General features: G+C 27.7%; 5 protein-coding genes and 2 long non-coding RNA genes across 9 annotated transcripts; 2 read left to right on the forward strand and 5 right to left on the reverse strand.

Moving 5' to 3' along the window:
* Window positions 1-14,068: 14,068 nt before the first annotated feature.
* Window positions 14,069-14,374, reverse strand: LOC135922658 (uncharacterized). Its single transcript, XR_010570987.1, has 3 exons — window positions 14,287-14,374; window positions 14,165-14,236; window positions 14,069-14,120 (listed from the first exon to the last, which is right to left on the reverse strand). It is a non-coding gene; the product is annotated as an uncharacterized LOC135922658 (long non-coding RNA).
* Window positions 14,375-20,064: 5,690 nt separating this feature from the next.
* LOC135926123 (chromatin assembly factor 1 subunit A-like) lies at window positions 20,065-20,778 on the reverse strand. The gene has a single exon (XM_065461820.1). The coding sequence runs from the start codon at window positions 20,776-20,778 to the stop codon at window positions 20,065-20,067; it is 714 nt and encodes a 237-aa protein (XP_065317892.1).
* A 25,150-nt stretch (window positions 20,779-45,928) lies between these two features.
* Window positions 45,929-58,280, reverse strand: LOC135931393 (uncharacterized). 3 transcript variants are annotated; one of them, XM_065468478.1, is made up of 5 exons: window positions 58,169-58,280; window positions 55,374-55,479; window positions 54,808-54,867; window positions 50,843-50,899; window positions 45,929-46,163 (listed from the first exon to the last, which is right to left on the reverse strand). In XM_065468478.1, exons 2-5 carry the CDS (start codon window positions 55,455-55,457, stop codon window positions 45,999-46,001), a joined length of 366 nt encoding a protein of 121 aa, XP_065324550.1. In that variant the 5' UTR covers window positions 55,458-55,479; window positions 58,169-58,280; the 3' UTR covers window positions 45,929-45,998. The 3 variants fall into 3 exon arrangements, with proteins under 3 accessions (XP_065324550.1, XP_065324541.1, XP_065324560.1); XM_065468469.1 differs by lacking the exon at window positions 58,169-58,280 and having other exon boundaries at window positions 55,374-55,532; XM_065468488.1 differs by lacking the exons at window positions 50,843-50,899; window positions 58,169-58,280 and having other exon boundaries at window positions 55,374-55,532.
* A 136-nt stretch (window positions 58,281-58,416) lies between these two features.
* On the reverse strand, window positions 58,417-93,093 carry LOC135931388 (uncharacterized). Its single transcript, XM_065468457.1, has 10 exons — window positions 92,951-93,093; window positions 92,697-92,825; window positions 90,148-90,217; window positions 89,818-89,882; window positions 73,376-73,442; window positions 72,377-72,889; window positions 68,053-68,202; window positions 65,623-65,724; window positions 58,765-58,904; window positions 58,417-58,689 (listed from the first exon to the last, which is right to left on the reverse strand). Exons 2-10 carry the CDS (start codon window positions 92,814-92,816, stop codon window positions 58,504-58,506), a joined length of 1,413 nt encoding a protein of 470 aa, XP_065324529.1. The 5' UTR covers window positions 92,817-92,825; window positions 92,951-93,093; the 3' UTR covers window positions 58,417-58,503.
* Window positions 93,094-99,552: 6,459 nt separating this feature from the next.
* Window positions 99,553-102,681, forward strand: LOC135926131 (KRAB-A domain-containing protein 2-like). Its single transcript, XM_065461833.1, has 7 exons — window positions 99,553-99,618; window positions 101,610-101,816; window positions 102,063-102,170; window positions 102,215-102,380; window positions 102,427-102,456; window positions 102,505-102,570; window positions 102,611-102,681. Exons 1-7 carry the CDS (start codon window positions 99,553-99,555, stop codon window positions 102,679-102,681), a joined length of 714 nt encoding a protein of 237 aa, XP_065317905.1.
* Window positions 102,682-103,125: 444 nt separating this feature from the next.
* LOC135931340 (uncharacterized) lies at window positions 103,126-103,388 on the forward strand. The gene is made up of 3 exons (XR_010573015.1): window positions 103,126-103,180; window positions 103,227-103,292; window positions 103,339-103,388. It is a non-coding gene; the product is annotated as an uncharacterized LOC135931340 (long non-coding RNA).
* Window positions 103,389-116,091: 12,703 nt separating this feature from the next.
* LOC135926142 (CCHC-type zinc finger nucleic acid binding protein-like) lies at window positions 116,092-116,733 on the reverse strand. Its single transcript, XM_065461868.1, has one exon. It carries the CDS (start codon window positions 116,731-116,733, stop codon window positions 116,092-116,094), a length of 642 nt encoding a protein of 213 aa, XP_065317940.1.
* Between the last annotated feature and the right edge of the window lie 27,446 nt (window positions 116,734-144,179).

Genomic DNA, 144,179 nt, shown 5'->3' on the forward strand with positions numbered 1-144,179 from the left:
CAGTATATATATTAATATATTAAAATTTATATATTAAAAAGAATGATACATATAGCTGTAATCAAAATTAACCGATTATTTAATAAAAGGTTTAAGACTATTTTAAGGATTGGTCACAACAAGTATTTTAATTCTTTATATATAAAATGTATTTTGTAATAACAATTGTGCAGAATAAATACAATGATAAGATTTAATTATATATATTAATATTAAATTATTAGACATTAGAAATAAGTATTTTTGCAATCTTATTTTATTAAGTATGATTTAAATAATTTTAAATTTTTTTTTGCATATTAAATTTCAATATGATATACATTGATTTACACTAAATTATCATATAAGAATAATTTTGTAGGAGATTGCATTTAACGTTAATTGAAACCTAAATTCAGAATGGGATTTTTATTGGATTTTTTATTAGATTAACGTAATATTTAAATAATTTAATACATTATGTATATATTTAGAATTTTAGCATTTCAAATAGCTAAGAAGTATAATTTAAATTTACATACATCTTGAGAAATAACTGAAGCAGCTGATGATGGTTAGGTGTATTTATTAAAAGAAATCCAACATTGTCACTGAAAACACCAGAGGCTCCAAGTTTAGCTAGGGCCGCCAATTTCATAAGAAAATGGTTGACATATTTTTAAAAAATTATTTGATAGTTTTAAGTATATACTCTAAAATATACAAACAAATATATGTATAATAAAATTAACTTTATTCCCCATTAATTATATTAATCTTACAATCATAATCATAATCATAATATAAACATATATAGCCCTTCTGCCCTCTAGTGTTGAAGGTTCAACAGAGCTACGCTAGGTTTTCTTCATTTCCATTTAATTGGAATAATTTAATTTGGATATAAAAGTAAAAATATAAGGAGCCCTCTACACGTTTGTGGGCAAGCCGCCCGTACTTGTAGGCACAAAATTCCGAAAAATATTGCTTAAACCTCGATAGGCTTATTAAAAAGTAGTGGAACAAAAAAAGAGCCTTTACCCGAGAACTACAGTATAATTTAATTACTTTAAAGGTGGGTGATGGCTTGATATTAATAAGTATAAATTCATCAATGATCTTCTGTTTTACATTCATTCTCCTCTAACAAAAACCAAACTCATTCAAAAGATCACTTTTGATTGACATTTCATATATATCATTATATTTATATATAAATATATAACAATAATACAAAACTACAACATGCCCACCCTTCAGAAGCGTGTTACATTCTCAAAAAAAAATATATTATTTAATTTCTAAGATATTCTTCATTTTTCATATAATCTTCCCAAAATTCTCTTCATTTCTTATCAGTTATTTGATATCATCTTCTCATAATCTTTTCAGGCTTTTTCATTGAGTCATAGCTCTTGGTCATCAATATTCCCATATTTAAACCATTTTTTATCTTCCAACACATCATGAGTTAAATAAAACATATATGACATATATTTTTTTTTCAAATATTAACAATCAAAATATGAATTACAATTGACTACAATTTCTTTAAACATAATCAATGTGATATTTTGTCTCAAATAAAATTTAGATTTAAAATAAATAAAACATCAGATGTAATATTTTTAACATAATCATTGAACATTGGTAAACATAAAAAAAATATGATTTTGTTGACATAATCATGATAAAAACTACATATATTACGTATAACTACAATTTTGTTATGTATTCATAATTAATGACATAATCACTATTAAAACTATATAGATTACATGTAACTAACTAAAATATTTTGATTTTCAAAAAAAACAAATCTTAATTGTTAAAAAAAATTAAAGACAGAAATATTATTACAATTGTTGAACAGGAACTATTGTACAATCTAAAAATGGAAAATTTTTTAATTTACATTATTTATAAATTATCATTTTACATTCAAATATATATCACATATCACTTATCACTTCCATAATATATCACCAGGCTTGTTAATCTACCCTTTTAAACAGATCGAATCCCGATCACGATCTTTTGAAAAAAAGAGGATCGAAATCCAGGATCGACCTTTTTTAAAAAAAATGATCGCGTCACGATCACGATCCTTTTCTTATTTAAATTTCTGATCGATGCAAAATTAACTAATATAAAAATAAATAAATAAAATACTCACTGAATCATTATTAGAATAAAAAAAATTATTAATGGAAAAAGCATTTTGTGACGAGTTTTTCCCGAAAAAGGTATCGATCCATGCATTCATTTGAAGGATCTGCATATGGTTGACCCTGTATATTTTCTAAATGAGCATTAACCTTTCTTTTAGCAACAAATTTTGTGGCAGATTAATATAAGGCCAGCCAATTGAGCTTATATTTTGGGTGAATTATTGATGCCAATATATTACTGTCATCATATAGTGAAGGAAATCTATAATTTTTATTATATGCATATTTTTATGATCTTCACAAATAATAAAAATTGTATTTTTAAAAGAATTAATTACTTCTAAATGCCTCATTAGGTTTTAACTGCTAATCTTTGAAGAAGATATTTTGTTTTTGCATAAAGAGCATTTTGCATAGATCATTGTATGGTTACTTCCATCCGTTTCACATAAAGTAAATTCTTATGTAAATTATGAAATGGTAAAAGATTCTCATTCTCACTTATATCTGCTGTCACATCAATAGAATTAGATGTATCATCTTCTAAATCTATAATGGAGGACATTATTAAAACCTATAATTTATATTATAATATTTTTTTTTTCTCTTTAGCTTTCACCTTTTCTGGTGGTAAGCTCCTTCAACATCTCTCTCCACTTTATGTTATTAATACAATCTCTTTTATCTAATTTATAGTTCTTTATATTCGCTCTAACTTTATGGCCCCATTGAAGTTTTGGCCTTCCTTTTTTACGTTTGCCCATCACTTCCAAACTCTTAACTTTATTTCCTATGTAGTTCATAGGCCTTCTCATTGTGTGCCATACCGCCTAAGTCTATTTACTAAACTTAGTCTTAATTGGCACTACCTTTAAACTGCTTAGTATTCTTGTACTGCGCACTTTATCCTTTCTTGTTACCCCAGCAATCATCCTCAGCATTCTCATCTCCATGGTTTGTAGACTTCTCTCGTCTGATTCTTTGGTTGGCCATGTTTCCGAACTATATAGAATAGTTAGTTGTATTGTGTGGGATTCTTTTATCAAATAGCACGCCAGATATAGATCTCCACTTTAGCCACCCTTGATTAATCTTACTCTTTATCTCTTTTTCTATTGTGCCGTTTGTTTAAATATTTGCAGCTTTCAATTGCCGATATCTGCCATTCATTTATATCAATACTCTCTGTTTCATCTCCTCCTATCACCATATACTCCGTCTTTTCTCTATTTACTTTTAATCCGTGCGTTTCTAGGGTATTTATCCAACTCACTAGTCTTTCTCTCATTTCATCCTTAGATTCGGCAAGTATCACAATATCATCTGCAAATATCATATTCCACGGGACTGTTTGAGGTATAGACTGTGCTAATACATCTATTACTGTAATGAAGAGAAGTGGGCTGAGAGCCGACCCTTGATGAACTCCTTCGGCTAATTGAAGCCTGCTGAAGTACCTGTTGTGCTACGGACCATTGTTGTATGGCCCATATACATATCCTGTATTATTCTTATATATTTTTCGGGAACATTTTTGTGGCGTAGCGCCCACCAGATAAGTTTTCATCGAGAAAGACCATGCATGTGTAGCTTTTTGTTCTTTTCCCTGTATTTTTCACTCATTTGCCTAATTGCGTGGATAGCATCGGTTGTTGATCTTCCAGGCATAAAGCCAAACTGAGTCTCTCCTATTTCGATTATATTTCTTAATCTTTTTTCTATTATTTTTTCGTATAGTTTTAGACAGTGTGACATTAGTTTAATGCCCCTGTAATTTTGACAATTATGTGGATCCCCTTTATTTTTGAAGATAGGAACTAGATTATTGTACAGATTTGTGAGGAGATGTATTCCATCATCTCCTAGTGCTTTAAGGCTTTCTATTGGAATATCGTCTGGACCCCTAGCTTTGTTGTTTTTCATATGCTTGAGGCATGTAATTATTTCTTGTTCTGTTATAGGTTGTACAAGGTTTTGACAAGGGTGTTCGTCTAGATGCAGTATGTGCGGATTAAAGTTGAGAAGCTCCTGAAAATATTCTCTCCATCTACTCATTATTTCTTTTTCCTTTATTATCAATTTCCCATCTTTATTTTTGATTACTTTCGGAGCTCCGTTTATATCGCGTATGCCATAGATTTCGCTCTAGCCACCGCTTTTGTAGCTAATCTCTTGGATTTTTTGTATCTTGTCTTGTCATCTGCGTTTTTGGATTTGTACCATATTTTCTGTATAGTGGTTTGTACCTCTTCATTCCACCACCATTGTTCTTTGTATGATTTGTTGCCTCCCCTTGTCTTGTACCATTTTCGTATGTTATTAAATGACTATCCTTTTTCCTACAGTAGGTGTTGGTTAAGGCAAGGTCGAAGGCTTGCGCAAATTTCAGTATATGCTCTCCTTCATCATTTTTTTCTCCATATCCAAAACCACCATGATGCCTTTTGTAGCTATCTCTAGTTTCCATTACAGCTTCATCGAGGATAGCTCTAAAATCATCTTTCTCTTCTTCTTTGCAACCCGTTTGAGGAGCATATAATGAAAGGATGTGTAGTATTGATTGACTAATGCAGAGTTCCTGTTGACTTCTACAACTGAGGAGGTTAGATCTTGACTGCGGATGATGCCGACACCGTTTCTATTGCTAACAAGTCCATTATAGTACAATTTATACCCATCTCCAATCATCAAAGTCTTCTGTCCTTTCCATTTCGTCTCTTGTATGCACGCTATATCAACTTTTCTCTTGTTCAACATTGATGCCAATTCTCTCGTCTTACCTTTAAGCGTCCCAATATTCAAACTTGCTATTCTTGTTTTCTTTGCTTTGACCTTTACTTTACTTTTCACAGGATGGAGGTCTACACCCTGCGTGTCGCATGGAGGGAACGCCTTAGCTTTCATATTTTCATTTGTGTCCTTCATTTTGTTTATTGGGCAGGTATCCTTAGCACCCAGCTGTCCAGGCCTACTAAGGTGTCATCTCTAAGCTCCGAAATTCATCATACCATATGTCTTTACACATCAGTCATCGAAGAAAAACTTGAAAGTTTTTATGGTTATTACCAGGATTGAACCTGCGTCCTTGTTCATACTCGTGTTTCCAAGCGTACATCTTACCCATTAGGACACCCCGGCGATAATTTATATTATAATATAATTGTCGTAAATGATAATATTTTTTTTTATATATTTGAAATGTCAATCATTTAAAATTAGATTTTTTTTATCGTTTTTGATGAAAAAAGATTTTTATAATTATTAATTTTTTCATGAATATTAAAGAAAATAAAAAAGCGGTTTGACTAAACTGCGAATTCTTAGGTAAAATTTTTTATATATTATATTTTTTTGTAGTGAGATCCATTTTCCTATGATATAAATAACTTATAAAAAATTAAATTTTTAGATATATTCAATAATAAAGAAATATACATTAATAGTTAAATTATCTTTTATCTCATAATAAATCGTTTAAATCTTTTAATATAATTATATTAAAGATATTAATAATTCAATTTTAAATTCCAATAATATTAAATCCGCAAGTTGGCGTGTATTATTATAAAATACTATTATAAAAAAATATAATCATTTAAAAATGTTTTATATCAGAATTTACTCCTAAAACATTAAAGACTCATTTTAATAAGCTGAATTATCATAATACGCATGGTGGAGGGCTATGTATAATATTTAAAACAAAATCATGCTAATAAAGTATATTGTTAATATCACTATATAAAATATTATTTTGTGTCAAATGATATTCAATAATATCAAGTTACTATTAAAATAAAATAATTTAAATATTATTTATCTTGATTTATCTAAATATTATAGTAAATGATTAATTTATATTTATATAATTAGAATCATATTTATATAAATATTTCACATGATGCCATTCATTCATTTACCTTTTTTTACCTCAATAACAATAGATTTTTTTCTAGTCGTCATATATCTTAATATATTCAATCAGAAATGGATAATCACGTAAGAAAATATTTATATTACATGGGTAGGTCCTTAAGAATCTAGATACAGATGTGAAAAAATTAATCTTAGATACAGATACTAGTATTTTTTTCAAAATATCAAAATAAAATTAGAATAGTTTATAAAATATAGTTTTTACTAATTAATAAAATATTTAATGATGAGTTAATATATCAGGCATTTTAATATCAGTAATAGCCCATTCTTATAGATAGGGAAGGGAGACGAGTTGAAATATTAATTAGTAAAAGAGTATTTAAAATAGATTTATTATTTTATAAGATAATTTAGTATTAGACCTTTGCCATTTTGGCATACATAGCATTGTACCAAAACCAAATAACCTTTCAATTGAAGTTGATGAAGATATTACAGTATTATATTTATAAAAAAATGTTATTTGTATTATTGAACTCAGCAACACTTGTTTCACCAAAAAAAATATTTTCTTTATTAGATATTAAATCTATTGATGTTATAGTTTTGATTATATACTATGATACTACATTTAGGGCTTCTTTTATTAATATATTTTGAAAGTATTCTTTAATTCATATCTTAAAAAAAGCCTCATTATATTCAAATTATTGGAAAATATTTTCTTAAATTTTGTCTATACCATCTTAAGCATGAATTTTTAAGAAAACCTATGCTCCTTATAGCCACATATTAATATATTTTAAATATGTTTAACAAAATTTTTGTTTAACCCTTTATCATTTTTATGTTACAGATTTTATATCCAGCCTTTTTAACTTTTATTTAAAAAAAATTTCCATTTAAAATTTTAAGATTAGGATTTGATTCATGGGAACTTATTTCCATAACTTAAATTTCACAACCTTCTTCTTCACTACCATCCTGCAAATTAAAATATATTACATAAAATTGGTAATGATATTCTGTCGAGTTACATTTATACAGGGATCCAAACCGAAAAGAATATCGGTTCGGTTAAGGTTCGGATAAATATAAAGGTTCAGGTTCAATTAAAAATAACGCTTCAGGTTCAGTTTTGATCCCTGCATTTATATATAAAATGTAATCTTTACTAATTTCGTTTGGGTTATTTTATATACATTTACCTTAATATAAGTTGTAAATTTTTCAGTTAATTTTGGTCGTCGATATATTTAAAATATGGCGGAAAAGAATAAGGAAATTAATACAATATTCTTGAAGAAAATAAGATATATGCTGTGATATGTAAAATTTTAAATATGAATATTAAAAAGTATCTGTATCTTTTGCCAAGAAAATAAAAATGAAAAAGATGCAAGATTTTTTTCAGAATAAAGAATCTTAGATATCAGATACTAGTATCTTATTAAAAATGTCAAAAGGTACTACAAGATACAAAAGGATTTTGTATTTTGTATTTTAGATACAAATATTTGTGGTACTGCACAACTCTGATTACAATTGATATGATGATCAATGATTGAGCAGTATAAAACAAATAATTATAAAGTGTTAACAGTCTAATTTTGTTGACCTTTATCTTTAAATGAACAGAAAGAATAAATTTATTTAATTTTAATTATTAATCTAAAATAAAATAAAACAATATTACAGAATGCTGACTGTACTAGTGGTTATGAATGGATGGAAGCATTACCAAGTCGTAACCTAGGTAACCTCTTATAAGATGAACAATTAAGAGTTGCCATAGGCCATCGACTTGGATGTAACATTGTTCAACCACATACATGCATCAAATGTAAAATATTAGTTGACTCCAAAGGGAGACATGGTCTAAATTGTATATATAATCAAGGCATGCAAGACATGCAGCAATTAATTTAGCTATTAGCCGTTCTCTTGCCAGGGCCCGAATACCAAACATCCTGGAGCCTACAAATTTATCGTTAGATGATGGCTTAAGAACAGATGGCTTAACTTCCGTGCCTTGGTCTTTAGGGAAATCCTTAATTTGGGACTTTACATGCATATCTTCTTTCCCAAAAAATTTAAATTCTAATCCGGTTGATATTTCCGAGAAAAAAAAACAATGAAATATTCCAAATTCACAAGTTATATTTTTACACCTATTGTTATCTCTTCCGTTGGACATATGCCAAGCGGAACTTTAAATTTTTTAAAAAATATAGGGGATAAGACAAGAGCCCTTACATCAGAACCTAAAGAATTTTATTTTTTAAAACAAAACCTTCAAATCACAATTTTAAAATATAATTACGCATGTTTTTCGGGAACTTGTAGTCCCACCTCCGTTTTTATATAATATTGTTTTATTTTATATTTTATGTGAGAAAATTTTGAGATAAATTTGATAAATTGAAAAAAAAAAAAAATTTATTAATCTTATTTCAAAAACGCAATGATGGAGAAAATAGATGTGAAGCCATGCTCTTCATTGCTTAGATTACAGAATAATTTTTCAGTTAATTCAGCAGTAAATGGATTGAGCCTTATCAGTTTACATTACAATTTATCAACTAAATGTAATGATAATTTTTTAGTTGGGGAGGAAGACCTTATTTCTCAAAGGTTGTTAAAATCATTTCAGGGGCATCTTTTAGAAGATTATTCGCCTAGAAAAGTTATTGGGGATGACAATTGTTTTTATCGTTGCTTGTCTCTAGCAATTTTTGGTCATGAGGAGGAACATCTCTACATGAGACTCTTGACAGCAATTGAAATAATAATTAATAGAAAGTATTATGATATAGATGATAAATTTTACAGTAGTAATAAAACAATAAGTGATGAAAGAATTTCCACTACTGATTACAATCATGTTTTAAATGATGCATTGATGGTAGGAGGCTGGGCACAAATGATGCATCTTTATGCATCAAGTGCAGCTTTGGGAAAAGCATTTCAATCTTATTGTCCACCTTCTAATCGTGGGATGTATAGCGCCTATACCACACCAGTATATGGGCGTTCAATTAACTTAGTTTTTATGTGGTCGAGTTTATTACCCCGATAAATTGGCGAATTTTAAACCAAATCATTTCTGTTACCTACAATCATTACTATCGAGTCCTCCACCAATTATTAGTCATTTGTCACCTAGAATTGATGTAGCACCATTTATATTTCCATTAGTTGAAAATAATTCCCAACATATTTTTCCACCTCCAATCGAATATCCGCCTATTATTAGCTATTTACCAACTATTTTATCTGATGATGATTTACTATTCTATTCTCCAATTTCTGTTGACAATGATTCTCCACCTATCTCACCTTCAATCAAATCCCTGTCTAGTATGAGTCATTTATCACATATTTCATCATCAGCAGACAATAATCCTCCACATATTTTCAACCTCTAATCAATTCCCCATCTAGTATCGCTTGTTTATCACCCGTTTTGATGCCAGCTATCCTTAATGATTCACCATTCATATTTCCATCTTCAGTTAACAATAATTCTCCAACTATTACTAATTTATCATCAATTGTTAGTAGCAGCTTACCTTTTCTAGACCCCGATAATATTATGAATATGTTATTGAATCCCATAAATATTCTAGAATCAATACCAACCGGTATCAAAAACAATGTTATATTTACAATAAGTAATAAAGAAAATATGATTTTGAAAGAAAGGGGTAAAAAATTAGTGCATAGCGATGATTGTGGCGCGTGGACTGGTACATCCACAGGTACAGCAAAATATTATTATAGTATAAATATCAATGATAATACAATTAGCAGTGGTTCTATGGTTATTAAGGATGGCTTATTTGGCAAGTCCACCACAAAACGATATAATCATATATTTATTGCAAAACCACAACCAAATCCTCAGGACTTGGTAATTTTAAATCTTTATTATACAAAACTGAAAAATTGTGAAACGTATAAAAGAAGAATATGCCATTTAGATAAATATTTAAACAGCTCAGTTCATCTTATTCAATCTATATTTATAGTTGAATACATAGGAACATATCCAGGGTTGTTTCCACATGGAAACAACAGATACTAGCAGGAGTTTATAGTCATACCCCAGTATGTATAATGCGACAAATTAAGGAAAAGGTAGTGCATTAGCCTCAAAAGACGTGTACCAAGATTTAATAGCTAATGAAGAATATTTTACTTCCAGAGATATCAAACAAATTCGTAATATACAATTTAACGAATTGCATAAAAATGATTTGAAAAATTTTTCTGACCAGATAAATGAATTCCAATATTAAAAAAAATAGATATAAGCCCAGACAGAGTATGTTCGCTAATATTATAAACTAGTTTAATGTTAGATAATATTATATATATTTGTTCTCAAGATTTTCCTTATTAGGTCCCTTGTTTGTGACGACAACAGTTTTCAAGAATCAAGTGCTCATGTCTAAATAACAGGATCATCCTATATTCTTTGGTCCTATATTTTTGCATGGCAGCTCTGATTATGAAACTTTTAACATTTTCTTTTCGCACTTGGAAGGCTTCTTCAAAAAAAATAAAATAAATGTTGAAAATCTTATATTCGGCAGCGATGAGGAGCTAGGTTTGATAACTTCGTTAAGAAAGAATTTTAGTAATTCTACACATATATTATGCACCTATCATATGAAAAAGAATCTAAACTTATTTTTACAGGATAAAGAGGGAATGGATTCAAGGACAAGGGAAGATATTGTAACTAAAATTTTTGGCAAAGAAGGACTTGTATTTTCATTAAGCGATAAAATCTTTGGAGAAAAGGTTGAAAAACTGCGAGATTATTGTAGAGATAAACAGTTTATTAAATTATTGAAACATATAGATGCCAGTTTAAAAAATAATTTATTTTTATATGTATATTTACCTTTAAAAAATAAGGTGATATCGTATCTTTATACTAACAATAACTGCGAATCTTTAAATAATGTGTTAAAAATAAAGTTTAACCGAGATTCTACAACACCTGTGCATATGATGGTCAATAAAATTTATGAATTAAGTTTAGCACAAGAAAAAGATTTTGAAAGAGCCCTTCTTGGTATGGGAAATTATTATTTAACAAAATGATGTGACAAAAATTCGTCATGAATGGGACCAGATAAGTGACGATCAACGTAAAAAAATAATATTAAATGTGTACAAATAAACAAAAAAAAATACCTCGACATGTGGTGGATTGACATTAATTCAACCTACAGGATCTAAAAAACCGTGTAAATCTAAAAGATCTAGATCAGATAGAACTAGAGCCTAGTTATTATAGTTCCTACATAAAAATTAACCAGTAGGCACTAATTTATTTCAGAATTAATTTATCCAAAGCCCTTTTTAGGGCCATAACACCCAAAGGCCCTTTTTAGAGCCATAAAACCCAAAGGCCCTTTTTAGGGCCACTCAACGAAAAGTTCGCTACAAAATCCAAAGACCCTTTTCATGGACATTTAAACAATCAAATTATATTACTTTAACGATTAACTTAACAAAACAAAATTTGTAGAAAAAGAAATACATGGACGCTTAACCCACCAACAATTCTCATTAGATATTAGCCGACGTTAAAACCCCAAGTTATTTTTGAGATTATACTTAAAAATCTTTTATTTTTAAAACTAAAACCTAACAATCTATCAATAAAAAAAAATATATTAATACATTAAAAAAAATCAATAATATTTTCTTTTAAATTAATAACAATAATAATAATATACATATACCTAGAACACCTCCCTTATTTTTAAGAGGCGTTCTCAGGTTACTAAATATATATATAAAAAAAATATTACATTTTATAATATATATTGCTCCTCTTTATTCATTACTTCATTTATACCCATCTCTGCTAATTCTTGTTGCACTTCTTCAGCTACGTTCATTTTGACGGGTCTTTTCCTTTGCAATGCTGGTTTTTTCATAAGTGTCTTACGCACTCCAAAATTCTTCTGATTCATGAGTACTTGCTTAGGCAGGATTACATTAGAACGATCCAGAATTGTGCTAGCACGAGCAAAATTCGAATCATTGACTTTATTTTGGTTATTATCATTATTATTGATAACATAAGTATTGCTGGGACAGTTAGCTGCTTTGTGTCCTTCTGTTCCACAGGCAAAACAAGTTAAACGGAATATAGGTCTGTTGAACAATTGCTGAACACTCATCCTTGATCTATGAAAGGATGGTTGCACATTTATCGTTGGTTGGTTTGGTGGCTGACCATTTCTCACAAGTTCCTCCTTCCTATTTGCCAGTTCAGTCCATGCACAGGCTAAAGCAGTTCCTGCTTGCGCTTTTTGATCTGCAGGATACTAGATTTTAAGTTAACGTAATACGTGTTCATGGTCACTCCTATTATCAATAAATTTTTCAACAAATTTTCCGAATTTAATTAATAAAATTAATTACTAAACATCATTAACTTTTCTTATTTATTCCAACTTATATTTAATTATTATTTTCACAATAAACAATTAATTTGATAAACAAATAACATTTTTTAATCCACTCACCACCCTCATTATTTATTTCAAAATATATACTTTCCAAACCTCTTTAAATCAACTTTTTATCTCTTGCTGCATAAATTTCACTTTTTCAATAATAATTCATAAGTTGTTTAAATTTATCCTTTTTCTTGTCAACTCTTTTATTTCTCGGTGCATATGTTTCACTACAATAATAAAATTAATAACTTTTACGTTAAATATAAATTAGTTTCTTTCTACCAAATAAATTGATTTCTTATCTCAACATTCTATCAATTTAAAAAGTTAACACAATTTACATTACTATAAAATAATTCCCCTCTTCAACTTTTCCTTTTATCTCTCAACTGTTTTTTTTAACACAAAAAAAAAACTATTAACCACGATATGCTTCACTTCACTTAAGAACAAATATTTAATAAAACAAAAGATGACCTGCAATATACATTTTTGTTAAACCAAACGAATTATCAACATATTCAGTTATATGTATCTCATAAAGATAATTCTTACTTTTACCTTTACATACTTCTAACTATTCAATTATATATATGATTTGCCTAACTTTGATCGTAAAGTCATTTGATCGTAAAGTCATTTGATCGTAAATTTTGTCCATTTTTCTGATTGGTCTATTTAATCGCGGTAAATTAAAATCATTTAAAAACATTATGCTTAATACTGTAGCTGATAATTTAAGACTATTTTTTAAAAGAAGAAATGAATCATTACAAAGTATGATATATTTAATTTGATTTTTAAAAAAATATTTTTTTAGAGTGACACAAAATCATCTAACAGCTGAAGGTATATTTAATACTAAACTTATCTAGATTACATACATTAATTTAGATAAAGATTCTCAGTGTAATATAGATCAGAATATTAGCCAACCCAGTAGCTCATCTAGTAATCAATAAGTAACATATAAAATAATTATTTTTGAATAAACAAGCTGATATATAATTAGACCTGGAAGACATTAACAATGCAGGAATTTTATTAGACTTACATAATTCCAACAATGAAAATTTAAGTAAATAATTTATATTATTACATTTACATAATCTGATTATTACATTTACATAATCTGATTATAAGTAATTTATATTTTGACACTGTAATTTTTAGATATACAATATATTCCAACTTCAAAAGGGAATTTGTGCTTGTATCATGATGGATAATATATAATAAAAGAAAAGAATATTCAAAATCTAATTACTCAATATAATTTAAAAATTATAAATAAATATTTATTTGGATAAAGCATCTTGTTATATAAAACTTATGTATAATTATAATATAGATGTATAATAAAATATAATATTCTGACCAAATTATCAATTAATTTTATTTATAAGTTATAATTATCTAATAAATAATAAATTGTAATCATATTTATCAGTTGCTTTTATTTCCATTATTTAAAGGAGTTCAAAATCAGTAGCTCTTCTTTCTTCATTATCTAATAAATAATAAATTTTAATAATATTTATCAGTTGCTTCTATTTCCATTATTTAAGGAGTTCAAAATCAGTAGCTCTTCTTTCTTCATTATCTAATAAATTTTAATCATTTTTATCAGTTTATTAATAGGTATACATTGTAATCATATTTATAGTTGCTTCTATTTCCATCAATTAAAGGCATTCAAAATCAGTAGCTCTTCATTATCTAATAAATAATACATTGATATATGTTTATTAATAGGTATACATTATTACACTAATCTGATATAAAGAATTAGAAAAATATTTCCATTATTTAAAGGAGTTCAAAATCAGTAGCTCTTCTTTCTTCATTATCTAATAAATAATAAATTTTAATCATTTTTATCAGTTTATTAATAGGTATACGTTGTTTGTAATCATATTTATAGTTGCTTCTATTTCCATCAATTAAAGGCATTCAAAATCAGTAGCTCTTCATTATCTAATAAATAATACATTGATATATGTTTATTAATAGGTATACATAACTACATTAATCTGATATAAAGAATTAGAAAAATTACGTGCATATAAATTCATATGAATTAAAAAATCGTCCATTTTGACCTGAAATGGACAAAGGTACCATTTTACGATCAAAATAATACGATCAAAGGAGGCCCTCCCATATATATACATATATACCAAACTATATCTCAGTTTTTTTTTATGATCCTTAAACAAATATTTTAATAATCATAACTCGAAATGAACCGAACAATATTTTAATAATCATAACTCGAAATGACCCGTATAAATATTTTAATAATCGAAATCGACTAAGATATTCCTGTTCCAATTAATTTAATAATTAAAATGGTTTAAAATATTTAAATTATATATAACCTTTTATTCTATTCTATATTTCTAAATTCTATATATATTTTTTATTCTATTCTAATTTATTTCCCCCTCTTTCTTAATTGATCACAATGTCTCATTTCTACACTTTTATTTTCCATTACTACTAAACATAATTTATTCCCCAAATTCTCTATCACCGCGCCTTTTTCCCATTTTTCCATTTTCCATACATTCTAACCCAAACCAATTGATTCACTATATATTTCACCTGATTTTCCTTCTCCTGTATCTCCACAATTTCCCCAGGTTTCAACATATCCAAAACATATTTATTTTTCGACCTAACAATATTTCCGCAGGCGATTTACCATCTTTGCCTTTAGCATTATTATAATACAACTGCAATACCCATATTTCACTTCGGTTATCTTTAGTTTTCATTAACCAACTTTTAACAATCTCCACCATCCTTTCCGCCTGTCCATTCGAACTAGGATGGTACGGTGGTGTAACTATATGATTCACATTTAATTTGATACAAAATTTTTTATCCTATACTAATAAATGCTGGACCTCCATCCGATACCATAACTTTCGGTATCCCAAATCTCGAAAATATTTTTTTACAAAATTTTTTTACAATTCCCGTGGATAACCCATGTACCTCCAAGAATTCTATCCACTTCGAAAAAGAATCCACCATTAAAACAAATTTTTTCCCTTCCCACTCGAAAAAGTCCAAATGAATTCTTTCCCAAGGTTCTTTAGTTTTCAGCCAACTACTATTTTTATCTTTAGGGGGCATATTGGCACAGGCATTACAAACCTCACAATTTTTCCCTAATTTATCAATTTCTTCATTTATACCCGGCCACCATATGTATTCCCGTCCCCATTGTTTTATTTTCGTAATTCCTTGATGACCCGCATGTAAAATATCTAAAATTTTTCCTCTTAAATTACGAGGAATGATCGCTCTATTTCCTCTCATAATACATTTATCTACTATAGTTAATTCCGCTTCCACATTTTTAAATTTCCTTCCCTGATCACTTCATGGTTTTTTCCCAGTAATCCACAATTTTACCAAATTCAATTCTTTATCCTTCATAGTATATCTCTGAATATCCTCCCATTTGGTAGGACTACCCTTTAACACTTTAGTTAACATCCTGATAAGAGCTTCCTCTCCATTTTCTTCATCAATTTTCACCTCTTGTTTCTCATCAATGATTTCTAATCTAGACATAATGTCCGGCAAATGATTCTCTTTTCCCTGCCTATACTTCAACTCCAAATCAAAACTTACCACCAGCAGTAACCACCTTTGCAACCGAGGCAACATTATTAACTCCTTATTATCTTTTTTGAAAAGATGTATTAAGGGTTTATGATCTGTATACACTACAAATTTCTTCCCTATCAAATATTCTCTGCATTTTGTCAATCCAAAAATAACTGCCAAAGCTTCTTGTTCTATCACCGAATATCTGGTTTCCACCTCTCTGAATACCCTCGAAAAAAATATTACCGGTCTTTCTACACCTTCTATCACATGCAATAAAGCTCCTCCAACACCTTTATTCGAGGCATCTACCGCCAAAATAACCTCCAATTCGCTGTTAAAACATACTAAAATAGGCTCCTTGCTAATTTGTAATTTTAACCACTCAAACGCCAATTCTTGTTCATCTTTCCACTCAAAAGATACATTTTTCCGTAATAACTCATATAAGGGAGCTGCCACCTTTGCAAAATCTTCAATAAATCTATGGTAATAATTTACCATTCCCATAAACGATTGAATTTCAGCCTTATTCACCGGCTTTCTCATATTCGCAATACTTATCAAATTTTTATCCAACGGTTTTACCTCTATTCCATTTATCTTATGTCCCAAATATACAACTTCGGTAACTCCCATAACACTTTTTTCACTACTCGCACGCAATCCTTTAACTTTTATTCGTTCAAAAACCTCTTCCAACCTTCTATTATGTTGTTCTACCGTTATTCCTGTAATCAATACATCATCCATATAATAAAAAAAACCTTCTAACCCTTGAAAAACCGCAGCCATTGTCCTCTGAAAAATTGGTGCTGAAACACTTAATCCAAATGGCAATCTACAAAACGTAAACAATCCTTTAAACGTCGTTATGGTTAACAATTTTCTCGTAGATTCTTTCATAGGTAACTGCCAGTGGCGTATCCAGGATTTTCTTATAGGGGGGGAAATATATTTCTATTTTTAACTATTATTTACTAATTCGTGCTTATGGATAGATCATTACAAGCCTCTTTTTTATTATTTCAAGTTAGGTATATTATATTTAATAAAGTTTTTTTAAATGTAAAGGTTTATTTATATGTAAAGTTGAAATAAAGTGTAATGTCATTTTTTTTATAAAATTTGCTTTAAAAACTAGCCTCAGCTTAAATTCTCATACAATATAAGTAGAATATAATTTTTTTTATTGAAAATACTAATAGTAGTTTAAAATATTGACTAGAAAATAATTAAATTAACAAGTTTTTTTTAACTTCTTATCAAATACAAGATTTTTAATTATTTCGTTTGTCTTTGGAACCAAATCTCTGTGTATAATTAACAGAGCTAACCCATTTAGCCGAGATTCAGTACTTCGTAAATATGTTTTCAACCTTCTCAAGTTGGAAAAAGTCCTTTCATTCGTACATGTTGTAATAGGCAAACATGCAAGAATATAAAACAACTTCGAAATATTAGGAAATTGAGCCAAGGTTTCTTTACACCGATTGAGCGCATCAATAGCATGCTCAGGTAAAATAGCTAAACGTATAAATATTTATACCACAATTCGAATTCACTGATTAAATTTATTTCAGTATCAATCTCATAGGAATAAAATTTTTCTAAATATTTAATTTTACCAATAGTGGCATTAGAAAATGAAGAAGGATCTTTGGGTAATAAAACTTGAAGATTGCTAAAGACTTGTTTTTTATCTAAAACCCGTACTTTTATTTGCTATAAAAAAGTATCTAAGAATGGGATGAAAATGGATATTTTAGAATATTCGTTGAGCCAATATTTATTTTCATCTCAAAAATGGCCTAGGTGCTAGACGAGGTTTAATTAGTATTATATCATAAAATTTAGCCTTCGATTCAACGTCTAGATAAATATTATGAAAATATTTATCTACATTCATTCTTATTGTATCTACCTGTTCATGTATATTTTCCGCCAAATCAATAACTTGAACCAAATCTAAATTTGGTTTTTGTAAATTTCTACAAAGTAGTGAGCTAAAAATAATTTATTGATGCAACTAGCAGCAATGATAAACTCTGATTGATCAATTGAATTCAATAATGATATCGCTGCTAACGACACATTACTTTTTTTCATGCTCAGCCTTATTTATAAATTATCGTTTGATTTCAATCTCTTTGACTAAATATTTTTACATTTTATTAATATTTTTGAATAATATGTTGAAAAATTAATATTCAAATATTTGTAAAATTTTGATTTGTGTGGGTAGGGGGGGTCTGGGGGGTGGGGGTAAAATTTTTATTAGCTTAAAATGATATTTATGAAAATAGTCAAATTTGCGATGGGGGGGGAAATTTCCCCCTTTCCCCCCATTGGTTACGCGCCTGGTAACTGCAAATACGCACATGAAAAATCTATTTTTGAAAAATACTTCGCCCCCTTTAAATTCGCTAAAATTTCTTCAATTCTCGGCAACGGATACTTTACTTCCACAACCCATGGATTTAAAGTTACTCTAAAATCCGCACAAATCCTTAACTTACCATTAGCTTTCCTTACCGGAACTAATGGAGTTGCCCATTCACTATATCCAATGGGACAAATTATTCTATCTCTTAACCAATTATCCAATCCTTTTTCCATTTCTGCTCTCCATTCAAACGGTACCCTCCTAACAGCACAATATTGTGGAATAAACCCTTCTTTCAAACGTATATCTACTTCATAATCTACTAAACGTCCCAATCTTTCATCAAAAATTTCTTTATATTTTTCCTTCAAATTAACCATTGCCTTCCTTAACACCACTAAATCTTCTTTACTTTCATTTTCTATTTTTTTTCTAACCAACTTCACCGGAAAATTTTGTGCTACAGACAATTTTTCTCTCTCTAAATTCGAATCTTTGCAAATTCCATCACCACTCATATAACTATCCTCCAATCCCGATTCCCTTGAAATCAACTTTTTGTCTACCTCACTAAAATTTTCATCACTTGCTTCCAAAATATTATCCATCTCTACATCCACAAAAATATCATCAATATCCAAATTAACATTTTCCCCAGAATCATATATTATAGCTTGTTCATTATTCACACGATCAGGCTCCTCCTGATCCATTTTTCCATTTATAATTATTTCATTTCTGAGAATTTCCTCAAAATCCTTTCTCGAATTTTTAGTTTCCTCGATTTTAATATTCCAATTTCCGAAATTCCATTTATTTCATTATCACAAACTTTCTGATTATCATTTTCCATATTTTCCACTTTAATATTCTCCAAAATTTCAATTTCCACCAATTCATTTTCCACCAATTCGTTTTCCTGATTTTTAATATCTACCTCCTTTACGGATGTTTCTAACGTTTCAATATTTTTATCATCCTTTTCCCTTGAAATATATTCAAAAATTTATTTTCTAATTTAAATTTAGATATCCAATTCCATCCCAAAATCGCATAACCTCTTCTTTTATTATCCACAAATCCAAAAATTGTACTACCCCTTTAACTAACACTGGTAAATTCACTTTCCCCAAAACCGAAATTACAGTTAGATTTAACTGTTTAATTATCATTTATTAATTGCTCATTCGGCCATAAATTTGAAAATTCCTTATACCCCATTACCGATATAGTTGCCCCGTATCTACATTAGAATTTCCTTGTTTCCAACATTAATTTTCACCCTCGGACATTCATCATAATTAATATCTTTTTTCACCAAATCTGGTATAATACAAATTTGTATATTTGCCCTGGGCCACTCATTCTCCTTATTTTTAACCACTAATTTATTACTATTTTTCCTTTCTTCAATTTCCAAATTATTTTCAATATTTAATATATTTCCTAATAATAAAGTTTTTCCCTTGTCTAATGGGTTTTCCGATGTAATAACCCCACATATTGATTCATGTCCACCATATAGTCATGTGACGGGTCAATCTCTCGCATAATGCCCAATGTTACGACATTTGAAATATGTTACATCTTCGACATTCCTTTTTTCATAGATATTTTTTCCCCCTTTTTTTATATATTCTACCGCCGGAAATGCTTTAGAATTTTCTTGTTGATTCTTAAAACACTTATCATGACCATGACCAAAATTTCCACAATTTCCACAAGCCTTTTGATTTTCATTCACCAATTTGTATGCCGGAACATAACACTCATCCGTTTTATGCCCTTTATTCCCACACCTTTTACAAATTATGGTTAACACACTTGGATTTCTCATCTCATTACACCCCCTACTGATATGTCCAAACTTCCCACAATTATAACACTTTTTATTTTCCCTTTCATCATTCCCATACACTCCTTTTCCTTCATTTTTCTTTTCCAATTCTTCTATTTTAATTTTCATTTCTGTCATTTCTGTTCTCAACATCTCTTTTTCCTTTTTAATCAACTCCAATTTTTCCATTTTCTTCCTTTCTTCCATTTCTTTTATCTCTATTTCCTTCCTTTCACTTTCCCATTCCTCCCTCATTTCCCTTCCCATTTCTTCAATATTAATCTCCTTTTTTTTATGTTCCATTTTTTTAATTTCCTTTTCCTCTTTTTTTTCATTTTCTTCAATTTTTCCATTTTCTCTTTTTTTCAGACTCTCTAACGAAATCTGTTTTATTAATATCAATTTCACATACATTTTTTTCAGAATCTCTGACGATATCTGTTTCTAATAATTTTCATTTTTCACCATATATATTTCATTAAATAAATTCAATATTCCTCTTAAATTTTTCAATTTTTTTATTTTTCTCCCTTTCCACTTGCTCTAACACTCCTCTTACTCGATTTATATCTTTATTCCCATTTCTTTTCTTATACCAAAAATATATTATAACCCATAATATAAAAACCACTAATATTCCAAAATACATTCTTAACGGCTCAACATTTTTGACCTCAAAATAATTGTTGGTCTTAATATTTTTGCGATTTAGCATTTCCTTAAAATTATTTTTACTTTAAATTCTTAATTTTCAAATCTAAATTCTTTAACTCTATAAAAAACTTATCAATAATTTTATCAAAAAAATTTTCACTGTCTTAAATGATAAAATATACAATACCGAAATTATTCTGAAAATTATTAATACACAATAATACATAAAATTTCAAAAAAAATATCAAATTTTACCTTTTTTTTAACGAATTTCCTTTTTCCTTTTATAATTTTCTGGCCTGTTTCGTAACGGTAGTCATTGGTCTTCCGAATTAATTTTTTTTTTAAATACAGGTATCTTTTAAATTGGAGGCACCACTTTTGAGATTATACTTAAAAATCTAGAACACTTTTGAGATTATACTTAAAAATCTTTTATTTTTCAAAAACTAAAACCTAACAATCTATCAATAAAAAAAAATATATTAATACATTAAAAAAAATCAATATTATTTTCTTTTTAATTAATAACAATAATAATAATATACATATACCTAGAACAGTTATCATCTCAGAATAGCAAATCAAAGTCTTTCGAAATCAACTGAAAATTCGAACAATACACTAATCCCCCCCCCCCTCTCCATTCTTTATTTAAAACCAATATATCATTTTACAAATAAAATATAACGACATTTATAAAATTACCGGAATCCCTTATCGAAAATATATATTTCCCCTAAAAATGATAAATCTTTATACATTACATACATTTTTATGCTAGGTGTAAAATAATCTTTTATAAACATTATATTTTCGATAAAATTTTTCTGTGATATCTTATTTATTAGAATGATATTATTGTATGGTAATATTGTAATAATGGCAATAAAAACAAAGTGGCTATTTATAAAAAAGATCAATATCAAGTATGCAAAAATTATTTTAAAAAATTAATTTATCTTACTTTAACCATTAAAATGTGATCATATGTAATTTATAAAAACCTATATTTGTTCTTCCAATTTTTCGAATGATAGATAATATATGGAATTTAGCTTACTTTTTAAGTAATAATACAATATTAGAATATAACAAAACAAAAAATAATTTTAAATTTTTTATAAAATAATAACACGCCATCTTGCGGATTTAATAATATTGAAATTTGAAATTAATTATTAGTGTTAGATTTTGAAGTTGATTATTATAAAAAAAAGGAAGATTAAATATTAAAATATATAACATCAAACCTTTTTTGTATTTAGAAGTACGGGTAACAATAATTTAAAATGATTTTTTTTTTTCTTTTAATATTCAAATAACATTTTTTCAAAAAAAAATTTGAATAACGAAAGAAATTAATAATTTTTACATATACTAACAATTCCCAACTAAAATTATTATATAATAAATAATAATAACTAATTATAATATTCAAAATATAAAAAAAAAGGAATTCATTATTTAAAAAAATGAATAAACACTACAATAATAACTAATTATAATATTCAAAAAAGTAATTACATAACCATATAAAAAAATTAATAAAAAAAAGGAATTAATTATTTAAAAAAATGAATAAATACAACAATTAATATTTTTATATAATTATATTAAAAGATTTAAACGATTTATTATGAGATAAAAGATAATTCAACTATTAATGTATATTTCTTTATTATTGAATACATCTAAAAATTTAATTTTTTATAAGTTATTTATATCATAGGAAAATGGATCTCACTACAAATAAAAGATAATATATAAAAATTTTTACCTTAGCATTCGCAATTTAGTCAAACCCAAATAAAAGTGTATAAAAAAAAACCTTACGTTTCTTTGCGATTTTTGTAATTTGAATAAGTTATTTCTATATTTAGATCTTTGCCAGTTTGGATTGTCTGCTCAATTTTGATAGTTCTTTTTATTTAGTTTTCTAGTTTGTCATTTCTATTTCTGTTTTTTTTAAATTTCGTCGTTTTTGACAGTTGTTGACCGTGACTACAGGATAGTCTTGATACCAAGGTTATTCGTTATTTTAAGGTAAAAACAATATTTTTATTTTATATTTTGTATCTCTCCTCAGGACAAAACGCAATCACATTTTTGTTTAAATTTTTTTAGAAATTTAATTAATTTTAAAAAAAGAAAGTTTAAAAAAATAAAGAAAAAAGAACGTATTTTCAAATATTCTAAAATTACTTATTTACCACGGCCGATTTAAAGTAATATAAATTTTCCATATCATGAGATGGGCTTTATGTTTAATTTTGATATTGAACCTAGCTTATTTAATAAAATTTCGGAGTATCCGAGTATTACTTATCAAAATTTGTATCAAATGGTTGATAAATTTGATGTAAATAATGCATTAGTGACAATTTTATTATTGATCATAATATGTAGGTTATCTATTATAATAAAATTTTTGTTTGGAAAATGTACTCTGGTTGCGACCAAAGTATATGGTAATTGGAAAAGAGACACTCCGGTGTCGGCTGATTGTTGGAAAAAAATTTCGGTCTTGGAAAGTAATTTAAATGTGGTTTCAAATGAAATCAAGAACGGCAGACCAGAAATGGTAGAAACTTGAATGTAATAACGATGATCGTTTGGATATTATGGAGAAATCTGTAGTTATCCTCCGAGAATTGAAAGAAATAAAAGAAGTGATTAAGATTATATATAAGATTATATATCAAGATATAAATAAATTGGTTATTGCGAATGGTCCGACATGGTCAAATGGAAAAAATATCTCCGTTAAAAAAAATGGTTTTTCTGGTCAAAAGAAAATCTTAGAAGATTTGAAATGTACCCGCTGTAGGTATAGGGGCCACAATGTAGAGACCTGTGTGGTCAAAGAACATAATTTTCGTGAGGGTTTTCCGTTAAAGAAATTGACATTAGAAAATTCTAATGTTAGAAAAATTTCTGGCACCAACACGAATAAATGTGAGGTTCTACGATCGAATTATGGTAAATCCCGTTTGTTTTTTAAATGTAACAAACCGGGACATGTAGCCATAAATTGTATAGAAAATTGACTATATGATTGCAAGTGTAATCATATAGTAAGTAAGAGATCGGAAGGTAGAAATAGTAATAAAGTAAATAACCACGCTGAAATGAGATATGATTCTCGTAAAAGCCGTGGTTTTAACAGAAATTTTTTTTATCCTGATGATAAAAATAATGAAGATTCTAATAATTTTAAATGGGAGAAATATCCTAAGGGTATTGTTAAATATTCCGATAAAAGGGATGTTTATACTTTCAGATGGGAAAAATTTCCCAGTTATATTGCAAAAAAATATATGACTATTGTTAATGAACGACTAAATTCCGAGTTGAATTTATGTTCAAATGGGAATTCTCATGAAACTGATATTTCAAATGAGATTAATATTGATCAATCAATTAAAATATATGAGATTTTAATGACTGAGAGATTAGTCGAACCTTGTCCTTGTCCGAGAGTTACTGTAAGAGTTGACTCGAGGGACATCGACATGTTGTTCGACACAGGGGCTAGCATTTCCATAATGTCTAGAAGAAATTATTATAAATATTGGCCTGGGGGTGAACTTGAAAAATCTATGTGTGTCAGACAATTTGATGGGTCTGAAATTGTAGTTTTGGGAAAAACTAAGTTGGGATTAATTCTCCATGATACCACATTTTTCCTAGATTTATGGGTAGTAAAGAAAGATGTGGAAACCATCATGGGGTGGGATTGGATTGTTCAGTTAGGTCCTTTCAATGATTATTGGAATATTTTTGCCATACATAATGGTTCGGCCCTAAATGAGACTAAAAACAAAAGTATTGCTAATAGTGCTCGAGAAAAAATTTATGAAATAGAAGGGACAGAATTAACCGTAGAAGAAGAGAATTCAACCCTTAATTCTGATAGATATGTAAATTCCACGGAATTAATGTTTAAGACCATATTAGCGTTGCTATTGGTATTCATGAATTACATAAAATGCGTGAAAATATATCTCTTTTAATGAAGAAATATGAAATAATTTTCGAAGACAAGTTAGGATGTCTTAATGATTATCAAGGGGATGTAAAATTAAGGGAAGGACTTTCACCTATTTTTCTAGCGTGTCGACTAGTTCCTTTTGAATGGAAAAAGGAAATCGACGAATAGTTGGATCAATGGGTTAAAGATGGCATTATTGTTTCAGTGGAATATAGTGTATGGGCAACCCCTTGGTACCGGTTAAGAAAGCAAATGGTAAATTGAGGCTCTGTGCTGATTTCAGAGTAACCTTAAATCGATGGGTAGCAGAGATTAAATATCCGTTGCCTCGAATTGAGGAAATTTTGGCTCAGTTAAAGGGAGCAAATATTTTTCAAAGGTTGATTTTTCGTCAGCCTATCTACAATTACCTTTGAGGGAGGAAATTCGTAAATTATTGACGATAACGACTCCTAAAGGGTTGTTCGCTTTTTGTAGATTACCATTTGGGTTGAGTGTGTCGGCCCCCATTTTTCAGCGTACCATGGCATCCGTTTTCCAAGGACTAGAGGGAGTATTTTATTATATGGATGCCTGAACAGCATAACCAACGTTTGGAGGAAGTTTTTAAGAGAATTCATGGTAAAGGCTTGAGAGCCAGTAAGGAGAAAAGCATTTTGGGAGTAACGGAGGTAGAATATTTAGGCCATCAAATAAATGGGATTGAGGTGAAGCCATTACAAAAAAATTTGAAGAATATATTAAATTTGAAGCAGCTCAATAGTAAGGCTGAGGTGCAGTCCTTTTTGGGTATGGTAAATTACTACCATCGTTTTATCGAGGATTTTGCGAAGGTAGCTGCTCCGTTATATGAGTTATTTAAAAAGGGTGTTCATTTCGATTGGAAAGTGGAACAACAAGAAGCGTTTGAAATTTTAAAGGGAAAGATTGGGGAAGAGCCAATTATAGTATGTTTCAACAATGATTTAGAAATCATATTAGCTGTTGATGCATCTAACAAAGGTGTTGGAGGAGCCTTATTAGATTTAATTGATGGTGTGGAAAGACCCATCCTTTTTTTCTCACGAGTTTTTCGGGATGTAGAAACGAGATATTCTGTGATTGAACAGGAGACCTTGGCCGTGATTTTCGGTTTGACAAAATGCCGTGAATATTTGATTGGTAAAAAATTTGTAATTTTTACCGATCACAAACCGTTAATCCACTTATTCCGAAAGGATAATAGGGAGTTAATGTTATCTCCCCGGTTGCAGCTTTGGTTATTATTAGTGGGCAGTTTTAACGTGGAGGTTAAATATCGTCGAGGCAAAGAGAATCATTTGCCTGATATTTTGTCTAGGTTAGGTTCTGGCTGTGCAGATCCGGAAATAAGTGATAGGATAAGTATTGATAGAGAGAAGGCCTTAGTGCGTACTCTGTCGTATATTTTATAAAGGGGGTCCTACCAATTGGGAGGATTTGAAAACAAATACTGTGAACGACAAAGATCTAAGTCAAGTAAAATTGAGTTTAACAGGAGAAAAACCTTGGAAAAACAAATATGATTCCTATAAAAGAATTGTCTATTGTTGATGGTTGTATTATGAGGGGAATCAGGGCCGTAATTCCTTATAAATTACGGAGTAAAATTATGAATTTATTGCATGCCGGACATCAAGGTCAAGACAAGATGTAATCTTGGGTTCGGGAATATGTATGGTGGCCTGGTATGGGCAATGATATTGAACGGATTACCAGGAAATGCGTTCCTTGTAATACTTGTGCCCTTATGCCCCGTAAAGAAGTAGGGCAAGTTTGGCCTAGATCAAAGAAACCTTGGGAAAGTATTCAGATTTCTTTGACCTTGATAAAAATCATATTTTTTAGTAGTAGATTCCTTTTCCAAGTGGATAGAATGCAGAAGTGCATGGTTATACTACTAAAGTAGTTATCAAAAAATTAAGGGAATTATATGCCCGATTCGGTTTTCCCGACACGGTAGTGTCTGATGGGGGTCCCGCCTTAGTCAGTGAAGAGTTCAAACATTTTTGTGCCGAGTCACAGACCCGGCATATTCTTATGCCGCCAAATCATCCCAGCTCGAATGGACAAGCTGAGAGGATGGTAGCAATTGTTAAAAATTGGATTAGAAAGGCTGGTAATCATAAGGATGTGGCTTACATGTCTCATTTATATTACCTTAATTCTCGCAATCGAGAGGGGGTTACGCCTGTAGAGTTATTTTTAGGTAAACGAACACGGGGTCCTTTAGATTTCTTAAAACCAAAAGAAAAAATTATTACTTCAGTGGGAGTAAAATTAAGGGTAAAGTTTTCAGTGGGCCAGAAGATTTGGACCAGATTGTTTGACAATCGGGGAAGGAAGTGGGAGAGAGGTCGGGTAGTAGTCAACCGAGGTTCTAAATTAAGTGAAATTTTGTTAATAACCAGGGTTACAGTGATCAATCATCACGATCACATGAAATTGGGGTAAAATAAGAAGGGGTAAATATTATGAGAAGATATACTCGATTTTTTTTAGAATGAATCTTAAAAGTTATATTTAAAAGGTATATCGGGTCAAGGTTCAAAATGTTTGGTCATATTTTTATGTTGTTCAATTTATAAAGGTTTAGGTGGTCAATTTCGGTCTAATTTATGGTTCAAATTAGACAAGGGTGAAAAAATTATTATTTGATATGAGATCGTACAAAAAAGAAAAGAAACAAATTTTATATCTGCCAGATAATAGGGGTGATAAATCATTTTTTCAAATAAATAAAAAGTTTTTCATGGTATTAAAGGGTTTTTGTTCTCAGAGTAAGTCGAAAGGTTTTTGTTTGGATCAATAGAATTGTTTCTTTATAACTATTTTTATAAAAAAATGGAAAGTTGTGTTTGCTTAATGATATTAAAAATTTTTTGTCGTGAGTAATCTGTTTTTGTAACCAGATAGCTGTTTTAATGAATAGGAAGATTTTTATGGTATTAGTAAAGGTTGGTGGATAAATTTTTGTTTCGAAAATTTTTTTTGTCTGGCCATTTGCAAGGGTAGATGATAGTTTTTATTTAAAAAAAAAAGAGTAAAGAAAAAATATTTTTCTTAAATTAATACTCTCAAAGTTTTTTTTGTTAAAATGGCCGTTATGTTTATGAATAAATTGTAGAAGAAAAGAATACGGGTTGAGGGATTCACTTGATTGAGTTAGTTTTTTTTTACAAATACTTTTGTTTTGTTTTACTTGACGCTCACACCAAGGGATATTGGTGATAATAACATAGAGATATTTGAGGCACATGTGAGAAATAAGAAAGGTCTATGAATAAACATGTATGTGCCTCAACTAGTTTGCAATATACCATAAGTTTTTTTTTCACAAATACACACTATATATATGCATTTTTTCCATATATATTCATAAAAGTTTTTTAAAGTTTTTTTTACCCCTTCACACTTTAAAAAAATTTTTTTTGTATGTAATCAATTTTCTTAATTGGCATACAACTTTCTTGAGAATAATCATCAACAGCAAAAGATCATCACCACACACCAATAGCCAATTGATCGATTTCGGCTCCTGTTACCTTCAAGTTACTCTTATACCCAAAAATACCCGTATGGCCATCCAGTCCCCTGTATCTCAAGAGAATGCGATGACATCCGTAGGACCTAGGAAGCGAAGATGCTACAACTGTAACAGCGATGGGAATTCCGCAGCCAATGCCACGTTATAAGTAGAGATTCTCGAGCCCCCATAACTCCGATAAATACCAACTCTGTGGGCAGGTCATCAAGAAATAACAAACGAAGGCTGGACGAACCAACGCAGGTCCAACTGTCGCTTCCTACCGTCCATCTGGCTCCGTTGGCTAACAGAGAAATGTTAATAGGGACGTCCAGTAGTCGATCCAGCCTCGCATCAACCCCACCGGCGGAGGACCTTCTCCAGAGAGCGATGACCACTCTTCAAGAGACCTCTCCTTGCACATCAGCGTCCTCGACGTTGTTGCAACATCATGATGCGATGGATTTGTGGGAGAATTAATTATTACTACCGTGATGACTCCCACAAAGTTCCGCGATATTTACATCCGATAATTCTAATTATATATTCACGTAATTGTACATGATTCACTTTAATACATCGAAAATTTAGTAATAGTATGCAATTATATTTTTTAATGTACATGCCATTGGCCCATAAAGGGGTGGCATGTCGTAAATGATAATATTTTTTTTATATATTTGAAATGTCAATCATTTAAAATTAGATTTTTTTTTATCGTTTTTGATGAAAAAAAAGATTTTTATAATTATTAATTTTTTAATGAATATTAAAGAAAATAAAAGTGTATAAAAAAAACCTTACGTTTCTTTGCGATTTTTGTAATTTGAATAAGTTATTTCTATATTTAGATCTTCAGTTTGGATTGTCTGCTCAATTTTGATACTTCTTTTTATTTAGTTTTCTAGTTTGTCATTTCTATTTCTGTTTTTTTTTTAATTTCGTCGTTTTTGACAATAATTAATAAATAAATATAACTTGTTCTTACAAAAAATTTGGGAAATTGTTGAAATATAAAATATGGTGGAATGATGATTGATAAAATATAATGTAGATAGATATTTTTTTTTAAATATAAATTTAATTTTCAAAATTTTTATTTTATTTATTGCTTTTTAAGTAAAAAAATAATTTTTAAAAGGATCGGGATCGAATATTTAAAAAAATGATCTCGATCACGATCCACAATTTAAGGTCAGGATCTTAAATGAGTCGATCCTTTAACAACTCTGTATATCACCCTAATTAAAATTGCATTATATTCCCCATAAATCAATATTAATTAAAAATAGATTAAAAATGAACCAACACACATGTCCATCTTTTTAAAGGCTCCAATTGCATATATAAAAATTAATAATTTCAGCACAAAAATCTATTATATATTTTTAATATCATCTATAAAAATTTTAATCATCACCATAATTATTCACCAATTTTTATTCACACTTTTATTTGTATATATTTTTATAACAAATTTTCACTTTTATCACACTAAATTCTCTACTTCTGTACCCTTATAATTTCAATATACCCCTTTTCTGAATTTTATATTTTATTTTAATAAATTTTAAATTAATAACCCTATAAAAAAAATTAAATTTATTAAAATAACCTTTCCCATAATTAAAATAACTCTCTCTATATACATATGAAATCTGTCTTAAATTTCAATAAATTTTATTTTTATTTCATCAAAATGACAATAAAATTATCCACTAATATGTCAATTTAAAAAATAATCACATTTGTTAGTATATCTTTTAAAGATAAATAATAATATATTTAAATAATATAAATAAATATATAGTAAATTAATATAATAAATTGAGCATATGATTTAAAAGAATTATGAGTTTTCATAGTTTGCCCTTCAGTTTTTCTTCTTCCATCTGAATATTCCTCTCTTGTTCTTAATTGCTTTTCTCATCGTCGATTCTGTGATTAGGGTTTGGTTCTTTTGTTGACTTACATCTGAATATCCCTCTCTTGTTCTTAATTGCTCTTCTCATCGCCGATTCTGTGATTAGGGGGTATCAGTCATTGAGAATATGAAGCTGAGGTAATTGGATTTTATTATATTGAGGGCTAATCTTTGGCGTAGGTAGTAACCCTCGTTGGGATCTTTGGTCCTAGTAGAGATCCGTTTCCCCAGCTCTAAAGAAGGCCAGGGCATGAGAGCCGAACGACGTTAGAGTCGTGGCGATTAGTGGTAGGAATGTGTAATTAGCCGGAAGCGATGGCGAATACTTAGCCAGTTTATTCGTCTCGGCGTCTACTAGAGCATCTCTATTTATATTGGAAGGGGCAAGGGGATCGATGCATGAGAAATCCCAGGTTAGGAATTCCCCCCTCAGGGATCATGGTAGAGCCATCGGGACGCTTACCATCAGAATTGTAGAGTCCAAGTAAAGGGTCAGGATGTTTTGTGAGTGCGTATGATGGGCTCGCAGGAAATTGACATATTAATGAAATTTACTATTATATTGATCGTTATTATATCATACATTTTATATTACGCTTTATATAAATTTTATAATATCTATATTAATTAAATTAATATATAAAATAAATTATACTAACTATGTTAAAAAAAAAAAATTATGTACTGACTTAAATTTAAACAAATTTTATTTTTATTTTATCAAAATGACCATAAATATATTTAGCTCTTCAACCCTTTTTATTCAAGTTAAAAAAAATCAAAAATTCTTATCCCTTTGATCACATTATTTCACATATATTTACAGAATCATTTTAAATCAAAACTACAACAGTGATGAGAAGTTTTTACCAGGTAATATTTATAACATGGCTGAAACTGGTAAATTTAATAGCTATTTGACAGCAAATTTACTTTTCTATAGAATTAACAAGAGTGACATTATTACTATATGTGTTGTATTTTGTATTTGAAAAAAATAAATAAAATGTATAGAAAATGATAGCCTAAAACTTGCCCAAAAAAAGGAAAAAATATCTCCTTTGTATTTTTCATAACTCAAAAAATTTCATTTTTTTTAAATTTAGATTTTAAAAAATATATAAGATTTTTTTCTTAGATATTAATATCTACCATAGATAAATATATAAAGAATAAAACAACGTTAAAATTATTTTGATCAGTTACTACTTCCCTTTTTCATAGTCTATTAATTTTTTATAGACAATATAATCCCGGTCTCCTCTAATGGAGATAACTGCCTGTGGGAAGACCAAATAAACAGCGGGAAATAATGAGGGAAAAAATTTTTAAGGAAAAAAGTCTCTTAGAAGAAAATATTTTAAAATAAACACTTAAGTTTTTGCTGATAAATTTAAATTGGAATTTTTATATTTGATAAAACTGATGTATATAAAAAGCTGGAATCGAAGAAGTGAACGTTCTGTATACAGAACCTTAAATTAATTTATGGAACGAGAACGGAATCGGAACCTTCCTGGAGACGGTAGAAGGTTCCTAAAATATATTTAAATTTTAATATGAAAATGGATTAATTTTAATATTTTACTTATTTTTCTTAATAATTATTTAAAAATCTTATATTAATTGATTTGTCGATTATTGGATATAAAATAAAATTATTATTATTAATAAAGTCATCGATGCCTTAAAGACTATACGGAAGCATCGGGGTCTCACATCAGTGTATCATTTTGGGGTTACGACAACCTCTCAATTTCGTTTCACGAGGTCACCTTACTTTTTAACATATCAACTCATGCTATTAGCCACATAAACGAGAAGGAGGTCCTGGCTATTGGTATGGGAGTTATTTTGGCCTTGAACCGATATAACCAGCACCCAGTTATCTTTACGGACTCAATAGTCGCATATTATTCCTTCAAAAAAGGAGGGTCTAGATCACCATCCATCAAAATTGTCCTTACGCAGATATTTATCAAACTAGGACTCGCTAACTTTACCACGATAGCCCATAATATACAATGGGTACCGTCCGAAACAGACAAACCCTCAAGAATATGGTTAGCAGAAAGAAAGCATTTACAACTATTTGTGGGTCACACCTTGGAAGCACCCGTCCTCCTACAAGATCAACAAGAGTTGCTATTTGGGTCAGAAACTACCCCGTCAATTGGATAAATAATATCCAACGGGACACCATCACTGATATCAGGTCTTTCTATCCAGTCTAGCGATGCCTCAACAATATCCTATAACTGGGAAAACGTTAGTATCAATTCAGCAGATCTAATGAATTAGGCTACCCAATCAAAAATTTCGAACAAAATAATTATAACTACTTCAGAACGATAACACCCATTATTTATTATTTTATATAAATAGTAGAATAACCGCCATTATAATTATTATTATTGTTTTCTTGTATATTTCGTGTTCCAAAATTTTTGATTGTTAAGAAATGCTAAAGCCATAAAGGCCGAAGCATTCAGCTATAATCCATATTTTCCCCGAAATAGGGTAAAAAAAAAAATTTTTTTTAAAAATTGGTATAAAATCTTAATGTTTTAATATATTTTTTTAAAATATAATAAATTTAAATAATTATTACATATTAATTTAATTTCTGGTGGAATTATAAGCGCAATAAAAAAATTCATTCATTTAAAAGTAAAACCAATTATTGTGTAAAATAAACAGTCGCAAGTAAATATTAAAATTAATTCATGCAATATTTATAGTTTATTCAAAAAAAACACAAAATTATTATTATAATATAAATATTTATTGAAGATGGAAATGAAAATAATGAACAACACAAGGAAAACCAAACCCCATAAAAATAATTATATTGATATTGATATTAAATATAAAATATATATGTTTATGTAAGATTTATATAAGATAAGTGGCTTTTTTTTGAGCCCCCTGAGATTGTAAAGGCTAGCGACGCCCCTACCTCTACTGTCTTTTATATCTTATCATTGATAACAATATATAATTTAAGCAATATATATATATCCTTTTTATAATTAGTTAGTTAAAATAATTATATATTTTAGATGTTAAGTTTGGTATAAAGTGTAAATAATAAAAGATTATAATATTATTCAAATGTGTAACTAAAATAATTAAGTATGTGGCAATCCAAACAAGAAAATAAGAGATGTAGTGTAGAAGGAAGGTGTTACAAATCAGCTGATGACGTTAATTTGGTTTCTCCTACAATTTTTTTTTATAAATAAATAAAAATCTTTGAAATTTTTGGTATCACGTCAATTCGGCGCGGAAAATTCGGCGCACGACAATTCAGCGCAGAAATTTCGGCGCGGCGTTAATTCGGCACAACGTCAATTCGGCGCAACGTCAATTCAGCGCGGTGACAATTCGGCGCGTATCTAATACAGTTGCAATTTATTATAAATTCATTAGTATAAAAAAAAGGATGATTAAATAGAAATGATTTTGAATGTTGATCATATTAATTATTTCTTCATATTTTTTTTACAAAATCAATAAAAAAAAATTAACAACCAATATTTATACCGATTTTCTTGCTGGACCAATTTACCACATTATAAGGTAGGGGAGACTGGGGTTAGTCGAACCGATTTTTATAAAATTGGCTATGGCTCCTGGTTTTTTAGATAATATAAAAAAAATATGCTATTATTTATGCCAACTAATGACAAATATCAAGTTTGTGCATAGAACCAGGGTTGCCATGTCTCCCCCCATCAATGGGAGTCTCCCACAATTTTTTAGTTTACCCACATACATTGTTCCCACAAAACTCCCACAATTAGAAATCTCCCAAAAAAGCTCCCACAATTTTTTAATTTCTCCCACAATTTTTTTTTTTAGCATTTTAATGTTTTTAATATATAAATAATAATTTTGAGAGACAGTATTTGATTATTTTTATATTTTTAAAATAAATTTTAAATATTTATTCGAAAAATATGTCTAGTTATTTTATTTTATTTTTCCACTCTAAAATATATTTTTTATAAAATTCTCCAATTCTCCACTCGACATTTTCAAAATTTTCGTGCTAGAAAGAATAAAGAACAGTATATATAATTATTATAAATATATTTTAAATTACTTAATATATTTTATATCGTTATATAGAATTGCAGTGCTCCACTAGTTTCACATGTAGGAAATCTACTTCATGTAGTTAATATTCAGTTGCAATCAGAAAATTCTTTATTGATAAAGATTCACAAAATCATGCTACAGCTCTGTTCATCTCTACAGTTAAAAATAGATAATAATTTTATGGCGCTATTGCTAAAAATATATTAAAATGTTCAAATATTACTATAATTAACGTATTTTTAAATGAAGCAAATATTTTTATTAAGACAATTTTGGAATATTTACAATCAAGATTTGATTTTAATAACTCTATTCACAAGTGTATAAATATTATGACCTTGGAACAGAAACCATCATTTGATGGTTTTTGTAATTTAATAAATATATTAAAATTATCGATAGACATTGAAGCCTTGTTTGAAGAGATTGTAATTTTTCCCATTTTTTATGATTCGCCAGAATACTTAAAGTTAGATGGTCTAAAAGCAGAGGAGAAATGAGTGGAATTTTTTCGTAATAACGATAAATCCCAATGCTTGGAAAAAATTTGCTAGTATGTTTTCTCCTTGCCTCATTCTAATGCCTCATCGGAGCGCATTTTTAGCCTGATGAGGACTGCCAGGAGAAAGGAGAGAAATCGAATTGCTTTAACAACATTAGAGGCCGAGTTAATGGTTAAACAAAATTATAAAATGTCATGCCAGGAATTTTATAAATATCTTAATAACGACGGTAAACGTTTAGTTCCATTATTTAAATCTCAAATAAAATATAATTACTATAACTATTTGACTTTCTATATTTTATAAAATCTTATTTATACATTTGCATAAAATCAAATAAATTTATTTTTTACATTGTAAAATTAATATTTTGAATATTTTGGCAAATCATAAAAATAAAGAAGCATTACAATCTCCTCAAACATGACATCATATTAAATCTTATTAATAATTATCCGATAATTGTAATAATATTCTTACTTTGGTATTTCTGCAGCATAATTTAGTGAACCTTTATTAAATTATATTCTTCTGATTGCAACTGCATATTAATAGCATATAGTAGATTTCCTATATGTAAAATTCCTAAATATACTTCTGCCATTTATTTTTGAAAATTTTTTTCAAAATATTAGGACAGCTTTTATAATCTATTTATTTTTTAAAGGTTTGTAAATTTTAAAATTCTACGATGGCGCGTATTAGGAGGAACCTGTCAACCAACATTATGCTGACTCAATTCTGTAAATACACTCTGGTTTTTGCCAAATTCACTAAGGAATTATCAGATCAGAAAGCTGCCATGCAATTCATTGGTAATGCCAAATCTGCCATATTTACCATTATATATGGTTAGCTATGTCTTTGGATATTTCATATCTGGAGAAAATTTTTTAATAGTTTTATTGAAATGACATTTATTTTGTTGAAATAGGGGAGGATCAAGGGAAATGTTTTGATATCTCTTTATTAGATGCATCTTTTAGAATTGCATATGTTTGCACATCTTTCAAATCGTCAAGAATTGACCTTCTGGATTTATATCCTAAAACATTGATGATAGCCTTGCTCATTTGTGTTTTACAAAGTATACTTTTCATTTATATTAGTCGTTAAATATTATGGGGAAAGATTCTACCAAAATTGTGATGTTAAGTAGCTCTATCAGCGTCTACATGAGCGGGGGGGGGGGTAGGAACAGTTTGCATCCTAATATCTATAAAGGGGTAGGTGGTAGGGGGTAGGCTATAATAATCTATAAAATTTTCCATTACATTTTTAAATTATCTATGGATAACATTTTGGTATATTAGGGGGGTAGATATATATTTTTGAGGGGGGTTTGCATCCAGTGAATATACTGTCATGTAGACGCTGAGCTCTCTGAATGTTGTACTGCATGATAGGTATTTACCATTTCCGCAACTGTAGTTGCATCTGTATTATTTCTTATTTTTGAAGAATATTTTTGTTTTGCAATAGATGTTGATAGACTGCCCTGTACTGATTTATGCTTTGAAGATTTTTGATGCCTCAAAATATCATTCCCTTCCCCCATTGTATTAACTAAATACTGTAGAACAACTTCCCCGCACTGATTATAATTATTTTTTACATTGTAAATTTAAAATTGTTTGTTTTTTTATAAAATCTTATTTATACATTAGCATAAAATATATTTTTTTACATTGTAAAATTACAATTTTTTTATAAAATTTTATCTTGTTTACATTCTTTTGTATTTAAAAAAGATCGTTGGTTATTATTTTTTAACAAAATTAATATATTATAATAAATCAATATGTTATTTTAATAATAAAGATAGTATTTAAGAAATTTTGTGTCGTACTATAATTACCTATTTTGAAAAATAGTTGCGTATTTTATTTTGGAAAATAGTTACTTATTTTATTTTGAAAAAGAGTTGGATATTTTATTTTGAAAAATAGTTGGCTATTTTATTTTGAAAAATAGTTGGCTATTTTATTATAAATAGTTGGCTATTTTATTTTGAAAAATAGTTGGCTATTTTATTTTGAAAAATAATTACCTATTTTATTTTGGAAAATAGATTCGATTTTATATTTATAAAAAATAATAAGCGGATAACTAAGTCAATTCTAAATCCAAAATTTTTTTTTTAGCAATTTTCATATTTCTCCCACAATTTTTATATTACTCCCACAAAATACCGAATTTCTCCCACAATTTGAAAATTTTGACCTGGCAACCCTGGTCATATTAATTATTTCTTAGTATTTTTTTTTACGAAATCTCAATTTTATTTACTAAATGTGTAATATCATAAAAAAAACTAACAACCAATATTTATACCGATTTCCTTGCTGGACCAATTTACCACATTATAAGGTAGGGGAGACTGGGGTTAGTCGGGCCGATTTTTACAAAATTTAGCTCCTGATTTTTTTAGATAATATAAAAAATAATATACGATTAGATACCTCCTAAAACTATACTCTATAAAGGTACCTTATAAAAATTTTAAGAATATAATCATTTTTTTTAAATTTTTTTGAAAAAGTAAAAATAATATCCAAAAAGCCGCAATAGCGGGGTGAGGCAAATTCAAGGGGCTTCCTAAATCATTGGTTTTTTTAGCCATAATAAATTGAAATGCATTTTTATTTATTAATAATGATACGTATAGAATAAGTTTATTGTTTTATTGTTAAAAATATCATAATACTTATAAATTGAAGCAAATTATATATAAAAATTGAAACTTAATTTAGGTTAATTTAATAAACATTTTGGACATAAAGGAGATATTATGATTTCTTAGCATAAATCCTAAATACCAATCATAAACAGCCATGAAATTGCCTTTTCATTTTGTAATTTTTTTTATTAACTGCCATAATTGACGTGTATGGTTTAGCAAGCCCTGCTAGCTCTAAATTTCTAGATATAATAAATACTCATAAAACTTTCCCAAATTATAGAAGAGTGTTTAAACTTTGCTATAAAATTTAATTTACATATAAATGATTATATATTTTAATAAAATTTCTGTCATGTAAAAATCTTTTGAAAATTTTATCAATATTTTATTTCTTAAATAAAATTTTTAATAATTATTTCAAAAGATTTTTTGTCTATAGACGTAAACTAATAAAAACTATATTATGATAAAATTTAAACCTTCTGGTGTATTTAATTTTAAGATGAGATTAAGTGGTATGTTAAGCCCCGGTACCTAACTCCAGTCTCCCCTATTTTGATTAGTAGCCAATATTATGTAAGCCAGATTTTGCGTTAAATGTAAGAAAAGTTTGGACTTCTATCTCTAATCTTACATGTTATTATGGCTAAAATCTTAATCGACCCAAATCGGACGTTCAACAACACTAATGTTGATCCAATAAAATTCAAATTAAGACTGATTCATTTTTTAGATTTATTAAAAATCCTTAAAATAATTCTATTAATCATTTTAAATATATATTATGTTTAACTAATTTTTTCTATTATAAAATAATCAAAAACGAATTAACGCACAATTTTTTTATTTATATATAAAATGACTATAGAAAATACAAATATACTATATAAAACATGCCAAAAATATGTTTAAAAGAACATTTAAAAAAAATAGATAACATTAATTTGTTTGTAAATTAAAATTATATGCGATCCCCCTTAAATAATCATTAATCGGGCGATTTATATAGTCAGATACAATTAATATAATATTTTCAGCTGTATCCCGATACACCTTTCTTGATCTCGGGGGTTGCGTACCAGAAATATATTGTTCAATTTTTGCTTCGGTTAACGATTGTTCTAAACGTAGAGCATCTAAAAATTTCCAAATAGAGGGATGGTGCGACGATAGCAGAGATGAGAATGCTCTGTGCCAACCTTTAGAAAATAATTGCAAAGTAAATTATAAAAAATATTGTGTAATAATAATTAAAAAGATAGCAAATTTTAAAAAAAAATTACCTTCAACTGCATTATTTGTCTTTGGGATTCCCTCCAATGTAGCAGCGTATTGATTCCAAAGGGGAATTGAAAACCTTGGTTCTTGTCTATCTCCATTACGAAGAATCTTGCCAATCCAGGTGGCTTCGTAATATGTTATAAGTTTGTCCAAGACACTTTCATTGTCTTGATAGAATTGTGTGTAATAGCCCATAAAAGGCATCAAACACGTCCTCCACGGGAACAAATGCAAGTGACACCATTTGTCTAATTTTTATAGACCAATCACTTCCCGCATCTCTATCTAAATAATGAGATAATAATTCGCTATCACTTTGGATGTGCCTCCAAAATGCTTGAGTCATATGAAAAAAACAGCCTCTTACTGTTATCGATGGAAATGAATGTGTAAAGGCATTTATTTCAGCCTGCTCAAAATCGATCATTACCGATATAGGATTTACATTGTTTTGTAATCTTTTTATCTCATCCAAGACCCTTATGTATGTAATCTGGGTTTTATTCGGTAATAGCGCAAAAATTGTGGGTATAACTGTTTTATTATATAGGACATGGATGGTCCAAAGTTGGTAAAAAATTAAGGGGGTTGTCTCAAACGTGCCATCTGCATACCAGTGACTGCCTTCCGTTATCAATCTAAGGTTTTGGGCAGTGGCGAATATCAAAATTCTTGGTAGTTCCGGTAGCAAATGCTTGCTATCATATTGAAGGAATGGCAACCCCGAACATGTTTTTCTATAGATATCAGGTAAATCTAGATCATAACTGTTTGTCGGGGTAGGTAATGGAGAATCCATGAGCGATCTAGCTCGCTGGATGGTTCGTTTTATTGACATGATGGGCGGAAGGGCAGCGTGAAGGGATGGGGAACCCTCTGCTATTGCAATGCTTATAATTTTTTGAGGTGTATCAGTCACCTCAATAGCCCGTTTTTTAATGTTATTTAGGCATTCGGTTTTTAAGACCTCTATACCATCTATCACATGATTATGATTATCAATATGAAGAATTAACTCTTCATTTAATGTGTGGCATCGTCTTTTGCAACGGGTAGGTCTACCTTCCAATAATTTATAAGCCTCTACACATTTCCATATTGTTTTTTGATTTATATTTCTTTCTTTCCTGAATATGTATTGATCATGAACTAATTGTTTTGATCTACGTTCACTTATGACATAATTTAAAGGCATTCTTAAAAATAAAAGTAAACTATAATATAAAAAATTAAAAATGATATACAAAAATAAGATTATTAATATTTACCTTTAAATAGGAATTCTCAATTTACAATGATTAAATTATGGAAAATAAAGATTAAATTACGGAAGGAAATGAAAAATATTAAAGTTTTTTTTACAGACTTTTAAAATGAAAAAAAAGGACAAAATTTTAAGATAAATAATTCTATTTATTAATTTGTTGTTCTAAAGTTAGGCAGGAAAAAAAGAAAAAGGAGATTTGGATTTTATGTTTAATTTAGATTATAAAATTTATTGAGAAAAATAACGATTGAATTCTTTAAAATTATTGAACAAAGGAATAAATCAGAAAATAAAATATATATTAATTTATTTTTGTTTCTAAAAATAGGCGGGAACAAGGGGAATTAAATTTAACATAATTTTGAATCCGAAAATAAAATATATATTTATATTTGTTGTCTAAAAATAGGAGGGAAAAAGGGGAATTAAGATTTAACATAATTTTGAATCTAGAAAATTTATTCCCCGGAAAAAAAATCCCCGGAAGATTAATCCCCGTAAAAAAAATCCCATGGAAGAAAATTCCCGGGAAAATAATCCCCTAATTTTTGATCCATAAAAAATATTAAACTATTTTTAGAAAATTAACAAAATAGGAAAAAAATCGCCCAAAAAAAATCTTCGGAAAAAAAATCCCCAAATAAAATATGTAAAATTTTCGAGAAAATCAACAAAATTAAAATAAATTCCTATGAAATATTTTTCCAAATAAAATTTCCCAAATAAAATTGTTAAACAAAATTATGAATAATAACCAGAGTTGTTAAAAGATACTTTTTAATTGGATCTAGATACAGATACAGATACCACATTTTTATATCTAGATATAGGGTCTAAATACTTGTATCTAGATCCTTTAACAACTCTGATAATAACTAATGATTTATATTAAACCGAACCAAATTTTTAAATTATTATTCATTAATCCTAACCAATATATAAGTATAATGTTATGGCCTTATTCCGAATCCAGGTTTGGTGAAAATTAAACAAAACAATATTTGAAAATAAACGAATTGGATATCTAGTATCTGTGATATTAAGCAAAGTATTATTATAAGCTAAGTAATGATAATGGCCAGCCCATACTTTTTTATTTTGGCCCGGATTTATAAATTAATACCAATTTTTGACCCCTGCACTACTTTAATTAAATCAAAATGTTTTTTAAATTCAAATTCCCTAGAAGATTTGAGGTTTTAAATAATAAAAGGAAAGTTAAATAAATCTAGTTCACCTATTTTCATCAACTTTTAGATATTATTATTGAAAATCAAATTTTTATTTTAAAAATATATTTATTTTTACACAAATTATTAATCATTTCCATGAAATTTTTAGAAATATATCAAATCATTGCCTTCAAAAATAGTTGGCCATTTTATCAATTTTGTTTCTTTTGCTGATAATTTTTAGAATATAAAATATTTGTGTTCTATGCAGGGTTGCCAGGTCAAAATTTTCAAATTGTGGGAGAAATTCGGTATTTTGTGGGAGTAATATAAAAATTGTGGGAGAAATATGAAATGTGCTAAAAAAAAAATTTAGGATTTAGAATTGACTTAGTTATCCGCTTATTATTTTTTATAAATATAAAATCGAATCTATTTTCCAAAATAAAATAGGTAATTATTTTTCAAAATAAAATAGCCAACTATTTTTCAAAATAAAATAGCCAACTATTTATAATAAAATAGCCAACTATTTTTCAAAATAAAATAAGTAACTATTTTCCAAAATAAAATACGCAACTATTTTTCAAAATAGGTAATTATAGTACGACACAAAATTTCTTAAATACTATCTTTATTATTAAAATAACATATTGATTTATTATAATATATTAATTTTGTTTAAAAATAATAACCAACGATCTTTTTTAAATACAAAAGAATGTAAACAAGATAAAATTTTATAAAAAAATTGTAATTTTACAATGTAAAAAAATATATTTTATGCTAATAGGCATCAAAAATCTTCAAAGCATAAATCAGTACAGGGCAGTCTATCAACATCTATTGCAAATCAAAAATATTCTTCAAAAATAAGAAATAATACAGATGCAACTACAGTTGCGGAAATGGTAAATACCTATCATGCAGTACAACATTCAGAGAGCTCAGCGTCTACATGACAGTATATTCACTGGATGCAAACCCCCCTCAAAAATATATATCTACCCCACTAATATACCAAAATGTTATCCATAGATAATTTAAAAATGTAATGGAAAATTTTCTAGATTATTATAGCCTACCCCCTACCACCTACCCCTTTATAGATATTAGGATGCAAACTGTTCCTACCCCCCCCCCCCGCTCATGTAGACGCTGATAGAGCTACTTAACATCACAATTTTGGTAGAATCTTTCCCCATAATATTTAACGACTAATATAAATGAAAAGTATACTTTGTAAAACACAAATGAGCAAGGCTATCATCAATGTTTTAGGATATAAATCCAGAAGGTCAATTCTTGACGATTTGAAAGATGTGCAAACATATGCAATTCTAAAAGATGCATCTAATAAAGAGATATCAAAACATTTCCCTTGATCCTCCCCTATTTCAACAAAATAAATGTCATTTCAATAAAACTATTAAAAGATTTTCTCCAGATATGAAATATCCAAAGACATAGCTAACCATATATAATGGTAAATATGGCAGATTTGGCATTACCAATGAATTGCATGGCAGCTTTCTGATCTGATAATTCCTTAGTGAATTTGGCAAAAACCAGAGTGTATTTACAGAATTGAGTCAGCATAATGTTGGTTGACAGGTTCCTCCTAATACGCGCCATCGTAGAATTTAAAAATTTTACAAACCTTTAAAAAATAAATAGATTATAAAAGCTGTCCTAATATTTTGAAAAAAATTTTCAAAAATAAATGGCAGAAGTATATTTAGGAATTTTACATATAGGAAATCTACTATATGCTATTAATATGCAGTTGCAATCAGAAGAATATAATTTAATAAAGGTTCACTAAATTATGCTGCAGAAATACCAAAGTAAGAATATTATTACTATTATCGGATTATTAATAAGATTTAATATGATGTCATGTTTGAGGAGATTGTAATGCTTCTTTATTTTTATGATTTGCCAAAATATTCAAAATATTAATTTTACAATGTAAAAAATAAATTTATTTGATTTTATGCAAATGTATAAATAAGATTTTATAAAATATAGAAAGTCAAATAGTTATAGTAATTATATTTTATTTGAGATTTAAATAATGGAACTAAACGTTTACCGTCGTTATTAAGATATTTATAAAATTCCTAGCATGACATTTTATAATTTTGTTTAACCATTAACTCGGCCTCTAATGTTGTTAAAGCAATTCGATTTCTCTCCTTTCTCCAGGCAGTCCTCATCAGGCTAAAAATGCGCTCCGATGAGGTATTAGAATGAGGTAAGGAGAAAACATACTAGCAAATTTTTTCCAAGCATGGGGATTTATCGTTATTACGAAAAAATTTACTCATTTCTCCTCTGCTTTTAGACCATTTAACTTTAAGTATTCTGGCGAATCATAAAAAATGGGAAAAATTACAATCTCTTCAAACAAGGCTTCAATGTCTATCGGTAATTTTAATATATTTATTAAATTACAAAAACCATCAAATGATGGTTTCTGTTCCAAGGTCATAATATTTATACACTTATGAATAGAGTTATTAAAATCAAATCTTGATTGTAAATATTCCAAAATTGTCTTAATAAAAATATTTGCTTCATTTAAAAATACGTTAATTATAGTAATATTTGAACATTTTAATATATTTTTAGCAATAGCGCCATAAAATTATTATCTATTTTTAACTGTAGAGATGAACAGAGCTGTAGCATGATTTTGTGAATCTTTATCAATAAAGAATCTTCTGATTGCAACTGAATATTAACTACATGAAGTAGATTTCCTACATGTGAAACTAGTGGAGCACTGCAATTCTATATACGATATAAAATATATTATGTAATTTAAAATATATTTATAATAATTATACATACTGTTCTAACTTCTATTCTTTCTAACACGAAAATTTTGAAAATGTCGAGTGGAGAATTGGAGAATTTTATAAAAAATATATTTTAGAGCGGAAAAATAAAATAAAAGAACTAGACATATTTTTCGAATAAATATTTAAAATTTATTTTAAAAATATAAAAATAATCAAATACTGTCTCTCAAAATTATTATTTGTATATTAAAAACATAAAATGCTAAAAAAAAATTGTGGGAGAAATTAAAAAATTGTGGGAGACTCCCACTGATGGGGGGAGACATAGCAACCCTGCAAGATATAAAACAAAAAACTTAGGCATTTGGACTACCTGGAAAATGGTTGAAGATTCTAAATTTTCTTTATATTCTATAAATTTCCTCTCAATACATATGAAAGCTTAAATATGGCATTATCTATCAATGGCCGATTTGATGATACCTGATGACATATGCAAGGAAACTGAAATACCGCAGCATAAAATTAGTCGTAAAAAGAGATGTGTTTTGAGGAATGCTCGGATCAACGTCCAAATGACTTTTCATATTTACAGAATTCAAGCGCACGATATCATTGATCAGATGGTAACTAGTTTTACAGAAAGATTTTCGAAAAATCAACATTTATTAACTGATCTCTGAAATTTAAATTTTTTTAATTATTTAGCTAATTAAAGAAAATTATGAATTAATATAAATAAAATAAACTATTCTTAAAAAATTTTAATGTCAACTTATTTTTAAACAGTTATCTCATTAGATATATTTCTATAAATGATCGTTTTCCTATCATCTTAATTTTAATCAACTTTCCTACCCTCTTTCTTAATGTTATGAAATTGAGAGAGACTATAACCTAATGTTAAATTTTTGATCTATCACACAGGCCGATCTGGCCTGACCAAATCGAGTTCGGAATCGGTTTTAAAATTTTAATTTGGAAAAGTTATTTTTTTTTTGCCAACGACCAGATTTGAACCCTTGCCCTCTAAAATTTATTATTATTGCCTCTTTCGAGGAATATATATTATTTTTTAATGATTATCATTTTAACACTAATAAGAGATTGATTATTTTCATGATTGGTTTATTTTTTTAAACCTAATTTAAATTGATATTTTGGCAAATTATTTTAATTATTCTTTTTAATCTATTAAATTTTAATTGCCTATTCATTGTTTTAACAATGTCGCCTTACAAAATGTGAAATTGATAAACAAAACAACTAATCAATTTCTTTTTTTTTGTAAAAACAGAAGCTATATATTATATAACCACCACGTGTATTGACACCTGGCAATTGGGGAGTATTTGATCCCCTATTGGTTTTCCGAATGAACACATAAGAATCACCCCGGGTTTTCGATGTTTTCATTGCCTTAAAAATATAGGCACATACATTGAGGGTAAAATCATATATAAGGACAGGATCATTTATGTTTAGTTCTCTACTTTTACTGCTCTGTTCTCCTCTTTTTATATTCAACAATCAACAATTCACGCTATTCATAAATTTATTTTATTTAAAATAAATAAATATATTGTTCTAACTGAAATATATATTTTTAAAAAATCATAAGCAATGTTTTTTTGAGAAATTAGAAGAGGACAAAAATATTATGAATTTAAAAAAATACTATTATCATAATATCATTATTAATCAAGTAACAAATTTTAAAAGCATGGCGGCCCCCATATAAAGTGGAATGGCTCCAAACGAGAGCTTTATAGAGTATCCCGCACCTTTTGCAGTCGTGCGCGATTTTGGTGATGAGCCTTCAGGAACAGGCCCTGGCGGAGCAACGGTGGCAGGGATAGTGGCATTCTATTTTAATTTAAAAAAAATTATATATATTTATAATTGTTATTTCTAATTGCAAATTTTAATGCCTATAAAACTACAAAAGTGTTTTATAATGTCCAATACAAATTGTAAAGATGGGAATATTGACACAATTGATATTACCACCTATTATCTCGTATAATTCTTTTGTCAATTAGTAGATTTTGGGATATTTATTTATTTACCAGATTGGATGACTCTTATATAATTAACTGAATTTCCATGCAATTATGAAATAGAAATAATAGTGGCTTGCAATCTAAAATCTCTATACTGGTAGAATCTACCATACTATCAAATAAAGTAGCCTTCAGTATTTGTTTAAATCTTTAAGAACCTCCACCCCTCCACCTCCCTTGAATCGATTTTTAAGATATAATTTGAATTGGAGTTTAAAGATTGACATGGCTGCCTCAGATGGCAGTTCCACCACATTTGTGTATTTTATTATTTTATTTTACTTTTTAAATCATCATCTTGAATTAACAGTGTATAATATTTGTTATAAAAATCGTTACGGGGGCTAATTCCTTTAAATTAGGGTGGATATAAATCACGATTTAAAAAATAAATATCGTTAATGAAAAATTTGAAATATGTATAAATGAAAACTGATTTTTCTTTCTCGATATTTTTAATCATAGCGCAAAAGTTGTAGAGGTGGGCATGAGAGCTGGTAACATATTCCGTTTATTTTTAAAATTCTTCGGCAGCAAATATATTTCATTACTATTTCTAGGTTACATTTTAAAATTGTTCACAAAATACAATGCGAGTTTAGCTTAAAACTACAGAGGATATTATGCTTAATTTTTTAAAATACATTTGAAATATGAGATAGAAGCAAATAAATAGTTAATATCATGGATTCAGATGAGCTTTGACCTTCCCATATAAATATTATTGGCGGGTCTTATGCCAACTTATTACCTGTCTTTGGCCAGGTTACACATATCATTTACATAATATTGGTTTTTCACTAAGTTAATACGCTTACGCTTTTAAAAAAATAAACTAAATTAATTAAAAAAGTTATTTACTTGTATACATATCTATTAAAGATCTGCAAAGCTGTCCGATCCCGCTTTGGCCTGTTAAGAATTTATACACAAGTTTCCCTGTTCGGCCCATTAAAGTCCAGCCCGTTAAATTTTTTTTGTTTAAATTTTTCAGCCATCCCATTTTTAATATCTATATCTAACTTTCCCCCAATTTATCTTTTATCTCTCCTCTATCGCTCTCTATTTCTAAAAATTGTTTTATAATTGTGTTTAATATCTGTATTGTTTATTCGTAATTTGATTATATCATAATTTACTTATTTAATTTTTGTGTATTTACTATGTTATTTTTAGATTTTGCATTTTAGTTAGACAGCTCTTAAAATACAAGTAATTGCACATATTGTATTTTATTATTAATTAAAATTAATCAAAATATAGAATGGAAATTCAAAAAATATATCAAAATTTTAATTCCAGGGTTGTAGTGTTATTAACCGGCTCGATTTGAGCCGGTTTTTAAAAATAACTAATTCAATATTTAGCCAGAAAAATATTGCTCTATGCTTCGAGATTTTGCTCATAGATGTTTGAATCTTTATGTAATCTATGAGCAAAATCTTCAGGCTTGGTAATATTTTATAGACAAAATATGAAGTTCTCCTTTTTTAAAAATTGGCTCAAATCAAGCCTTTTAACAAGACTTCCCGGCTGGCTGATTCAATCTTTGCAAAAAAGATTTGCAAGACCCTCTAATTTTTTATGTAGAAATAAATCAATAATTTTAATATTTATAAAAAAACTCAAATTTAAATTAAGATTTAAATCAAATAGTTATCTTTTTCAAGCAAGTAAAATCAACAAACTCTGGATAAAATAGATTTTAGATTAAGTTTTTAGTGATTGAGAAGATGCTCGATATACGACATGTACTATAAAAAGTGGTATCAAAATCAAAAGTTTAAAAGTTTGGGACAATAATTAGTTTTTAGGGCTAAAAACGGGGGCGTAAACACAGGGCGTGGAACCCCCTCTCCCATTAGAAAATAATTAGGTAGAATTTGTTTTCATAATACTTTAATATTGATCTTTAGACAAAAATTTGTTTTCATTAACCCGATCTTAAATTTTTTAATTCTATTAAATCATCTCAGAAATTTTCTCTTCTATTTAAAAAGGTGCATGAACAAAAAAATCTACAAACTATATATAATAAAATCATATAAAAATTTTTTATTATAAATTATATTGAAAAAAAAATTGAAAAACTAGATATTTCCCAAAGACGCTATAATTCGGGATAGATGTTTGGCCTTTTGTAAAATCCCTCAACAGTATTGCTTGAGAGTAAAAAAAATCATCTATTGTTTATCTAAATGGCCAATCCAGATTTAGAATCACATTTTTAAAGATGCCACAAATCTATTTGACGACATTTTCTATGCTATCGCTACTAAATTATATAAGTATCAAAGATATAGCCAGTGACATTGAGTTGCATATTGAAATATGATAAAAAGTTTAACATTTTGTAATGATGATAGTAATTATATTTCGTTTTGATTTTTTTATATTAGAATTTTTTTAATGCTTCTAGATTCTCTGTTCTAATTTGAATCTTGATATGAATTTTAGTGATTTTCATATTTTGCTAACGTTTTTATAAATTGTTTACTAAACGGATTTAAGCATTAAACTCTATATTAGATAAGCATTACATATTGGGTTAGCATTAGAATTAATGCTTAAAGTTTTGGCAAACTGCGTCTTAACATGAGACAGATTTTGCTCGATTTGTGCCTATTTTTGAAACGACTAATATTCAGAAAAATATTGGCTAAGCCTTGAGATTTCGCTAATAGATGTCCAAACCTTTGTATCATCTATGCGCAAAATCTTCAGGTTTGCATAATATTTTTCTAGATAAAATATTGGTTTGCAGTTTAAAAAAATGCTTCAAATTAAGCCTTTTAACAACACTAATCAGATTCATATTTAATTTTTGAAAATATAACTCGATTCAAATTATTTTACTACTATGGAAAAAATTTTATCGTTAGAGATCATAGAATAATCACAAGATTTAAACATATTTTGAATAAAAAAATACCTCAATGTATTTAGACGCAATTAATTTTTGAATTGTAATTTAATTTAAATCCGATTAGTTTTAGTTTGCTACGGTTTCTGTTTATTGACTGGAAAAACTGATTGATGAAATAGTAAGTGCTAATCAGGCATTACATATTGGAGCATACAGTTATTAAGTGTTTCTATAATTTATGTTCTAAAATTTGGCCAATCTAGGGAATTTTATCTTATTTGCCAATAATGCGTTTTTCTTTAAGCTATCTACCAAACAAGTTGAAGCAAAAATTGTACTAAATACGCTTTCACAATTTTATTATTTTTTTTAGATCCTCTCTTCGAAGACCTTTGACTGGATTGTATTTTTTTTATTATTTTGGCTTACAATTTAAAAATAAATTCTCAAATTCAATTATAGACATTCTTTTTAGTAAACGATATCAGGGATGTCATATCAATGCCAACTGGTTTCCTAAAAAATAAGCATTGCTGCTAATTTTGGCTCCAAATCACGAACCAAAGAGCCAATTTCGGTTTTAGATTTGAGTCATGGTTTTAAATCATGAGCCAATCAATTTCAATCAAATATGGCTTGGCAGATTGTATTTTCCATAAATAGTAATAAAAATAGTATAAAAAAGCATCTTCAGTATAATCTACCAATATTTTGAAATTTTTCATTCAATCACAATCATCACACTTGCTCTTTTTTTGAATTGTGTTTTTTTAAAAAAAATTTACTTTGCTAAACTTAAAAGAGATATATCTATTTTATAACCTTACAAATTCATTTTTATATTTATTTATTTATAAGCTACCCGATTTTTTAATCAGAGCTCAGCCTGTCCATAATTTTCATTTTAGGCTTGAGCCTGGTTCAAAATATTTATTTTAAAAATATAAATTAAACTAAAATCACCATCGCTTTGCCACAATTCCAGAGAAATATTAATTATCATTTCAAATCAATAAAAGAAGCAAAAACATATTTATTTTATTTTTTAGAATTGTTTTAAACCTTAATCAGACCAGAATGGTCTAAAAAAATTAAGCCTCACCTGACCCTATTTTTATTTTTTTTAAAGCCCCAAGCCTGGTTTCGGGTTGACTTTATTTTTTTAAATTTTCTAGCTTTTTGAGTGCTTTTTTAAAAATTTTCATAGCTTTTTGAGTGTTAGTCACCTATTAATAGTCATGTATATCTCTCCATCTTTTGATTAAATTAACATTTGTCTTTAATTTTTAAGATATTTAAATCGTTAGCGATCATTTATATGAAATACAATAAAGAATCTAATTTTGAAAATAATTTTATCTCATTTTTTGTCCCACATTAGCTAATATTTGAATCTGGTCACTTTAACTATAATATATTCTTTTAACCTATTTGAGTAATAGCGTGCCTCCGCATATGAAAAATACTCTCTATTCTATTCTATTCTATTCTATTCTATTCTATTCTATTCTATTCTATTCTATTCTATTCTACCCTTTTCATCTACCCTATTATATACTGTCTTATCCTATCCTAAAATATTATATTAAATATAAATATAGAATAAAGTATTTTACCTGAGGATCAGCTACTTGCCTTTTCTTCAAGCATCCATGTTCATCTCCATTCTTGCACTAAAAGAAAAAAATAGTTACTTATAAATTCCGGACATAAATTTGGACAAATAAATTCCGGACAAAAGTGTCGATAAAAAGACACTGGAAAAATACACCCGAACTAAGAGAAACCATACAGATTCGTGGAAAAACACACTGAACAAAAATATCTAAATTTTAATTTAAAAAATACTTATCAGAAAGGGGATTCTTTGGAAAAAATTGTAAATATATTTCACACATAGGTTTCAAAAAGATCAATATTTGAAATCGTAAATTTACTATAATCTGATATAAATCTTAGCTTTCTATATGTTTATATTATAATGCAGTAAAGTAAACTACTTAACGTCTATTAAATCAATATATATTTAGCCCTACCCCAATCTATGCTGAATTTACTAAATAAAGTCTAAGTTCTATTAAACCCATTTTTAACATGCCCCGTATCGGTGTTATATTATTTGTGGTAGATGCATTAACACCGGATAGCTGAGATGCAATAACCTAGAATTTTATTTTAAAAATCTAACGACTATATTTTATTAAACCTTTTAACCTTACTCCCATGGTCTTTGCTGATTTGTTGCCATTCTCTCTAACACTCTGCTAATGTGATGCTTTATAAAAAAAGAATTCTTTAAAAATAGGATCATATTGGGAATAAAACATAATACCACGAAATAAATTAAAAATTTAATGACCAAAATTTACTAAACCCATTTTTAAATATATAACTGCTCGTGCTGATTAGCTTCAGAAAAAAATAGTTCCCAGCGGAAATGAACCACCGATCTTACACTTCACTTTATATCTTTCAGCCCATTGACCTATCTGATATTATTTAAAAAAACAATTAAAACGAGTTTTCTTTTGTAGACTCCAAATAAAATAATATTACTCCATTTATTCACGGTTTTTTAAGAAATTTTTTTAAATAAAATATTCAGAGGCTACGGATTTATTAGCCAAATATTTATTTAACGAAGATTGTCACCTATCTTCTTTTTCTAATTATTTGAAAAAATTCTCAAATTTTATGTAATTTTTATCCAGTATCTTTTTTTGAAGGTATGTCCAGTGTCTTTTTATCGTCTTTATGTCAAGAACACTTTTGACCAATTTTCACTTAGAGTTCGTAAAACCAGGCCCTTTTCGGCCATTAAAAATTTTAGCACAATATGCCCAGCCTGCCCCCTTAAATTTAACCCAACCCGGACAGTTATAATTTAAATAAATCCGGTCCGTTAAAATTTATGAAAAGTCAAGCCAGCCCATTAGAATTTTAAGAAAAGTCAGCCCAGGTCCCTTCCTTTGTTAGAATTTACCGGCCTTTTAACATTATATCTATTTTTTTCTCTCCCACTTCTCTATTTCTATAACAACTTTTTATATCAATTGTATTTGATATCTGCTTTGTGTATTTGTATATGGATCATATCAAAAATAATTTTTTTTGTTTTATTATATTTAAAGATTTAATATTCAAGTTAGAGGGTTTTATTCAAAGAAATACGCATATTGTAACTTATTTTTATATAGCATTAAATAAAAATATTAGCTTGAGATTCAAAAAATTATATTAAAATTTGGATTCCTCGCCACTGCCCTATTAAAATTTTATGAAAATCAGAGATTTGCGAGGACCTGGCTAAATTTTACAAGAATTGTTCAGCCCATTGCTAAAAATTGTTTATGTATAAAATACCCCCACCCCCCCCACCTGTCCAGCGTGTTAAACATTTTGCCAGGCCCAATGATTCTTTAAAAAATTAGTCCAGCCCAGCCCGTGGACCGAGCTTTCGGAAGGGCTGGTTGCAGGTCTGATATCTTTGAAATATTTGTTTATTTCTTTGATTCATGCTCACTCTTTCCAATTCAAATATAATTTCGATTTAATTATAAATTAATGTTAAAAAAAAATTTGTGACTACTATATTTTGATCAGGGATGTGAACCCGAACCCTTTTTAAAAGTAAAGGGTCCAAGAGTTTTAAGTAAAAAATTTTTTTAAAAAAAAATTAAAAATATTTAAAAAAAAAAATTGTTAATTTTATTAACTTTTTTGCTTGGAATTATTTATTTTATCTTCGCGTTTTTCTTTCAATTTACTTCCTGGACTTCCATTTTATTTAGAGATTTATATCATAAATTATTTTCTGGTGTAGGTAATAATATTTTATTATGTAAATTTATTAATAGATTTCCCCACAAATATATATTATATTAGATGTGCAGCCCATACTCTATAATTGTCTATTAATGATTGCCCAAAATTGATAAAGCAAAGGATGTTGCTAAATATTTAAAAACTTCCACAATTGTAAGAATATTAAAATCAATGAAAAGGTCAATGGCATTATTAGATTGCACAACACGGTCCTCAATTTGTATAAAGCTAGAACGATTAAGTTTGAAATATTTCTGTAAAAATTTTATCGCCGGGGTGGCCCAGTAATGTATGATGTATGCTTGGAAACCGAAGGTCCCAGGTTCAATCCTGGTAAGGAAGTAAAAATTTTCAGGTTTTTCTTTGATGACGGATGGGTATAGACATATTTGTTAAATTTCTGAGCTGAGGAATGCCACCCCGGTCATCGACAGGCTTGGACAGTCGGGTGCTAGGATACTTTGTCCAATAAACCAAATAAGACGACCAGCTGAACTCATGGGTCAGATGATAACGATTTCTTGGCCAGCGTTAGGATGATGGTGACCTCGGGGGCCGTTCAAGCTCAATGTCTACCAAGTTACAATAGACTTAATAACGATACTCCGGTGGGAGATCAAGATTGGGATATCTGTCGATTTGATACTTCTTCTATGTGAGGAATACTCCAGTGGGATATCTGTCGATATTGATTTGATACACCGGTGGGAGATCAAGATACTTTGGCCTTGATAGCGATACTCCGGTGGGAGATACAAATGGAATCGATCAGAAATAAAAATATAAATTAGATAAAAATAGATAGCAAGAGTAATAAAGTGGAGATAGATAGTGAAGGAGCTTACCACCAGAAAAGGTGAAAGCTAAAAAGAAAATTTTTTTGTAAAGATTTTATTATAGGAGCATGTGAAGTCATATTATCGGAAGATGATTGGTGCCAAAAAAAGGACCTTACTGTAATAGTTCCTTTAAAAATAACAACATTAAGATTACAATCAGAACAATTATGTTTAGCTAATTTTTATGGCATATGGATTAGATGCCAATTAGATTTAGAAAGATTTAATAGTCCTTTTTTATATGAAATATTAGATAGCATGTGAAAGCAAATATATTTGGAAAATAGTGTTGTATAGCTTCTATATATTTAAACCCTCGATATCAAGTTCTATTGAGTATTGAGCAAAAACAAATGGCTAAAGAACATCTTAAGGAGTTATGGCATACGCAAAGCTCCATTATTTACAATATATTGTAGAAGTTAAGATAATAAATAAGGATATAAATATTTTAATATTCTGGGAAGAAAATTCTTCAATATACCCAGAATTATATATCTTGTCTATAATCGTCATGGCTGTTCCGGCGACAAAAGTAAAATAATTTATATATTATAAAGGTAGAAAGTATATTTTCATCTTTGAAATATATATTGTCTAATTTACGTGGAAGTCTCAAGGATATTAATTTATAAGATATTATGATTGTGCGATTGAATAAAACTTTTAAAATATAAATTATTTCATTTTTAAATCTTTTATTTCTAAATTATGAATGTGTATATATTGAAGTATAATAATAAATGAATGAAAAGTCTTATTTTGAGTCATTTTATATATTCCCTGAACCCGGACCCTTTTTAAATTTTATTACTGTACCCGAACCCGAACTATTTTCTTTCTGATTCTGATTATTTTATTTAAATAAACGAATGAATGAAAATAATAAATAATCAAAGAATGCTAAAGAATACTACCAGAGCATCATCGATTACTTCCCTTTTCTTCAAACATCCTTGTTCATTTCCATTCTTACACTAAAAAGATAAATATATTTGTCAGTTTTGAATGGGTAAAATGTAAACAAACTTTTATAAAAGTAAACAACAAATTTATGCATTTTTTAAAAAAAATTACAAAAAATGAATACAAATAAGGAATTGAAAAACGTGAAAATGTAAATAGGAATCAAGAGAATGGTAAGAATTAATGAGAGTAGAAAGAATAATTGAAAGAATGGAAAGAGAATGAAGAAATATAAACAATTGGAATAGAAAACTATCTTATAAATGTTTTTTTTGCCTTCATAAATAAATTAAATATTATTGGATGTAAAAAAAATAAATAAAAATTTAGAAATATAGATCTAAAATAGAAGGTAATTAATTAACTTACTCGCCAAAGTACAAAAATAAAATAATAAGAAGTTGCCAATCTTATTGTAAGACCGAGAAAATATTTGAGATTGGAAAATTGTAAACCTATATAATAAAGGAAAATCGGTAATGAAATTAAATAGAATGAAAGAAAATGAATAAAGTACTTCGGGCCTGGAATATGAAATGTTGACTAGGATGGTTCCAATCAATATTAAAATCATCATTTTCCCAACATTATTTCTTGCCATTATTATATATGTTATCTAATTTCTAAATCAAATTTATTTAAAAAAAAGGAATTCTATATAAAAATCGCATTTAGAACGAAGATGTTCTAATTTTATAAATAAATAGATCCAACCTAATTTGAGCATTTAAGAAACACAACTTGCTCTAAACTGACCAGAAATTAGAGCCACTTTAGAATTTATCCAAATTTACTTTTAGCATTAAGAGACTTCTTTAATTTGATTCTATTTGTTTCAAATATAATTATTCTTTAAAAACTTAAAATGAGACGTTTACATTAAATTGATCGAAAGATAGTAGCTCAAAAGAAATTAAATATAATTGTACAGGGTTTCCCATTCATAAAAAGGAAAAGGTCCAAAGAAAAAGTGTCAATCAAAAAAGGAAAAGTCCCAAATATATAGGAAAAAGTCCGATCAAAAAAGGAAGTGTCAAACAAAAAAGAAAAAGGTTCAATCAAAAAAGGAAAATTGCCAAAAGGAAAGGTGTCAATCAAAAAAGGAAAATCGTAATTTCTTAAAATTTTTATTTATTTTAGTTATTCCTTCTTAATTTATTTCTAACTTTTTACAATTTTCTTTACTTTATTTTTCTTACTATATCTTCTCTCAATTTATTTTTCTTCTCATTTTTGATAACTGGTCCATTTTTTTAACAATTCTTTACGTTTTTATTTCATCATATATATAATATTCTTTTTATGATTTTTTCATTGTAACCTTTTACATACATTTCTAACCTTTTCAATCTCTTAAGTCATTTTTAATCTTTATTTTTTTGAGCATTTCTCAATTATTTTTCTTCTCATTTTTGATACAGGATTTCCCATTCAAAAAAGGAAAAGGTCCGATCAAAAAAGGAAAATTCCCAAAAAGAAAGGAAAAAGTCCTATCAAAAAGGAAAAGTAGTGTTGTTAAACGACTCGTTTTGAGCCGATTTTTAAAACGGCTAACTCAATAATTCACCTAGAAAAATATTATACAAGCCTGAAGATTTTGCTCCTAGAAGGAACAAAGGCACATACATATATTTTCGAAATCTCAAGGCTTAGGCTATATTTTTCTGGCTAAAATATTGAGTTAGCCGTTTTTAGAAATCGGCTCAAAACGAGCCGTTTAACAACACTAAAAGTGTCAAACAAAAATTCCCATTCAAATAAGGAAAATCGTATTTTTTTTATTTATTTTAGTTATTCCTTATTTTATTTCTAAATTTTTGCGATTTCTTTACGTTTTTTTTCATCATACATACAATATTCTTTTTATGATTTTTTCATTGTAATCTTTTACATACATTTTTAACCTTTTCAATTTCTTTAAGTCATTTTTAATCTTTTTTTTTTGAGCATTTTCAATTTTTTTCTTCTCATTTTTGATAATTATATTTTATGTATTTGGTAGATAATATAATATCAATTGCTAAATTGATCGTTTGGTTATAATGTACCTTTTAAAATTAAATAAGTTTGAACTGTAATACTAAACGATACGTAAAAATAAGTATATTGCAAAACATGTATGCCCATTGCATATGAATACTAAAAACTCCATATATCAAGTCAACTATTTGGAATGATCTGTTTTTAAGAAACTATAAAGATCTTCTTGACCTTATATTAGGTATAATTGCTAAAAAAAACTAAAGATAAATTAAGACTTTATACATCTTTTTAAATAGAAATATTGAACTTATACATTAAATAATAAATCAAAAATATTTAAAATATAAAGTAAGATTAACGTATTATTTCGATTTACGCATGTTTAAGCTATAATTACATTATTTTTTAATACCTAATAACAGATTTTTACATTAATGATGATATAATCAGTTTTACACTGACGATTTTCTACTCAGTATATAATTTGCGGGTGTCAAATTTTGGTACAAGAACTTAGAACAAACGATGCAATAGAACGGTTATAGAATTACTTCATAATATAAAAACTTTATTTATACTTTGGCAACTTAACCCAAAGCACATATACTACTGATAAATTACTTTCAGCCTTAAAAACATATTTATTAAATGTAATTGCTCTTCATCGTAATATAATTGCTTGATTTTAGTATATTTTTGATTGTTATGGAGTGATATTACTAATATATTATCAGTCTATGATGGCACAGGAGGAATCTGGGAATTGTTAAAGGGCTCGATTTGAGAAAATTTTTATAATCGGCTAATTCCTAAGCCTCGAGATTTGGCTAATAGATGTCTAAACATTTATGGTATCTGAGAGAAATCTTTATGCTTGCGTAATATATTTCAGGATAAAATACTTAAAAATCAGCTTGAATTGAGCCGCTTAAAATTAAATCTGGGGGTGGTGTCCCCATCCATATTAACAAGGTTCATTAAAGATCAAACATGTTAATATTTTTTAAATATTAGGCCCAATCTAACCCGTATTTCTTTATAAATATTAATCCCATCCCCTAAAGCCCGATTGGGCTAGGAACCCTAACCCTATGGGGTCTTCAGATCTCAACCTAGATATTTTATATTATCTAAAAAAGTTGTAAAAGATGACCCAATGGCAGCGTATTTTAATAACTAAATTAAAATATATTAACTTTAATCGAATAAAAATAAGTGAAGATATTATAACATATATAACTATCTTGAGGGACATTATTGATCTTTGTATTATAATCAAACAATATAATGAAATAGTATTATTCGATTAATAAAAAATGATTATTGTACCTTCAATCTCATTTTTAATCCATTCTTTTCTTTTCTTTTCTATTATATTAATTTGTTTGGGATTATTGTTTTTATTTATATGTTCAAGTGAATGAAAATATAATTATATAACTAAATAAATTATTAATCATAAAAACCGATCATTTCTAACAAATATTATTAAACTAAACCATACCTGCCAAAAATTTCAATTTGTAAAATCTTTTTTTGTTCATGATATTTGAAAAAAGGTACTGTTCTAAATCAAAAAATTTGCATACCATATATTATAATAATTACATAAAAAAATTTTAAACATTAGAATTTATATTTTAAAAAATATTAAATTTTTTTCATTATATCTTATGGATGGGTGGTATCATGACCCCCTTAAACTCTTGCTCAAAGCTGCCGTCATCTTTTTTCAAGATATTGTGTATGTCGACGCCATCTTGTTTTTCATTGGAGACCTTGTCCACCGGAAGTGTCACAAAGGATGGAGGAGGGTACCAGTCACCTGCTTCTTCATTCAGCAAAAGTTTCTGCAAATAAAAAATACAAATATTGGTTTTCAATATATTCTACAATCCAGTTTATGAATTATTGAATTCAATTACAATTTTATCCCTCTTCTCGGTGTTTCTATAGCTGGCATAGGAAGGAAAGAAGAGATGGAAAGAGAACCAAGCGAGGGTGAGAATGAACAAAAGGATTCCAGCGGAAAGCACTATAGAAATCGGGATCTTTCTCAAACAATCTGTAATTCGTAAATACAATGAATTATGGAAATATTTTTTAAATTTTATTTTTATCATTTATTCCTTTTTTTCCATATTATTCATATTTATTATTCTTTGTAAGTAAAAGATAATATTTTTGAGAATAGAAATAGATCGCAATCAATCATTGGGCCTTTTACACCCCAAACTTTTTAATAACTGCAAAAGAAAATTAAACGTGTTGTCTGCCAAACCATTTAAAAAAACTATATTGATTTCGTGACCTTTACTTTTAAATAACTTTAAACATCACTAATATTGGTATATAACTATATACAAACACCTAAATCTAATAGGCCACTTTAAGAATCAAAAATTTTAATCCCGGCCCGGCCCGAATATTAAAAAAAAATTTTTTTAGGCCAGGCTCGGAATTTTTAAAAATTATATTCGACCTGGTAAATTCAAAAAATTCATTATTTCGTATTTTATCATATTTTTCGGCGAGTATTATCACTTAATAAGCAAGTATATTAGCTAATATTGTTAAAAGGCTCGTTTTGAGCCGATTTTTAAAAACGGCTAACTCAATATTTTCGCCAGAAAAATATTGACTAAGCCTCGAAATTTCGATACTATGTCTAGACCTTTGCTCCATGAGCAAAATTTTCAGGCTTGCATAATATTTTTCTGGATAAAATACTGAGTTAGCCGTTTTTAAAAATTGGCTCAAAACGAGCCGTTTTACAACACTAAATATATTTTTTTTATATTCTAAACAGATATTTAGTATATTACAAATTGATACTATAAAAAATTTGTGTAAATAAAATTTTGAGAATATACTATGTATTTATAAAAAAAATAAAAATGATATTTTTAATAATAATTGACGAATATAATAATTCATGTTGTATAAATTTTTTAAAAAAATACGGCCCAGCCCGGGTTTTTTTAAAAAAAAATTTTTCAGGCCCGGCCTGGGTATATTTTAAAAAATTTAAAATACGGCCCGGCCCTGGTACCTCTGATAAATATATTATTCGCATCATATACATTAGATTTACTAATAAAAAGTATAAATCGCATGTGCATAAATAGCTGGAAGGAAGGAATATACTTTATGATATTTATATCAGTTCAAGGTCGTAAAGTAATTATCTAAACTAAAAATTAATCTTTTAAAGATTATTTTATTATATACTTTTATGCAATACCCATGATACTTGCCCTTAATATGAGTTTCTGTTCGAAAAAAAGGACAAACCCAGTATATTTAAAACAAATCGGATATTAAAGCATGTATGATTTTAGGAGATCTACGTGGAGTAAGTATTTGGAAAAGGCATTAAATGAGAAATGGTCATTTTTCTTTAAAATTTGATAAGTATATGATTTTTCAACTGGTTAATCGATATATAATAATTAGTAGAGCTGTAACAATATTAAATTACTGATCGGGACCAAAATTTAGGATTTAGAAAAGATCGTATAGGGCCAAATTCTGATAAAACTGATCCGATATTTGTTTTTTAGTAGGGATGTACCGATATTTCATCTTTTTCAAAATATCGATTATCGGCCATTATTATAAAATTTTCCGATCCGATAAAATAGCGTCTTAATTTTTAAAAAATTTATTTTAAATTTCATAATATATTTGTTATTTATTATGTAAATATTTTAATGTTATTATATAAAATAAGTGATTTATACTTTTAGATCATGAATATAAACTATAACTGATTATTAAAATATATTTAAATGACTTATGTTATGATATAGTTAAATTATAGATGTTATACTATTAAAAAGTATATGAGATGAGTAGTTATATTAGTGATGAAAATCGCTCCATGTGAGCCGATTTTTAAAAGCGATTAACTCAATATTTTGGCCAAAAAATATTGCCTAAGCCTAGAAATTTCGCCAATAGATGTCCATATATTTGTACAATCTATGAGCAAAATCTTTAGGCATGGATAATATTTTTCTGAACAAAATGGTGAGTTAGCCATTTTTAAAAATCCACACAATTGTAATGATTTTCCATATATTAAAAATTAAAATGATCAGTATGTTTCCTGAATACAAAATCAGATATGATATCGGATCGGTAATAGACCGATATCAATTTAATATCGGATCCTTCTTCAAAAAATGGCAACGGTAGACCCCTAGTTTTTAGTTATTCTTGTATAAATATATAATTTTTTATTTTATACATATAAATAATAATAAATTAATAAAAGGAACCAAAATTAAATTTATTTGTAATGTTTAAAAAATTGATTTATTTTAAAAGAGAGCTAAAAATTTATTATTTATTATATAATCTGTAACACGAAAAGGATTTTAAAATTCTAACAAGTCATATTAAATTCAGCCATAAACATTGCCCATATTATAATCTAAATATGGGATTGTGGTCGGATCAGTTGTGTAGTAATATCAGACAGGTGAAAAATTTGTGGATCAGCACAGCCCTGGTTTTAAATCACTAAATTAGCAGTTATTTTTGTAGTAAATCTTGAATAAAATATATTTTATCCTCTTAGAAAATCGGCCTAGACCAGGTAGTTAATATTTTTAGGCGCAGTTGTGTAATTAATATCTTTTAGGTCTTGTCATACAATTTATTTTTAAGCATGGTATAAAGTTATTAAAACAATGGGATATTAAAAATAATTCATATTGTCATTTACCAAAAAATGTTAAATAAATATTTTTTTAAAAAACTTTTTACGATCTTTTTATTTATATTAAAATTATAATTAACATATAAATATATAATTAAAATAAATAAATAATTTAAAATAATATATTTAGGTATGGTTGGCAGTGCTTAATGACCCATGTATAGATATACAGCTGGATCGACAAATTTCTATTGATATTCTTTGTCGTAGGTAAAAGTCTTCTTTTGGATCACCTGTGATTAACCTATTGTTTTGAATAATTTTAGGGCTTGGGTTCCAAATGATCCACAGGTGTCTGAGACTACTGGAACAAACAAAACATTATTAAGGTGGCCCGGCCCTATTTATTTGTTTCTGTATTTTCAATTTTCGTGATGAAGGTGACAAAAACGATCTACACAAGTATACTCCCAAGCGAGGGGTATATCTTGGTTCCAAGAAACTATGGTCATTCTATCAGGTCTGGTTTGACTATCAGGGCAGAGGGTTCAAGAGTATGAGGAATATTTGTGGATTTCAAGATTCTATGATGATCGAATTGATGGCTTAGTGCCTTGGTAATCTGCCATTAGAAAAAAGACAGTATAAAGGGTGGTGTCCAAGGCTATCGATATGAGTTTTAGGCGTTACGATTTCATAGCCTAAATGAAAACGTATAGCTATTCTAAGTTTTTCGTTGGTTAGTAACAAGCCTAAATTAGCACTAAGTATAGTTTCTAACTAATCATAACCAAGGTGGCACATGGCTGAGATTAAAATTATTTGATCCAGCAAAAGAGTCGTATTATTGTCATTCTGTATAATCGGAGTTGAGTTTAGGTGGAGAAATTGCGATGGAGATTTTCTTTGAACATCTTTGAAGTGTAAGTATTCGATGCAATGCTGTATCAATGGTAAATTCCAGTCTCTTTATCTTATAGAATTTGGATATGAGCGGCTTGGAGCATTTTTCTCCAGAGGTCTAATGTCGCCGTATGATGTGGATCGATACTATCCAAGTCTCCAAATGTGTATCGAAATTTAGCAACTGAGAATATAAAGGCTATAATGAAAATGTTTAAGGATATGGGGAATGGATACCTATACTACCTAGCTTTGTGGAAGGGCAGCTTGAATCTATGAGAGTGACGAGAATTTGATATTTAAAATAGATTCGAGATTTTTTAAATGAACTTCAAAGTCTAATAATATTTCAGGGGCATGAAAATTGTTGAACGAAAGGCATGTAAAATTTTAGGAATGAATAAAAAAATTTTAAGTAAATAAAAAGCTTGATGTAAATGTTTTAAAATATTTTTCATTCTATTGAATTTGGCAAGAAATTCATCTCTGAAAAGAAATAGAGCACTTTTACCTTAAATAAGTGAACCTAAGTGGGTAAAGCTAGTTTTATCCACTACAATAATATTTTCGGTGGGCAGTCCGATTCAAGGGGGAATAAAATTCACACTTATTAGGATTTAGTGATAGTCCCGTTATGGGGGCTAAGTGATTTATAATTGTAGGAATTTTTATGATTGACGTCATCGAGGTACCAAACGTTTAATTTAAGGTCACAATTTGAAGAGTTCTTTTATGATTAATTAAATGCCCTGATAGAATAATGCTGGACCTAAAGGATCTCTTTGTTAAATGTCTTGTTTAGAGAGAATGATTGAATCATTAAATTTTAAAAAAGTGGATTGGTTGTAACATGCTGCAATGTATGTTGAATACTCTGGAAATATTTCACAGAAATAGGGTATAAAATGCTCCCTACTAAGTAAATTGAAGGCATTATGTAGATCTATTTTAAGGATGCATTGATCATGTGTATTGTGGAGGATTATACGCGTCGAGTATGATGCCTCACATCCTCCAGGAACATTAAAACCTAGCTGGTTGGGTTGTAGTAGGTTGGATTTTATATGGGCGAAAATTATTTTAATAATTATTCACCAGAGTGCTGACCCTACTGCAATAGGTCTGATGTTCCCATTTGTTTTTTTAAGGTTATTACCAAAAATGATGGACTGAATGGTGTTAGGAATATTCTTATAAAAAATATGGTTGAGCAATATAGTAAACTGTGTAAGTGTATTTTAATATGGGTAAAGTTGGTTTAATTATATCTTGTAGATATATGGCTCGAAAGTCATCAATGCCTCCAGAAGAATCTTTTTTGAATGACATTGCATCCAAGATTTCTAACTCAGAATGGGATTAATGGACGGTGGAGTGGAAGGATGATTTGGGAAAAATATTGAGGATGTTTAGATTGTATAACCATGAGAGTTTTTTCATCATTGGGGGCCATAGTATCACTGGAATAAGCTATGTTAATAGCTGAATTTACATTGCATAAATTGATTTTATTTTCAATAAGCTTAGCCTTATTTTTGTCAAAAGCTTATTGAAAGAATGTATAGGTTGTTTGGGTATATCAAAATAGCTAGTTTAATTTGAATTTAATGTTTTTTTTGATGTTTTGTGTTATATTTGATTTTGATGTTGGGAGGTGTAAATTTAAATATATAAATGATACAAGTTTAATCGAAATATCTTAGCTTTTGATATTATTAAGGAACTTAAAATAGCTAATAGTTTTTGTGAAAATAGGATTCGAGTACCTATTGGAATGCGAGATATTGTGGGTGGGAGAATTTCCTTCATAAATTTATCTAATCATTCTTGTGGCTGAACAATAGAGGTTGAATTAATATTATTATTTGGGCTTATAGATATAAATGTAGGAATTGTTTCTGTATTGAAGGTATTGTTGTAACTTGAAATTGGTTTTATATTGATGTTATTAATAAGGGCTGGACAATAAGATGGGGGTAAGGTAATTATTGTTATAGAAAGTCCCTGATGAAGGACACACGTTTACCATGACAAATAATTTTATTCCCTTTTTTTAGGATACATTGTTGTTTGAAATTTATATTATTTTTATAAATGATTATGTTATAGCTTACTTTGAATTGAAAGATTCTAGATTTACAAAACAAAACTTATCTAAACTTCAATTTGGGTCAGCTAAGTGGATAACTAACAGAATTATTATATATAGGTGAAACATACGTAAAAAAGCTTTTCAAGCAAAAATAAAAAAACTTTCAATTAAAAATTAAATTCCATTATAGGAATTAAAAAACCTTTAAGTGAAAAAGATAAAAAAACATCAGGTCAAACAAAAGTGATATGATTTAATGAAGTCAGGATAAGAATTTTAGAATTAAGCTAATATATTTCTCAAACTCGATTGAGAGTATGGATTATATTCGAGCTCTAGAAGATAAGTATAGACAATTCAAAGCATGTGCAGCTCTCTAGCCAAGAAAGTAAATCATAAGAAAACAGGGGAAGAATGGATATATAGTGTCATTTGAGGGATGGTAGAGGGGATTTTTGAGGGAAAACCTAAATGATTGGCATATGTACGATCCCGAAAAGTTTATGATGGAATTCGAAGTAATCAGATATAAAGACAAACCAGATTGGGCGATCCCAAACAACTTTTGTTTTTTCTTATATATTTTGTTAAAATATATTCTATGCATTGTTTCGTTTTTCTTTACTTATAATATACTGAAATCTTTTACAATATCCAGTCTTTTTTTATATTTTGTATAATAATTCATCCTCTATATTCTCACCTTTTCATCTTATAATTCAGTATCTCCTAGCTTTCAATGTCGTTAAATTTGTGTAAAATTAAATTAGTTCTTCCTATTCCTTCTTACTTCACTTCTTTTTAAAATATTTATAAAGTTTAAATTGCAATTTATATACCCCTTGATCCACTGTCTTATACCCTATCTTTGTTATTCTATCGATTATGTAAAGTTTAATTCTTTCTTATTGTTCAAATCATTTTCTCCATTTTTTAACAAAAAATAATTCTTTCTTATTATTTAGATTATGTGTTCCATTCTTTAAAAAAAATCTATTATTCAATTATCTTCTTAGTTTAAAATTTATTTGGTCTTTTCTATTCTCTCACCCTTATTCCTTTTCACATTTCTATTATTCAATTCCCCCTTTATTGATTGTTTAAGTTTAATTTTTTTATTACTCATAACGTTGTGGAAATATTCTTTTAGGTGACGGGTGTTTCTGTGGGTGGTGTGGTCCACGATTATATTGTCTGCCGGATTTTGATCCAATCGATCTAATGCTTTAAGATTAGAAGCAAGATTGTAAAATAAAAAAATGAGAGAAAATTTTTATAAAAGAGAAAAGGAATAATAATTCAAAGTAGGGATGTACTGATACTTTTTTTGGAGGCTGATCGATTTGATATCACGTCTAATTATATTCTATATACAATTTAATTAACCAATCATCATAATTTATTCAGTTTATATTCATCAATATGTTAAGTATAAAATAAAATATTGTTAATACACAATTTATTTATATAGTAATTAACATATATACTGTGAAATTTTAAATTTTTCTAAAAAATTTTTGCATTAGTAAGGTGGATAATTATTTTTAAAATATCGAGAATAGTATAAAAAGCTCAATATTAAAACAAATTTAAATTTTAATGTTTCCTCCATAATTATCAATTAATGGTTATTAATATGAGATTTATATTCAAACTAATTTAGTTTTTAATTTAAAACTAATTATTTAACATCAGAAAAGTTAAAAAAGCCGATTTTTGAACCTTTAATTCCCATTATCTCAGATAATATAATTGTTAATAATTTCCAGATATTACTAGAACATATATAAAGTGCCTACAAATATTTATCGAAATTGAAAGGAGTCAGCCAAAAGATGCTTGATTTGACATGTAATGACCCTTTATTATTTAATAAAAACCTAAAATGTAAATTATATATAAAGTATAATTATCATGTTTTTTAGCATTCCATCCAAATATTTATTTATTTATCATATAATATACATTGAGCAGCTTATTGATATAATAATACTAATTAATTTGAAGATCTTCTCAACCCCTCCCTCTTCTAAAATATCCCATTCGATAAGATCAATTTCTAGGAAAATGAGAATTTATTGAGAATATAAATAATTTGTATTCCAATTTATGATTTTGTTTTATAGTTCGTAATCCGTTTTTTTTAAATTAAGAAATTATTTTATTTTATTTGACCACTTTTAAGTTCGTTGTGCTTAATTATACTTTTTTACCTGAACACTTTCAATGTACACACTTTTATAGCTCTTTTATTTCCTTTTTTTTTCATGAAAAATATCAAATACAAAAACTAATTTTTTTTAAAACAAAAACTACAAAACTGATTTTATTCTTTTTTTTTACCGAAAAAATCATAACAAAAATAATAATATTATAATTTTTTCTAAAAAAATACTATTATATAAAAAAAATCGATAATCTTTTACAAACAAAACTATTATATAAAAAATCGATAATAAAAAAACATTAACATACTACTAAATGTTAACATTGAAAAAGAAAATATCTACATTCCTATACTTCTACCACAGATTGTTTTAGCTTTTAATTTTAATTTAAGCTCCATAATTGCCTGATATTATAACACATACCACTAAGAATATCTATTATACAGTTTTCATTTTAATTTTCATCTCTAATATCTTACATATCTTGATAAATGTTTTAAAATAAAATAGAACATCATTAGCATTATTGCTTTTATCCTATTATTATCAATTAGGTTTCATAATAAATACACTATAAAAATTGTGCTGTTATGCATTGGCTCAAAATGTTTGCGGTACAGGTATAACTTAAAAAATCCGCAACAGATTCCCCAATGTGATTTTTTGCGATAAAAATTTTGCTATAATATATATTCGTGAAAAAAAGTTAGCTGAATTGATATGGAACCACCAAAACGATTTATAGGAATTCTATAGTTGGCATCTTTATTTGAAAGGGATGTTCTGGTTCAATAATATATACTTATCTATTCCTTTCAAAAAACCTATCAAATACAAATTTTAAACAAGAGTAGATCTTCTGTAGGCCGGGAAAACGTAGTCAATTTCTAACAAATTCTAATGTCGTAATTCATTTTGCATAATAACATTAATTTTTTTTGATGGTTTTAATATGGGTAATGGTTAAAGTACCATATATCGTAAAGCTTAACTTAAAAACCTGATAAGATATCGGACTGATATTTTAAGAGTTCCTTAATAGGTAGTTATGAAAGTGTAGAAAATCAAAATTTGTACACAGGAAATAGGCAGCCACCATTAATGGACTAATTAAATTGTTTATTCATATTTTGTTATTTATAAAAATAAATTATGTATTTTATTTTAACAAATTTAAACATAATATCACTTAATATATTTTTTTAAATTTAAACTCCATTTTATCAGATCATGTCATTTATTAACATTGGCCGATAACCGAAATTTAAAAAAAAGAATTGGCCCAATTTGATACAAATTATCGGTGCATCCCAATGAAATGATAATATTGAAAACATGAAAGGAGACAAAAAAGAAAATATGAAATAAAAAAATAAAAATTTACCTTGGTAAAAATTTTTCCTATCATCAACGGGATGGCCCGATATTGGTTCCTTTTTAATGTAATTCGATTTTCCAAAAAGCCAATCAAAAAGGTCCACACTTCCTTCCTTATCCGTGTTTGGTTTAAGGCTTGTAACATCGCGAACACTCGCTAAGGGTGAGATATCAAAAGGAAAAAAAATGACATTTAAATGATGAAAACAGCAAATTGGTTACAGGTTAATAAGAATTAAAACCTCGCTGATGTTCTCACTCACAAACAGAATAGAAATGAATAAGATGATTTTAAAATTGTGATAATTAAAAATCACAAGCAATATATTGGTATTATTTAATTATTCAAAAATAAGAAGTTTTACTGCCTTTTCAGTTCCTAAACGATTCCTAACACCCAGAATGATAAAAAATACTTTTTTCAGATGAAGAAATAATAGTTTACCATTTTTATACCGAATTAAATATTCCTGTCCTAATAACCATTCAATTGGTTTGACTCTTATTATTTCACCTAAAAACATATTTTACAAAGGTAGTGTTTATATTTTTATTGTTCTGAGGCAATAATTTCATATTATATTATGTCCAATATTTAAAAGTTTGATATTAACTGTTCTGAGGCGATATTTTGTTATATATAAAAAAACACAATTTACCTTTTGAGTTTATTTTTCACTGTTAGACTAGATTATCCTTATTTTAATTTTAATTAATACAAAAGAATAAAAGTAATTTTTGTATTTTCCATTTTTACTAATAATATTTATTTTGCAAATTCGTTATAAAAATAAAATCACTACCAACCATTATAATTCTATTCTATCAATTCGAACCTTCCTCAATCAATACTACCCCACATCAAGCTAATCCCTAAAGATAGAGATGTTAGAGTAATTAAATTTTGAATGTTTCATTCCTATTCTCATTGATTGCTAAAAGTATATGGCTTATAAGATAGGATAAGAAGTATCGATGGCATTTTTTCAACCAACCCTACGCTACAAAACCTGGGATTCGAACTGTATTCGGAGAAGAAACCCGGGTTTTTAAAAAAATCTGAACCCGAACCGAACCTCATTTATAAAATTTTCAAAACCTCAAGCAAAATCATGGAATTTTTCTAAACCTGTGTTCAACCGGATTCAGTGTATTGTTTAAAAGATCATATATTAAGATATTTGTATAATTGTAAATATAAATATTAATAATTTGATTGGGATTTTATAATATTTTCAAATTTACAATTAAGTGAAGTGTTTAAATTTTAAACAATTAAATTCATTTACGCCATTTATTTTTAATTTATTCTAAAAAATTATTAATTAGAGGAAAATGAAGGTGAACAAGTCAAAGTAAAAATTAATATATTGGATATTGTTAACTTAAAGAATTCTCAAAATCTAACTTAAAAATTGTTAAACAAAGATGTAGGGCAGTTTTTGTAAAACATAAAAATCATTTAATAATTATATGTGCTAATCATTGTTCAGATTAATTTTTAGCATATATTAATGAGGTGCATATTATATATGAAATTAAATATATATATATATCTGTTTCTTAATTCTATGAAATCATTGCTATTTAAAAAATTTATTCTTTTTAACTCTTTTATTTGAGAGTTTAATAAATGATCCTCAATTCATCATTTTATTATATAGATTTAAGATCAAAGATAATCATATTTGAGAAGCATTTTACTCTTGACACAATAGAAAATAAATCAGTATGCACATATTGCATATTAAAAATGTCTGATAATCATTTGTCAAATTTAGGAAGACATCTGGAAAGAAATTATAAAAATGAATATCTAAATGTGTTATTTACAAAAAAACCACAAAATTATTATAGAAACCTTTTTTCAAAAAATCTATAAATATAAATTTAACATCTAATGATTTGATGAGTTCTATATTAGAACTTGTTACTGTAAATGGTCGGCCTCTATCAATTATTGAAGATTTGAGATTTCAAATAATCCTAAATCCACTTTAATCGGCTCAATTTAGTTATTAACAAAGAAAATGTATCCCAAACTATTAATAGAACAGCCCAATCCATTAGAGACAAAATATCAAGAGTAGTAGAAGAAAAACTAATAAGTTTAAAAGTTGATGCAGTTCAACGACTAGACAGGTCAATTCCATTATAATTGTGAGAACTCTTGGATTTGTAGAGCTGAAAGAAAGAAGTACAGGAGAATATACTAAAAATTTAACATTAATATTGAACAAATATACACAATTACTTCTGACAATGGTGCAAATAAGCTAGGAGCTTAAATTTAAAATTAAGATATCACACATGGCATTCAACCCATGATGTTAGTTAGAAAGGCTAATTTTACTCAAACCCAATTTTTTCAGAGCAATCTGATTATTTATTGACTGAAGATTAGAAACAAATAATAACGATTGTTGAAATTTTAAAACCACTAAAAATCGCATCCAATCTGAACAGTTAACACTGACAGATTTTTATGCAGAATGGTTGATGCTGCATTGAACTAGAAAAAAATTCATACCGTTTTTCTCAATTATTAAGAAGAGAGAAGAATGGTTTATAAAGAATGAAATTCTCTTAGCTGCAATATACCTGGACCCAAGATACAAGGTTAATTAAAAGCTTAGTAAATTAATTATTTTGGATTGCTATGGAATTGCCAACCAAAATTTAAATACAAACAGTATAAATCCTTAAATATTACAGGTATTAAGTGATGATGATAAGATTTGTGCGAAAAGGCATCTTGCCAATTTATGGAGTCGAATTATAGTTTAACAAAGCTGATTTTATCTGATGATATTAGTTCCGATGAAGTTATTGAACAAGAAGATGATCTAGAGAAATTGATATATTAAAGAAAGGCAGGAGAAAATACTTAAAAGAAGGCCAACGATTGCAAGAAAACTATTGGAACTATAATTATATAATTTAATATAAAATTATAAACCCAAGTGAAGCATAGCCAAGATTTAAAAGGTTTTTAAATTTTAGTCTTGCCCAAAAACTAGAACATGACCTTCACTAACATATACATACATAACCTACCACAAATAAAATTAATAGACATCCTTATATTATAATGAAAACGCTTCCTAATTACCATTTGTTATATTTTAATATTTTAAAGGTTACGTTATTTCTATCTAGAAAAGAACTTAGAGATGAAACCGCAAAAGATCCATAAGAAAAGTAAAAATATTAATAAATGGTACAAATATACAAAATCTTGCACCAGAATTATAAGCTTTTAGAACAAGGATAGATGAATTAGAAAATGATGACGGTATTTTTTTTGGAATGGTAGATTAATCATTCCATACTCACTACAAAAAAGAGTTTTACAGATATTGCATATGGGACATCCGGGTATTACATCAATGAAATCCATTACGAGACATTATATATGGTGGGAACAATTAGATAAAGATGTCGAAAAACTAGTTACAGCTGTAGTGAATGTCAAAAACATCGCAGATATACCAGGAGTTGCCGTATACCAGGGAAATCTGCCATCACAATCCTGGAAAAGGGAAGAAGAAAAAAAACGTACAAAACCGTATTAAAACATCCCGACCAATTACAAATAAGGGAAGAACCAGTTCGAACCAATAAAAACAAATGACATTTATAAAGTTAAGAGATGATAAAACAGTAGAAATTAATAGATGAACTTGAACTATATATAGAACAGAATTCAAAATAAAGTTACCGATTATTTTGACTATAAAACCATTGACTAATGAATTACCGTTTAAATACTTCTCTATAATTAACGAATTCCTAGATTAGAGATCTGCAAAGTAAAATTTTTTATAAAGCCAGGCTTGAAATTTTTTAATAACGATAACGGGTGGCCAGAAATTTATAAACAAATAAAACAAGTGGGCACAGGCCAGGCAATAAATTTAACAGCTGGGACTGAGTAATTCGTCCATAAAATGTTTTGGGCCAGGCAATTTATATATGAAAAACAAATTAGTTTAAATATTTTATTTGAGTTTCAAGCTAATATTTTGATGAATACTAATTGAAAATAAAAACTCAATCTAAAATATTAAATCTATAAACAATAGAGCAAATTCACAAATAATTGATTTATTAGATGTGACCGAAAAATTCATAAAAAAATTTAACAGGCCAGGGCAGACTTTTCGTAAAACACAGGCTGGGTAAATTTTTAATAACTATAACAGGGCATGACAAAAATTTTTTAACCAAAGCAGGCCAAGCCGGGCTTTGCAGATCTCTAGCCTAGACACACCCTTTACTAATGCATAAATTAATACTACTCCCTTATCAATGAATTAAAAGAGGCTCACAGTTCTTAGAGAACAAGGGCTTGAAGTAAAACATCTTTATAAATATGTGAGGTGGCTTTTCTGCGACACTGTCATCATCATTATGTAATTGCTTATCATTTATTTGTTCAAAGAAATCGTTAAATATTTGTTTGCTTTTCTCACCAACATTATTTTGTTTACCAGCCTTAATGGGCTTGAAATATATTTTTTTACTTTCGATGTCATTAATCATTTCATCCATAGGTGGATTATAAGAGAAATCAACCAAATTGCCATTTTCTTGTTTACTTTGGGCATTATCATTATCTTTTTGTTTAACTTCTAGTAAGTTATTTGTTTGTTTATTTTCTACATCATTATTTATTTGATTTATCGATTGGTGAATGAAAGGGAATTTAAAGAAATGGCTATATCTATTACTCATCTCTTTACCTTCAGCATCGTAATCATTATGTTTATCCTTCTCTTCGGCCTTATTTATTTGTCTACTTCCCTTCTTGGCTATGCTCGATGTAAATACGGGGTCTGAGGCTAAAAAACAAAATATTTTTGCAAATTAATTTTTCCTTTACATTTTTCTATTTATCTCATCTTTTGGTTTCTTTTTTAAAAAAATCTAATTCAGAAAAAACAATCTGCCTAAAAACGTAAATTTGAATATATTTCATTCATTCAACATTTTTACATCTTCAATTGTTTACCAAATTTTTTTTCATCCGAATTTCATTGCTATCCTCTAAAATTATTAAGTTTTTTTTCTTCCTAAAATTTTTTAACGTTTACATTTCATACATTAAATGCTGTTAAACGGCTCGATTTCGTCGATTTTAAATTAAGATTATAGCCAAAATAATATTACGCAAACCTCAAGATTTCGCTAATAGATGCCCAATTTATTATGTCATCTATGGGCAGAATATCCAGTGATTAATATTTTATGGCTATAATATTGGGTTAGTCGTTTTGAAAAATCGAACCGTTTAACAACACTAATACAGTCAATTATGATTTTTTTACCGAATATGTCTGAACCGGAAATAACTTTGTCAAATATGCGTCCCATGTTGAGAAAAATATCCAAACTCTATGTAAACGATTGATTTTCAGTTTGTAAAAAAGATAACAGAAAATAAGAATAAAAGAAATTAAAAAAATGAGCATATAATTAGAATTAGAGAGCTCGATATTTGTCTGTTGTTAATTAGTCGACTTCTTCCGACTACAAGTCGTAGTCGAGGAAATCGACTAAAAACTTTAGCAAATTAGTTGATCGACTAATTTCGTGGACTTGCTTATAATTTTATTTCCATTATATTTCTTATTTATTTTAATTTGTTTATTTTTATCGCCAGGCTGATACTAAATCTATAGAAAATTAGGTTTTTAAATAAAATAAATATATCTTTTATAATATAAAAGAATTATTTTTATAATAAACGATAACTAAATTATGCCAAAAAGATAGAAAATCTATTATAATAATCCTCAAAAAACGTCAATCAAATTTAACCAATAGCGTTCTTTTAAAAAATATCTGTCCAATGATAATCATCATAGCAATTTTAAGCCAATAGTAATTCCCATGAGATTTATAATATGGCGAATATACTCAAATGCATAACTATCATCATTCCAGAGGTATGTGATGCTATACGGAAAACTTTAAAAGATATCCAGTTCCAACTAGAGAACATTGTGAGAAGGTATTAAATTTAGATATTAATATATTTTTAGATTGCACAATAATATTTTGAGAAACATGGATTTCCAAACTGCCTTGGCTCATTAGATGGTAAGCACATAAAAATAAAGTCCTGCAAAATCTGGAACCCATTTTTACAATTATAGATCTTTTAAATCAATTGCATGGTTAGCTGATAGCAATTACATATTTATATATACAAAATTAAGTAATGGTCGCACTTTCAGAAATAGTTAATATCAAAGTAAATTTTTTATATTAATAAATAATTTTTAATTATTTTCGAGTTTGAAAATCAAACACTTTTTATTCCTCCTAAATCTATGCCAATTAATATCATTGTTCCATATGTAATTATATGAAAAATATCAGTCCTGAAGAAAAACTAGAATGTGTATTGAATGCACTGAATACACACCTAATATTATACTTATTCCTGAATATTTAGGAATCAGTAGAACATTAAATGCATCAAGTACCAATTCAAGAGGAATAAGAGATTTATTGAAATACTATTTTAATTCTTGAATTTATGTATAATTTAAAATTTTATACCATTATTATATTGGAGAATCAGAATTTTCTCCTTTATTTGATGACGAATCAGAAATTTTCCTATCTTATGAGGTGCTATTTAAAAATTTTGATTTATTTGGGGTTATTCTAAAATTTTCCATTATTTTTATATGTTAATCAAGTATATATTTAGTATTTTTAATTTATGTGAAAAATTAAAAAATCTTTTAAACTAAATTTTTATTCATTTATACTTGTAATTTATAATCTAAAAATTTATTCTTGCTAGATGAGAGTTTTGTGTTATCAAGGTGTGCTTTCCATTATTAAAAATTAAATATTTGAATTTTATACAACTATATATCTTTTAATTAGTGTTTATGCATAAGTAAATATTTGCATCTCTCCTTTTGGCCTTACATGCATTCTATTTGCATGAAAATTTGGCCTTTTTCCATAGTGTTGTATATTTTCTCATAATTCATAATTGTAGAATATATGTTATTCATAACTTATTATAACATTTTTGATTAAATGTATAACCTTTTTGTTTTGCTTATATATAATTTGACTATGATTGAAGTTAACCTCTTATTATTTGTTAACTTAGAATATCTTTTTATTTTTTCTATTGTAATTTAATTACAATGTCTTAAATTTTTTTTTTTTAAACTAAGTAATAAATTATTTGAAAGGGTGGTGGCTTGTTTAAAATTTAAAGTAGGATGAATATATTTTCAGCATGGTACTTTAATATATGTATTCATGATATTCCTATAAATACCAGGAGCTAACCAGTAGAATGATAGGTAAATCAGATATTTCCCCTTCATTTAATGATAATTTTGAAAAATTTTACAATAATATAAAATGGCAAAAAAATAAGTACATATTAGACAGATTTAATTCAGACTTATTTTTCTGGATCCAAGCAATATATATTATTCTGGTTTTCATGGGCTTGGGAAATATTTTTCACAATTAATATGGACTTGGACGTAGCTTGGGAAACATTTTTCAAAATTATTATAATCTTAGATTCCTGAAAACATTTTATTTTATATTATGGGCTAGAAATTCGCCTGAAAATTTCTTTTGAAGACATGGCCAGGGCTGATCAAAAACCAAGGCCCATGCAACTTTCAAATTCTGATTGTATTTTTAAATGCTTTGGGACTTTTTATATACTTTATTGTTCTCAACTACCAAATATATGGTCTTTTCAGGGTTTGAGAAAATTTTCCCAAGTGAGTAGACCTGGTTTAGGAATTTTTTTAATATTAGGTATGGGTGTAATATATAACACAGAATATTTATATGGCCCTCAGGTAAAGGCTAATTTAAATATATTTTTATTCAAAAAATAGTATTCCCTCTTATTAATGGGTTGGCCTTGGTCTGAAGTAGGGGTGATGAGTTATAATAGAATAAAAAATAGATATGGTTTTTAGAGATTTACATATCTCCTGGCTTGGGAAAAAATTTTGAAAATTTATGGGTTGGCCAGGCTTGGGAAAATTTTTATAGGTTGGGCTGGGTTTGAAAAATATTTTTATAAATTATATTAGGCTGGGCTTGGGGAAAATTATCAAAAATATTATGAGCTAGAATGATTGAGAATTTTTTTATTATTAACTGAGTCAGACATTGGCTTAAAAAAAAATTCATGCAGGCATGGGCTGGGCCTGATCAAAAAACCTAGGCCCATGAAAATCTGATTTTGATTGTATTTATAACATTATGATTATTTAAACATTTTATTTCAGTTCTCAACTACCAAAATTATTATATTCACTGGGCTTGGAAGAATTTTTCAAAATTATTATGGCTTTGTACTTTGCCTGGGAATTTTTTTAATATTAAATAGTAGGTATAAATGATCAGTAATATTTAACAAATAATATTGGTATTATAAAGTAAAAGCTTTAAATTTATTTTTGCTCAAACCATAGTATTTACACTTAGTTTTAATGGATTGAATCTGGCCTGAAGGGGGGATGGGGTAAAAAGAAAAATTAGACATTATTTTCAAATAAAAGGTAACAACTATCATAAAAGAAAGAAAAAAATTTTCATTCCCTGTCATTTTTGATGGGCTATCTACTAGTATTATAAAATATTTGTTCGAAAATATTGTTAATAATATAGGGGAAAAATAATAAAAATATATTTTAAAAAAAGAAGGAAAAAAGGAAAAATGTCATGTGTGTTGAACTAAGAGGGAAAAAGGATTGTTTCGAAGAAACACTTTCCCTTTTAGGATTTCAAATTGGATTTTTGTTTGAGGGATAAGGGACTCGTTTTTAACCCCAGTCCTTATCGAAATTTTTCTACCCAAGTAATTAAAATTTTAGGGATTGGGGAACGCGGTTTCCCCAAAACACTAAAAATTAGGGGAATAAAAATAAAGGAATTTAGAAGCGACCTATATTTGTTGCATTTTTTGACATCTGAGTTCCAAGAGGTCATGGCTTCAATTATCCGGAAATGTAGTGAGACATCTCAGACAGGTCTTTTGCCGCTGAGCCAAGAAGTTAAAGACATGCAATCGAGATGCTTGCCATCTCATTTAGAAGATCTAACAGTTCCAAGCTATTGGGTAAACTGGCCGAAATAAAAGATTTGCTGATCAATCTATTTAGTATGCCGAGAAAAACGGCCACTGACTTTGAGGCAAGAGAAACAATTTCTAGAAAATGTATCAACTTGCTTATTGCAGGTAGCACAGATGTTCACAGACGGGATAAGACAATTTAGCCTATGGCCAATGGCAATTTGAAACTCATCGTTTGTGAGTAACATTTCCCTTTTTCCACTCGGAATCGTGTCTAACCATTCATGGTCGATAAGGATTTTTTTGCATTTCTGAATAGTAGAAGGTTAGTTAGATCGGGACACAAACTAAGTTTTTCAAATGCACGTTGAGGCATGGGAACTAGAAAGCTCTTTAAATGAATGAAAACTGTGTGCTCGGATCCTCGGAGAGATTGTTTAGCTGAAGTTAAAAGGGGATAGTTCAACTAGATAAGCAAGGAAATAGAGTCGTTAAAGGATATCTGTGAAGAAAGAAAACAAGCAATTGCCATTAAAATGGAGGAAGAAAATCCAAATCCTGCCTGGTAATCAGGCATAGAGGCAGAAGACCTATTAAAATCAGAAATCTTTAGGACTAAAAGGTGTTATATTTGAATATCGCCAAAAGTTTACGTTATATATTTTAAAAGGAAGTTATTTGTATATTATATTATTATAACTTTCCGACATGTAATATTATATTATCGAGGTTAATCAAATTGCATATTATTGGAAGTTAAATTGGATAAAGTTGTTAACGCTCCTTTTTAAAAGTAGCGAGCTCCCGCTCCCGCTACTACATATTAAAAGGAGCGCTCCCGCTCCAACTAATGGAGTGCCGCTCCATAACCGCTCCTTTGATTTTCATTTTTTTAGAAGGTACACGAAACAAAATCATATTTTTTTATCAAAACGTTTTATTTATATTATATGATATATCAAAATATTTATAATCTTTTATTAGCTTTTAAAAGTAATAAATTTTCTAAATTAGAATCTAATAAACACCCACGCCTCTCCCTTAAGACCTGTTTTGCAATACTAAATAGGCGCTCCACAGGAGCACTAGAGGGAAGCGGGGTATTGTATTTTATATAAATTTTTTAATTCAGGAAATTGTTCAAAAATAGTAATTTTGCTATCATTATTTAAAAAATATCTATCCAATATATTATCTTTATGGTGATCAATTTCATGGAATCCAAAGAAATCTTCCAAATCATTGCAAGGTTCCCGTGAACTAGTAGTAGCTATTTTTCCGTCGGGTATTTGTTTCCTTAAAAAATTAAGTAATCTGCCTTTTAGTTCCATATTTTTTGGATTTTTTATCCATGACAATCGCTGCAATGATATTATCATCATTATAAATATTTGAAAATCTGCAATAAAGTTATTTAAATAGATATAATTTATTTTTTATTATAAACCTTTTATTAATACCGCTTATAAGAGACTTTACAAGAGGTTGGCAAAACTCTAAATCTGTTAATTCGTTTAATTTAGAAATGGTTGGACTTAGGAAACCCATGTCCATATGAAGCTCCCCTTCAAGGATTTTTAGAGCTTTTTTCATAGGCTCCATAACCTAAAATTTATTTATTTCACTAAGATAACGATTATATTAATATTTACTTGACTATACTCTTTAATAAATTTACGTTCTTGGGAGTTAAAACGTATAAGCCCATGGCTATCACATAACTCATCAAGGTCCTTTTGTTTTTCATCTAATATTTTATCTAGCAAAACCATAGACTCATAATATGAATTCCACCTAGTGGAATTTGGGCATATTAGATACCTACCCAACTTTCTGATAATATCGTCCGCCATATTTATAGACATAAGTTGTTTATTCAACAAAGATTGACACTTTTGGAATAAACTTTGAGATACTATTTGAAAGCTTCTATCACCTAAAGCTTTCTCTGCGTCAACTGTTGCCACCAAATTGAGATTGTGGCAAGCACATCGTGAATGTTAAGGGAGATAATCAAAGCTTTCTGCCCTATTATTTATGATATCATCAATATCCACAAATTGGAAATCATCATCCATCTCAGAACTTTTATCTTCAAACATTCTAAAAAATAAAAGGAAAGTTATAATTTTAAAATAAATATTTAAGATTACCTGAATGCTTTCACAAAGTTCCTACCATTATCAGTAATGGTTTTTATCACTTTATTCTGAATTTTAAATCTTTTATGTATATCAATTATCATCTTGGCCAAAACATCAAAAGTATGCTTGCCTTGAACACATCTTAGGGCTAAAGCTGCTGATTTTCTTTGCAATGATTTTGTGTCAATCCAATGAGCTGTTACACCCAAAAAAGACCTTTGTAAGTTAAATTAATCAAGCACATTTAAAAATATAGGCACCACCTTCTAAATCCACTCCAGCAATCAGCTGTGGTACACACATAAGATACTCCAGAAAGCATTTCTATAATATCATCCATCATTTTATCATAACGCAAACCTATCTTTGCTATTATAGTTTGGCGGCACATTACCTTTGCTGAAGGGGAAAACGTTTTTATCATTTTGACAAAGCTAGGATTATCTACAGTTGATAAAGGAACTAGTCTCTCAATGACATAATCAATGATTGCATTATCTCCTTCAGTTTTTGTAGGTTCATATATTTTTTGACTAAAATTTAATATTGACTCTTTTTTCTCAGAAGACTTTATATTTTGGCTAATATCTTTTTTATTATAACTATTGATATGATTTTCAATTTTTGAATATTGATTAACATGTACTCTCTAAATATAAATTTATAAATTAAATTAAAATTTATTTTATAAAAATCAACTTTATTTTTAACTGATAATCTAAAACATCAAATTATTAAGGTAGATTTTTTAAATAAGAAATTGACAAATATTTAATGAGCAGTATAAATATCTTTTTAGGTACTTTATTTTTTTTATTTTTGTAAATTTTTTTATTATTTTGTTTTACTTATTTTATTAATATAAAATAAACATAAATAATTATTTTCCAAGTTTATTGATCAAAATAAAATAAGAAAAAATCAAATTAAGATTAAGTAAAATATAAATTTTACCATAATAAAATGTATATTTTTAATTTGGATGTTACAATTCAATTTAAAAAAATACTTTAAATTTAGAAAAAAAATGTATAAAAAGGAGGTTGAACAAGTAATGAGAAAATTAAAATATAAAAAAGCATCATATCTGACAACCCAAGCTCAACTAATATAATGAATTGCCCAAAAATAATTAAAACCATTTTAAAAATTTTTTTACAAAATAAACAAATATTGATTTTACTTTTAAATGTTTTTTTAAATTAAAGCGTGAGATTTTAGAGAAAGATATCCTTTTGTTGTTAATACATAATAGGCATTTCGCCTTTAAGTTGACTTTATCATCTGTATCATCTATAAGCTTGAAATATTTTTTATATGGTGGAAATGGAAATTCGGTTTCTTCTTCTATGATCTCTAAATCCATAATATCTAAAACTATTTTTTATTATATATCTATAAAATGAATATTAATATGACTTACAAGATTTTTCAAAAAATTTTGAATATAAAAAGGAAAAACTGATGTTTAATGTTTAAAATGATTAGATGAAAAATCAATATAAAACTCGGCTCAACATTTAATAATGAATAAATTTAAATAAAATAAAATTTTATTTTCATTAAATTTTAATTAACAAATATTAATAATATTTAAAAAATAATATAATTTATATATTAAATTTAAAGGAGCGGTGGAGCGGCGCTCTTCCACTCCAACCTTAAAAGGAGCTACTATGGTAGGAACTTTGTGAAAGCATTCAGGTAATCTTAAATATTTATTTTTAAATTATAACTTTCCTTTTATTTTTTAGAATGTTTGAAGATAAAGGTTCTGAGATGGATGATGATTTCCAATTTGTGGATATTGATGATGATATCATAAATAATAGGGCAGAAAGCTTTGATTATCTCCCTCAACATTCACGATGTGCTTGCCACAATCTCAATTTGGTGGCAACAGTTGACGCAGAGAAAGCTTTAGGTGATAGAAGCTTTCAAATAGTATCTCAAAGTTTATTCCAAAAGTGTCAATCTTTGTGGAATAAACAAAATATGTCTATAAATATGGCGGACGATATTATCAGAAAGTTGGGTAGGTATCTAATATGCCCAAATTCCACTAGGTGGAATTTGTATTATGAGTCTATGGTTTTGCTAGATAAAATATTAGATGAAAAACAAAAGGACCTTGATGAGTTGTGTGATAACCATGGGCTTATACGTTTTAACTCCCAAGAACGTAAATTTATTAGAGTATAGTAAAGTAAATATTAATATAATCGTTATCTTAGTGAAATAAATAAATTTTAGGTTATGGAGCCTATGAAAAAAGCTCTAAAAATCCTTGCAGGGGAGCTTCATATGGACATGGGTTTCCTAAGTCCAACCATTTCTAAATTAAACGAATTAACAGATTTAGAGTTTTGCCAACCTCTTGTAAAGTCTCTTATAAGCGGTATTAATAAAAGGTTTATAATAAGAAATAAATTATATCTATTTAAATAACTTTATTGCAGATTTTCAAATATTTATAATGATGATAATATCATTGCAGCGATTGTACATCCTGCATTCAAATTGAATTGGGAATGGATAAAAAATCCAAAAAATATGGAACTAAAAGGCAGATTACTTAATTTTTTAAGGAAACAAATACCCGACGGAAAAATAGCTACTACTAGTTCACGGGAACCTTGCAATGATTTGGAAGATTTCTTTGGATTCCATGAAATTGATCACCATGAAGATAATATATTGGATAGATATTTTTTAAATAATGATAGCAAAATTACTATTTTTGAACAATTCCCTGAATTAAAAAATATTTATATAAAATACAATACCCCGCTTCCCTCTAGTGCTCCTGTGGAGCGCCTATTTAGTATTGCAAAACAGGTCTTAGGGGAGAGGCGTGGGTGTTTATTAGATTCTAATTTAGAAAATTTATTACTTTTAAAAGCTAATAAAAGATTATAAATATTTTGATATATCATATAATATAAATAAAAAGTTTTGATAAAAAAATATGATTTTGTTTCGTGTACCTTCTAAAAAAATGAAAATCAAAGGAGCGGTTATGGAGCGGGAGCTCGCTCCTTTTGAGAAGGTAGGAGCGGGAGCTAGCTACTTTTAAAAAGGAGCGTTAATAACTCTGGAATTTATGTAAAGGGCACTATCAAAATGATTATTTAGATTTCCATGTATTATACAATTTATGATAATGATAAAGGGCACAATGCAGCCTATTTAGATTTCCATATATTATAGAATTTATGATAATGATAAAGGGCATGATGCAGCCTATTTAGATTTCCATGGATTATAGAATTTATGATAATGATAAAGGGCACGTTGCAGCCTATTTGGATTTCCATGGATTATGGAATTTATAATAATGATAAAGGGCACTATCAAAATGATTGATGCAGCCTATTTAGATTTCCGTGGATTATAGAATTTATAATGATAAAGGGCACTATCAAAATGATTGATACAGCCTATATTACAGTGTTTGAGAATAAATTATTATTAATAAAAAATGTTGCAGGAAAACTACAAATGGAAGAAAATACAAAACCAATTGCACTGCGAGTACCATTATTGAAAATGAACTGAATCGTTTGGAAGATAATAATATAATAAAGAAAATAGATCCATAACAAGAGAAACCTGGAGTACTCCAATGGTAGTGGTACGTAAAACTTCAGGTGAACTACGATTATGTAGAGAATTCTACCAACGTTTGAAGAATTAATCGCAAAAGTCGCTATAGATCTCAAAGATGCATATCTACAAATCATCACCCGGAAATGGGAAGAAACTACAAATAAGGGAAGATGATAAAGTTAGGAGATGAAAACAAAAAAAATTAATAGATGAACTCACTTGGTAAATAAAAAGATTGGTAGACGTTATAACTTTTTAAAAGGACGTTATAAATTTTAAAATGTATATTATCTTATTATAACTTTCCTACATGTAATATTATATTATCGAGGTTAATCAAATTGCATATTATTAGAAGTTAAATTGGATAATTATATAAATGTATATATACAAAAGAATTACAAATAAAATTCATTATTGTTTTTAAAACATAATCGATTTAATAAAAGGGATTCGATAAGATGTTTAAATTTTAATTCAAAGGACTTAAGGAGGGAATTAAATTGGAAAGTAGGGGAAGATTTAAAGATGTACTAGAATTTAGGTAAGAAAAACATTTTTTGGTAGGAAAAAAAATGATGGTTGGGGAAGATTCTTAAGCGAATTAAAAAGAGTAAAAGAGAGTTCCTCATGCGGAATAATTTTAAAACCGGGGGAGGGGATAAAATTCTTATTGTCGAGGGAAGATATTTCACATTTCTTCCTATCTAAGGAAAACCAATTTTTGTTGGGTAAAGATCCACCGTCGAGATACCATAAATTAAGTTTTAATTTGAAATCAGGTTTTAAATTTTTGATCAAATTCTGAATAGCTATAGTAAAGAGTAAGGGACTTAGTGGATCACTTTGCTGAATCCTCTCTTCAGAGAATATGGAATTCCCTGAATTTGAGTAATGAGGGAAATCCATAGCAGGAATTAATTCCAATATTTGGGGATAAAAATACGACTTCACACCCACCTCTAACTCAAAAACCTAACTGTGAGGGAAATAGGAGGAAACTGGCTTTAAACCGAATCCTATTAACTATAATCTTGGTGACTAATAGTAAAAAAATAACCCTATAGTTATGGGTATAATATCACCATCCAGCATGACGTATACCAAAAAAATTAGGACGTATACAAGGAACTTAGTGTATGAGGATTGTTGTAATTATTGAAAAAAAGAAGAAATAAATTTAATATAATACATAAGATGTCAGTTATTTTCTGACAGGGTATTAAGTTTTCTTTGGGGGAAGAAGAGGAGATGATGATCACGGGGTGTATTTCATTGTTAGGAAAAACCCCTAGTGGGAGATGGGAAAATATTGAATAAGATGTCAGCTGTGAACCTTTGGGAGATGAAGAAATGGATAATAATTATATTAAATTTTGGTATATTTTTTTTGTGTTAATGTATAGAGATTGTTGTTGATGTTTTTAATAAATAAATTTGAGTCTTATTATTATGAAATTATGGTTTGTTTTGTGTTATGGGATATGGTTTGATATAGAGGTTTTTGAAATTGGTGCACGATGACTATAGGATAGTTTCGATTCCAGGGTTATTCGGTATTTTAAAGGTAAACACAAAATTTTTGTATAAATATTATATGAAAAATTTTAACCATGCAATGTATTAAAAACTATATAGATACGTGAGTTTAAAAATTTCTATACTTTTATATTTAACTTTAAAAAAATGTAAGATTGAAAGTAGGTAATGAGTATTAGGCAGAAATATGGAAATAAGATCAGGAATTTAAGACAGTAATATTTGGTATATTATCTTATGTCTAGATGTATATGGTATATCTAATTTTGATCATTATTTGGTATGCCTTAAAACTCAATGAATGGTGTTATAGGTATTCCGTCATAGGAAGCTGAAAGACCTCATGAACAGCAGGCCAGAAAGGATTGTTAAATATTTAAATATGTGAAATTTATGAAAATATATATGGATATAGACTTTTGTAATAAAGTGTGTATTATTTAATTATGCATTTTGGGTTTGTAAAGGGATGAATATGTATGGGATAATTTATCATTAATTAATGTTAATATATTGCATAGGTAACATATGATATATTTAACTATGAATTATTATTTATAATGTTAATATATTGTATAGGTAACATATGATATATTTAATTATGAATGAGAATTTGAAGGAATTGAAGTATGATGAAGTCAGAATAATATCTATAATGTTAGATGTGGATAGTTATTTTGATTTAGTGTCTGCATTTAGTGTATATATAAATTGGATAGGAATTTATATGATACATTAGATGGTGTATAATATTTTTTTTTTCAAATTATGAAATCTTTATATTTAATATATATATTTTTTTTTAAATTATAAATTTTTATAAGAAGTTTTATTTGCAATTATTATATTATTTGTGTGGTATGCAATGATGTGAAGGGAAAATATTTTTACAGATAAGGTCAGCCCGTGTTGAGGGGTATGCCTTGAGGTGAAAATATTGTTTAGTTAGCATACTGGGGAAAGTTTTTTTTTTGTAAATTTATGCTGCATAATACATTTTTTTTAATCTTTTTAATAATTTTATAACACATCACATTTTACTATTTAATTATGAACATATTTTTAAAGAAAAGACTCAAATTATTTTATATTGTGAAGGTATATTAAAAATTCTTTACATATATACCATATAGCCCATTATATTATCAATTTTTGTTACTTTGCATTCTACATTTTTGTGAATTTGTGCTAATTGTGATGACAGAGTTAGGTAGAAATGGTATATTTTTCTTAGGATACTGAGTAATTCCTAGATGAAAATATTGTATTTTCTACATATTATATATTTGTTCCTTCATATATAATATTAAATGTATTTATATACGTATGTATTGTAATTTTATTTATAATCTTTGTTCGGCCAAGTTTCGCAATTATTTTTAATACCTAAAGATGGATTTTTATATTCATTTTAGGAAATATTTATAAAGATGTAGCTTTGTTTTTTTCACATGATAGAAGAAAAATTACATGTGTTTAAATTGCATTTCACACATAGACAATGTTTTCACATTATATTATTATATGTAAAATCATTATTTCCTAATTACCATGAATCATACCCTAATAATGTATATTATAGCTAGTAGTTCCCAAATGTCTTAAAATGAATAAATTATTATGTTTTGCGGATATTACATTGTCCATATTAATGTTCCGTAGATTATAAATGCAGATACCTTAATATACATGTCATTATTGATAATGTCTGTTTTCGCGATTTTATATTGAAATATAATGGAGTTATTATATTATAAATCATCATACGGGAAGATGATTCGATAATCTCCTGAACATCTTCAAGGCTTTCCGATACAATTTAAAGAGGTGATTCGATACAATTCAAAGGGGCGATTCAACACCACCACAGAGAGAGGGACGCTGGGCTTGTGAAGGGTGGGCGTGTTGTAATTATTGAAAAAAAGAAGAAATAAATTTAATATAATACATAAGATGTCAGTTATTTTCTGACAGGGTATTAAGTTTTCTTTGGGGGAAGAAGAGGAGATGATGATCACGGGGTGTATTTCATTGTTAGGAAAAACCCCTAGTGGGAGATGGGAAAATATTGAATAAGATGTCAGCTGTGAACCTTTGGGAGATGAAGAAATGGATAATAATTATATTAAATTTTGGTATATTTTTTTTGTGTTAATGTATAGATTGTTGTTGATGTTTTTAATAAATAAATTTGAGTCTTATTATTATGAAATTATGGTTTGTTTTGTGTTATGGGATATGGTTTGATATAGAGGTTTTTGAAAAGGATGTTATTAGAAAGTTCGGTTAATGTATTTAGTAAAGGGTCAATAAAACCATTATCAAAGCATTGGATTAAATCAAGGAAAAAACCGGGTCTGAAACCGTCTAAATCACCTGTTGTCCCTTTTTTAAAGGACTTCAAGCACTCAAGAACTTCATCACAAGTAAAGGGAATAGGAGAAGAGCCAAGCTAGTGAATGTTAAAAGGGAACGCCAATGGATGTTTTTCAAGAAGTTGTTGAAAAATAGAAGCGTTAATAAGGAAAATAGTATCATCATAAGTCAAAATTCGGGCAGCACCGTTAACATCTCCAAGGTTGATTTTTCAGAGATATATTTGCAGCGAAAAGAGTTAGAGATGGAGTAATATTCGTCAATAATGGTTGAAAATGACACTTTCTCCTTAATTGAGGCCGATAAATTATTTATTTATTTTTGGGTTTAACTAGAACTTGAAATCAAAAACAAATCAGGTCTAACCATAAGGGAGTTGAGGATAAATCTGAATTCAAATTATTTATAAGTGACTTGAGTTTGAAATTGATTCTCGGGCTGCTATAGGGATCCTATATAGAATAGGGGGCTTATGTGAAATATGAAATTAATCAACAGGGCGAGAGGGACAACAATCAGGACTGGGGTCATACGAGTGAGGAGAACTAATAAGGATCTGGGAGAGAAGGGATGGGGGATAATGTAAGCGGGTGAACGACATGGGCCATTTAAATTAAGTGAAATTATATTTAAACACACATGGCAACAAACGCTTATCATGATATAACTCTGGAGAAACAAACAAAAAGATATTGTAAAGGAATAAAGGGTGAAAAAACAAAAAGATATTGTAAAGGAATAAAGGGGGAAAGCATATTTTCAATTATTTAGTTAAGGCTATGTCCTAAATATCAAAAAATTGCAATGATTATAAATTTTACGATTCGTAAAACTTTAATCTTTTTATCATTAAATTTTTGAAAATTGCAAGAATAAAAATTCAATTATTTAGTTAAGGCTATGTCCTAAATATCAAAAAATTGCATAGCGCAATTTGCGCGAATCTAACGAGAAAAAAAATATAAGTCATTTTTAATTGAAAAGTATAATGTTGACCTAAATGATTTTTTCTTGCGCAAATTACATGATTCTTAAAAATTTTACGATTCGTAAAACTTAATCTTTTTATCATTAAATTTTTGAAAATTGCGTGAATAAAAATGGCGAACGAATTTCAATTGATGGAAAATAAGACCTTATAGACATTTGTGGTGTAATAGTGACCTTAAATATAGAGATACAGCAGCTAATAAGTCACCTGGGAAGAAATTATATAAATATTATTTTATATTTTAGGTTAAGGTGCTGCTATGATGAACAGCAAGCACCTAATTTATTGAAGATTTTTACTGGCTAAAAAAAATGTGGAGGATATATGTAAGCACACTGAAGCAAGTTTCAGTTTGAAACAATCTAAGGATGCTATTAATGTACAAATATCTCCATATGTATTATAACATGAAATTAGAACTATATAATAATCTATATTTTAGGATTAAGAGCCAAACATCCAAGATATGTTAAATGTACAAATATCATCACAAGCATTATATAATAATCTATATCTTAGGATTTAGAGCCAAACACACAAGATATATTAAATGATAAGTCAATCAGAAACAAATTTTTGAATTTAAAATGAAATTTTCCCTTCATATTTATAATTTTGTATATTATTTTCATATTTATAATTTTGTATATTATTTTCATATTTATAATTTTGTATATTATCTTCATATTTATAATTTTGTATATTTTTATAATAAAAATTATTATGTTTAATGAATTTTTATAAAATGTGATTTAGTCATTTTAGCAGTCTTCTACCTTAAATTAAATACAAATCACTCACTTATACAATATAATCAAAACACCACTTTTTATAGAATATTTATAAATAAATGCTATAACTTTGACAAATTTAAACTCATAAGAAATATAAGGTAATGATTAAAAAATAGATGTATACAAAATTTTTTGGGATAAGGGTATTCTTCATAATTAATTTGTGTACAATGATTGCCCTCAATATCAATAATAATATTTTGTAATAAGCAGTCAGCCTTAACTATTTGTATAGTATTAGTAATATTAGTTTCTGAGAATTTATATAAGTGTTTAAATTTGGCACTTATGATTATCTTCAAATAATATAAAATTAGTAAATCATTCACATCAAACATTTTATATATTTTAAATTGAAAATAAATGTATGATTCAGGACATGTTTCATATCTCTCAAAACTCACGAAAGTTTTGTATTTCGCAAAACTTTTGAGTAATTTTTGTTGTGTTTTAACTAGTTTATAATAGTTATTATGTTTTTGGTTCTAGTGATATGTTTTTATATTACCATTTATATATTTGTTTTCTTTGTTCAATTAGAAGTGATGTGTTTTTCTCATTATCATGTATATCTTTTTTTTTCTTTGTTCACGTATACCAAGCTTGTTTTGATTTCATCCTCAAAACTGGTTCTAGCCAGTTTTCGAGATGGGCCTGGATTATTAACATTCTTTTTTTATTATTTTAATTTATCTATATAAAGATCACGAAAAATGAAATTCGGGATTGTGATTTTTTTTGATGAATGATTTTATTTAAATTCTTTTTTTTGTAAACTATTGAAATAAAATTTGTTTAACCTTAATTCGGTGATATTAGCTTTTGGATTAACTTTAAAATAATATTTACACGACGTTGTCAGCGTGATCCCATGACAAAATCGATACCCAAACCCGGCCCCCTGGACCCCCTTATCGACCATCCCGGACTGTGTTTTCCCCACTCAGACGGTTAGACCCGTCGGTCAATATTCAACAATTTTTTTTTTAAATTTAGGACGCAGCCTAAGTTATATAAAAAATTATCGCTTATATTAAATAAGAATGAAGATGCCATTTTATCGGATCTACTCGATAAATTTAATAATAAAAAAAGAAAATTTGACTCGATCTGATCCAATAAAAAAAACCATCCCTAATTTTTCCTTTATTCTTTAATTTACAATCTTTTTCCTAATGTTCAAATTCTTGTTTTTATATTTTTTTATTTCCATAATAAATGTCGATAAATTTACTTTGTAGGAGCATCCACTGGAACATGCATAAATCTCATCAATTTTCGTATATAATGTTTCACAATCTATATTGGAAATAAAATATATGGAGATTATTTGTTTTGTGTGTACATATTGGAATATGTTATTTCTTTTTATAATCTTACAAGATTCAAACATGATTTGTAACCAAGAGAATAAAATAATAGAAATATATTAATTAAGTAAACAAGTTTAAAATATTTGTTAATAAACTTGGCTGATAAATTTATATAACCATAAAAAAGTTAATTTTACTAAAATCACATTTTAAGTCATTAAATTGAAAAATAATCAAAACTTTTTATTTACATTTGGAATCAGGAAATGATTGGTTGGATAATTTACAACCTTTAGAACAAGCCTCATAAAATTTGTTCATCTGTAATTATTAGAAAACAAAATATTTTATATATTATTTCTTTTCTTTAACTTTTTCTTAAATTATTCTCTAATTAAAATTTTCTATTTAAAATGTACAAATATTTAAGATATATATATATATTTTTATGTATCCAGTATATTGCCATATGATATCCTCTATATTATTAAAATTTTAATTGTTTTTTCATGGTGTTAGTTGGGTCTATTGTAGGTGTTATAGGTTAAGGAACAAGTTTTGGTTAGAGATGAACTAATGGCTGAATATATTTTCGATGTGCTAGATATTATTTTTATTCTTCCCTTGGTACCAAATCTTTATCGTGATAAACTTAGCAACCAATATCAGTTTATTGTAGGTGTTATAGGTTAAGAAACAAGTTTTGGTTAGAGATGAACTAATGGCTGAAGAATTTTTTGAAGTGCTAATGATATTATTTTTATCCCACCCTTGGTACCAAATCTTTATCATGATAAACTTAGCAACCAATATCAGAGCAATGGGATATATTCCATTTAATTAAGACCGTTAAATATGTTCTAATATTGAAGAGTAATCTTATAGTGAAAGTGGTGTTATAATAAATTATGAGGGATGGCCTAAAATAATCAATTATGTCAGCTGAATTTTTATTTAAAAAAATGAATATACTGGTTTGACAAAATATCTAATATCCAAATGTCCATATATCCCTAAATTTCAGGATATTTTTCCTTTTTTAGGCAAAAATTTAAACTCAAAATAATTATTATCTTAAGTAATTTTTGGAAAAATAACTTTTACTAATCCATTCTTAGATTATATCCTAAATATATATACTTAAAGGTTATGAATGGTTGGAGCTAGAGGTCTGCATTACATGGGTTTTTAGCCCTTCCACCCATCTAAGTGGGTGGGTAGGCAGGTTAAAAAATTTACAACTTTTATTTGTTATTTAAAATCATTTATATAAACATTTTAAAAAATTGTAGATGAAATTACAACATTTTTAATACCAATCAATATCTGAGGATGTATTGATATAAAAACATGTATTTGCATGGAAGAATATAATATCAACATGGATGAAAATCTTATTTTACCCGTTTCTCCAAAAGCAAAGAGAATTCAATTAAAGGTATAAAATTATACATGCAATGATTGAAGTAGATAGTATCCACATCAAAATTAAAAAACAGATGGGAAGATGTGGTTGTTTCAGAGGAGAACACCTTACCTAATGACCTAACAAAATATTTAAATCTTAAAGTAGCGAGTTTTGGATAATTTAGCAAGAATTTAGGCTACTAAACTTAATTGAAGTTTATCATTTATAAACAATTTAAATTACTTTTTTGAAATTATTAATGGTTTCTATCTCACTTAGGTAGAAGATATACTTCAAATGAATATACTACTTTGGTGGAAGCGATAGGAAAAAGATTTATCGAAGCTATCAAGGTTAACCAATGCTTCTTCTGAATTAACATTACTGTAAGTAAAGAGAAAAAGTAATGTGCATGAATCCTGAAAATGTGGAATCATTATTATTTTTACATTATAATTAGAAATAAATATTCCTTATCCATAATTTAAATTAAATATTTTTTTTCGTTAATATAGCAATTTCCTAAATTATGAAACTTTTTTGTAAGGGTGTAGCACTTAAGCTAATTTATTTAAATTAGATTTTAAAAAAATTGAAGTAATGAGATTAATTAAAATTTAGGGTGGCATGGGTGAATTTTTTTTTTATATAAATGGTAGTCATGTAAAAAATATTAGGCTAATGGATGGGTAAAAATTTTAGACTCATGGGTGGGTGGGGGGATTATTTTTTAAAAACCATGGATGGGTTGGGCTGGGAGATTAAATTAAATTTTTTTAACAATATTAGAAGGGCAAGCTTGTGGGTTAAAAACCCACCAATTGCAGACCTCTATTTGAAGCTACTTCCCAGTCATAATAGCAATCTGTTATAAAATAAAAAAAATTGAGAGCTGTGATTGAATTATGCATAGGGCATTTGAGAACTTAGCGAATTCTATAAGCAGACATAATCTGAACTGTCTACATAGTTACAGGGCAAAAACACCAGCATTTAACATAGCATCAATTGTGAACTAACATATCTAACCACATAGAGTCTCAAGCCTATTTTCAGAAGATAGTTCAGGAACTGATAGTCTCACATCAAGCCCTTATGATATGGGCAAATATTCTTACAGGTGTCCTTTCAAACATAAATTTAATATTCTCTCATGCTTGCCAAAATTGAAGAAATAAACAAGCAGTTTAATTTCTTATAGTAACTTAATAAAAAGGGTTTTTGCCAACGTACAAAAATTCTAAGGCCATTAAATAAGTTGTTCATCAATAAAATTTAACTCTGGTTATTTAGTTTAGTTTATCATAATTTTTTTATTTCTAATTATTCACTTACTTTTTCAATTATCTTACATCTCCACATTCTTTTTTGTAAAAGAAAATTAATAAAAACCTTTCCCTCCCCCTCAGTTAAATTGTATTTTCCACAGGCATCTTCTAAGCATCTGTTCTTCTCCTGGGCATTTATCGCGAGTATTAAAATCCATATGAAGGCTACAATTTTTAATAACATTGTTTCAGTCTAAAATAAAATACATTATAAATTTAAGTTTCAAATAATTTATAAATAATACTAGATAGCTTTAAAAAATAAGTATAATGTAATTTAATGTGATAGAAATGTCGAATTAAAAAAATTTATTAAACCTTTATTCGATATATATTAAAATGGAGATTTTGGAATGTATTTAAGAAATTAGCAAAAAATAAAATTAAACGATAAATAGATTATATGATCACGTGAATGTCATATGATCTAAAACAAATAAGATCTTATGAAACTGACTAATTTATTTGTTTATAATCTAAATTGCTCTTATTATCCTCAAAGTGTTTTCAAAATCATTATGACTTTTACACCAAAATATATCAAAGCTTTATTTTAAAAATGTAAATAAAGTTTGATAAATTAATATCTGATCTTCTTTTTTACTTGATTCCTTAAAATTTAATATTATGCGAATTGAAAGTGAAATTATTTTTAAGAAAATTGATATATGATCTAAATTTGGTCATACATAAAATATATTTAATCTTTTATATATTTCGACCTAGGAAATAGATGTTCGACAAAGCTCATACACCTAATTAAATATTTAAAATAGACAAATACAATATTACAAACCATCTTAGGGACAATTAGGTTATTCTATCTCCATTTTTGATAGATCAATTATTTAAGGATATACCTATTTACATTAAAAAATCTCATACTTTTAACTTATAAAATTAATTTTAGCCAGAATTAGATTTTTCTATTTCCCTATTTCTTATTATTGTTAAAATATATTATTCCATTCATAAAAAACAATCAATCCATCCAGCATATAATTCTTTAAAACGCTTTAAAGTATTACGTAAATTGAATTAAGAGTTATTTTAACTGATTTTATGGTTTTATATATAGATGCTGATATTACTGACCCAAAAAAACAAAAAATTAAAAAGAATATTTCTTATCATAATAAAATAATATTACATTAATTTTTATCCATTCCATTAAATAAATTTCAATTTTTAAAATAAAATTTTAGTCTGTTGTCTTGTTTACATTAGTACTTATTATTATTCAATAATATTTTTGGATTTAGAAGGAAGTTGTTTATAGATAGGAATAATATTTCTTATATATAATAAAAATTTGGTATTTATTCTATCTCATGCTTTGGAATAAAAAAAAAATTTTTTTAGAAATATATTATGGTATTTTATATTATTAAGTGATGAGGAAGTAATAAATATAAACATCCTTAAGTTAAAAAAAATAAATTAGGAAAGCTTTCATAATATTCAGAATACATATAAGGAATTTCTAAAATTGCTCCTGTAAAGTTGAAAAAAGTGGAGATTTAATAATATAATTCTCAGGTGACAAAATATTATGTATTTAGGAAAGAAAAATTATAAATTATTTTAAAAAAAGAGATCTCAAAGGAAATTGTAAAAGAGAGAAGAAGGGAGAAGAAGATAGTACCAGAGAGTTTATAATTCTATGCAATTGATATAGATGAGGTTGAGATATTTTATCTTATTATTTTTTTAAAAAATAATAAATTTCTGGAATAATCAAGAAAGTTATTTCACCTAAAGCGATTCTTAGTTTGCTTTGTTTGTAGGATTTTTATCTTCAATTCTCTGAAAAATAAAAGCTGATATGATTAGTTTGTATCTAATAAATCAAACTGTTGAATTAATTTTTAACGTAAACTATTGAAAGATAATGAATAGAAACCTGGAAAAAATATGATAACTTAAATGTTGTTATATTCAAAAAATAAAGTGCCCAAAGCTAGGATTTGAGCTGATTTAAAAAAAATCTATTTTTTTTATCCAGAAAATAATATGCAAGATAGAAGAGATTACTCATGATGGCACATAGGTTTTAACAACTATTTTAGTTTATCAACACAACTCAAAGCTTGATAGGTGGAATTATTTTTTGGTTATCCAAACTTTATGCCATCTATGAGGTATTAATGCAAAATTTTGGGGAATTTAAGTAATGGGGAAATTGGAAAAAAATAATGGAAAAAATGGGGAAAATAGGAGAAAATAAGAAATTAAACCATAAAATATTTAATTTTTATAGATATAAAGGCTACGCCCTAGCACGGCCTTCGCGGGAGGGGGGGTGCAGTCTTCACCAATAGCGCGGATTCAGAAATTCACATGATCATAAAAAGTGTTAAGTAATAAATATATCGTGAGATATCAGATTTTAAATATATATATATAATAAAGGTATGGAGCTGATCAGAAGGGAAATACTGTTAAGATCGACAGAATGGTTAAGTTAAAAATGGTAGTATTCAGAATATATATATTATTTATTTAAATTATTAAATATAATACTATGTATTGTTATCTCAATCTGATTATAATAAAATAACGATTCATGTATAGTTTTTAGTGAATTATACAAAATGATTAGCGTTGATAAAAAAGATATTGTTATAGAAGACGAATGTGAAACTCAAAAAATGCTAGGATCTTTGCGAATAGTTATTGAACCTTATTTAAATAATTAAAATATCATATATATGGTCATATAAATTAGCGCACCACATATCGTTTTTTTACTGAGTAATACAAAATTAGCAGTAGGGATAAAAGAGAATAATGGTATGTGCAACGGAATAGTAAGTTTTAAAAAGGTAGACCCTTAAGAATAGATTTATAATTTAATTTAAATTATAAAAATAAAGTAATATGTATATAGGGAAAGGAAGGTAAATGAAAAGAAAAAGGGAAGGGAATAAAAAGGTAAAAGAAAAGGAAACTAGAAAGGAGAAGGGTAGGAAAATATAAAAGAAAGGAAAAAAGGGGGAAATGAGAAAGTAAGAAAAGGTAGAGGAAAGGGAAAAGAGAAAGTGAAAGGAAAAATAGAAAGGGAAAGTAAGGGGAAAATGTAAAGAAAAGAATAAAGCGAAAGGAGAAAGAAAATAAAAAGCGAAAGGAAAAGAAAAAAAAAGGGAAAAGAAAAAGGAAAGGGGGAGAGGAAAAGGGAAAGAAATATGTAAAGAAAAACCATAGGTAAAGAGGGAAATGAAAAGAAAATAGGTAAAGGCAAAAAGAAAGAAAGAAAAAAAAAGAATGGAAAGGAAAGGAATAGAGAAGAAAAGAGAAATAATAAGAGAGACATAAAAAGGAAAGGAAAAAAATAAAAAGAAAAAAAGGTAAAGGTAAAAAGAAGAAAGAAATAGAAAGTAAGAAAAAAAGGAATGGAAAGGAATAGAGAAGAAAGGAGAAGATAATAAGAGAGAAATTAAAAGGAAAAAAGAAAAATAGAAATAAAAGGGAAAATTTAGAGGAAATTAAAAAGGAAAAAGGTAATGAAAAGGTAAAGATGAAGGGAATGGGAAAGAAAAAGGGAAAGTAAAAGAAAATGAAAAAGTAAAAGCAAAAAGGTAATGAAAAGGGGAAGGCGAGAGGAGAATGAAAAGAAAAGTAAAGTAAAAGGGAAAAAACAAGGTTAGGAAAAAGGAAAGTGGGAGAAGGAAAAGACCAATGAAGGAAAATAAAAAGAAAAATAAAAAGAAATGGAAAAAGGTAAAGAAAAGGGGAAAGGAAAAGTTAAGGGAAAATAAAATATAGGAAAGGAAAAAGTTAAAGAAAAAGCGAAAGAAGGAATAGGTAAAAAAAGAAAAGGGAATAGGGAAAGAAATTAGTAAAGGAAAGGGGAATGGAAAATAAAAGGTATAGGAAAAGAAAAAAGAAAAGAGAAGAAGGGGAAAGAAAAAGGAAAGGGAAGGAAAATGGCAAAGCAAAAGGAGAAGGGAAAAATGGGAAGGAAAGTAAAAAGGATAAAGGAAATAAAGGGGGGAAGGGAAAGAAAAGAATAAGGGAGATATAAAAGATAGAGGGAAATGTAAAACGAGAAGACAGAGAAATAGGAAATGGGAAGGAAGAAGGAAATAAAAATGAGAAGGAAAAGAAAAAAAAAGAGAAGTGACTAACTTTATTTTGTGTGGTTGGTGTTGGTATAATTTGTTGGGTATCGTGATCTTTGGAACGTTTATTTTGTTGATCAACAGGCCATCTTTTTTTTGTTTGGCAGTGACAAATTAATCAATTTGTAAAATCATTAAGAGAGGTTAAGATAGGACCTATTTTCTAAAATAAAAACTAAATAAACAATCTAAAATATAATGCACTGATCCTGAAGGAGAGTCAATATTAGGATCAACTCTAGAAATAGTGGGAATATCATTAGTACCTAAAATATATGTAATCTAAAATGTAAGAAAGTATAAGAATATTTATGCATTTTTATATATATGTTAGCGGCAATGTGAAAATTCCGGCAATGTATACATTGCCTGAATTTTTTCGGCAATGTGAGGTAGTGGTAGGCAATGTAAATGTGAGATTTCGGCAATGTCCCCGGCAATGTGAACATTGCCTGGTTATTTTAGGCAATGTGTTATTTTTGTAATATTATATTATTAATAATTTTGTTTTTATTATTAATAATTTTTTTAAGATTAAAATTTTATTTGATAATTTATATTATTTTTTTAGATATAATAATATGTTTTTTAAATATATTATTTGATTGATATTTTTTTTTAAATATATTATAATATATTTTAATTTGTTATATTAATTTTTTATATATTTTTTGATTGATATTTTTTATTATAATGGTTTTTTATGTTTTTTATTATAATGGTTTTTTATGTATTTATTTTTCAGGTAAATTTTTTCTTGATATATTTTTTGACTAAATATTTTTTTTATTTTTTTATATATTTTTTGATTGATATTTTTTAATATAATGGTTTTTAATGTATTTATTTTTCACGTAAATTTTTTCTTGATATATTTTTTGATATCTAAATTTTTTTTTATTTTTTGTGTTATATTATTTTTTTAAATATATTTTTTGATTGATATTTTTTTTAAAATAATTTTTAGATAATATATTTTAATTTGTTATATTATTTTTTTATATATTTTTTGATTGATATTTTTTAATATGATGGTTTTTTTATGTATTTATTTTTCACGTAAATTTTTTTTTGATATATTTTTTGATAGCTAATTTTTTTTTTATTTATGTTATTATTATTTATTTAAATATATTTTTTGATTGATATTTTTTTTAGAGATAAGATATTTTAATTTATCATAATTTTTTTAAATATATTTTTTGATTGATATTTTTTTTAATGATTTTTATATAATTTATTTTTAACATAATTTTTTATCTTTTGATTCCTAATTTTATAGGTAAAAGTGACAAAAGGTATAATCGTAATTTTTGAACTTTTTTAAGTTTTTAAAAGCAATTTTAAGTGAAGATATATTATAGAAAAGTGACAATTGTCATAATCGTTATTTTTGAACATTTTGTAGTTTTTTTAAAGTAAATAGGTAAAATAAAAATGTTAAATTAATATTTCAGTGAAGATGTACTATGGAAAATTGACAATTGTCATAATCGTTATTTTTGAACATTTTTTAGTTTTTTTAAAGTAAATAGGTAAAATAAAAATGTTAAATTAATATTTCAGTGAAGATGTACTATGGAAAATTGACAATTGTCATAATCGTTATTTTTGAACATTTTTTAGTTTTTTTAAAGTAAATAGTTAAAATTATGTTTTGTAAACATGTTAAATTAATATTTCATTGAAGATGTACTATGGAAAAGTGACAATTGTCATAATCGTTATTTTTGAACATTTTTTAGTTTTTTTAAAGTAAATAGGTAAAAATATGTTTTGTAAAAATGTTAAATTAATATTTCAGTGAAGATGTACTATGGAAAAGTGACAATTGTCATAATCGTTATTTTTGAACTTTTTTGATTTTTTTTAAAGTAAATAGTTAAAATTATGTTTTGTAAACATGTTAAATTAATATTTCAGTGAAGATGTACTATGGAAAAGTGACAATTGTCATAATCGTTATTTTTAAACTTTTTTTGAGTTTTTTTAAAGTAAATAGGTAAAAATATGTTTAATAAACGTGTTAAATTAATATTTCAATGAAGATGTACTATGGAAAAGTGACAATTGTCATAATAGTTATTTTTGAACTTTTTTGATTTTTTTTAAAGTAAATAGTTAAAATATGTTTTGTAAACATGTTAAATTAATATTTCAGTGAAGATGTACTATGGAAAAGTGACAATTGTCATAATCGTTATTTTTGAACTTTTTTGATTTTTTTTAAAGTAAATAATTAAAATTATGTTTTGTAAACGTGTTAAATTAATATTTCAGTGAAGATGTATTATAGAAAAGTGACAATTGTAATAATCGTTATTTTTGAACTTTTTTGATTTTTTTTAAAGTAAATAGTTAAAATTATGTTTTGTAAACATGTTAAATTAATATTTCAGTGAAGATGTACTATGGAAAAGTGACAATTGTCATAATCGTTATTTTTGAACTTTTTTGATTTTTTTTAAAGTAAATAGGTAAAAATATGTTTTGTAAAAATGTTAAATTAATATTTCAGTGAAGATGTAATATGGAAAATTGACAATTTTCATAATCGTTATTTTTGAACTTTTATGATTTTTTTTAAAGTAAATAGTTAAAATTATGTTTAGTAAACGTGTTAAATTAAAATTTCAGTTTAGATATGTTTTATATTATATAGACACTAACAGGAATATTAACATTAAAATTCCTAAATTCGCTATTATTTATATATTGAAAATTAAAGATGAATTATTTTCCTGTAAATCGTCAATGCCTTGATTTGATTAATCTCGAGATTTCAGCATGAATACATTAATGACCTCAAATGATAAAAAATTTTACTATTACGATTACACCTTAATCTTCATAGCAGCCGGAAATGTTTTTTAACATAATTTATAATAGTAGACCGATGTATAAATAAAATATTTTTAGGATTAATCTATTTTTTTCTAAAATATTAACTGCGAAATATTTAAATATAGAATCCTGCATCGGTTATTTGTATATCAACTAACTATAATATCTTTGACTTATTTATTTCAATTCTGTGAGTAAATATATTTTAAATATTTATTCACTTTAGTGAACTATCTAAAATTACAAGTTAGAGCTATTGAGATGTATATCTATCATCTATCACTAAATACATTTTCATGAATATATTTATAAACGAAATAAATTTTAGCAATTAACTATGTTGCAATATAGCGTACATTAAATACTATTAGCCCTTATATTTATTACTAAGATTATGCGTCAAACTATAAGTTCATCTAAGATTTTTTCGAGAAATTAAGGCCTTTGAGTAACTTTTTTTATACTATATTATATTGATAAATGCTAGGCTCTCTGTTTGAAGGCCTTTGGCCAGTTATTGTTTTAAATTTTCTTTAGGTTTATACTCTTTTTTTAAAAAAAAATTTCTCACAAATTTTATAAGGTCGTTTTTTTAATATTTTTGTGACATAGTGGTATATTCTTAATTATTTTTAAATAATATTTACTAAATCAGACATATTTGGTAAAATGGGTGGGAATTTTTTACTTCCCCCCTCCCCCCAACATTATACGCAACTTAATATTATGTTAAAATACATTTTTACGCCATATTATTAATGGATATCTGGTAGCAAGCCTTCCCTATAAGACTATATCTTCATAATAGAAAAAACAATATTATTCTCAAATATTTTTTACACATTCATAATGGAAGAATTTTATTCTAACTATTCTCAAATTTTTAATATAAAAAATAAAAATTCTAAAATTTTTTCGAAGGAAAAATACAATAACGTAATTTCAAATATAAAAAATAAAAATTCTAAAATTTTTTTGAAGGAAAAATACAATAACGTAATTTCAAATATAAAAAGTTATAATTCCAGAAATTTTAAATTAAATCAAAATAATATTTTAATTCATAAAAATGGAAAAATTGTATTAAACATTGACCATTTATATGACACAATCCACAAATGTCATCTATTCACAGGACATGGGAGAAGAGATATTCTTCACGAAACATTAAAGACACGCTATTACAATATAACAAGGGAAATCATTGAAGTTTACCTCAACACATGTAAGGAATGTCAGTTAAAGAAAGGCAAAAGAAATATTGGATTAGTTACCAATCCTATTATTTCAAAAGATCATAATTCTCGATGTCAAGTAAAATACAATTGAAATTGATTTTTCTTATTTGTTAATGTTATTAAACGTTTCATTTTGAGCCTTTTTTTAAAAACGGCTAACTCAATATTTTAGCCTGGATTTTGCTAATAAATGTCTAATCCGTTGTGCCATCTAAGAGCAAAATCTTTAGGCTTGTTTAATATTTTTGTCGATAAAGAGTTAGCCGAATTTAAAAATCAGCTCAATCGAGTCGTTTAATAACACTATTTTTTGCTTTTCTTTTAAAGTGCAACTTTGTTTATTTTTTTGAGTTTTTGTCCATACTTTTAAGTGGCTACTTTATAGAAGTTATATTTTGGTTTAGCTGATAACCCTAATAGCAGAAAAATTATAAAGTTAAAACACATTTATTATTAAATCCTATTTTAAATTTAATTTTATATAAAAATATTATAAATTTTAGAAATCTACCCCCCTTAATTTTAATGAAAATTTTAGGTCAGTCTCCCCTCCCCACCATATATTCGTGCTTAAAATCTTGGTTATAACATACTTTATGAGCTAATGAGGTTATGTGAAAGTTGTTTTTAAAGCCAGTTAAAACATTATATGTATTGACTGGCCATATACTTAATATATTATTTAATAATCTTATTATAAATATGAAATTGTAAAAAAAACGTATGTTAATATTACCGTTCTCATTATAAAAATATTAATTTCGATATTTTTAGATGGACCTGATTGATATGCAATCACAACCAGATGGCGAAAATAAATATATTTTCGTATACCAAGATCACTTCACAAAGTTTGTGATTTTGAAACCTATGAAAAATAAAACTGCTCAAGATGTGGCGGAACATTTGACATCTATATTCAATTTATTTGGCGCGCCTTCCATTCTTCACACAGACAATGGACGGGAATTTAAAAACGAAGTAGAATTTAAATTTTATTTAGTTTTTAAAACATAAAAATATTTAAACATGGAAAATAAAATAAATTATTTTATATTATGGTATTTTTGCTAAATATAAGCATCATTTTAAATTATAATTGGGAGACAAATATTTTCAAAAATTTTGGGTTATTTTTTAATGTTTAAAATATAAGATGATAGTTAGCATCCCATGGACTCTTTGATACCATTTAATTACTATACAAATATATCAATATTTTTTTAGACCATCCAAAATATAGTGGAGATGTGGCCTGGCTGTAAAATGGTCCATGGAAGACCAAGGCACTCCCAATCTCAGGGATCGGTCGAGCGTGCCAATAAAGATATTATGGTATTTATCTTAAAACAAAATAAATTAATTTAGATATTTTTTAGAATAAATTACGCTGTTTTCTTCATGATAACAAAACAACGTGTTGGGCTAATGCGTTGGGAACGATCCAGTTCCAAAAAAATATATCTTATCATAGAGGAATCAAATCATCACCCTATGAGGTTATGTTTGGACATAAACCTAATATCTGGGATTCCTCTTTGACAAGTATAATTAAATTATATTTATGCAATTATAAATTTATTTAAACCAGAAAAATTGGAAGATACAGGAGATGATACTGGTATATTCTTTTATTATTATACAATGAATTCGTTATAATATACTATAGCTTATTTGGATGACGATAAAAGCTATTTCCATAATCTGGTAAATTATACAGATTCGGAAGATTCTGGTAATATATTTTTATTTAATTAAAATATAATATTTTGTAGATGAATTTGAAAACAATAGCAATTCTATCCGAGAAGATTGTATATCACCGGATCCTGGTATATATTTTTAAGTTGCATTAGTTAACATATAATATTTTGTAGTTGATTTTGAAAACTATAGCAATTCTATCCGAGAAGATTGTATATCACCGGATCCTAGTATATATTTTTAAGATGCATTAGTTAACATATAATATTTTACAGTTACTAGTTTACTTAATATATATTGCCCCTCTCCCGATGTAGGTATATATTTTTTGTTTGATAGAATGCATTAATTAATATATAATATTTCACAGCGGAATTTCAAAAAAATCCTAACTCTGGCCAACAATCTAGCCCCTCTTTTGATCTTGGTATATATTTTTGTTTGATAAGATGCAATAATTAATATATAACATTTTACAGCGGAGTATGAAAATAATTCCAACTCTCTGCAAGAATACTACCCCTATCCCCATCTTGGTATAATTTTTGTTTGATATGATGCATTAATTAATATATAATATTTTACAGCGGAATTTGAAAATGATTCCAAATCATTTAAAGAAGGTTTATACAATGCTTCAGGTTTTCATAATACCTTATTTAGCAAAATAATTTGTCTAATTTATAGATAATTTGGCTGATGAAGAGATGAAACCCTATGAGGATCAACTAGGCCATTTTGCCAATTTATCCGGTTTATATATTCAATATTTTGCAAAATAATAAACCTTATTTTATAGAAAGCGCTCGTAAACACATTGTATATTCGAATGAATTGGATAATGACGGTATTTAGAAAAATATATAAAATTTCATGAAAATTATCCTTTAGGTTATCCAATCGGTTCAATCTTTAAATACAATTTCCGCCAATCAAGTTATTATACTTTCTATATTGATTAATTATAACTTATATAAAAAATGTAAATACTACATCCAGGGCGATTATTATAAAAACATTTTTTTAAAATATTTTTACGATAAAATGTTTATAATATTTTAATTTTATAGGTGCCATTGATGAAGAAGATAAAGCATCAACGTCTGCAAACATATCTGTGGTATGCAAATGCAAACAAAATTGCAGGACAAATAGATGTAAATGCAAGGCATCTAATGTGTCCTGCAATTCACATTGTCATACAAAAAATAATTTATGTCAAAATAAATGATTCATTTATATTTATATAAATTATATAGTAATAAAAAATGTGTATTGTAAATATTGTTTTTTCTATTATGAAGATATAGTCTTATAGGGAAGGCTTGCTACCAGATATCCATTAATAATATGGCGTAAAAATGTATTTTAACATAATATTAAGTTGCGTATAAAGTTGGGGGGAGGGGGGAAGTAAAAAATTTCCACCCATTTTACCAAATATGTCTGATTTGGTAAATATTATTTAAAAATAATTAAGAATATACCACTATGTCACAAAAATATTAAAAATAACGACCTTATAAAATTTGTGAGAAATTTTTTTTTAAAAAAAGAGTATAAACCTAAAGGAAATTTAAAACAATAACTGGCCAAAGGCCTTTAAACAGAGAGCCTAGCATTTATCAATATAATATAGTATAAAAAAAGTTACTCAAAGGCCTTAATTTCTCGAAAAAATCTTAGATGAACTTATAGTTTGACGCATAATCTTAGTAATAAATATAAGGGCTAATAGTATTTAATGTACGCTATATTGCAACATAGTTAATTGCTAAAATTTATTTCGTTTATAAATATATTCATGAAAATGTATTTAGTGATAGATGATAGATATACATCTCAATAGCTCTAGCTTGTAATTTTAGATAGTTCACTAAAGTGAATAAATATTTAAAATATATTTACTCACAGAATTGAAATAAATAAGTCAAAGATATTATAGTTAGTTGATATACAAATAACCGATGCAGGATTCTATATTTAAATATTTCGCAGTTAATATTTTAGAAAAAAATAGATTAATCCTAAAAATATTTTATTTATACATCGGTCTACTATTATAAATTATGTTAAAAAACATTTCCGGCTGCTATGAAGATTAAGGTGTAATCGTAATAGTAAAATTTTTTATCATTTGAGGTCATTAATGTATTCATGCTGAAATCTCGAGATTAATCAAATCAAGGCATTGACGATTTACAGGAAAATAATTCATCTTTAATTTTCAATATATAAATAATAGCGAATTTAGGAATTTTAATGTTAATATTCCTGTTAGTGTCTATATAATATAAAACATATCTAAACTGAAATTTTAATTTAACACGTTTACTAAACATGATTTTAACTATTTACTTTAAAAAAAATCATAAAAGTTCAAAAATAACGATTATGACAATTGTCAATTTTCCATATTACATCTTCACTGTAATATTAATTTAACATTTTTACAAAACATATTTTTACCTATTTACTTTAAAAAAAATCAAAAAAGTTCAAAAATAACGATTATGACAATTGTCACTTTTCCATAGTACATCTTCACTGAAATATTAATTTAACATTTTTACAAAACATATTTTTACCTATTTACTTTAAAAAAAATCAAAAAAGTTCAAAAATAACGATTATGACAATTGTCACTTTTCCATAGTACATCTTCACTGAAATATTTATTTAACATGTTTACAAAACATAATTTTAACTATTTACTTTAAAAAAAATCAAAAAAGTTCAAAAATAACGATTATGACAATTGTCACTTTTCCATAGTACATCTTCACTGAAATATTAATTTAACATTTTTACAAAATTTAACTATTTACTTTAAAAAAAATCAAAAAAGTTCAAAAATAACGATTATGACAATTGTCACTTTTCCATAATACATCTCCACTGAAATATTAATTTAACATGTTTACAAAACATAATTTTACCTATTTACTTTAAAAAAACTAAAAAAAGTTCAAAAATAACGATTATGACAATTGTCACTTTTCCATAGTACATCTTCACTGAAATGTTAATTTAACATTTTTACAAAACATATTTTTACCTATTTACTTTAAAAAAAATCAAAAAAGTTCAAAAATAACGATTATGACAATTGTCACTTTTCCATAGTACATCTTCACTGAAATATTAATTTAACATGTTTACAAAACATAATTTTAACTATTTACTTTAAAAAAAATCAAAAAAATTCAAAAATAACGATTATGACAATTGTCACTTTTCGATAGTACATCTTCACTGAAATATTAATTTAACATTTTTACAAATTTTAACTATTTACTTTAAAAAAAATCAAAAAAGTTCAAAAATAACGATTATGACAATTGTCACTTTTCCATAATACATCTTCACTGAAATATTAATTTAACACGTTTACTAAACATATTTTTACCTATTTACTTTAAAAAAACTAAAAAATGTTCAAAAATAACGATTATGACAATTGTCACTTTTCCATAGTACATCTTCACTGAAATATTAATTTAACATGTTTACAAAACATAATTTTACCTATTTACTTTAAAAAAAATCAAAAAAGTTCAAAAATAACGATTATGACAATTGTCACTTTTCCATAATACATCTCCACTGAAATATTAATTTAACATGTTTACAAAACATAATTTTACCTATTTACTTTAAAAAAACTAAAAAAAGTTCAAAAATAACGATTATGACAATTGTCACTTTTCCATAATACATCTTCACTGAAATATTAATTTAACATTTTTACAAAACATATTTTTACCTATTTACTTTAAAAAAAATCAAAAAAGTTCAAAAATAACGATTATGACAATTGTCACTTTTCCATAGTACATCTTCACTGAAATATTAATTTAACATTTTTACAGAACATATTTTTACCTATTTACTTTAAAAAAACTAAAAAATGTTCAAAAATAACGATTATGACAATTGTCACTTTTCTATAATATATCTTCACTGAAAATTGCTTTTAAAAACTTAAAAATGTTCAAAAATTACGATTATACCTTTTGTCACTTTTACCTATAAAATTAGGAATCAAAAGTTAAAAAATTATGTTAAAAATAAATTATATAAAAATCATTTAAAAAAAATATCAATCAAAAAATATATTTAAAAAAATTATGACAAATTAAAATATCTTATCTCTAAAAAAAAATATCAATCAAAAAATATATTTAAAAAAATAATATAACACAAAAAATTAAAAAAAATTAAAAAAAATTTAGCTATCAAAAAATATATCAAGATAAAATTTACGTGAAAAATAAATACATAAAAAACCATTATAATAAAAATATCAATCAAAAAATATATAAAAAAATAATATAACAAATTAAAATATATTATCTAAAAATTATTTTAAAAAAAATATCAATCAAAAAAAATAAAATAATATAACAAATTAAAATATATTACCTCTAAAGTTTTATTTAAAAAATAATATAAACCAAAAAACAAAAAAAAATTAGCTATCAAAAAAAATCTACGTAAAAAATAAATATATCAATCAAAAAAAATATGTAAAAAATAATATAACAAATTATAATATATTATTTCAATATACTTAAAAAAAATATCAAAAAAAATATATTATATATTACCTCTAAAGTTTTATTTAAAAAATAATATAAACCAAAAAACAAAAAAAAATTAGCTATCAAAAAAAATCTACGTAAAAAATAAATATATCAATCAAAAAAAATATGTAAAAAATAATATAACAAATTATAATATATTATTTCAATATACTTAAAAAAAATATCAAAAAAAATATATTATATATTACCTCTAAAGTTTTATTTAAAAAATGATATAAACCAAAAAACAAAAAAAAATTCTCTATCAAAAAAAATATATTATATATTACCTCTAAAGTTTTATTTAAAAAATAATATAAACCAAAAAACAAAAAAAAATTCTCTATCAAAAAAAATCTACGTAAAAAATAAATGTATAAAAAAGTAATTATATTAAAAAAAAATATCTATCAAAAAAAATATGTAAAAAAATATATAACAAATTATAATATATTAAAAAAAAATATCAATCAAAAAATATATTTAAAAAGATAATATAACAAATTAAAATATTATATCAAAAAATAAATTAATATTAAATAAATAATAAATTAATATTAAATAAATAATAAATTAATCTTAAATAAATAATAAATTTGTAAAATACACATTGCCTAAAATAACCAGGCAATGTATACATTGCCGAAATCTCACATTTACATTGCCTACCACTACCTCACATTGCCGAAAAAATTCAGGCAATGTATACATTGCCGGAATTTTCACATTGCCGCTAACATATATATATATATATATATAGATGAATAACTTTATTTTGTATTGTTGGTAGATTTTGTTGCTTTTCACCATCGCTGGAGAGTTTATTTTGTTGATTAACCTGTCATCTTTTTATTTTATTAATGACAGATAAATCAGCATCTGTACAATCATTAAGAGAAGTTAGGACCTGTTATCTGAATTAAATAAATTTTTTAAAGAAAATAATGTACTGAAACCTCAGAGAAGTCACCATTATATGTGTTTTTCTAATTGATATCTAAAATACACAGGCGCGTATGCAGGAATTTGGTCTGGGGGGGGGGGATAATAAAATTTTTAAGAAATATTATTGTTAAATACTAAGCATATATTTATTAGGACCAATAACTTTTCTAATACACAATTTTAAATTAATGTGAATTACAAAAAAATTATATGTATAAACCGGCATTGAAAAACTATAAATAAATGTGAATTATAAAATATAAAGTGAATATAACCACGATATACTTAAATGACCCAAAAGTGAAATTTGAATTTTTTTAGCCTTTAAAATATATAAAGTATAAAAAATTTAAATGTTGGAAATAAAAATTAATACACAAAAAGTTTAATTATTCTAATTTTACTTGATTATTAAATTTTACTTAAATATTATTCTTTACTTCAAATTTGCACAACATTGTAATTAAAATTTCATGTGACCTTTACTTGAATACTATTGAATTTAATTTAGAATAGAATGATTTGTAGAAAATCTGTGCATATTTTATTAGGATAGGTTGGAAAACTTAAAATCACATATATTATTGAATTTACTTGATTACTGTTTATCAAAAAGACTGACAAACAGACAATTTATAGGGGACAGGGGTTCGGAACGAAAACGATAAGCTTTATCTTATCAATTTAAATTTTTAATTTCTTTTTCTTTTGTACCTAACAAGATTAATCGAATCTTTTTCTCTTTTAAATATACTTTTCTCACAAGGAGAAAAACAAACTTTATTAAGTAATTAATTAATTTTTTTTTTTTTAAACAAATTTGCTTTTCTTCTTTTTTTTAAAGAAAAATCAACTAAACAAAAAAAAAATATAAACCTCAATAATATTCAATAATATTTATTTTTCTTTTTCAAAAAAAATGAATCAAAGATGATTATTTATTATTTTTTTCTACACTATTTATATTATATTAAAAAAAATAAACATTATTTTTTCTAAAAAAAATAAACATTATTTTTTCTAAAAAAAAATAACATTGCAAAATAATATTATAAAAAAAATAATAACTATTCCTATATAAATAAACGACGGCGAGACACTAAGATATTACAGAGATAACTATACTACTTATAAATAAACAATATATGCCTCGCGTCAACATCCTCCGATAGGACAGCTATCCCCTTCAAAAACCTTACCCACCCTCCAGAATCCAGTCGCGGTCGGCGTCTGATATTGAATACTCCAACCAGTCCATAAATTCCGGAGTCAGGTAAGTTGCCTCAAGCTCTTCCATGGTATATTCCGACTCCGGCGCCTGCACTCCCTCCTCCGCGCTGTTCCTCCAACGGCTTCCTGCGTCCCCTGGTTCCTCCACTGGCCACGGGGCCACCTCGTTCTCCGCCAATTCAATTTCCCTAGACACCACTTCCTCCTCCGCGCTGTTCCTCCAACGGCTTCCTGCGTCCCCTGGTTCCTCCACTGGCCACGGGGCCACCTCGTTCATTCAATTTCCCTAGACACCACTTCCTCCTCCGCGCTGTTCCTCCAACGGCTTCCTGCGTCCCCTGGTCCCTCCACTGGCCACGGGGCCACCTCGTTCTCCGCCAATTTAATTTCCCTAGACACCACTTCCTCCTCCGCGCTGTTCCTCCAACGGCTTCCTGCGTCCCCTGGTTCCTCCACTGGCCACGGGGCCACCTCGTTCTCCGCCAATTCAATTTCCCTAGACACCACTTCCTCCTCCGCGCTGTTCCTCCAACGGCTTCCTGCGTCCCCTGGTTCCTCCACTGGCCACGGGGCCACCTCGTTCTCCGCCAATTCAATTTCCCTAGACACCATTTCCTCCTCCGCGCTGTTCCTCCAACGGCTTCCTGCGTCCCCTGGTTCCTCCACTGGCCACGGGGCCACCTCGTTCTCTTGCTGTTGACTTCTCACCCTCCGGCTCTCTCTCCGCAGCCCCCTCTGTGGACATCGACTGCGCAGATGCCCAATCTGGTGACATCTAAAACAGCGTCTTTGCTCTCCCACAACTGGCCTCATCGTGAAATTCGGAACTCTCATCTGTCCCCACCAACCCGGGACCTGTCGCTGTCTCATTATCCAATACAATTCGACGTCTTCAAAAATCCAACTTCTGCTAACATTCATCCTGGACTGGCGATCTACAGGTACTCACAATCTATATACTCAATATATATGTATACATTTAAAACTTATACACCTATCCACCTTTCCCAATTTTTATCCCCTTTATTTTATAAATCAACAAGAATAATTTGATTCCCAGGCGCTATAGAAACAAATTTTGAACGAAACAATTTGCAGAAACAAATGCTAAGAAAAACCCCTTTTCCTTTTAATAAATCATACGATCCCCACGGCACTATGAAAACAAATTTTTAAAAAAAATTCCCTTTTACTTAACAATTCATCAAAACAATTACCAACGTAATAATTCACCAAAACAATTAAACCAACGATTCTACCCCCAAAATTTTTCTTACAAATTAATTTACAGACACAAGTGGAAACAATTTCAAAAAAAAACAACTTCTCCTTTTCCTTCCTAATAAATCAAACGATTAAAACAAAATTTCTTTCACTTACTAATTCACAGAAATAATTTATTCTACTGTTTATTTCTTAACTAACACATATACATTTTTCTTTTCTTTAGTTAATAATTCCCTTCTTCCCTCATCTAATTAATTTTTCTTTTAATGAAAAAAATGTAAACCTCCATTTCCTTTACGAATCCACGAAAACTCCCAACCCAAAAAAAACTTTACCTTTTCTTTCTCTTTTCTCTTTTAATTTAAACTTAATAACAAAATTTTTCTATTTACCTTCACAATGAATGACGAATATAACCACAAGAATTTTAAACAGAATTTCTATCAATTAAGAAGTGTGAAATAAATGAGTTTTTCTTCCCCCTTTTATACTCACGATCTAAATTTAACTTGTTAACTTTTTATTTTCAGATTTATGATCCCTCTTTTTTTTAAAAGGATTTTCCTCACCAACTAAATCTTGACATAATATTCTCCCAATTCCTAATTTTGATTTATTATCTTCTAAACTTTTTCCCTTTTCCAAACCTCAAACTTCTGCCAAATCATTAAATATATATTTTTTTTTAAAATTTAATTTTATCTCATTTTATGTGTTACCCTAACTTTAATTCTCCCTTTCTTTCCTCAAAAATTTAGGATGATTTATTGCCTTTCTTATTTTTTCTCTTTTTTTTAACTTTTTATTTTGACATTCTTTTTTAAATCGAGAAGTTAGCTTGTCAACATTTTTATTTTTCAAACATTCTTATTTTACTAAACTATCCCTACACCTGTCGCGCACATATCCAACTTATTTAACTAAACCTAATTTCGTAAAAACCTTTTAACAAAGAGAGAGGCAATTATTACCAATTAAATATTAACTTTATTAAACACTCATTTGGGTTCCTATTAAGCTAAACCTTTACGAAATCACCTCGGCATCAATTACAATAATTGCTTCTTATTAAGAATATACCCGAGGTATTTGGGTCAAAAAGGTGCCCAAAACGCCCCGATAAAATATAAACTCCGGGCCCCATTAACTTAATTATGGCATTTTGCATACATGGTTAAGATCCCACACATCGAATGGTTCATTCCAGATATTCGGTCCCATTTTTCCCTACCTGCACACATTTCAGAATAATCTCCACATTCGGACGGTACAATTTTTTTTTATATTTATTTAGGGGTAATGGCTGACATCCGGAAGGACAATACCTACCCCACTAATTATCTATATTATTTTTCTCTTTTTCGTACGTAGGGACAATCGCTGACATTCGGAAAAACAATACCTACCCCACTAATTATATATATTTTTTTTTCTTTTTTTTTTCTACATATATTCCCGTACCCTGAATTCTGTTTAAGCCTAGTCCAATTAATACCCTCATTTACTTCTCACCACCCGCAGCGCCCCTCTCAACCTCTCCGGTTCTATTCTTTTACGCAACTGATCCCGATGACGCACCCCCTCTCTCCCATCCGCGAATCCCACTCTAGTCACTTTGTTTCCCATGTTCTCCAAAATTACTCCCGCCTCCCATTTTCTATTACTGTTGAATATTCTGGCCCATACTGCCTGTCCAACTATGAACTCCGAGGCCTTCCCAGTTTCGGTTGGCTCCTGCCTCTGCTCTGTCGGTCTTAGCGAATCCAACCAAATCCTGGTCCTCCTCCCTAAAAATTTCTCCGCCGGCGACGGCTCCTCCCCTTTTCTGCTATTATTATAATACGCCACAGCTACCCACATTTCCCCTCCGCCATCCTTTGATTTTTTCAACCAATTCTTGACTATCGCCACCATCCTCTCCGCCTGTCCATTCGAACTCGGATGGTACGGCGGTGCTAAAATGTGTTTGGCTCCCGTTTCCCCACAAAAGATTTTGAACTGCTTACTGATAAAAGCCGGCCCCCCATCCGATACTATTATAGTGGCCACTCCAAACTTAGCCCATAGATTCTTCAATATCCTTATAACCACTTGAGTCGTTAATCCTTTGACTTCCTCATATTCAACCCACTTGGAAAATGCATCCACTACCAACATATACATCTTGTTATCAAAGTCGAAAAAGTCCAAGTGAATACGCTCCCATGGCTGAGTAGCTTTTGGCCATACACTTTCCCTATCTTTTCGAGGCATCGGAGCCCAAGAATTACATCTGACACAGGCTCGACTGATATTTTTAATGTCTTTGTTCATTCCCGGCCACCATACATACTCCCGTCCCCACTGTTTCATTCTCTCCATACCTTGATGTCCCGCATGAATCATTGCCATCACGGCCTCCCTTAATTTGAACGGTATAACACTCCGACTCCCTCGCACTAGACATTCATCTATAATTGCTAATTCCTTCTCTATATATTTGAACGTTTTGTCCCCATCTTGCCACGTTTTCCGTCCCTTGAGACACGCTTTGACTCGTCTCAATTCCCGATCCTTTAATGTTTCCCTTTTAATTGCCTCCCATGTCACTGGCCCACCCCTGGATATCCCAGCCATCGTTCTGATTAGTATTCGTTCCTCCTTCTCATCTTGTCCCTCCTGTTCCTTCCCCTCACAATCCTCTCCAGCTCCACATCGAGATAAAATGTCCGGTAGGTAGTTCTCTTTCCCTCTGCGATACCTCACTTGTACGTCAAAGCTACCCACGAGCAATAGCCACCTCTGCAACCTGGTCGACAGCATCAGCTCCTTGTTATCTTTCTTGAATAGATGCACAAGCGGCTTATGATCGGTGTAAATAACAAACCTGCGCACAATTAATTACTCCCGGCATTTCGTCACAAAAATAACGGCGAGTGCTTCTTGCTCAATCACGGAATACCTAGTCTCTGCCTCTCTAAATATCCTTGAGAAAAATAACACCGGTCTTTCCAACCCATCAATACAATGTAATAAAGCCCCTCCTACCCCTTTATTCGACGCGTCTACCGCCACAAATACCTCCAATTCGCTGTTGAAGCACATTAATATAGGTTCCTTTCCAATTCTGCATTTCAGCTCTTTAAAGGCCACCTCTTGTTCTTCTGTCCATTCAAACTTTTCTCCTTTCCTTAGCAATTGATACAACGGCGCGGCTACCTGAGCAAATCCTTCCACAAAACGATGGTAATAATTGACCATTCCCAAAAAGGCCTGCACTTCTGCTTTATTATTTGGTCTCTTCATATTGCTAATTCCCGTCATGTTCTTATCCAAAGGTCTCACCTCCTTTCCTGTAATTTTGTGTCCTAGATACGTCACTTCCATGACCCCCAAAACGCTTTTCTCCGCACTGGCCCGCAATCCTTTTTCTTTTATTCTCCGAAATACCTCTTCCAATCTCTGTTCATGTTGTTCGGAAGTTCTTCCTGTCACTAGCACATCATCCATATAGTAGTAAACTCCTTCCAATCCTTGAAAAACCGCTGCCATAGTCCGCTGAAAAATAGGAGCTGATACACTAAGTCCAAAGGGCAATCTACAAAACGCAAATAACCCTTTTGGGGTAGTAATCGTTAATAACCTTCTCACCTCCGGTTACACCCGCAACTGTAGGTACGCATTAGAGAAATCAATCTTTGAAAAATATACACTTCCCTTTAAACTGGCCAATATTTCTTCAATACGCGGCAATGGATATTTGACCTCCACGACCCATGGATTTAGCGTGACCCTGAAATCTGCACATAGACAGAGTTTTCCATTAGCTTTCTTCACTGGTACCAACGGGGTCGCCCATTCACTGTACTCTATGGGACATACAATATCCTTTACCCATTGCTCCAACTCCCTTTCTACTTCTCTCCGCCACTCAAAAGGTATCCTTCGCAACGCACAATACTTTGGAACGTAACCATCCTTTAACTTAATATCTACTTCATAATCTTTGAGACAACCTAAATCCTCATTAAAAATCACTTGATAATTTTGTACTAATCTTCGGGCTCCTTCTTGCACTTTGGCCATTCCCAATGCCTTTCCATCCTCATCATTTAGCAACGCCTCATCATCGTGCAACGTCCTAGCCTTCCCGATTTCCTTGAGTTTGAGTATTCCTCACTTCCCGATTTTCTTGTGTCTTAGCATTATTTACATTTCGATTTTCTTGGGTTTGCGCATTATTCACATCTCCATTTTCTTTAGGCATCCCTACGTCCCTTTTTCCCATATCTCCTTCCTCCTCCCTTTCCTTAATATCACCATATTCCTTAACAGCTCCAACGTGCCCCGGGTAAATTTTCCTAGATTTATCTATATAATTGTTGTCTCTTATTTCTTCCCTAGAAGTATTCCCCCTTATTTCTCTCTTATAATTCAACTCTCCTACTCTGCCCCTAACATCACTTCCCTTTGTTGCGCCCCTTGAATTACTTCCCCTGGTTTCGCTCCTTAGATTGGCTTCTCTCGTTACGCTCCCTGAGTTATCCCCCTTGGTTTCGTTCCACGCATCTTCTCTTGCTACGCTCCTTGGGTTGTTCCCCTTTGTTTCGCTCCTTGGATCCTCTCTTGTTACGCTCCTTGGGTTGTTCCCCTTTGTTTCGCTCCTTGGATCCTCTCTTGTTACGCTCCTTGGGTTGTTCCCCTTTGTTTCGCTCCTTGGATCCTCTCTTGTTACGCTCCTTGGGTTGTTCCCCTTTGTTTCGCTCCTTGGATCCTCTCTTGTTACGCTTCTTGGGTTGTTCCCCTTTGTTTCGCTCGTTTGATCCTCTCTTGTTACGCTTCTTGGGTTGTTCCCCTTTGTTTCGCTCCTTGGATCCTCTCTTGTTACGCTTCTTGGGTTGTTCCCCTTTGTTTCGCTTCTTGGATCCTCTCTTGTTACGCTTCTTGGGTTGTTCCACTTTGTTTCGCTTCTTGGATCCTCTCTTGTTACGCTCCTTGGGTTGTTCCCCTTTGTTTCGCACCTTGAATGGTCTCCCCTGGTGTCAGGCTTCAATACAGTCTCAACTCCCGACACCCTCAAATGTCATAACTGCATACTCCTCACTAGTATTTGGTACAAATACACCCCACCATGAAAATACCCCCCAAAAACCATACCAGGGACCAATCCTAGTGATCCAGTCCCACCCCAACACAGCTTCTATATTATGATTGATAATCCATAAATCTAATACTTCAACTCTTTCCCCCAATTTTGCTATTATCTCCACCCTACCCATTGCCGCCATCAGTGTCCCATCAAACTGTCTTATCCTTAACCCCTCATTCTCTATCATTTCCCCTGGCCAAATACTTTTATATCTATTATATCCAATTACTGAAATAGCTGCCCCCGTATCAAATAACATGGGAATAATTTTCCCACCTAAATTAATCATTACTCTCGGGCAAGGATCATTAATTATCCCATCTTGCAACATATTTAAAACCCCCTCCCTATTAGTTATCTTCCGAAAAAATCTCTCCTCTGTTCTTCCTAACCGCCACGCCCCGATCCATAATGTCGATTTTTCGCCATCATATAGTCACACATTCTCACAGTCCCTCGCCACATGTCCCGCCCCTCGACACCTAAAACACTCCATATCCATCTCCCCCGTTTCCTTGACATTGATCGCACGAACCCCTTCCACTTTCTCTCGCTTAATAGTCCTTACATTTGAAGCATTTGGACCCATCCCCCTCTCCGGAAAACCATTCTTATTACTGTATCTGCTTACATTACAATCCTCTTTATTATGTCCAAAGCGTCCACAACCCGCACATCTTAACCTTTCCTGTTTGCCAGGACAGTAAGGGGCTATATGACCAAATTTCCCACAACCAAAACACTTTGTATCACGACAATCTCTAAGCATATGACCTGGTTTACCACAATTATAACAATTCATTCCCCCTTTCCTTTGCGGCTCAAAACTCTGTCTTATTTCCATTCTCCTTCCCCTAGAGTACTCTTTTGGTTCTCTATAAGGTCTCAATGCCTGATTATCATTACAATCCTGCTTGTCAGTTATATATAAACTTCTGCTTATATCGCTATCCGTCCACCCCCTAATTAACTCCTGAACCGGCAACCATGTTACTCTGCCCATCATATCTTCCTCTCCATTATGCCCCTCAATGGTTAAAGTTTGTCCTTTGATTTTTACACTGCGACTTCTCTTCATTCTCCTGCCCCAAATTAAACTACAAATCCATATAATTAATATCACCAACGCCCCAAAAATATTATACTGAACCTCCCAATACTTAACAAATTTTAAGCTTTTCATCCGAACGTTATAAAAAATTTATTATTAATTTTAAAATAAAAATCTTGGTTATTTGTAAAGTTAATAGATAAGATATTATTACTAACGTAAATAATCCAATAATGCACATATACATGCAACAATCTCAAACAAAATAATCAATATACCTATTATTGATAGGATGTTGTCTAAATTGCTCTCCGCGAATTTACCGTGTATTTTGATTTCTTTAACCCAAACTGATAGCACTTTTGTGTAATTTATTTCTTCAAAAAATTTGGACAGCACTTCCGTACAATTATGATTTGCGAAAAATTTGGGCAGTACTTCCGTGTATTTAAGCCTCACGAATAATTTGGGCAGCACTTCCGTGTATTTAAACTTCGCTAATAATTTGGGCAGCACTTCCGTGTGTTTAAGCTTCGCGAATAATTTGGGCAGCACTTCCGTGTGTTTAAGCTTTGCGAATAATTTGGGCAGCACTTCGGTGTATTTAAACTTCGCGAATAATTTGTGATTTTCTATTCTTAAACTTCCGCCGCACGGGTAACCTAAATTCTCACCAAAGGATTTTATATTCTTAAACTTCCGCCGCACGGGTAACCTAAATTCTCACCAAAGGATTTTATATTCTTAAATTAAAAGTTTTTTTACGATATGCTCGTCTTGGCCACCAATTTATCAAAAAGACTGACAAACGGACAATTTATAGGGGACAGGGGTTCGGAACGAAAACGATAAGCTTTATCTTATCAATTTAAATTTTTAATTTCTTTTTCTTTTGTACCTAACAAGATTAATCGAATCTTTTTCTCTTTTAAATATACTTTTCTCACAAGGAGAAAAACAAACTTTATTAAGTAATTAATTAATTTTTTTTTTAAACAAATTTGCTTTTCTTCTTTTTTTTAAAGAAAAATCAACTAAACAAAAAAAAAATATAAACCTCAATAATATTCAATAATATTTATTTTTCTTTTTCAAAAAAAATGAATCAAAGATGATTATTTATTATTTTTTTCTACACTATTTATATTATATTAAAAAAAAATAAACATTATTTTTTCTAAAAAAAAATAACATTGCAAAATAATATTATAAAAAAAATAATAACTATTCCTATATAAATAAACGACGGCGAGACACTAAGATATTACAGAGATAACTATACTACTTATAAATAAACAATATATGCCTCGCGTCAACATCCTCCGATAGGACACTGTTGAGTTGGATTTAGAATAGAATGATTTGATAAAATACTGTGCATACAAAACATATGATAAAATATTAATTTTTATTTTTTTTGATATTTTTAAAACGTATTTAATTTTATTTTTTTATAAATTTTTTTGTATTTAGGTAAAAATAAGAATATATATGGTGACATGACGTCAAAATGATATGATGTAGCGAGGATGGAAAATAATAATATAGATTATATATAATACAATTAATATAAACAATATAAGTCTCAATAGATATGAATTTATATTAAAGATAATATAAAATAAAATGGTTTTAAAAAATCCCCAGAATCTAAAATACATTTACTAGAAGGTATCTTTTCATTGGTTGTTCCCATTTTAATCAGACGTCATGTCACAGGTACGTATTTATTTATTTTTATTTAAAAATATCAAAAAATAATTATAAAAAAATTAAAATAAATATGTTAATACCAAAAAAATAATAATTAAAAAATAAATATTTTATCATAAGTTGTATATGCACAATATTTCTTCAAACCCTTCTATTCTAAATTCAACCAAGAGTATTCAAATAAATTCAAATATCTGTGATTTTCAGTTTTCTAACCTATTCTAATAAAGTATGCACAATTTTTTCCCAAATCATTCTATTCTAAATCAACTCAGGAGTATTCAAGTAAATTCAATTCTAAGGTCACATCGAGCGCGTACTCGGAATTTCGCTGTGGGGGGGGGGGATAATTATTTTTTTTTAAAGATAAAATTATTGTTATTTAAAAATATCAAGCATAAATTTATTAGGACTAATAATTATATGTAATATACCATTTTAAATTAATGTGAATTATAAAAAATTAAATATATAAACCGGCATATTAAAAACTATAAAATAAATGTGAATTATAAAATATGAATGGATATAACCAGTATATGAATAAATCACTATAAAATAAATGACCAAAATAGAAGTTTAAATTTTTTGAGCTTTTAAAATTTATATATAAATATAAAAAATTTAAATGTTGGAGATATAAATTAATATACAAATTTATTAGGAATAATTGTATTTTGCAGAGTTGCTAACGCTCCTTTTTAAAAGTAGCTAGCTCCCGCTCCTACCTTCTCAAAAGGAGCTAGCTCCCGCTCCCGTTACTACATTTTTAAAAGGAGCTAGCTCCCGCTCCAATAATGGAGTGCCACTCCATAACCGCTCCTTTGATTTATTTTTTTAGAAGGTATACAAAATAAAATCATATTTTTCTTTATCAAAAGGCTTTATTTATATTAAATGATCTATCAAAATATTTATAACCTTTTATTAGCTTTTAAAAGTAATAAATTTTCTAAATTAGAATCTAACAAACATCCACGCCTCTCCCCTAAGACCTGTTTTGCAATACTAAATAGGCACTCCACAGGAGCACTAGAGGGAAGCGGGGTATTGTATTTTATAAAGATAATTTTTAATTCAGGGAATTTATCAAAAATAGTAATTTTGGTATCATTATTTAAAAAATATTTGTCCAATATATAATCTTCCTGATGATCAATTTCATGGAATCCAAAAAAATCTTCCAAAATTTTTTAATTTTAGATGCTTTTTTAGATTGAAGCTGCTCACTTTTTTAAATTAAATAGTTTTATTTAAACACAAAAGACATTTTGCCCTTAAATTTGTTTAATCATTTGGACCAACATCTTTTAGAAGTTTAAAATATTTACGATGGAAACGGAAAATCGATTTCTTCATCTATGATCTCAAAATCCATAATATCTAAAACTATTTTTTATTATATATTTATAAAATGAATATTAATATGACTTACAAGATTTTCCAAAAAATTTTTAATATAAAAAGGAAAACTTGATGTTAAATATTTAAAATGATTAGATGAAAAAGCAATATAAAACTCGGCTAACCATTTAATAATGGACAAATTTAAATTAAATAAAATTTCATTTTTATTGAATTTTAATTAATAAATATTAATAATATTTAAAAAATACTTTAATTTATACATTAAATTTAAAGGAGCGGTGGAGCCCCACTCCAGCCCTAAAAGAAGCTAGGTCCCGCTCAATGTAGTCTGGTATTTTATATGTAATAACTTATAAAGTATTCATGGAAAAATATATAACATATTAAAAAATAAATGTGCACAATTAATAATATTAAAAAGCCTATTATATATTTATAATGTAAAATCTAGAAATTCGTTCTTTTGAAAAAAATGGTGAACGGCGTTCCTTTTATTTTTGACGACTTTGAACATGAACGCGTTCCTTTTTTATGACGAACGCGTTCAATTTCAACGTTTGTTCAATTTTAAAAACACCATTTGTTTTTATTTATTTGAAAAATCTAATATTAATCTTAATTTTTTAAGTATATTTTATAATCAACTGTTTTTCTTTTTCTTTTTCACATTTCAATTTTTTTTAACACACCATTATTATAGTTAATTAATTTGAATATTATTGTTTATATTTTAATTTTATAGATTAGCATAAGCATGGATATTATTATTTCATCATCATTATCTGATTCTGAAAATTCAAAATCAGATGAATTAACATTACCATGGTCCATAACATCCTATATAGTAGAACTAATTCAATACTTACCAAATGTAAAATTGCCAAAAAATATTATCAGTTTCAAAATCTTCAAGTTCCAATTTAAAACGACATTTGATTGTAATATTAATTATTTTATTTTATATAATATAACTAAGCAAATCATTAAATTTGAAGAAAAGATGCATTTAGGTTATTTGACCCCAACAATATCGTAGTTATTTTAAAATTAAAAAAAATTAGTGGCCTATATGGTCAACTATTGATAGACGCATTATTAAATGGGATTAATAAAAATATTAAATGGGATTAATAAAAATATTAAACCTCACTATCAAATTAATTACATATATTTTATTTTTTTTTAAAGATTTGAACATATATTTGAAGATCAATACGAACCTATAAAAAATAAACTTATAGCGTTATTGAAAAAATGCATTGAAAAACCTAGAAATGATAATGCAAGAACTTTAAATTTCGAGATATCCTTTTTTTGACGAGTAATTAAAGGATGAATGGCAGGAGGATAACTTATCTCAATTTTTTGAAGCAAAGACAAAACAATATGTTTTTAATAAATTCCCCACTTTAATAGAGTTTTTTATTAAGTATAATACTGCAATCCCCTCATCTGCCCCATGTAGAGCGCGTTTTTAGTATTGCTAATGCCGTAATAACTGCCAAGTGTTCTGTCCAGATGAAAATAATGAAAAACAATTGTTATTAAAATTTAGTAAAATTTTTTTTATAAATAAAATTTTTTTTTATTCGCTATATTATATTGTATTTATAAATATATCATCAGAATAAAACTATATTATTTTTTAATATAGCTAATATATTGTGTTAAAATATATAAGACATTTATTTATATTAAATTTAATTTTAAAAAAAATTTATTATAAAATTTTCAACGAAAGCTAATTTTTTTTGAAAGTTAACGCGAACGTGAACGCGTTCGATTTATTTAGAAATGTTTGCAGCACTAGTTTAATCCAATCTTCGTTGGGATTGAGCTAATTTTTCAATTTTCTCAGCCGTGCTTGGCATCAAATGCCTATGATATTCAAAAGGGGCAAACCATTCGATCTACTTATAGAATTTGTATTCTTAGGTATGTTTTTATTCTTCCCAAAGAAGATAATGTTCTCTAATTAGTTGCAGTACTAATGGGAAGAGTTGCTAATGTATATAATAATTTTAATACATTGAGAAAATTATTTTTTAAAACAAAACCTACAAATAACTATTTTAAAATATAACTATTCATGTTTTTTGGGAACTTGTAGTCCCACCTCCGTTTTTATAAAATAATGTTTTATTTTATTTTATATTGATATATTGTTATCTATGTTTTTATTTTGTATTTATAAATCGTTAATTATATCTAAAAGATGTTTGAAATGATGCAAGGCATCTATAACATTTTTTGGGACTATATCAACCGTAATTATCTTTTACACCATAGTTGATACTTTTTTATGATAAAAATCTGCTAAATATTATATTCACCATCTGAAAAAGGTTGGGATTGCTTTTGTGGAAGTAATATCAGATAGGTAAGTGCTGCCTGATGAATTAAAAACTGTTCATTTATTTGGGTATAAATGTATCTAAGAATGGAATGACATTTATTATATAAGACTCTTCTACTGACCCTATATTAATGTTTGGACGATGAGCCTGCCTTGCTGCAAGTCGAAGGAGACAAATATTAAACTCGTATAGCTCTGTTTTTTTAACAATAACATATAAGAAATTCTTCATCAACATTAGCCCTAATTTCCTAGAGTTCTAATAAAATGCTCTCCCCTATTCTCATTGTCTCAATCAAGTATATGTCATGTTTTTGAAAAGTATAACATAAAATAGTTGTATAATTATATAAATTTTTTTTTTAGTATAAGTATTGAATCCAATAATTTGCTTGCTTCTGGGGAAATATCTCTTTCAGGCCATTGTGCATTTCATTAAGAGCATTAATAATAAGCACTTCTAACTCAATCAAAGTTGTTACTGCTTGATGGCAACTCGTTGGACAAGGAGTTTCTAATATAATTCTGTTTAAAATATTTTGTTGCTTGATGTATTCCATTAATGCAAAATTCCCTAATGCTTAAAATTTTGCAAGACCACGAAAGTTACCTTCATTATCATTATTATTGAAATTCAAGCTTCCTGAATCCAAATGGCCATGTAATGCTAGGCTCTGCAATCCACAATATAGAATGACCTCAATTTAGTTTAATCTAACATCTATCTTCTTATGCTATTTTTATCCTTTTTTTGTCAATATGTGATGAAATGGGAATCATATCCCCATTTTGAATTAATTCGAAGAAATCATCAGTTCACAGCTTTTGTGATAATATGTTTTTGATGATTGAAATTTCTCCAGCATTTTGTACTTGTTGAATGATGGAGTCTTAATAAAACTGTTAAGCTTAACTAAATTTCTTCCATCATATCTTGGGCCAAACAGGACAATCTTACAATAAGCTCCGATCTCGGATAGAGTATGCTAGCCATAACAATCTAGTAAAATAGCTGTTTTGATTTAACTTTCGATTAGCACATAAAGTTTGTGGATATTGAAATTGAGGGGTGGAATATATATCTATTATTAAATAAAATATTTATCATAGGTATCTTTAATACCTTTTTAAGAAAATATGTCTTTCTTCTAGGCTAAATAAAATGTTATAAAATTATTTGTACTTTTGTAAGATGACTAGGATTTTCATCACCATCAATAGTTTAAAAATAATTTCATTATTTATATATCTATTAGTTTCCTTTTTGATTTGTTCATTAGCTGAGATAAATCGAACTCCTTTTGATTTAATGGAAGGTGAATTTGAGTTGGTGTCGGGTTTTAATGTTGAGTTTTATTCAGGTTTTTTTGCTTTAATTTTTATGGCTGAATATATCTCAATTATGTTATTTTCACTACTTGTGAGAGTCAATATCCATAATTATTATTTGACTAGAAATTTGAAAATGATAGATAAATATTACGCCACTAGAAATTTGAAAATAATAGATAGATATTTCGCCAAGAAAACTTGAAATCGAAATTATTTGGTAAATGAATGTGATTAATAAAATATATATTTAAAAAGAAAGATAAGAATAAATATTATAAAATATAAATTAATATAAACATAAATATTTTAGAAAAATATATCCGGCATCTGCATTTTTTGGCGCGTATGCGCCTGGGTCACTTGAAATTTTAATTAGAAGTTGTGCAGATTTGAAGTAAAATATAATATTCAAGTAAAATTAGAACTAATTGGCCACATATGAAATTTTAATTACATGTTGTGCAGATTTGAAGTAAATGATATTATATTGAAGTAAATTATAATGTATTTTAGATATTCCTTTAATACGAGCCTAAAGTCCTCCTGGTAAAATATATGGAGGAGATGCCAACTCTTCTCCTCCCAGGAAAATTATGAGGTGTCTACGTGATTATAATAAAAAATACAAGTATGTAATCTTAAATAAACCTAACCCTAAGCCTTACCCATACTTTGTTTAAGTAAAAAGCAACATCAAGTAAGAGTTTGATTTTATGGCTAGCTAATTCCGTGTATGATGTAAAATCTCTTATATTAAAAATTCTAAATAATTTATTTAGAATTTTATTTTATGTATTACTACTTCCTTCTGGATTAGTTAGTCAAAGTGTGAAAGTTAAATAGAACAATGGAATATACCCAAAAATAAAGATACCTATTATTGATAATATTTCTACAGTTTTTGGAGAATTTTCTTCAGAATTTAGTAAAAATATACCGGAGACAAGAGATAGTAGACAATTATTTGCTAATTTTCCGAAATAAAAGACCTGGGCAAAAATACCCCAAAGAACAATAGATAAAAATGCACCTTGATATAAAATACCGGACATTAATAAAAAGTGTCCCACTTAAAAATTTTTTAGAAAAACTTAAATCAGTATGAAAATAATTTTATAAAGGACTAAATAAGTAAGAAAATAATGGAATAGGGCCTGACATAGACTAAAGCTATTCTATATTAGATGGTTACCCGTCGATAAAATTAAACGGATACTTATGGCAGTTCCATCTGTACGATCAAAATAACAACCTGAGGTTGCTAAGTAGTTATAAATATCTAATTATGCTTTACCTTAAATAGGATATATGAATTGACTAGAGTTCAATTTATCTTATCAAAACTAAATATGAATTAAAATATAGTGTTAGCTATGTTTGGTATATATATAAAATGGCTACTCCCATCAGTAGAATCTCGAATTTAAAATTTGCAACATTTTTATAGAGTCTAGATTATTTTGTATTCGATACAAATATGATATATATTTCTTATATAAGTATAATGATGGCATGAACATATGTTTTGCTATAAATAATAAACAATAAAAAAGTAACCATATTATAAATGGTATATACATGTATATGATTCACAAAGAAAATATTAATATTGAACTTTATTTACATTTAGAGAAATTTCAATTTTTCTGCAAGGTTTAGAAAATTAAGCCAAATAATAAGAGGAATATAGCATTATACTACAGATCATAGGAAATTTAGGCAAAATAAAATAATTATTTTTTTTCTAATATTATTAAAAATATTGATTATTAATTATTAACAAAATATTGAATCTTTTTATAATAGGATAAACTTGTACACATGAATGGTGGCTGGGATGCCATGGATTAAATCATGTTTGTTTGAATTATAAATTTATTAATACTCATGAACAATTAAGAGACATTTTTATTGTCAATATACACTATGAAAAGCTAGAGTTTGAGATCAGAAGAAAATATTCAAACAGTATTAATCCGGATGAGTGATTGGTAACTTTTGGCTAAATTAGCTGTGAAATTTAAATTTACTGTAGAAAAAGTCACAGAGATTGATCCTAATATAAAATACTATTAAATAATCTAAATTCCGGTTAATAAAAATATCGCAAGATTGAAATAAATAAAATTAGGAGGAAATTGAATCTTTTTAAATGATAGGAGTTAATATAATGTTAATAATGTCAATTAGTATAACTAAATATGTTGATAATAATATCAATTATATTGATAGGAGGTATTATAATAATAACTGGGACTTTGCCATTGGTCGGAGGGGGTGGGGTGTCAAAAATATGTGATGAACGGTAAATAACAAATGGTAGGAAATCAGAGTTCAAAAATAAAAAAATGGAATACTTTATAATGTAATATAGGTTTAAGGATTATGATTTTTAAAAGATATTAACAATAATAATAATATCTATCATCACCACTTAAATATGATAATCCCACAACTTCCACAAACTCCTTAAATCTAACTTTATTGAAAATTAGAAATCAATTATTTTATATCTACATAACTTCTTGCCATACTAGTTTCATTTACTATTACTAAATATGTCCTACTCCCTGTCTCCCTATACTATTCCTTTCTCCCATTTATTTACGCATGTAACATTTTTATCATCTAAAAATAACCGGATTCTCCATCCTTAAAACATTTCAGATGGAAACCATCCCGTATATCATATATATATTATTACAATATAATATTTTCCTCTTCTTCTTTCAACCTTTTTAACTAAAATTTTACTACCCCCTACAATCCGTTCAGTGTATCTATTTGAACTCGGATTGGCGGTGATACATGATTAATACCTTTCTTACAAAAGTTCAGGTATTCAAACTGAATCTGAACCGTTAATTCTGTATTAACGGTTATTATATATCGAACCAATACCAAGCCTGAACTGTTAAAAATTGACACCTGAACTTACCTCTAAAATGGTTTGTGAACCGGTTTGAACCTTTTGAGATTCAAATTATTTTAAAGATTATTAATGATCAGTTTCAAGAGATTCGTATCAATAATTATTTTTATATATTGCTATTTAACGGTACTACCTACGCAAGTTGGATCAAAAAAAGTGCTCTAAGTAATAAAATTTATTGTTCCTTATAGATATAATTTGAGAAAAGAGAATTTTGAAATATTTATGGGCCCAATTATATTTTTAGAAAATAGTGATAAAATTTTTAAAAAATGTGCATTCCTTAACATAATTCTAACAGGTTTTTAAATGAAACCTAACCTACATTATTATAAAAGAACAAATCGAACTAAACCATCATTTTTATCTGGACCTAAACCCGACCTGATAATCGTTACGGTTTGGATTCCAGAAAAATTTATGAAACATTTCCATTGCAAATTCTGGTTCCATCCGATACGAATATTTTATCAATTACTACTTACCCATCTATTGGACTAATATTTTTTAATAGTTATTCCACTCGTCAATCTATTAACTGCTTTTTATTCCATCTAACTAGAATATTTAGCTACTAATATAATAAATTTTTTACTATAGTTCGAAAAAGCCTATATGTATTCTCTCTCCTGAACTTTTGGCGGGTTCCACTGCCTTCGTTTTTTTAATATTTCAACATGTAAACGAAAATTTAAACAATTCAACTTCAGTAACCCAAAAAAAATATTCAAATCTTCCAAAAAAAGGGATTGATGATTTCTCATTTTCTAACCAAATTTTCTTCTAAGGTGCACGATCTCAACGACCCTAAAATAGGAGTTAGTAAAATGAGGCTATATGTCCAAAGGAAAATCCCATTGAATTCTTCCTTTTTACGGAACTCCTCCAAAATCTTAAAGCTTCGAAAGTACTACCTAATGAATTCTGATTATTATAATTTACAAATATAATAATGCATATCTCCTACCAGTTATTACTTCAGAATATGAATATTTTTTACACTAAATCTTTCATTGTCCTTTCTCTCATTCAAATACCCAGTTTTCAAAAAATTTTAAATTTTAGCACTAACTTTCATCATCATTAACTTTTTGAATGTACATATCCCCAGAATAATATAGAATTCTATATTTCAACATAAACCAGAATAATGATGATTGATATCCGGAATATTTCATATGGGAATTTATTTTTTTCTGAAACAACTTGATACTTCATAACAAGGCGTTGTCCATGAAAAATACTACCCAATGGTTGCACTCTAGTGCATCGATACTAATAGTTTCGCCAAGGAGTGAGTATTACACCCAACGGCATAGGCTCATAATCACAAGGAATACTTGTTCTCTGCCAAAAGTGTTTAACTCCACAGTATTTATACTATATATTTTTACTCTATTAAATTAAAGACTGTCTGTTATGTTCAACACCATGAATTTTATTTTATTTATTAAATAATAACATAGGGTAACACATGCGTAAACACCATACTGTTATTCAAGAGACATAATTCAAGGGGTAAATAATTAAAATATTACCTCATTGTGATTAAAGATGCTTTTGTTAAGTTTTATGTCCCGCCTATTTTTCATTCGTAGGATCAAAACTTCAGCATTCTTGCGGATAGTTATGTGATTGTTTATATGAAAAGTACAAACGAATATTTAGAAAAGGTATAAGAAAAATGTAATTATTATAATAAAAATAGATTTTCTTTTTTTAAATACATTTCCAAAAGTGAAATTGCATTTTTTAGTTTAATGACAACTTCTTATTTTATACAATGATGCTTACTTTTGTAATACCTGTATATTATTGATAAATATAAAACAAACCTAGACTATAAAAACTTAGGCCATTTGCTTAATTTCTGAGTGGATACTATATAAATCTTTGACTCTAAACTAATCACAGGGTATGAAAATCTTTTTTTATTATAGATTCTCAACGTCGACTCTTAAAGTTATATATCACTCTTAAGGCGACCACAAAGACTAGGACCCTCCTAATTTTACCAGCTCTATCTTTCTTCAATGTTACCCCATATTAATTTCATCCACATATAACATCTGAGCTAGCTGGCGTCCCTAATAATGAGAATATGATAATTCCCTCTCTCTTCCCATGCTGTTCACGCACCTATTATGATGATGAATACAATATTATTGAATGATACAATGATATACCACGCTATATTTTATCATACACAATTTTGTATTAAACATTTCTTCTCCACAGTAATCAAACTAATGACATATTTTTTAAATTCCCCAAAAATTTTAAGCTAATTTAATAACACATTTCCCAACGCATTTCTATCCTTATTATTATAAATTCAAACTAAAATTTTATATACACTCTTTTAATTAAAAATAAAATAAAATAAAAATACCCAAATTATAAATCCCTTTTAAAAATAATTATTTTTTTACTCCTAACCTTGAATTAATTCTTACACAAATTAATTGTCGTTATTTTTAAAAAACTACTCCACCAATGTAATGCTGTAATTTTCTTTACAATTAAATTCAAAATACTTCACAGAAAATTATATTCTAAAATCCCTAAGGTTAAAAAAAATCAAATATTTTCTTCTCCCTTTTTTAAAATTTTTTTTTCAATCAACATTCACCCTATACACGATCATAGCCCATTTTCCCTAATATATTCTTCGTAATCAGTTATATAGGTAACCCTCTTAAAAAATGCTCCTCCCATATTTACCATCGCACTTCACCCCGTGACAATATTTGGCTCGATTTCACTCCTATTAGATTCAACTCATTTATCCCCTCATTTAATTTATATTCCTCAGGTTTTGGTTCTAACCAGTCACTAGTGTCTACCCTACCCCATTTTTTGCATACTGCACCACCATTGGCCTTATGCCCAGCGTTTCTCTGCTTTTTTAAAAAAACTATCTCTCTTTTTGAATTTAGCACAACATCTCTTCTTTCCCCTGACAAAAGAAATTCATTCTCCTCTCCTTAAATTTCATTCTCTCTGCTTTTCCTCGATAATAAATAAAATATTAATGAATTTGTCTCAATAGGTCCTAATTATTCAAAAATCGAGTGGCAATTTAAAAAAAAGATTCCGTGCCACGCAAAGCACTTTGATAGCGACTGCCCTGCTATTTGTTATTGTATTTAGGAATTATCTTTGATATACTTCAAAGCTCAAATCAAGATCTACTATTTTATATCTTAGAGCAGTTTTAATTTTTCTCATTCTTTTGATTAGATCAACTAAAGGCACTTTTCAATCCACTACTAGCTTATGTAAACAAATGCTATCAAATGTGATTGCATAAAATATTAATCTCAAGTTAATTTATTCTTGTACATATACTTTTATTGATAAATAAACATCATTAAGGGCAGTACGGCTTAAGATTGTCATGTCTGGCATATCAAAATTGATGACTTAAAAAAAAACTTTATTATAAATTCGATTCCTTTTAAAAATCTTTCATTCCTATATTACGGATTGATTGAACAGGTAACAAGTCAGCACAACTTAATATAAAATAATTTCTTACTAGAAGGCATTTTTTAGAGGACTTAATATCTGTTTGGGTATTAAGAACTTCTTTAAATCTTGAGATTTTAATGAAATGCCTTCCTTAAAGTTATGGTTAGAGATCAAACGTTAAATTTTTCTTACTAACGTTGATTGAAAAGTTTTGGATTTTATAGCTAAAGATTATAATTTACAAAACTTAATAAATTATACCTAAGAAACACTATTATCAATATTTGTCAGAATTTATTAAGTTTTTTAAAATCTCGTTTTTAAATATAAAAGTCCAAAGAATTTCCATAGAAATGATTTTCTATTTTTATTTAACTATAATAATATTAAAATTATTTAGATTTTAAATGATTATGCAACATTATTTATTTATAAAATATGTAAAGTTTAGTATCTTTATTTTCTATAATTTTAGACTGATTGATCTTAAAATGTCAAATGAGGTAGTAAATAAAAAATTATATCTTTACACTTTATAATTACTGTTGACCCATTATTAAAATTATGAAATATGAATTTTTTCATGAGCCGTTGTGATTTCCATAAATGCACTTTCAGCGTGATCAAAAATACTGGTGGCCAACGGCCGCCATGCGCACAGTACTATCCCTCCCTCAAAAATTAATGACCAGATAATAGAGCGGTCAGAATATTAGTGTTGTTAAAAGTTACTTTGAAATATAACTAGTTACAGTTACTAGTTACATTGGTAAAAATATAACTAGTTACAGTTAGTTACAGTTATATTTCAAAAGTAACTAGTTACATAATAAGTTACTTTATACATCATTCATAAACGCATTATTTATTTACTGAACGTATTAATATAATATAAGATATAATAATTATAATCAATTATTTGAAAAAATATACAATTTATTTATATAAAAAAATTATTAAACCGAAAAAAAATATCGGAAAATAGAATATATTTATTAGAGAGGGTACGCAGGCCTTTTAAAATATAATCAGGCCGGGCCTGAAATTTAAAAAAAAAATATCCAGGCCAGGCTGTATATTTTAAAACCAAATATTTTAAATCGCTATTATTAGCTATAAAAATCAAAAATAAATATAATATATTTATAAAAAATCCGGGCCGGGTTTGAAAATTTTTCTTATTAGTAAGTAATGATTACTAATTTAGTAGTTTATTCCAAAAATATATAATTTTTAAATAATCTAAGTCTTTGTCGTTCCTTATACTAAGTTCTATAATCTAATTTAGTAAAATTTAAAAAAAAATACATTTGTATGTAATTCCATAAATATTACCCGCACAATTTGAGGGCAATATGGCATATATTGTGCTAAATAGGTAAAGAAATATAATATAAAAAAAATAGGTTTATTAAAGCAATGTAACAATTTAAGAAGAAAATCTATTTGGACGGAAAATTATATTATTGTTGCATATCCTTTGTGAACACAATCAGACATTTAAACAAAATTTTAAATTAATATATTTAAATAAAAAATTATTTTCCTTGGATCGGACGGCGCACCTGGAAATTTTATTATAGTGGACAAAATTAGCTTTAACGTCTAGGTTCACCCATTGGGTGAAAGTGCTATATTTCATTTCAGAGATGAATTTTTTTGTCAAATTCAATAGGATAAAAAATATTTTAAAACATTTACCTGCTTTTTATTTATTCAAATATTTTTATTCATTCCTAAAATTTTACATGCCTTTCGTTGATCAACAATTTTCATATCCCTTGAAATATTATTTTGAGGTTCATTATAAAAAATACTCTCGAAAATACCAAATTTTCTTCACTCTTCAATATGCAAACTGCATTCCACCAAAGTTAGGTGGTATAGGTATCCATTCCCCCATATCTTTAAGCATTTCAGCCTTTTTATCCTCAGTTGCTATTCCATACACACTTGGAGACTTGGATATTATCGAATCCACATCATATGGCAACATTAAACCTCTGGAGCAAAGATTCTCCAAGCCGCTCATATCGAAATTTAAGACAAAGAGACTGGAATTTACCATTGATACAGCATTGCTTTGAATAGTTACACTTCAAAGCTTTCAAAGAAAATCTCCATCGCTCTTTCTCCCCTTAACCGCAACCCCGAGTATATAGAATGACAACAATACGACTCTTTTGCTAGATCAAATAATTCCAGCCTCAGCCATATGCCACCCTGGCTACGATTGGTTAGAAACTATACCTAGTTCTAATTTAGGATTGTTTATTAACCATCGAAGAACTTAGAATAGCTATAGGTCTTCGTATTGTGAAATCGTAACGCCGATATCATGTGTACCTTGTGAAAATCATATCGATAGCCTTAGACACCCCCCCCCCCCTACTGTCATTTTTCAAAAGGCAAATTATCCAGGCACTATGCCATCAATTCGATATCAATAGAATCTTGAAATCCGCAAATATTCTTTCTACACTGAAACCCTCCGGCTTCCGCCCTGATGGAATGACGCTAGTCCCTTGGAACCAATGTATACCCCTCGCTTGGGATTATACATGTGTAGATCATTTTGCCACATCTTTTTATTTCAACTCTATCACAAAGCTGAAAATACAAAAACAAATAAATATAACCACCTTAATAATCTTTTGTTTGTTCAGGTAGTCTCAGACACTTGTGGATCATTTGGACCCCAAGCCCTAAGATTATTCAAAACAATAGGGCAAAGGTTACGTTTAATCACAGGTGATCCAAAAAAGGCTTCTACCTACGACAAAGAATATCAATCAAAATTTGTCGATCCAAATGTAAATCTATACATGGGTCATTAAGCACCGCCGACCGAACCTAAATACATTATTTTATTTTATTTCTCTTCTGTTAATTATATATTTTTACATAGAATATAGATATAGTATAATAATTTTAATAAATAGTTATATTATTTCAATAAAAACATATTAAAAATAAAATTAATTACTGGAATATATTATTTAGATTTATACATATATATTTTTAAAAGTAACTAGTTACTTTTAGCAGTTACATTTCAAAAAATATAACTAGTTACAGTTATTTTTTAGCAAAAATGTAACTAGTTACAGGTAACTAGTTTTTAACAACACTACAGAATATATATTTAAAAGAAATTAATCATGTGTTCTATCTTTCTAAGTGAACTTTTATTTTATTTATCTAAAAAAATAATAAAATTGAAACAGTAAAAAATTTTTTTATAAAATTAACAATGTAATATAAAAAAATTTATAATAATTTATAAAATTAACAATTTGTATAAATAAAAAAAAATTTAAATGCATATTTTTTGTTTTATTTTGTTAAAAAATTTTTCTTTTTTTTTCATTCAAAATTTTGTCTAAACCTATTTTACTATTTGTTTATTATAAATCAAAGTTTTATTTACCTAAGTTTATATTTAAAAATTTGTTTATATTAATTATTTTTGTTTAGTTTTTTTGATTTTAGCTTACATTACTGTTTAAAAAAAATAGTTTTACTTTTATATATTTTTATTTACTTTTATTTTTTATATTTTATATTGAATATTTTTTATTTATTTTATTTTATTTTATTATATTTTAATTTCATTTTTTATATTTTTATTTTAATTTTTTTAATTTTATTTTCCATTTTCAATTTATTCATTCCAAACATAAGACTTCTTGTTTCGTTTCACATTTTCCTGTGATTGAACTGAAAAGAGTGCCAGCAGCACAGCACATATACCATGGGATTCCATTACTGCATTGTACATACCTTATATTTTAAATAATATAGATAAGAAACTAGAAGAGAATTATAAAATAAAGGAATATTAAATTTTTTAAAAATGGAAACGATATTAGAACGAAAATGTTCAGAAATAAAAATCTGGGCCTGGCCAATATATTTTCTAAAAAAATCTCAAGGGGCTGGAATTGAAAATAAAAAATTTTAAATTCAAAAAAAATTTTGGGCTGCGCCAAATTTTGACCTAAAAAGGTTTGATAAAAATTGAAATAAATAAATGGAAAAATAATTAGAAGAAGAAAGGTTTTAATGAATAGGAAAATTGATAAAAAAGTAGAAGTCCGAAGAAAATCGAAAGGAATGGAATTGGAAAATAAACATTAAAAGTAAAAAGAAAGTAGATTATAAGAAAGGTAAAGAAAAAATATAATAATGTTAAAGAGAAAAACATCAAATAAATAATCAATAGAATTGAAATATGGATCTATTAAAATGATATGAAAATTAAAACAGAATTTGGAGAATTCTACGCCCAATCACCTAAAAATTTCAATATTTTTGTAGAAGTTGTATTTGCACGATTAAAAAAATATAGCCAATATAGATGGGAAAATTAATTCCCTTTATTTAAAATAACTGGATATAATTAAGCTAGATACATATCCATTTTTTTATAGATATAAGACTAAGACTGATCAATAATTTTGCAAGATTTCAAATACTGATCACGTATTTTAGATATGATGGTTTAAGCATAAATGATTGTAAAAATTTAAGATAAATTAGTAATTCTAATAATATAAGTCAAAATCCAACAAATATTTTATAATTGATTAATAGTGAACAAATAATTAGTAAAGATTGCCTAGGTAAGCCACAAATACACAGGTATAAACTATTTGTATGCTCTATTAATTAAGTTTTGATTTCTTTTCTTACAAAATAAACTGTTGAGAATAGTAAATATTTTAATATATTTTAATCTATTTAACAAATATTATTCAATTACTTAATCTTAGATGGTTACGATTTCCATACCTTTTTATTTCTTAAACTTTTTTTTTTATATGGTCTATACAAAGTTCACATTTTTTTAAAAAAATTGAAAACTCTTTATACTGAGCGTCTTTCTCACATCTTGCTGGTAATCTTTGGCTATTTTCGCATTTGAAATTATTGGAATCTCAATGGATTATTGTGTATTCTCTTTCTAGTTCCATTTGTATTTCGCATTCGCTATTCAGCTTTATTAACGCGCGATTATATTATTCTTTATCCATTCGCGATTAATTATATATAGTAAAACTTACCAATATTGAGCGTTTGTTTGCTTAAATTTGGTGTTATTCATTTATGATCAATTGGATATTTCATCTATATATATTAATGTCTGTTATTCTCCCTTTTCAATTCATTTAATTATTATTACTTAAAATATTTTGCATTAGTTTTTTTCTTAACTTGCTATAATAATATTGCTATTCTATTTCACATTAGCCTTTCATACAGCTTTAATTTGATATTACATTTTTTTTATCCATTCGCACCTTATTTTATATGCTAAAAACAGCAAATATTGAATGTGTTTCTGGTTAAATATAACCTTATTCATTCGTGCTTTGTTGGATATCCCATTGCCATAAATAAATTATTTAGGGATATTAATCCATTTTTATTCATTCGATTCTAAATGTTTGAGTGCCTCTGTGATTTAACTATCGTGCTATTATATTTCGCATTCGCTTTTCATTTTGCTTTTACTCTTTTCCATATTACACTGAATTGATTCATTCTTATTATCATCTACAATACCCTGCAATTCGATATTTATAAAATTCCACCTATCGAGGGCATTCAACAGAGTGATCCACTTAGATTTTTATTTCTGTCTAGGTATTAATGACATCGTTAAATCTATTAAGTCGATGTGTTCCTTATCCTTGCACGTCTGGTATATTGATGATGGTATCATCGGTGGATCCAATGATGGAATCAATAAAGCTGTGAATTTAATATAGAGGTTAGGACATTGGACTCTCTACCCATCCTGAGAAATCTTAATCCATCTCTCTCAAGTCAATTAACCCTAATTCACCAATTTTAAACTTACCATCCAAGAGTAAGTAGAAAAATATCCTAATCTAAATATACATAAATTCAATTTTAGAATTCAAACCTAAGGACATTTTTACTACACATGGTAAGTGCTCCGAGAGTCTCGGAGAAATCACCAAAAGGAAGCAACTGCCAACACTTAATGACCACATAAAGATTAAATATTAACCACGCTAGATTTTTTTAATTACTGCAAAACTGATATTAGGGTGATTCATTAGGTGGGGGGAGTGGAAAAATTTTTTTTATTATTATCTTGAAATGATATTCAAGAAAACAAATAAATTTCCAAAGAAGGGGGAGGATGTTGTTACGCCTATGAATATTCATAGTGGAAATAATATATAACTTAATTATTTGATAAAAAATTCTCTGCATAAAGTATAAGTTTTAATACAAAAATGATTTAAAGATTAAAGAAATATTTAATTTTACCAAACTTTCAAATTTTACGGACCCATATCATCGCCCAGTTTATGAAGGCGAAAACTTATTTTCTTCTCTGTTATGATAGTTAATACTTATACAAAAATTTGAAAATATAGGAAAAAGTTGGGTTAAAATTATAAGTAATTTGGCGTTGTACTCCATAAAAACAATTAGATTTTTAGACTAAAATGAAGAATTAGAATGAAAGGAAAAGAAAAGAAATATTACCATAAACAGTGTTTTCCTGTGACAAGATATAAGATACTTTCTTGTGATAGGGAGTTTATGATTGGACACTTGAAATCAACCTTCCTTGCGTTGTTCAAGGCCATTGTCTGTATAAAAATTATAAATATATTATAAAAACTGAAATTTATTACATTTGAAACAGCAAAATAATTTTATTAAAATCTAAAGATTAAAAAACAAGGGCTAGCCAGGAATTTTTTTGTAGTGTATTTATTAGAGCGAATTATAAGAAAAAATTGTCAAAATTTCTAGTACAAAATATATTTATTACCATATACATAGCATTTTTTTAAAAGGAAGATCATACCAATCTTTAAATTTTTTATACCATATCTTAAATTCTGCAAGTTATACATCCTCGGATATTTTAATGTCTTTAGAATAAAATCGAGCTAAGATATATATTTGTATCATCAGTATGATGCAAAATCCTTCAATGTGAGTTTAAAAAAGGCAAACTCAGTTAGCCATAAAAATATTGCCTCCTCGAGATTTCGTTAATAGATGCCCAAAACTTTATGCAATATGAGCTATAATCAGGCGTAATGGTTTTTTTTGGAACTGAGTTAACCGTTTTTAAAAATTGCCTCAAATGGAGCGATTTTGCATCACTCTTCAGTATTAATATTAACTCTAAAGAAATCATGTTTGCATTGGCGCCCTCTAGGTTTAAACTTATTTATTTATATTTATTATTATCCCTTTATACGATGATATGTTAGAAGAAAACATTAAGCTTACCTTTTAAATGTTAAATTTGTTAGTTTTATAAGTTATTTGTGATGGCAGAAAAGGCAAAAGGATATACGGGTTATTGCTAATATTATAATTGGCTTTAAAAAAAATTGGTAATACTAGGGTATAAGTTAGAAAAATATGGGATAATGTTAATATAATATTAAAAATGATCTAACAAAGTTTTGTTGTATATTAAAGATTAGAGTTAAAGTAGAAAGATTGGAAAGACATGGGGTAGAATAAATTATAGTAAAATATGTAACAGAATTTGGTCGTAAATATGGGCAAGGGAAGTTCTTTTCAGGATATTTTCTCTAGTAATTTTTTTCTGATCATTTTATATTAATTTAAAAAACTTTGTTAAATGTTTGACCTGTCTAATTTGAACAAAAATTATTACATCTTTTGAAATCGCTTTTAGCGCTATCATTTGAAATAAAAATTATATTAAAAAGAAGTCCTACTCTTTTTTGTTTACGAAAAATTAACAAATTTGTATTTATGTTTATTTTTTTATGCATTAGTTAAAATATTTATACATCAAATTCGCATTGCCAATCGTCCATGTTCATACCATAAACACTGGCAGGCACCTTCTGTAGCTGTCCTAATCGATCCATATTAGTACCTTAAAAAGGGTAATTAAAATAAAATTTAAAATCTTTTATCCTTTTCCTATTCCAATATATAACAGGTCATTGTTAAATATATAAAAATGGGGGGGGGGGGGGTATCACTTTAATTAGAGATCTGCATAGCCAACTGACAGACGGAATTTTTTTAATTATAACGGGATGAGCAGGGTCGTGTAGTATAAAATAAATTTCCTGGGAAGGAGAATTTATACATATAATATCAGGTAGGACTTCAGAAATCTCTGATTTTTCCTAAAATCTTAATGATATTAAAATTTTGATAATTTTTTTGAATTTCAATCGAATATTTTGATGATTACTATTTAAAAATATATCATATGCTTATTTCTTAAGAGCTGCCTAATTAAAATACTAAATCCATAAATAATATAGCATATTCAAATAATTAAACAAGTTATTTATATAAAACAATTACAAATGCATGGATATAACCACAATTGATTTATAAAACGGTTCTTGTAAAAATAGATAGTAGTAGATGAGAGATATAAGAGATTTAATTAACAATGGGGGAAAAAAATGTAGATATAGATATTAAAAATGTGACGACCTAAAAATTCGTAGAAATTTTTTCTTTCGTATTTTATTGGGCCGAGCCGAGCTTTTGGTAAAATTTTTACTGGCAGGGTCAACCCGAATAAATTTTTTAAAAATAAAACTGGCTAGACCTAGCAAAAAGTTTTTTGGGCCGAGCCGGATAACTGGTGCAAATTTTTAAAGGGCAGAAGCGGACGTAGCTGGGCTTTACAGACCTCTAATTCTAATAGTTATACCCTATCTGATTTGATAAAATGGGAATAAGATTAGGGTTGCCAGTGAGAACCTCATTTATTCTAGTAACACCCCTTATTATTAGTATTCCATGTTCAGCCCTTATTATTAGTAATTCCATGTTCAGATAATTCACCTATTCTCCCGATTTATCAGGAACTTCTACGGAATAAATCCAATTTATAAAATTATTTATATTTATTTTCCGTTTTTTCTCTAAATAAGTAAAAGCACCAAAAATAATTTTAGTGAAGATATAATGTAATCAGAGTTGTTTACGCTACTTTTTAAAAGGAGCTAACTCCCCCACCCACTTCTACCATTTGAAAAGGCTAGCTCCAGCTACAAGGTTTTTAAAAGGAGCCAGTTCCCACTCCAAATAAAAAAAAAGGATCACCCTTTGAAAATCATATATCTATATATTTTATTCCAAAAAAATGGTGCATCGAAAAATTTATGATCTTTTATTCGTATCAGGTCAATTCAGCGAAACTTTTATCGCGAAGATAAAAGTTTAGCTGAATTGACATGGAACCCTTTTATTTGCTTTTAACTTCTAAGGAAATTTCTAAATTTGAATCTGATAAACAATTACGCCTATCCCCTAAAAACTGTTTAGCAATACTAAAGATATGCTCAACAGACAGGAGCACTAGAGGAAAGAGAAGGTATTATATTTTATATAAATATTTTCTATATCATTATAATTATTGAATATATTTATCGTAGTATTTATTATTTGTTAAAAAAATATTGTCTAACATATTCTCCAAAAAAATCATCTACATTATTAATAGACATTTTTGGTGGGATAGTAGAGTTTGCCTATAAAATTAATCAATTTATTTATTTATCTATTTTGATCCCTTTTATCCATTCCCAATTTAATTTAAATGTAGGATAAATAAGAGCAGCAATATTATCATCATTATAAACACTTGAAAATTTGCAATAAAGTTATTCATATATAATTTATTTTAATCAAATTATAAACCTTTTTTATTAATACCAAGAGGTTGGCAAAATTCTATACCTGCAAAATCATTTAATTTTGAAATGAGTCGAAAATTAGTTGTAGTTAAAAAACCCCATATTCAATGAAGTTTTTGCCAAAGACTGCATAATCTGAAATTTATTCATTTCAAAAAATTAACGATTATATTGATATTTACTTGGCTATATTCTTTAATAAATTTATGATTCTGAGAGTTAAGGCGCATAGGCCCAATGTTATCACATAAATAATCAAGATGTAATTCTTCGCTAAATACTTTATTTATACAATCGATTCATAATATGTATTCCATCTTGTGATATTTAAACATATTAAATATCTTCCCAATTTTTTAAATATATTATCAGCCATATGTGGATATATTTAGTTTATTCCACAAAAACTGACATTTTTGAAATTGGCTTTGGGGATATAATTTTAAACTTCGATTTTCTAAAACTTTATTCGCATCAACTATAGCAATTAAATTAATGTGTGGCAGGCACATCTTAAATTCGGTGGTTGCAAATCATAACTTTCAACTTATTAATCAAGATATCTTTGATATACAAACCTTAAACATCATCATCTATTTCAGAACCTTTATCCTCAAGCATTCTAAAAAAATATTTTAAAATAATTAATTTAAAATAACCTGAAAGCCTTCACAAAGTTTCTATCATAGTCAGTAATAGTTTTTATTACCTTATTCTGGATTTTAATATGTATATTATAATCTTGATCAGGACATCATATTAGTCGAGTTCTTTCGACTACGACTAATAGTCGTAGTCATGGAAATCGACTAAAAACTTTAAGTCGACTAATTTAGTCGAGACTAAATCGAAATTTAGTCGACTAAAACGACTAATATAGTCGACTAAAGCGACTAATTTAGTCGACTAAAACGACTAATATAGTTGACTAAAACGACGAATTTAGTCGACTAAAAAGATTTAATTTAGTCGACTAAGTTGATCTATTTAGTCAGCATATAGGTAAAAATATATATTGTAAACATTAAGTTAAAATTTATGTGAAGATTTACCATAGAAAAGTGACAATTGTCATAATCGTTATTTTTGAACTTTTTTGAATTTTTTTAAAGTAAATAGGTAAAAATATACATTGTAAACATGTTAAGTTAAAATTTTAGTGAAGATACCACAGAAAAGTCACAATTGTCATAATCGTTATTTTTGAACTTTTTTGAATTTTTTTAAAGTAAATAGGTAAGAATATATATTGTAAAGATGTTAAAATAAAATTTCAGTGAAGATGAACCATAGTGACAATTGTCATAATCGTTATTTTTTTAACCTTTTTGAATATTTTTAAAACAAATAGGTAAAAATATATATTGTAAAAATGTTAAAATAAAATTTCAGTGAAGATGTACCATAGAAGAGTGACAATTGTCATAATCGTTATTTTTTAAACTTTTTGAATTTTTTTAAATCAAATAGTAAAAATATGTATTGTAAAGATGTTAAAATAAAATTTCAGTGAAGATGTACCATAGAAAAATGACATTGTCATAATATTTATTTTTGAACTTTTTTGCTGAAACAAGCTGACTTTAGCCTACGCCCGCTATTATTTACTGCCATAATTGACGTGTATGGTTTAACAAACCTCGCTAGCTCTAAATTGACAAATCATGATTGAAATAATATCTAGATTTGATAAATACTCATAAAACTTATTCAAATTATAGAAGAGTGTTTAAACTTTTCAATAAAATTTAAAATATATAAATTATTATATCTTTTATAAAAATTAAAATTCTGTCATGTAAAAATCTTTTGAAAATTTCACAAAATTTTATTTCTAAATAAAAATCATTTACTAATGAAAACTATATTAGGATAAAATTTTAACCTTCAGGTGTATTTAATTTTGAAATGAGATTAAATGGTTTTCCAAGCCCCGGGGTTTACCTAACCCTAGTCTCCCCTATACTATTTTATAATTATGTATTAACTTCTCATATTTTGCAATTATATTGACTTCAATATAATTGCTATAAGAAGGTTATAATATTGTATAACAAAACAATAGCTTTGAATTAGTGATCTATATCGGGCCTAATTTTTCAGGCCCGGCCTGAAATATTTAAAAAAGTTTACCCCGGACGGAATGAAATTTTTTAAAAAAAATTTACCGGCCCGGCTCGAATTAATATAAATACAGAAATTGATTTATATAATTTCTCTAATTAAACGATATTTATTAAATGGTATCTAGTTTCTATAAATAAAATAAAATATTTATATTTTGCATAAAAAATTAATCATAAAATTGATAAATTTATATAAAAAAATTTCTAAGACCCACCCGACCCGGCCTGAATTTTCTTAAAAAATATTCGGCCCCACCCAGCTCAATTCCATATTTTTTAAAAAAAAAATCCCGGCAGAACCTTGCAAATGGTACCTATACAGGTCTCTGATTTAAATCATGATTTAAAATTTACAATACTATTCATAAAATTAATCTTTTTATTATATCAGTATATTCTAAAAATATCTTTTCTTAAATTAAAATAAAAATACGATATAAATTTACAGTGGAGAGCGTGTCTTCCATACGCGTCTGCCGATTGATTGCATTTATTGCAAATATAATGGTATTTTTACCTAATTACTTTAAAAAAAGTTAAAAAATAACGATTATGACAATTGTCACTTTTTTATGGTAACATCTTCATTGAAATTTTATTTTAACATCTTTACAATATATATTCTTACCTATTTACTTTAAAAAAATTCAAAAAAGTTCAAAAATAACGATTATGACAATTGTGACTTTTCTGTGGTATCTTCACTAAAATTTTAACGTAACATGTTTACAATGTATATTTTTACCTATTTGCTTTGAAAAAATTCAAAGAAGTTTAAAAATAACGATTATGACAATTATCACTTTTCTATGGTACATCTTCACTGAAATTTTATTTTAACATCTTTACAATATATATTTTTACCTATTTGTTTTAAAAAAATTCAAAAAAGTTTTCAAATAACGATTATGACAATTGCCACTTTTATATGGTACATCCTCACTGAAATTTATTTTAACATCTTTACAATATATATTTTTACCTATTTACTTTAAAAAAAATTAAAAAAAGTTAAAAAATAACGATTATGACAATTGTCACTCTTCTATGGTACATCTTCACTGAAATTTTATTTTAACACATTTACAATATATATTTACTTTTCAAAAATAACGATTATGACAATTGCTATTTTTCTATAATGGTACATCTTCGCTGAAATTTTATTTTTACATCTTTACAACATATATTTTTACCTAAAAAATTAAAAAAAGTTCAAAAATAACGATTATGACTTAATTTAGTCGACTTAATTAGTTCTTTTAGTCGAATTAATTAGTTATTTTAATCAACTAAATTAGTCATTTTAGTCGACTATATTAGTCGTTTTAGTCGACCAAATTAGTCGACTAATAGACTAATTTAGTTGCTAAAGTTTTTAGTCGAATTTTTCTAAAACAATAACTAGTTACATTTGTAAAATTGCAACTAGTAAGTGTAACTAGTTATGTTTCAAAAGTAACTTTAACAACACTAATAATTCAATATATAGAATATTATTTATTTAATTAAAAACAAAATGAGTTAATATACCAATTTAAAAAGATATATATTTGCTATGTTATTATAAATGTTTATTTTTACTGTTTCTGAAGCGATATTTTTGTTATATAAGAAAACGCAAAACTATATGAAGATATAGCTGAATATATTATGGATAAGGTCACCAAAATATAAGCTCAACGATTGGTAAAGATATGGCGGTGAGTATTATGGACAATTTGGATAATTTACCTTATCAGCAAATGAAAGACTTAATTCAAAAAAAGTTTATAAGAATAAGATTACTAGAATATTTGAACTTTTTAATTCCAAACTAAATAGAATGGAGTCTTCTAGAGAATATTTAGATCGACTTAAAGGCTGTGGTTCTAGGTGAATACAGAATTTATTTCGGTATAATTCATGATCAACCATCATAATGAAAAACTTAAAGTAAGACTGATAGAGGAAAATACGACGGATTTGAACAATATTAATGATACAGTGGTACAATGTCAATCGATGAAAGTTGCTGATAATAAAGTCTATGCAGAGAAAGATTCATGGGGAAGAGACGATTGAGCGAAATGGCAAGGAAATACGGGGTGGAGAGACAATAAATATGTATATAAAGGGGCTAAAAACAGCAGCAACAACAAGAAGCAACATATGTTCAGATACCGTATATTCTAAGGCCACGAAATATGATAAATTTTATGAATTATTTTATTATTGATATTCAATTAAATATTCTTATTTTTTGTTTGTGATAGATACTGGATTTCCTGTGACATCCTTGCCTATCAAAGTCGATTGTAAAGTTAAATACATGTTATTAAATATTTAAATTTTATATATTGGATATGGATGGACCACCCTTATGTGGTCAGGATTGGATTAAGGAGTTTGATATGATCCAATGTAATTTTTGATATGAATATAGATTTTTTGTTCTTTTTTATTTTTTGTAAAGAATATTATCATCG

The sequence above is a fragment of the Gordionus sp. m RMFG-2023 genome, chromosome 1 (genome assembly GCF_954871325.1).
Source record: "Gordionus sp. m RMFG-2023 chromosome 1, tfGorSpeb1-WG-v2, whole genome shotgun sequence".
Lineage (NCBI taxonomy): Eukaryota > Metazoa > Nematomorpha > Gordioida > Chordodea > Parachordodidae > Gordionus > Gordionus sp. m RMFG-2023.

What these genes read in the sequence shown, in the direction of transcription:
- LOC135926123 (XM_065461820.1), bottom strand. Translation starts at nt 20,778, where the DNA reads ATGTATGTGAAATTGATATTAATAAAACAGATTTCGTTAGAGAGTCTG.
- LOC135931393 (XM_065468478.1), bottom strand. Translation starts at nt 55,457, where the DNA reads ATGGCAAGAAATAATGTTGGGAAAATGATGATTTTAATATTGATTGGA. An exon ending in TTTCATATTCCAGGCCCGAA is followed by an intron (nt 54,868 to 55,373) that starts GTACTTTATTCA and finishes TTATCTTTTTAG; the next exon opens with TGTAAGAATGGAAATGAACA. An exon ending in GGCAAGTAGCTGATCCTCAG is followed by an intron (nt 46,164 to 50,842) that starts GTAAAATACTTT and finishes AAATTAAAATAG; the next exon opens with AATGCCACTATCCCTGCCAC.
- LOC135931388 (XM_065468457.1), bottom strand. Translation starts at nt 92,816, where the DNA reads ATGTTATTAAAAATTGTAGCCTTCATATGGATTTTAATACTCGCGATA. An exon ending in TAGGAAAAATTTTTACCAAG is followed by an intron (nt 65,725 to 68,052) that starts GTAAATTTTTAT and finishes CTAATCTTAAAG; the next exon opens with CATTAGATCGATTGGATCAA. An exon ending in CCGAGAAGAGGGATAAAATT is followed by an intron (nt 58,690 to 58,764) that starts GTAATTGAATTC and finishes TTTTATTTGCAG; the next exon opens with AAACTTTTGCTGAATGAAGA.
- LOC135926131 (XM_065461833.1), top strand. Translation starts at nt 99,553, where the DNA reads ATGACCTCAAATGATAAAAAATTTTACTATTACGATTACACCTTAATC. An exon ending in TCTTCATAGCAGCCGGAAAT is followed by an intron (nt 99,619 to 101,609) that starts GTTTTTTAACAT and finishes CGATATTTTTAG; the next exon opens with ATGGACCTGATTGATATGCA. An exon ending in AGATACAGGAGATGATACTG is followed by an intron (nt 102,457 to 102,504) that starts GTATATTCTTTT and finishes AATATACTATAG; the next exon opens with CTTATTTGGATGACGATAAA.
- LOC135926142 (XM_065461868.1), bottom strand. Translation starts at nt 116,733, where the DNA reads ATGAAGAGAAGTCGCAGTGTAAAAATCAAAGGACAAACTTTAACCATT.